At 44.7% G+C, this 144,179-nt stretch overlaps 1 protein-coding gene across 1 annotated transcript; it reads left to right on the top strand.

The window, feature by feature from the left end:
- The first annotated feature begins 30,776 nt into the window (after nt 1-30,776).
- LOC147899683 (UDP-Glycosyltransferase superfamily protein) lies at nt 30,777-123,225 on the top strand. The gene is made up of 8 exons (XM_087378188.1): nt 30,777-31,032; nt 41,175-41,291; nt 42,219-42,409; nt 58,031-58,136; nt 85,920-86,082; nt 108,558-108,703; nt 108,823-108,989; nt 122,739-123,225. Exons 1-8 carry the CDS (start codon nt 30,969-30,971, stop codon nt 123,048-123,050), a joined length of 1,266 nt encoding a protein of 421 aa, XP_087234314.1. The 5' UTR covers nt 30,777-30,968; the 3' UTR covers nt 123,051-123,225.
- The last annotated feature ends 20,954 nt before the right edge of the window (nt 123,226-144,179 follow it).

Raw genomic sequence — 144,179 nt, 5'->3', positions numbered from 1 at the left:
TCAATCACAAGTATTTTGTTTCGTTCTCAACTTAAGGGTGGCTGTAAAATGGAAATCATGGCCACAATTCTCACCCGTCCACTCAAAGGTAGTGGTGGAAAATTCAACGAGAAAAGTGACTCTTTATGCTTGCAATCTGCTCCACCACATCCTCCTCCAGGAATGTTATTGTTGCCACCTTGTTAAGGCAATAGATACAAATTTTGAAAATGAAAAGGAGTGCTATTGTTGCCGCCTTGTTAAGACAATAGATACAAATTTTGAAAATGAAAAGGAGTGCTATTGTTGCCGCCTTGTTAAGGCAATAGATACAAATTTTGAATTTTTTTAAATTGGGGGAGCTATTTTGACCACACATATAATGGGCAACTTGCCTCCAAAAGTCTGGCTTGTATTGCAACCTTTTGCCCTTGCAAGGGTCCTAAGGGATGTATGCTTATTTTTTGCTAATTAGGTCCAAGTTGCAAATATTAGATCATTTGGTCAAGTTGACCATCTTATTGCAAATGTTGGTTCATTTGGTCAAGTTGACCATCTTAAATGTTGCTTAATGTTAGGGTTAAATGTGTTATTAGGGTTAGGTTTTTGTCCTCTTAGGGAGGTCCTAAATGCTTTTGTCACCTTCTTAAATTCTTTTGTCTTTTGTTGGGTATCTCTCTCTAGAGAGGCCTCTCTCTTTGTTTATTACTACCTTTTGGTCAAGCTGCCCATGTTAACAGGTGCTTAGTGTTAGGATTAGTGGTAGTTTAGGTCATTTTAATGAGTTTTAAGTTAAGGTTTTTCTCTCTTTGTGAGGGTCTTAAGTGATTGTCACTTTGTGTAGATTAGGTCTTTGACTTTACATAAAAGGTAGTGAATTATTTTGTCTTTTAGCTTGTATGACACTATCTTTATTAAATATTATTTAAATGAGGGTCTTGTTAAAATGGTCAACGCCCACTCATATTTAATGGCCCATCCCCTCTTTCACAGCTTTTCTCTCCTCTCTTTTCACTCATCACCTTTTCCCATATTCATTCACTTTCACTTGCCTTTTTCTCTTTCCCTTTCCTTCCAATTTACACCTTTCGTTTTCCTTTTACAACTTATTGGAAATATTCGTCCAACTAATTTATAGTTACACCTACAATCACATTCCAAAAGGCACGACCATAGAGGGATTCCCACCTTGTTGAAATGGAGAAAGAAAATTATTAAATTATTAAATTTAGACATGAGAAATGACACTATTTTGCAAAATTCATGAGTAGGGTAGGATAGAAAATGATCAATAATGGGGAGGGGGGTTTATCCTTTCTTTCCTTCTCATCTTTTGACTCCTCTTATGGTAGATGCAAGGTTGCCTCAAATCAATTCCGTCCTAACCCTTTGTTTTTTTATAGTGTCAAACATCACCAAAAGATGGTTATGTGGCCTTATCAGTGTTACTTCGGTGATGAACTGATCTCATTGAAGCAACACTGCTAGATTTCCACATGTTGTCATTGCTTGGTGGGGAAGAGAAGAATGTCACCCTGATGTTTCTTTTTAAAGTGATGCAAAAGAGTGGCACTTAGTAACCCTACTAGTTGGAGTAAAATATAATTGCTAAAAAACTCTGTTGAGTGTCACTTAGTGACCCTACTAGTTGGAGTAAAATATAATTGCTAAAAAACTCTGTTGTAGTCAATAAGTGATACCTCTATTTCACCCAAAAACAAAGCTGCCATGGCTTTTGACTTATTTGTTGCTCAGTCTCACATAGTTGCCTCCCCCCCCCTTCCCCCAAGATTAATAGGAATTTTGATTCTTGAAGGACATAAAGGAAATATTGACCATAATTAACACACATACTAAGCATAACTGGTTACATGTAGGTTTACTTCATGACTATGAAAGCCATGCACACATACACTTACAAACTAACCTAACCAAAACAATCAAATTAGCCATTTGCAATCAATCTAACTTAACCATGCTAACCTTGACATAGTATAGTGCTTGAAAAAAAGCTATTTTGACAACTAATTGTAGGGCCTTTCCTTGCTCCATGTGCACGTGCACATGTGCACGCATGGGGGTGCCCATGTGCGTGTGTGTGCATACATGTCCACACGTATGCAAGCGTGTGTGCAATCGCTCATTCTACTTCCTCTTACCATTACCTCCTTTCGCTACAATTGTTTTCGCCAATTGTCAATGCCATTCTTAAGACGATGAGCAACATAAACTGTGTTATTGACCCATGCACCATTTTTAAAAAGAAATACATGCACCATTAATCAAGAAAATTGCTATTTTTAAAAGAAATCCACGATTGCTAATTGAATGTGATGTCGCATTTTCACATGCATGTACATCACCAAGTCACACCTCTTGTTGTTTATGGCACAACAAACCAAACAATAATTTATGATTAGTGTCAATCATCACCAAAAGATGGTTACGTGGCCTCATGAGTGTTACTTCAGTGATGAAGTCATCACTAAAGCGACACTACTTGATTTTTGCATGTCATTGCTTGGTGGGGAAGAGAACAATGTCATCCCCATGTAGCTTTTTAAAGTGATGCAAAAGAGTGTCACTTAGTGACCCTACTAGTTGGAGTAAAATAGAATTGCTAAACAACTTTGTTGCAGTCAACAAGTGATACCTCTATTTCACTTAAAAAGAAGGCTGATTTATTTGTTGCTCGGTCTCACAAATTTGCTTCCCCCCCCCCTTGGGTCATTCTCCTTCCTCTTACCATTGCCTCCTTGTGCTACAATGCTTTTCACCAACTATGAATGCCATTCTTAACTAGAGGATAAGCAACGTAAATTGTGTTACTCACCCATGCACCATTAATCAAGAAAATAGCTATTTTGAAAAAGAAAACCACCATCGTGAACTGAGTGCGATGCTACATCTTCACACATGTGCATCACCAAGCCCCACCTCTTGTTGTCTATCAAATCAAATAATCACATGTTCTTGAATATACCCTCACTAAAAAGACCCTAACATGGCATTGCCGACATTGTTGCACCACCGCATTTGTGTCCATTAGTGACTCTATGAACCAAAAATTGTTTTAGTGTCGATTGTCACAAAAATATGGTTACGTGGCCTCATGAGTGTTTCTTTAGTGATGAATTCATCAATAAAGCAAGACTTCTAGATTTCCATGTGTTGTCATTGCTTGTTGGGAGAAGAGAAAAATGCCATGCCTATGTCGCTTTTAAAAGTGAAGAGTGCCACTTAGTGACCCTGCTAATTGGAGTAAAATAAAGTTGCTAAGTAATGGGAATGTACTTCCTCTTCGTCAAACCAAGAGCTAGTCGGTGTTTCTCAAAAATCTCTTTACCGAGTGGTTTGGTAAAGATGTCTACAACATTCTCTTTGCTATCACAATGCTGCAGTGTGATGTCACCAAGTAACACTTTCTCTGATGAAGTGCTCTTTGAGATCAATGTGCTTTGTCCTGGAGTGGTATACTCGATTCTTGGCCAATGCTTGAGCTGATTGGTTATCATATTATATTGTTGTTGGCTTTGACTCATCAAAGGAATCTGTTTCTGACAATAGTCTTCTGAGCCATATAGTCTCACATGCACCTGTAGTGACTGCCCTATATTCTACTTCAATGGAAGACAAAGAAACAGTTGGTTGTTTGTTTGACAACCATGATATAGCACCTTGACCAAGGAAAAATGCATATCCCTATGTGGATCTCCTGGTCTCATGATCTCCAATATAGTCACTGTCACAGTATCCATGCAACCGTAGATGACTTCCTCTATATTCTATTCCAAACTGTCTTGTACCTCTGATGTATCTCAAGACTCTTTTGGCTGCATTCCAGTGAGACTGTTTTGCCATAAACTATGCTAGTGAACTTACTGCATAATAAATATTTGGTCGTGTGATAGTTAGATATATAAGAGATAAGATGAGCTGCCTGTAGTATCTGTCATTGACTTTAGGCTCTTCTGAATCTTTTGTAAGTTTCAAACTTTGTTCCATGGGAGTGGCTGCAATCTTGCAATATGCCATATGAAACTTCTTCAACAGACTGTCAACAGACTTGAGTTGACTCATGAATGTGGTATTTGAATCTCTCCAGAACTCAATTCCATGCCAACCCTCCACTTGTCCTCCTAAATGTTTGAATGTATTATAAAATTGGGAAGAGACCAAGGGAGTATCTTAGACTTGGGATATGGGGTTTGATTTATGTGGGAAAATGAGGCAAAGGGTTGTTGCACACACTTGAGAGTGTGTAACTGCCTAGCCCACATGGGAGACTCTTCCACACACACCATGCATGTGGGAGGATGTAATTATTGGGAGAGACCCCCTCTCTTAGCTATAAAAGGAGGGGGCTATTCCTTGATGGGACACGCTCATTCTTGTAAAGCCACCTAGCTAGTACTTTGATTTCTTCCCCCCATCGTTCCTTTCAAATAAAGCATGACCCTCCTCCCTTGTTGTCTCCATCTCTACATTCCTCGTCCCATTATGCACATGCTCCTCTTTCCCCTCTCCCTCTCCCCTTGTGCCATAGTCTCCCTCTTCATTCCCACCCATCTTAATCCCTTTTCCCCACCCATGTTAATGCTTCTCCCCTCACGGCCCCTTTTCCTATATGGCCCTCGAGCATCGCCATGCCTAGCATCTAGCCTCTTGTCTCGAATTCTTTTCTAGTTAATAGAATTGGTGTGACTGCTGGGATCGAAACCTCCACGGCTAGTGGTGTAAAATTCGTTACTCCTATGGCTGGGTGTAGTTCTGGCAGCACCTTCCGTGTGTGGTTCTTTGCTTTTGCGCCTCCAATCTGCATATCTTCTACTCGCAGTTCTTTGTCTCTGCGGCTACATAACTTCTCAGTTTTTGTGCCTTTAGCCTGCGGCTCCTGTGCATCTGCAAAGCTGCAACACCCGCACGCCCCTTGGTTGCAGCTGGTGCATCTGCACGTCATGGATAGATCGTGAATCGTGACTGTTTTCTGAGTTCCTATGTCTTCTGGCGCATCTGCATGTCGTGGATAGATTGCGACTGTTTTCCTGGGTTCTTGCATCTTCTCGCGCACCTGCGTGTCGCGGACAGACTTTTCAGGCTCCTGCAAAAGATCTCGCGCCCCTATCCTCTTCTTCTCTTTCTCTTCTCTTCTCCTCTCCTCTCTTTTTATTAAGGAGTGGGAATTGAACCCAAGACCTCCCCATTCACAAAAGGAAGACTTACCAATGGGCCAGCAAATAGGAAGTGATGAAAGTGTAATGATATTGCGTATATGGTGAAATCTCATGAACTGTAACTCTCTAACCGTAGGGAGTTTCCTCTTGTTGTAAAAAGTAAAAGTACTTTATTTCTAAGTGTTGGGCATATTTGATACGAGTTTACCGACTTTGCAAGATCATCAGAAAGGTCCTCAAGGACATTGCTCAAAAGAAGGATGCCAGACTGCACACCCCTTGAAGAAATAGCATGGCGATACAAGAACTGGAAGAAGCTCAAAGATGTTCGCCAAAGTTGGCCGAGGTTGACAGCAACTGATTCTGACGTAGATATCCTTGACCTCGGAAAAAGAAGTCGTACCACCTCAGACCCCTCTCCAAAAACCATGGACTAGGCTGCCCCAGGAAGAAGGTGTCCTTCTCAGAGCCCTCAGATGCTGAGATGGCAGACCCACCAACAGAGAAGACTAAAAGATCTCGTAAGAGTAAGTGGTCGCCCTCGAATTTTCCCATCGGCTCGGGGCAAGAGGACTATTTAGTCGTTCAGGACCTTGCTCATTGGTCTTTGAGCATCACGCTCCCTCAACTAATAGCATTAAGCCCTAAGGTGAGACAGGAGCTGCAACAAGGGCTCTCAACAAGGAGGAGCAAGAAAAAGGGAAAGGTATGGAGGTCTCTTCTATCTCTGAAGAAATTAAACGGCACCCACATACAGTAGATGTCATCATAGATAATTACCATGTCAAAAGTGTGTGTCGATGGGGGAGCTGCATGTAATATCATGGTGCCCCATATCATGAAGAAATTGAATTTGAAATGCATAAGGTGTTCCTCCACTCGAATCAAGGTAGCAGATAATCAACGATTCGCCACCCTAGGAGTTATTGAGGATTTGCCCATCCCTGTCAATGGGTTAACCACCACCGTCAATTTCTATGTAGTGGACATCAAAGATACAGGCAGGAGTTACCCAGCCATACTCGAGAGACCATGGTTGAGAAAGAGTGATGCAGTCAGCTATTGGAAGATAGGACACATGTCTTTGGGTGCTTCTAAGGAGAAGATCCCGGTGCAACCAGGTGCCACTGAACCAGAAGAAGAAGAAAAGGAGCTAGATAGTGATACTGTCTCATCCTCGGTGTCTAAATCAATGGAAGAATTAGACCGGGGGGAGGAGTTCTTAGAGGAGGAAGTTTACATGATGGGGGTGTCTCCGACCCCGCCACCTACAGAAAAGATAACAACTAGTCCTCAACATCTTGAAGCTATTCTTTCCCCAGACCTCATGCCAAGTGAGAAAGACGAGTTCCTAGAAATGTTCAAAGATTTCCCTGACCTCTTCACAACTAGCTACCGCCACCTTCGCCATGTAACTGCCATAGAGCATAAGATAGAGCTGAAGCCTAATGCGAAGCCTGTGGCTCAGAAGTATCGGAGATTAGGGCCCCTATAGACCGATGCTTTGCACTCAGAGTTGCAAAAACTTGTAGAAGCTAGGTTTATTGTTCTGGTTCACAATACTAAATGGGTTTCACCAGTGGAAGTCACCCCAAAGAAAAACAACAAGTGGCGGGTCTGCATCGACTATAAGAAACTCCATGCGCCCACCAAGAGGGACCATCATCCTCTTCCCTTCCAAGACCTCATTCTTGAGACGGTAAGTGGTCATGAGATGTATACTTTCTGTGATAATTACTCCAGGTTTTATCAAATCAGAATTGCTGAGGAGGATGTGCTTAAAACCACATTTGCCACACCCTGGGGGATGTTTGCATTCAAAGTAATGCCATTTGGCCTCACCAATGCTCCTGCTATCTTTCAAAGATTTATGCAAATGGTGTTTGCTCCATATATTGGGGGTTTTCTTGGAGGTGTTTTTAGATTATTTCTGTACATTCTCGACACGTAAGGAGCACATCATGAAGGTTAGGTTGGCCTTCCAAAGGGTCAATGATGCGAATGGTAGCCTCATCAACCCTGATAAATGCACCATTGGAGCCACTCAAGGGAGGTTACTGGGACATATTGTCTCATCCGAGGGTGTCAAGCCAGACCCTGAGAAGGTAGAAGCTATCCTCAAGCTCTCCCCCCCAACAACCAAACGTCAGTATGCTCATTTGTCAATCTAGTAGGATACTATCGCCGCTTCATTGATTAATATGTTGCTTTGATGCGACCAATGACTATGCTATTAAAAGATGGAGTTGATTTCTCTTGGGATGAGGATTGTGATCATGGGTTTGTACAAATCAAGAGTGCTCTGGCTTCAGAACCCATTCTACGCAATCCTGATTAGTCAAAGACTTTCTATATCAATCTTGGGTTTGGTGAACACACTCTGGTGGGTATTCTTCTCCAGCAAGGGGAGGATCGGTTCATGTATCTCGTTCGATTTGCTTCTCAACAATTGCTCGAAACTGAACGATGCTACTCTAAGGCTGACAAGCATGCTTTGTCTTTGGTATTTTGCATTGAGAAATTTAAGCATTATGTGGCTGGAAAGTCCTTCATTATAATCTATAGCAATGGTCTTGCAAAGTAGGTTCTTCAATCACCAAATCCCATGGGCCGGTTGGCCAAATGGTTGGCAGTTTTACAAGAATATGATTTTTCTTTCAAAATTGTAAAAGGGGGTTGTTCCAACTTGAAAAATGCTTTGATTGATTTAGAGGAGTGCCTCGATGTAACCCTTGTAGTAGCCATAGAAGTTGGGGATCCATGGTATGGTGGTATCGATAGATTCCTGACCACTTTCTCCTTTCCTCCAGAAAGTACTAACTATGAGAGAAAGAAGATCCGCAGAGATAGTAGGCGCTACACTCTCTTTGATGGGCTATTGTACCATCAAGGCATGGATGGGGTACTAAGACGGGCCATTGATGCAGATGAAGTACCTAAGGTATTGAAGAATTATCATGATGGATTTTGTGGAGGCCACTATGCCAGTGTGACTATATAGCTAAGAAGATTTTACATGCTGGGTACTATTGGCCGACCTTGTTCAAGGATGTCACTATGTATTGCAAAACTTGTGAACCATGCCAATTCTTTGGTAGGAAGGATTTGCGTCCTGGGAAACATCACCCAGTGATGTCCATCCATCCGTTTCAGAAGTGGGGAATAGATTTTGTTGGGCCCCTACCCATGACTGCCCGCAAAAAGAAGTATCTTTTGGGAGCCACTCAATATGTCACTAAGTGGGTTGAAGCTATCGCCCTTCCCACTGCAAATGGTAAGGCAGTTTCAAATTTCATATTTGAACATATCTGCACAAGATTTGGGACACCCATGGAAATAGTATCTGACCATGGGAGTCCATTCTTAAATGAAGCAGTGGAGTTGCTCATGGATCATATGGGTATTGATCATCGCACTTCTAGCATCTATTATCTAGCATCCATGGGACAAATGGAGCAGACCAACGACCTCCTTTGTAAAACCATGGGAAAAATGGCCACAGGGAACATGAGCCAGTGGGATCAAGCTGTCTGGGGGCTTACAACATCACCCATAAAATGTCTACATGTCACACTCCTTTTGAGTTGGTGTATGGTACTGAGGCATTTTTTACCACTAGAGATAGAGATTTCGGCCTTGAGATTGCGGCCTTGAGATTGGCACAAGAACAGAGGATGACAGAAGATGAACATGTAGAGGCCAGGTTGGTACAGCTTGAGAAGTTAGATGAAACATGATGCCTTGCACTACATCAAACAGAGATCCAAAAGAATCAACAAAAGGCCCACTTGGATGCTAAAATTCGCAAGGGATGGGAAAGACACTTTGCTGAGGGGGATGTTGTGCTATGCTTTGATAACAAATTGGACCACCAAATGGATAAGAAGTTCCTGCCACTGTGGACTGGTCCATACAAAGTCATCAAGGAATGTAGCAATGGGTTTGTACAAGTATACGAGCTGCATAAGCCATATGGCAAGAAGGTGATCAACAAGCGTTATCTCAAGCCCTTCTTTGTTCCTGATGGTCCCAGGCATGGAAATGCTGTGCATTCCCTGCCTGGGGGGGAAACTATTATGGATAAATTTGACCAAGGTGAAAGGCATAAATATATGTGTGTGCTTGTATGTGTGGCAATAGTATAATAAAACATGGTGTGCATAGGGCCCAGGGTTGAGGTGGCAGGGCATGACCATGTGCCACCCTTCCACGTAAGAGGACCCATAAGGTGTATTGTACATAATCCATGGTAGTTATATTATAAAATGTTAAGGCGGCATGGTTCCTTCATGTGCCACCCCTCCATCTAGGCGGTCCCACGCCTGCATTTAGTGAGATATGGCCCAAGGACCATGGGAGAAGTAATATAAAATAGGTGGAGATGGATATTATATTGGATTATTCCCTCCATGTAGGATAGGCCCATGTGGGGGGGGTGTAGAAAGTCCAAGAATGCAAGTTAAATAATGGGAAAGTAGGATGAGGTGGCAAGATTCCTTGTGCCAACCCTCCACTTGTCCTCCTAAATGTTTGAACATATTATAAAATTGGGAAGAGACCAAGGGAGTATCTTAGACTTGGGATATGGGGGTTGATTTATGTGGGAAAATGAGGCAAAGGGTTGTGCGAACACAATTGAGAGTGTGTAACCACCTGGCCCACATGGGAGACTCTTCCACACACACCATGCATGTGGGAGGATGCAATTTTAAGGAGAGACCCCCTCTCTTGGCTATAAAAGGAGGGGGCTATTCCTTGATGGGACATGCTCATTCTTGTAAAGCCACCTAGCTAGTACTTTGATTTCTTCCCCCCATCCTTCCTTTCAAATAAAGCATGACCCTCCTCCCTTGATGTCTCCATCTCTGCATTCCTTGTCCCATTATGTACATGCTCATCTTTCCCCTCTCCCTCTCCCCTTGTGCCATAGTCTCCCTCTTCATTCCCACCCCTCTTAATCCCTTTTCCCCACCCATGTTAATGCTTCTCCCCTCACGTTCCCTTTTCCTATATGGCACTTGAGCGTCGCAATGCCTAGCATCTAGCCTCTTGTCTCGAATTCTTTTCTAGTTAATACTGGTCACAATCAGATCATCTACGTACAAAAGTGCAGTAGTAATGTCTTTCCCTTGAACTTTGTCATAGAGAGTATGATCTGCATTGGACTTCATGTATCGCAAATCAGCAAAATACTTGTCGATTCTACTGTACCAACTTCTGGGTGCTTACTTTAAGCCGTAGAGACTTTTCTTGAGATGGCAGACCTTATTCTCCTTTCCTGGTTCAACATAACCTGTTGGTTGTTGCATGTAGACTTCCTCGTCTAGATAACCATTGAGAAATGCATTCTTGACATCGAGCTTATACACATTCCATCTGCTAAGTGTGACTAGTGATATTAAGAACTGTATGGAATCCATCTTTGCTACTACTAGAGCATAAGTCTCATCATAATCTTGACCATATTACTATGCAAATCCTTTTGCAACTAGTCTGGCTTTGTATCTTTGAATACTTCCATCTGGATTATACTTGACTTTGTATACCCATTTGTTTGCTATGGCCTTATTTCCTAGTGGAAGGTCACATGCTTATACAAAGCTTTCATTTCTTCATTCATAGCAATTTGCCATTCTGGCTTGTCTACTGTATCTTCGAAGTACACTGGCTCTTCTGTAGCCATGATGGTAGTCATAAGAGCATAGTTGGTGGTTTCAACCTGAATTGCTTTGCCTTTCTAAGCATATGTCAATCTGGCTGGGGGTCTGCTTTCCCTAGTAGACCGTCTGAACTATTGTGGCTCTACTTGGGGTGATACTCACAATTCTTGCTCTTCTTCATCAACTTTTTTTGTAGATGACTGAGTAATCGATGCGTGTATCTCCTGTGTGTTTGAGGTTTTCCATTCTGATTCCTCATCAAAGATTACATCTCTGGAGATAATGACCTTGCGGTTGATAGGATCATACAACTTGTATACTTTGCTTCCTTCACTATAGCCAACCATGATGCATTTGCATGACTTTGCATCCAATTTTCTGTGATGATCATCATGTATGTTGGCATATGCTATGCAACCAAATATGTGGAGATGCCCAATGTGTGGCTTGTGTTTAGTGCATGCTTCATAAGGTGTCATACCTTGTATCGGTTCGGTAGGAAGCCGATTAGGCAAATAGTTTGCTGTGGCTATTGCTTCTTCCTAATATTGATTCGAAAGATGCTCCTCACTAAGCATTGCTCTAGCACTATCTGCTAAAGTACCATTCTTCCCTTCAGCTCTTGCATTCTGCTGAGGAGTATCTGCACAAGTGAATTGTCTTTGAATGCCATGACTTCTGCAAAAGTTCATGAATGCTGAAGACATGTATTCACCTCCTCTGTATAATCTCATGATTTTGATCTTTCTGCCTATCTGGTTTTCTACCATGGCTTTGAATTCTTGAAATTTGGAAAACACTTCATATTTCTCTTTTAGAAAGTAGACCCAATAATATCTACTATAGTTGTCGATGAAAGTCAAGTAGTAAAGTGAACCATTGATGCTCTGGGCATAACCCCATACATTTGTATGTATCAAATCAAGAATACCTCGTGCTCGAGAGGTGCTTCTGCTAAAGTTGGTTCGCTTTTGTTAACTGAAGCAGCATGCTTCACAAACTTTTCCAAGAAACTATAACTTTGGAATTTTGATTGCCGTAATCTGATTCCTAAGATCTAACAAGCTCTTGAAATTAACATGACCATATCTCTTGTGCCATTTTACAGATAGTGGCATCTCTTGTGGTTGAGCTAACATGGTATGCTTATCTTGTACTGTAGCTAGCATTCTGTACAAGTGTCCTTCCTTGACACCTTTTCCTACTAGCTGAAATCTTTTGGATTTTTCTTTGATAGTGCATTCATCTCCGTCGAAGATGACTTGGTAGTCGTGTTCTGTCATTTGGCCTACTGACAAGAGATTCTTGCTAAGCTTCGAAATATAGAGCACATCTTTCACTAATCCTTTTGTACCAGTGCTGTCCCTTGAACTAGATTTGGTGTATTATCCGCTGTGTAGATGACATTCTTTTGACCTTCTAATGGTTTCATCTTTGTGAACCATTCCTGTGATGATTTGTCATGTGAGATGATGCACCGTTGTCGATGTATCAAGGATCCTATTCTGCTTGGTCGACTTGATACAGCTGAAATCCTCTTTTGGATTGCAATCCATGTCTAGGTACACTGTATCAGTTTGCTGCATTTCCTCGTTTGCAAGAAACATATTCCCATGTTCATTTGCAAATGACTATGACTAGAATGTCCACCACGATGACGTCCTCTGCCATGAAAATTCCCTTGATTACTACTGGATTGATCGCCTTGGTCATACTGCTTCTTGCGGCAATCTCTTTCATGGTGTACAAACTTATAACAGTAGTTGCACTGGATGTTTGACATGTTGGTGGATGCATTCCCTCATCCTTGGAATCTTCCTCGGTTGGAATGATTTCCTCTTTACTGATTTTGATGTTCTTGTGGATGATGCTGATGCTGATGTTGATGCTAACTTACTAATGACTCTATTGCTAATGATGACCACTTTTTTGTAATGATCTACCTCTGCCTTTGCCTCTTCCTCTGCTTTTGTCTAAAGCTATGAATGCCTAATCATTCGAATGACCTTTGTGTGCATGAATGGATTCAGTCCTGAGTTTTTCGGCAAGTAAGACTGACGGAAGTTCTTCCAGTGTCAAAATTTGCCATTGGATGGAAATACTCTGGACTAGATTCTCGTATCCCTCTCCTAGTCCTTTCAAGATGACTTGAACCATTTCTACTAGATTCATAGTCTCTCCTGCTGGTGCGAGTTGATTGTTGTAGCCTTTGATAAGGAGTACATAAGCATCACCAATTTTGCTACTATTGCGAAAACTTTGGTTGATTTGGTTTCTCAGTGTGAGACTCTTGGAAGTGTTCTTGGACTCGTAGAGAGTTGCGAACATATCCCATGCTTGTTTCGATGTCTTGACAATGTTGAGCTGTCCTAGCATGACATCTTGCACATTCTACTTGATTAGATGATATGCATACTTATCTTTCTTGTCCCATTTTGCCTGTGCGTGGGCAATGGAAGAATTTGCTAGAAGTGTGGAAACTGTTTGTGTAGCTCTAGATCCCGCTACTGGTGCTATGACAATAGTTGGAGTAGAGCTACTGCTAGCTAGATCGTCCAATGGTCTAGGTGTAGATCCATTGACATACTCCCATTTGTCCTGAAGTATAAGAATGGTCTCCATTTGGTATTTCTGTGTGTCATAATTGGAGTTGTCTAGCTTAGTAGATGCCTCCAAATTGAGGTTGCTAGTCGTAGACATGGTGCAAGAAATATACTCAAAGTGTTTGTGAAATCATTGTCTAAATCAACTTTAAAAAACACTGACTATAGCAAGTGAAATCTGAACTATCAGTGAAGATAGGACTGCAATATATAATCCGATATGAATTACAAGGCTGATGGGAAATGATGTTGGGAATAGCCAAGAGGCTTTGCAAGGCTAAAATGATGTGCACAATGTTGTGAAATAGCCAAATAGGCTTTACAATGATGGCATGTGTGTGTGAAATCAAATCATGTGCTATCTGCCCATTGGTCAATCGGCAATGCCTCTGAATGCTCTGAAGTCTGCTCACTGAACTGATGAACGTCAAGTTTCAGGTAATGTGATGATGTGAAACCATATGTGAGCGTAGGGACTGACTCCAAGTAGGAACTAGTCTCGGGAATTTCAGGCATGCCTTAGATTGGCAACTTAGGGAGATTCAAAGTGTCCTCTCTATGGCGATCTAGGCTACTCTGATCTAGATCTATACCACTACTCTGATCTAGATCTATACCAACCATCGATCGATGAAAGAACAGCAAATATTTTCTTTTCTTTGGTTCTTTTTATGTGTTGGGTCAAATGCATTGATGTAGAGGCTGATGTGCATGTAGGAAGTGGATTTGTCATCAGTGAGGCTCAAAAGTGAGTGATACTTGTGCCAAAATGTGTGTGTGATGTGACAAGCACATAGAGCACAAAAAATTAATCGATTTTTCTTTTTGGAGCGCTCTCAAATTCTTCCTGGATCAAGAGATACGACTTGATCTAGGTGGAGGGGCAAAAGGAGTGCAAATGTGCTCAATGATGATGTGGCAGTCAAGGGGTCACATGCAATGACTGTGCCTAGCAAGGATTGTGCCTATGGAGTAGTGATGAGGTGGCAAGAGTGGTCACATGAAAAATGAAGACTATGACTGTGAAGAGACAAGGGTGCCTAGCTGACACTAATGAGAGGTGTCATTGCCATGTGGCATGCTAACATGGCTGTTGCTGAGTGGGCAGACTCATGATGTGGCAGGTGACTGGGTTGATGATGTGGTAATGATAGGTGATAATGATGACATGGCATGGTGATGTGGCCTATTGATGTGGACCCGAGGTGATGTGGCAAACAACTGACTAGATTGCTTACATGGTAGGTGACTGCCATGTGGCAAATGACATGGCACTTGGAGATAAGGGTGTCATGTGGCATTTTGGTGACCAAGTGTGGGTTGGGTGGATGTGAGATGACCTTGGGATAAGGTCTCTGATCCACGTGGCAAGTGAGTTAGCCAGCCACGCGTTAGTCTTGGCCACACCACTTCTAGATTCTAACGGAATTTAAGAAGAGCATCGTCTACTGTAGATCTGCTTGGAAGGCTGTTTCACGGTCGGAGCCGAGGAGCTGGTCGTGTGGAGCTAGTCGTTTGATGCGACTGTTGCATCATTGAAGTCATTGAGAGAATCAGGGTATACTTGAGATGGCACAAGAGGAGCTTGGAGAGGCTTGGCACATGGTGTAAAGGGCTAGCTTACTACTCATTGTGTAGGAGCATTGCTTGGCTCATCGGTGAACCGTTGAAGGCAACCTTGGCCTTGTTGGAGAAGGCATTGGTCGAACAGCGTTGGAGGTCCCATGAGTAGGATCCCTTGTAGTGAGCCACCACTGGAGCTACTATTGCTGCTAAGCTATAGATGATGCTGGTGGTGTCCTTCATTGGTGAGGCGTCCATTTGAGGAGGTGCTTCGGTTAGGCTATTGGCAATGTAAGGATGACTTTGTGGCTCGTTGGATGCACCTTAATTGTTGGAGAGGTCGTAGAATTCATCATAAGATAGCTGCCTCATTGTTTGTTGTAGGGTCGCTGTAGATTAAGGCCTCGGAGCCTTTGTGCAGACGTTCACAAAAGAGTTGTTGATGGTGTGTAGAGTAAGCTGCTCATTGTGCAGGTGCTAGCTTTAAGCTTGCTGTAGTTGTTAGATGGCATGTCGTCGCGGATGTAGTTTAGAAGATTTGCTTAGTTAGCTGCCAAGTTTGAAGGTGTCGAATGGAGCCAATAGGATGAGCTAGATCTGGCTAGAACTGGGACTTGCCAGTGCTAGCTAAAACTGGGAGCCTGGGAGCTACACTTAGCACAGAACACCTCTCTCACAATAGAAGAGATGAAACCTTTCTCTCAATAAAATCATTGTAGAGAATAGCTCTCTCAAAGCTTAGACTCTTTGATTCTCTCTCACTCAGTGGCTCTCAAAGAAGAGAAACTTTCTCTCTTTTTCACACAATATATCTCTCAAAGATACAATGAATCGAATTGAAGAAGATTAACAAAAACCTTTCAATAATGGACGAAAATCTCTCTCAAATGGATGGAATTTCCTTCTTAAGGTGGACAGAATTCTCTCTACTATGGAAGTGAAGGGAAGGAACTCACGATCACTCAAGAGAATTCTTAGACTCTCAATCTCTCTCGCACTCTCAAGGATTGCAATGCCTCAGCGGAAGGCAAGGGAGCTCTGATACCATGACAAAATATGAAAGCAGGAAATTTGATATTTAAATTTCAATTTTTTCATTTATTTACAATATAAAATTTTGAAGTTTTATACCAATATTCGTTTTAAAACCAATCTTGGTGGATCCTACCAAGATTGGTTTTAAAACCAATCTTCTTGCCCTTCATTCTCCACCCAAGAAGATTGGTTTTAAATTTGGCCTTCTTGCCCTTCTCGAAATGGAGAGAGAGAGAGAGAGAGAGAGAGGGGGGGGGCAAGGTGAAGCCTCAGCCTTTTACCCTTTATCTAAATTGGATTTAAAATTGATATTGGTGGAGGATGATAGGCTATCCCCCATAGCCCTTCATTTTCCACCTAAAAATATATGTTTTAAAATTAATCTTCTTTCCCTTTTTCCACCCAGGAAGATCGGTTTTAAAACCAATGTTCTTGCTCTTCATCTTCTCAGGAGGGAGATATGATATGATAATGATATGACTGTATTATAGTCCATGGTAGTCCCTTTGAGATCTATAGGACTGGTGATTGCTATCAATTAATAGTGATCCCTTACATTCAGTGAGAAAAAATTCAAACTTGTCATGTATTCAGTACTTGTTGGGCTAGCTTGTGTGCTAGACCCAATACCTTGTTGTGATATTCCAAAACCTGTTTCAAGTAGCTTCCTAGCTTTTTGGATGGCTGATATCTTTGCTTTCCTCACATCCTTGTCTGATGTGTGCATAGGATCTATATCATAGGAATGCATGATGTCCATTCTCTACCTCCCTTGTGGGGTACACTTTGCAGGTTCTCTCCTCTCTAGGAATCCATCGTCTTGTCCATCTATCCCTCACTACTTGGAGATAATGTGAGCTAGTTCTGATGTTGTAGATGAGATCTCTTTTAGATGTTGATATGTCTTCCCCAAGGTATTTATGTATTCCATGTTTGTCCATTGAGCAAATTTCTTGTTTATAAAATTGTAGTTTTCCCCCCGAGTTTTGCTAGAGTTTTTGTAGCATTTTCTATGTCACAATCTCCCTTATTTCACCTGCATCTTCTTTTGGTAAATGAATGGCTGTTATACCCCATGCTTCCTTCCATTTCATTCACTCCCTATGCTAGCCCATGCTTTGTATAGCTTCCATCACATCATGTGGTATCCTACTGGTGTCCATCTTCCCAACTTTGTTGAGGCAGCAGGCCATGAATTGACACAATGCTCCCCCCTCTAGAGGTAACATACCCGTGTCAGCCCCAGTAGGATTGGATAGGGTGCCTGTGTCTTAATCCCTTACTCCCTTATCAAGAAATATTTATATATACTTTATATTCTTTCCTAGTATGGACAGCTTGGGTGCCCAAGTAGGGCATCCATACAGGATTACTGTCTACACACATGCATGGTGTACATAAACTTTCTCATTTCCCAATTCTGCAAGTGTGCCTTCCTGCATTTGTTTTGGAAGCTATATAGACATTTCAAACCCCCTAGAATCCTTCTTTCCATGCATGTATTCCACTTGTAATTGTCTGTGAAATCCAGTCCTAAATTTTTATATGAGTTGACTAGTTCCAGGGGCTCACCTCCATAGGTGACATCTAGTTGTTTGTTGCATGTGCCGATGACCATTACCTTTGACTTGTGTGACCTGCATCCTTGAGTGTTTGCAAAAATCTTTCAGTGCATCTAAATGTGCTTGTAGGATCTCCTTATTCTTTGCAATGAATACTACGTCATCTACATAGATAAGCATTAACAAAGTGTACCCTGCATTCTAAACCCCCTCCTTGCTATTCATTCTCCACACTTCCAACTCATTGGCATCAGTGATATGATGTCTAAGTTGATTGGATAATCTAAGTTATGTTCACCTAGCTGAGTCAATACACACCCTACTGCAAATTTCAAGGCATCTATATGGACATGGAATATTAAATCCCAATTTGGTGTCCTTAAAACTAGAGAAGTGGCCAAGGCCAGTTTAAGGGTGTCAAAAGCTATTTGGCATTCCGCTGTCCAAAAGAAATCCACTAGCAACTTGTGAACAGGTGGTCTATATCCACATAGAAGAGAATAAATCTTTGATAATAGCCTTTGTGCCCTATAAAACATTGTATACCCTTATGGTTCATGTAGGTGGAAGCTCTAAGATGAGCTTGATCTTCTTATAGTCTGTGGAAATCCCATTCTTTGGACATGAAGTGGCCAAGAATTACTCCATGCTTTAACCAAAATTGGCGCCTGTGGGGGTGGAGGGATATGTGATATAGGTGAAACCTCTCTAAGCTCAGTCTGAGGTACTTAAGAAGATCACTTTGATGATTATACAATTTAGAGTTGACACATAAGTTATCAAGGAAAACTTCTATGAAATATCTTAGATACTCAAAGGCTAGGATCATCAATCTTTGGAATGTTGTAGGAGCATTAGTGAGCCCAAAGAGCATCACTCCTTACAGTACAATAGTTTAGCTCATTTTTTATGCATTTCTTGATGAAAAATACTCTAATTTTTTTTTCCAAACTCTGATATACGTCGAAAATAATGTCTCTAGTAGCATCAATTAGGAACCGTCAAAAATTAAATTGTTATTTGAGTTAAAATTTCCATCAGTTTACAAACTTTTGTTGCTAATAGCAACATTTATATCGATGGTTACTAAGCTTTCTGCAGGTCGCTTTTGATGTTTTTTTCAATGGTAATATCTACTCTTGGATACAAATTTGGATGACAATACTGATGCTAATATCAATGCTAGTAAAAAATCTAGAAGCCTTATCGATGGCTTATTTCATGACAATATTGTATTGTTTAGAACTTTTCATTACAAAATATCCTATTACATCATATGAGGTAAAATATTGGCACTATATACAGGTCTGGACTATCTTCGTATGTTTGTCATCAATAGGCAGATGGGTAGAATGTACTCACTAGTCCTCACTATTCCCATCCTCGTCCTCTTGACTTTCACTGGCACCCTCTCCACTATCATCACCCATGCTGGCACCCTCTCCACATGCTGCAGCATCCTCTTGGCAAGCATCTCTCAACTATTCATCTTCGTCATCCTATTCAACTAGTCGGCACACGATTTGCATGGTTAGTATATATATATTTGAGAGCATTTCCAACAAAACAAATGTAACAAGGGTTTACATTGAGGAGTAATACAAATTCTCGTCTCTTCGCGAGTAGGTTTGTTAGAGCTTCCATGTTGTTATTGTATGCATGCCTGTACTCCTCATCTATACATTCTTGGCTTATTTTCATAAACTAAAATCATAAGAATACACATAAGCTTTAGTGATTGACATGCTGCCCAAAATTATACAATAAAAGAGTGAAAGAAGAGGTACTTACAAAAAAGTTTTCAAATGCGACCCTCCCGTCAGAGCCCAAGTGGGATTGGCCCACTTTACTCTTCCTTGCCACCACTGCCTTCTTTTGTTGAGCGTATTTTTGGGTCCTTTTAACTCAGTTTCCAATATTTTGCATGGACACAAGTAGTCTTAGATTCCTTAGACTTAGCCTTCCTATGGATTTGATATTTTCGCGACTTCAACACGTGGTCCATTTTATTCATCATCCAATGGTTGTCGAACTCAAGGTCCTTAGATGGCACAGGGAACTCTGCCTTTAATGTATTAAGGATGTATTCCTTTTTCTTTTGTGGTTGCTTGCAAAAATCCATCATCACCCTCTTGAATTTAGAGGATACAAACCCGTACATTCGGTTTATAACTCGGGTATCTTTGGAATCCATTATTATTTTATACTCCCTGTTAATCTCATAGGGGAGGGTGGTGGAAGTTTGGGAGTCAACTTGACTTCGCCCAATGGCACTACTTGTACCAAAGCCCGATGTCTATGCCGATCTCTCTCTCTCTCTCTCCCTAGGTCCACCTTTGGCAGTGCCTTGAGAGATCTCTATAGAGGCTGATGGACCTGAAACTCACTATCTCTCCTCGTCCCACTCACGCAAGAGTCATTTCCTAGCATTGAGATCTAGCTTCATGAGTAATTTGCAAGCCTTCTCCGTACTACTACTCGAGGTAGTACTATCAGAGGAGGGTCACATCTTACCACTTGATCCTCCGCTCAGCATCCTTCATGAAACAAAATGGAAGGGTTTTTTAATATAAAGAAAGAGGGTTTTATATTACTTCCAGCATATATAACTTGTTCAACTAATAAATATGAATAATAGGAAACTGAGACACAATGAAAAGCAAATCATATATCAACAAAGCTTTACCAAGAGTTGATTGAGAAGACCTAGAGTTTACTATTAGAAAAGCAGGAGCGCATGCAATCCTTACCTTTGAGTCAAAAGATGAAAGAACTCAAGTTGTTAGAAAATCAAATAAGCTGAAAGGATTAAGCATGTGGATGGCAGAGGAACTCATAAAAGCTCAACTAAAGACTAAGACCTCGGAGCTTGCAAAGGTAAAGACGGCCAAGAAAGAAGGAAAGTGGGCTGACTTTCAAAAGGGCAAGGCTTTGATTAGAGACTTCAAAGCCAAGAACAAAGACACTCAGTCTATAACTTGGGAGGGTTTATTTAAACTTTTGAGAAGATTTTATTTTAACTTTAGAATGCATTCTAATTAAACATGCATATGCTTAAAGGGAAGAAGCATATGCATAAAGCTTAAAGCCTTAAAGCATATACATAAAGCTTTGAAGCACATGCTTCAAACTGTGCATACAAGAATACAAAAGAAAACAAAAAGGGAGAAAAAAGATCAAAACAGAGGCCAAGCATGAAAAAGTTTTCATCATCACTTTTTTCTCTTGATATTCTTGAATGGACTCGCTTCCTACCTTGCTATATTAATCGAGAGTGTCTTTTGTATTTCTCTCCTTGCATGCACAATTGGTGCTCGAGCACTTGGAAGATGAAGATTAAGGTAGCAAGGGAGGAAGCGAGTCCAATTAATAATATCAAGAGAAACAAGTGATGATGAAAACTTTTTCATGCTTGGCCTCAAAGAAAGCTTCAAGCTTTGAATGATGTGCACCATATCTTATCTAAAAGCTTTATGCATATGCATAAAGCTTAAAGCTTTTAAGAATATGCTTATTTCCAGCAAAGCATGTTTTCAAAAAGTGTGAGGATTCCAAGTCATCACAATGGTGAAGTCTTCATCCACTTCAACATTGTGTTTCCTGTAATTCCCGCCTCTGAATTAATGTTCCCGAGAATACTCACTCCTGGATAAATGTGATGAATGCATACATTTGTTTCAAAATCTTTGAATCATATGCTTAAAGCTTTATGTATAAAGCTTAAAGCTTTAAATCATATGCTTATGCATGTGATTACCCTTTGCATATGCTTTAAGCTTTAGGCATATGATAATTCAACTTATGAAACATGCATTCATTTTTTAAAGAAAGAGAAAGCATATGTTTCAAGCCTATTTCTAAAAAACATACATTCATAAAGCGTAACACTCATTGTAAATTCAAATATTTAAACATACAAAAATTTTGAAACAAAGGGAGGAAAAGGAGAAAAGAGAAAATAGGAAAAGAGAAAAGGGAAAGGGAGGGAAGGGAGAAAACATAAAAGAGAAGGGGGAAAGGGAAGAAGGAAAGGGAGAGGGAAGAAGAGAGAAAATGAAAAATAGAAGAAAGAGAAAAAACAAGAGAGAAAGGGAGAAAACAGAAGAAAAGGAAATGGGACGGGAAGGGATGGGGAAAGGGAAGAGGAAGGAAAGGAAAAGGGAAGGAAAGTGAAACAGAAAGGGATGGGGAAGGAAAGTGAAAGAGAAAGGGATGGGGAAGAGAAAGGGATGGAAAGGGAAAGTGAAAGTGAAGGAAAATAGAAGAAAAGGAAAAGGGAAGGGAAGGGATGGGGAAGGGAAAGGGAAGGGGAAGGAAAGGAAAAGGGAAGGAAAAGGAAAGGCAAAAAGGGAAGGGGAAGGGAAAGGAAAGAGAAGGGAAAGGGAAAGGGATAGATAGGGAAAGTGAAGGAGAGGGAAAGGGGAAAAGAATAACATGGAAAGAAAAGAAGTGGGTCCAGAATGCAGAGCAGTTGTAGCTGAGCTGCTAGATGCAGTTGATGTCCAAGTGGTCACTCGATGCCCTTTGCAGGTATGGATGCCCTTTGCATCTTGTTAGTGTGACCAAAGTCACATTTCCTTAACGATGTGATGCAGTCTCTAAAAAAGGAATTCAAAATTATGCATATAGTCTCCACTACCTACTATCCTCATGGAAATGGTGAAGCTTAGTCAACTAACAAGGCAATTAAGCTCATCTTGACTAAGACAATGCAATCAGCTAAGGGTGAATGGGATACAAAACTGCATTCTACTTTGTGGGCCTAAAAAATTGCTTACAAGGTGTTTACCAATCTTACACACTTTCGTATGGCCTTCATCTTGGAAGTTTTTGTTCCCTTAGAATTTATTGTTTTGAGTCTCTGAATTTCCACCAAGCATCACTTAGATGAGTCAAAAGCGATCAAGGGGCAACTGCATCAGCTAAGCCACCTGGATGGGTTACATCTCCGAGCAAGTTGGTCATAGTTGGTGATATAGCACAGGACAAAGGTGTGGCATGATAGGCACATTGTACCTAAGCATTTGAAGAAGGGGCTACTTTACAATGCTAAGTTGGTGTCACCATTTGGGACTTCTCCTAAGAAAATAAAGACTAAAATCGGGGTTAAGGTACAGTGGCCTTTAACCCCCACAACTTAAAGGCCAATGTGCCTTTAAGGGAGAACAACCATACCCCAATACCCATCAACACATGACAATACTCAAACCATTGACTAGGTAGACTCTTCGTCTCAGCATATCTGCAGGATTATCATCTTGACAAGCTCTATGCACTTGTCCTTAAGTACCTCCTTGATAAAATGGTACCTGACCTCAATGTGTTTGGTCGAAAGACCAAATTCCATGCCAGCTGAATAGCACTCATGGAATCACTATGCAATGTCAATACACCTGTTTGAATCCCCAAATCTCCCACTAGCTGATCAAGCCATATAGCCTCCTTGCAACCCTCTATGGCTACAACATACTTGGCCTCTGTGGTAGACAAAGCAACACACTTCTGTGCACGAGACATCGATGATAGTGCACCACCTCTGCAAAGGTGAACATATAACTAGAAGTGGATCTCCTACTATCCACATGCCCTGCATAGTTTGAATCTGTGTACCCAAATACTCGCATCTCTCCTCTGCCAAAGGAGATACACACCTCCTTCGTACCCTTCATGTAGCTCATGATGCACTTAACTGCCTCCCAATGCCTCTTTCCTAGATTAGCATGTACCAACTAACAACTCCCACTGCAAATGCAATGTCCGATCTAGTAATAGCTATCATCGCATACATAAGACTCCTAACCGCTGATGCATAAGGAACCTTGGCCACCATGGCCCTCTCCTCATCTAATTTGGGACTATCTTCTTGACTCAGTTTCACATATGGAGGCAATGTAGTACTTCCTTCCCCCCCTCCATATTGAAATGCTGCAACACTTTTGTAACATACTCCTATGAAAGCCAAAGGAGTTTCCTACTCCGGTCATGCGTGATGCGCATACCAAGAATATATCCTGCAGGTCCCAAATCCTTCATGTCAAAGGCCTCATGCAACCTGGCCATCAATGCATCAAGCTCATAAGTGTTCTTGCCAGCCAATAACATATCATCCACATAAACTGCCAGGAGTATCACGCTATTGCAACAATACAATCCATTTTAGGATACCAAGGCAGTAGTGCAGGAGGATAAGTGGTCAGGATAAGAGTTCACCAATGCATTGGTTGGTTGCACAACTAGGATATTAATTGCCACCAGCATGGTGGTTTTCTTCTATTATTACAAGATCAATGGTATGCAATTCATTCGTTTAGGATTTGTGGTTACCCGTAGATTTGTGGTCACATCTCGGTATTTGAAATTTGACAATAGTTAAAGAGAACCAGCCTAAAGGGGACGACATAAACAAATGAATTTTCTAATATTTCACCAGCTCAGTGGTTGAAATCTGACAATAGTTACAGAGAACTAGCCTTTTTGTGGGAGCTATTTTCCTTGTGTGCAACCAAGGAAAATGCAATTGGATACCATGATGTCCCATTAGATAACTACTAAAAACAAGCATGTGGTTGTTTGGCATATACTTAAAACAATCGTGGGGCTAATCTATCGTTTGGGATTTACAAAAACAAGTGCGGTGGTTTTTTGGGACATCTGATGAGGATCATGAATGTCACATAGTATTCAGCCCCGCCTAATGATCATGTATGCATGGGACCACATAGGTCTCAATGCACCAAATTAAGCCTTTCAAGCTCTTTCTTTCCCCTTCTTTTATGGGCTGATTTAGTCTACTTTCCATAGAAACAGAGCTCACAAAATTCAAAATCAGAAAAACTTAAATGGAGTACATAACCCAAATGGCATAAGAGTTTCATTCCATTTTGGCTCATGTGCCCCAACCTGCAATGCCACAAAGAAGTACTTGGCTACTCGGTTATTGCAACAACATGATCAGACACCCCTAGTACATGTAAGGGATACAAAGTCCCACACTTGGCACACCTGGCCAAAACGATAGAGCCCTTTTAAATTTTCCAACTCTAAAAGCCAAAAGTGGTCTGAGAACCAACATCATCTAGTTGACCCACTGAAATAAGACTCTTGGTCAACTTAGGCACATGTCTCACATTTTTCAAAACAAATGTAGACCCATTTGCAAAATAAAACTTTATGTCACCTGCTCCCACTATGTCACATGCATAGTTATTTCCAAGATGCACACAACCTGTCTTTCCATTGTCATAAGTGGAGAACCATTCCCTATGGGGAGTAACACGGAATGAAGCACCAGAATCCAAAATCCAATCCTGGGAATATGCATCATCTGAAGTGGTGAGCAAGTCTGTAGGTAGACTAGATAGACATGAAGAGAATGTCATTGTCACTACCATCAGTGACTGCATTAATCTCCTCGATCTTCATTTTTCCTTTATCCTCCCTTGAACTCTCTTCCTTCTTATTTGCACCCCAATTTGCATTCTTTTTCTTATTCTTTTGCTCTCTTTTCAGCTTGTAGCAATCCTTTTTCATGTGGCCCTTCTTGCCACAGTGGTAACACTCAATGTTCCGTGCCCTGGATTTGCTACGAGACTTTCCTCTTTCTTGAAACTTCCCCCTGAATTGTGATCTGCCCCTTTGCACATTTAAGGCTACATCCTGCTTGTTGCCATCCATAGACTTCTGTCTAATCTCCTCGACCAACAAGCTACCCACAACATCATCAAACTTCAGTACTCCACTAGGTGCAGAGTTACTGATAGCTATACCAAAGGTATCCCATGAGGATGGCAATGAACATAAGAGAAATATTGCCTTAGTCTCCACATCAAAATTCATCTTCTGGGCCTGAAGCTGGTTGGAAATAATATTGAATTCATTCAAATGAGAAGAAATGGAGACCCTTTCCTTCATATGCAACTCAAACAACCTCTTCATGAGGTAAACTTTATTAGAGGCAGTTCGTTCTTATAAGTGGCACATAATTTCTTCCACAAATCTTTCATAGTCTGCTCATTTACTACTGTGAAATAAACTGACTCTACAAGATGAAGTCTAATAGTAGACTTTGCTAATGCATCCAACTCATTCCAATCATCCTCATACATATCTGCAGGCTTAGCTTCAATCCCTACCAAGGGTTTAATCTGCTTCTTTTGAATAAGCACATCCCTTATCTGTTCTTTCCACAAAGAAAAGTTTGTCCCGTCAAACTTTTTAATGCTAAAAAACTCATTTTCAAACATGGAAGAGGATGCCATGATGCAAATGAAACAAAATCCCAAATGCTAGCTCTGATACTAGTTGAGGGATCTCAACAACAGAAGCGGAATGGAAGAAGGTGTGAGAGAGAGGGAGAGCCAGCAGAGAGAGTCACACCAAATACTAGGTGCACCCAATATGTCTACCTTAATAAAGGATAGTGTCACCAAAACTCAAGGCTCAAAGCATAAAAAATGCATCTCACTCATGTGCATATACTATGCATCCATATGAGCAAATCTAGCCCAAAAGAAAATGTCAACCCACAATGACAAAAGAATGGCAAACCTAATTCCAATAAGAGCCAAATGCCTCAAGCATAAACATCATCCATAGGCATAAGCATCAATAATGTCTCATCCAAGATATCATAGCATGACCCATACATCACTGCAATATGTCAAAGCTATCCCTCAGCATAAAATAGCATCCGTGTGCTAACCGTCCATCAATAAAGCATCCCACAAGGCAGTCTGGGCCTATCAGCACATAGGGATAGCATAAAATAGCATCCGTGTGCTAACCGTCCATCAATAAAGCATCCCACAAGGTAGTCTGGGCCTATCAGCACATCCAACAAGGATCGCAATGCATCCAAATAGCCTATAAAGCATCCACTGCAACCCAATGCAAACCACAAATGAGCGAACATGGCTCAGATTGCAACTAGAGTGATTTGTAGAAGGTATATCCAAGAAATCATGGCCCATGGCAATGACCGCTAGTGAAAATAGAACCTGGGATGTCTCAAAACAATCTGCAAATATCTCTCTTCTGCCACAACTCCAAAATCTTATCTAAGGATGGAGTAAGAGCCAGTTAACCCTTGCATTTACTTGCAAAAATGAACGTTAGGAAACTTAACCTTAGCCAAAATGCCACATGGCAATCAATGAGGTCATCTTGGAAACTTTGAGGAATTTCCTTCAAAGAGACGACAGAGAATCACAAAGAATCACAACTCCCTCGATTCTTCACAGAATGGCAAGCAACTTTGTAGACATATGTTTCAGGCAGTCTCGGATCCAATGGGACAGACAACTCTACATATGGAGTCCCGGATGTTGAGTTTCCGCTTACACGGGAAATGACGGAATGAAGACGTTGGAGTAGACAGAGCTTCACTAACAGCTTTAGAACTTCACCGAATTGGAAGTAGCTTCACAATTAGAAGTTTTGGACTACTCTGAATCCACTGGGAGTGTTTGAACTACAAATGGTGGCCTAGATATGGTGTTCCAACAAACGAATCCGCGTAGGAAATTGAATTTTATCACTTTTTGTAGGAGCTGTAACTTTTCACTGAAAACTCGGATGACAGAGATGTAAAAACAAAAAATGAAGTACTCAAAGTCTTATACAACTCAGAGCAAGATTCAGTATCTAGAGAAAGATATCTTCAGCACAAGACTCTCAGGTCTAAAATAGACTATCTTTTTGCCTCCAAAACCACTTGCTGGCTTGTAAAAAACCACTCAGACAACTTTCCAAAGGTTTCTACAAGGTCTTTGCGCATATGAATGTAGGTAAAGACACCTAATGGAGCTTCTCCTTCTTCCCATAGAGCTGTAGCAACAGACTTCGGGCTCTAGGCTCACACTCGGGCTCAATTAAAACACCCAGTTGAGGGATCTCAACAACAGAAGTGGAATGGAAGAAGGTGAGAGAGAGAGAGAGAGAGAGAGAGAGGGAGAGCTAGAAGAGAGAGTCACACAAGCTTTGGTGGGTACAGAACACCCTAATCTTCTATATATGTGTTTGAGTATTGCACATAACTGGGTTTAAGGTACAGTGGCCTTTAACCCCCACAACCACAAGTCAAAATTAGCAAAATGCAGTGCACTTTCTAATAAAAGCCTCTTAAAGCTTATTTTAGGGAAAGCTCAGCTTTCTAAGAAAAGAATGCCTAATTTATACTTAGAAAAAGATAAAAAGCTAGCCCCAGCTTATTAGAAAGCTCTTGCTTTTGAGTTGGAGGCTAAGTCTATAAAAGAAGGGCCTCAAAGCTCTATATCATTAAGATTGTACTCACTACATGCCTTATTCTATTGCAATAAAGACCTTCGGGGGGATCCAACACTTACTTATGGGCCCTAGTGCTATGTTTCTCTCCTTACCCTTCTCTCCCAACACTCTATCTTGTTGGCGATTTGATTTCCATAGCTTCAGCGCATTTCTCGGGCAGTACAAAATTTCCACTGCCAGGCATCCTACCCCCAGTACTGCGTTTCGTTGTAGAGGAGTCCTGCATTGATTATGAACTATCCCACGGTGCCAAAGTGAATTGCGATTTCATCTGATTTGGATTTCAGTTGGGACCTATGAAAACAAATTTCAAGGTGGGTTGGAATTGACCCTACCGGTAGTTGAAGCCTTTGACAATGGGACATTGCAACTCGAGGATTTACAAGGCAATGTGTTCTCCAAGTTGTGGAATGGAAGCAAAGTCTAAGAACTGCTAAGTTTAGGGAACAGAGAAAACTCGGAACAATGGGGACCACTCAATGGACAATGCCTTAGTGAATTTCACGAAAAACAGAATGCCACTTAGCTGTTTGGTCATAGTAGAGGAAATGCATTGTATGTTGCCACGTGGGAGTATTAAGATTGTGGGTACATTAATGCAAAATCATCATGCTAAAGAAACGGCGGCTCATGCAACCATTGATTTGACATGACGCCTAATCGCAGATTTCATTTGACTACATTTGGTTAGGGACGCTAGTTATCATCCTCAATTGAATTCTCAGTATACTATTGTCCTTACCTCTTTCTCGTCATCTTCATTATCATCTACAGTAGCTACCTCTTTGTTCTTGCTTACAATAGCCTCAAGCTTTCCGTCACCCTTCCTACTCCATCTATTTCTATTGCGCCAGCTCACTTCCTTTGCTACCTAGCCTTTCTGTCAATTGTCTTCTTCTTCACTCAGTGTCTACATTATCTTTGTGATCATGGAGAGAGTAGAGCACACCCTTCGTCAGAAAAATAGAAGGACCTCCCGTGTATCGCCTCCACATGCTATTGAGAACAATATCCTCACTACGGAATCTTATAGGCTAATTCACTGATGAAGTTTGCCTTCCTACCGTGGAAGGAAGTTTGGGACAAAGAGCTAGCCAAGGAGATTTTGGATTCATATGATGAGGAAGACCACAGCCTCATCAACAACAACACGCACGTCATGATTAGTTGGAGTTGCTCAAGAAAACCTTTAGGCTAAAGTACTGTACTAACCCTGCAAAGTTTGCGGATGCCAAGAGGTGTGATGCCTACTTCAAGGACAACACCTTTTCCTCCTTGCAGGGTTATTTGATCAGCAAGCAACCAACAAAATCCTAAGGACAACTTGTTAATTTCTATTCGAGTTCATCGGGCTCAAAAAGAGTGTTAGATACATCCTAAGGCAATATATGGCCCAGGTTGTTTCAACAGTGGAGGATCAGTTGCCAGTGGATTGGTTTAGCATTTTTGAGAAGGCATTTGAAACCTAGCTACAGGCAAAGAGCTGTGGCCACTCACACTACAAGCTCAACCCACATCTTTGCATGTTGTAACACCGTTTGGTGTTGGGATGGGTGCCTCAGCCGAATTCCCTTCCTCGACCAGTTGTAGGGCCATCAGGGTCTAAAAATGACGAACATCCGGATAATGAGCCTGTACTGTTATTGAAATAATTCCTAAGAGTTAGCTATCTAACTCCATTTTATTGACTAGCTAGAGGGATGACCAGTGGGTCTTGGGGAAGACCTGCTTGAGAAAGTTGTCTTCAAGAGCAGTTCACCATCGCATGATAAATAACCTTTGGTATTGTATCTAAATTGGAAATGGTCAATGAGGCGAAGCCCGTCATGGTGGAGCCATAGGTTATAAGAAATCTGGAAGCATTTGTAAGGTAGTTTTTTGCTTTGGAAAGTGTTACATCCATGGATTGTAGTTAGGGGGAAACTTTCCAACTATAAGTCGATTAGCCTTGTGGGCCCATCGTGTGGGAAAGCAATCGAATCTGTCCACCATCTTATGTGGAATTTCTTGGTTACAAGAGAAGTATGGAGAAGGGTGGAGTCGATTGTGTGTGGGTCAGCAGGCCGAATGTCCAAGTTCTTTCTCGGGGTGGACCGCTGTGTTGCCCTGACAAGGCATGCTCGTGCTCTTCCATCGACATTAGCATCCATACATTAGGAATACCGTAATGATAGCGGTGTGGGAGCTTAGGAACAAGACAATGTTCCAATAACAAATTTGAGGGAATCGACAGTGTTAGCCTTGGTTAATGGCAATTTGTGAGACCTCCATGTGTTGGTTAGTGGTAAGGATCCGGTGGTTAGCAAATATTTGGTGGAAATCAGGGCATGGACCAGCTGCATGCAGCGTAGCCACAGGAAGTTAGCCCTTGGGATAGGCAAAATGTTGTAATGGCCATTTTGCAGGATAGATGTTAATTTTCAAAAAAAGTATGTTGAATAGACGGGGAAAAAGTCATTTAAAACAAGGTGAATGATATTTGATAATTCATAAGGCCTGCCCAATATAAAAAAAGGCAAACAAAAAGGAATCCATTGGAAATGGTGTGGAGGAAGACTGCACTAGATAAAGGAGAGAGAGAGAGAGAGAGAGAGAGAGAGAGAGAGAGGGGGGGGGGCGGGGGCGGTGTTGGGGGGTAGGCAGAAAAGGTGGAGATGGTGTGTAGGAAGACTTGAGAGGCGAGAGAGAGAGAGAGAGAGAGAGAGAGAGAGAGAGCCACTTTAAAGTGTGCATTCAAGTCCAATGAAGAAGAGACAACATGTTGTTGAATAGGAAAAATGCACTTCCAAAAATTTTAAAAATGCTTAATTTTTGCTTTGTCAAATTTGAAGAGTTCATAACGCTACGCAAGGGCAGGCCAAAAAAGTGAACATAAAAATAACTAAATACTTGATTTTTCTCAAACGACTACTAAAGCCTGCCCATTGACGGCAGACCAAAAAAGACTCATATTAGTTTAAACTTCAAGTCAGTTTTGGGAATGTACAGCATGCTGCCCTGCACTATGAAATAAGATTTACGTTGTATCGTCTCCTCAACGAGAGAAGCCCTGCTCTCAGATCCATTTCCAATCAGCTACCGCAGTCGCCTAATTATCGAACTCCGTAAATGTCGAAGTCATCTTCTGATCGCAAGCTTCGCATTGCATTCTGTCATCCGGATTTGGGAATTGGTAACATCCACCTTTTGGCTTGCCTGCACACTAGAGTAGAACTGTTGCTACGAAATGCTCAGAGTTTCGACGCTCTTTGATGGTTCACTAGTCCTGCTCTTTCAAATTAACTGTCGAAACAAGAATATCCTGCTCTTTCAGATAAAGTCTCAAAATGAATTATGAGCAATAATGTGGACAATGGATCTATAACGGAATCAAGCGGTTTAACTTTCACATGTTAAGTAATACTAGATTGGCTCCAATGAAAGCATCCCTTTTTCGTAAATCCCACCGCCATATATTTCCTCATTCGCTCTTCTTGATTTATGGAGGCTCATAGCCTGGATTTGGACTAAGAGCTTCTAGAAACTCCGTCAACTAACTCACCTGACAGCTATGGACCACTCCTTTCCAAACCAGGTAATACTCTACCTCAGACAGTCAATCGATACAGCCCAACCTATGCCCCAGAAGAATGGTCTCCTTCAGGAGAAGTGCATGCTTGATGCGCGTGCAGGGCTTACTGTGAGGAAAGATGTTGGGCTGTATCCATTGGTCAGGAATAATGGTAAAGCTGACGAAGAGAAGAATATTGCTCAGCCTAGAGCTGAGCTCTGGAGGAGTAGTATTCCTCAACGCAACAGCGTGCACTTCTAAGACTTTTAAAATTAGCCTTGTGTATCATTCTTAGGTGATGGAAGTAAGCATAAGTTAACGTCTCCATGGTTGGGTGAGTCCCTCGTAACACCAAGCTGAGGTTTTAGGCCAAGGGACATTTGCCAATGAGAAATTTCCTCACCCGTACATGTCCTAGTACGTGCACATATCCAGATGTCTTGACCTTTGGCCTTCTATTATTGCTTTACTTAATGGTGCACATACCATTATTGATCCAATTTTGCATAATGGCAAGAGCATGGCCTCAAGCAGGAGTCCATGGAAGCATAATTCTTATGGTTAATCGTTTTGAGTCAGTAAGGAGATGAAGAAGCCTTCTGATCCTGTCTTATTAATTTCGAGATGGAGGATGGAGCAAGAGATCAGGCCCAAATTGCCTCAATCATGAGGGAGCAGTCTGCAAGGATTTTGTGTTTGGTCAATGATGCCTAGAAGCGTTGTGTCGTGGGCAAGTTGAAGACCATAGTAATGACTTCATTCTTGGAGGTTGTCCTCATTCCAAGGTGGTTTATTGGACGCATTTAGCTCAAGACAAGTATATTTATAATCAAGCCAACTCATATGACCAAGCAGTTTGCCATTTCGCTCAATTGTACTACTCATGGATAAGAAGGATGGAAGCTTATGATGTATGTGTATGGACTATTGTGCTTTGAACGAGACAACATTTAAGAACAGCTTCCCTATTCTATGCATAGGTGAGAGCTTTGATCTGTGGCAGGGTCCTATCATATAATGAGTCTGGAAGTTTTTGTATGTGCATGGACTATTGTGCTTTGAATGAGACAACCGTTAAGAACAGCTATCGTGCTTTGAAAGAGACTATGCTAAGAATGACTTCCCTATTCATGAGGGTGGGGTAGCTATGAAAGTTCCCGGTGTCCGGCCAGTGAGAGTTGTCATAAATGGTTCGAGTGCCAAATGGCTGGGTCAGTAAGGGGGCACGGGGTTGTTAGGAAAGAAGAGTGGGAGAGGTCGCTTGCTAAGGCCAACTCTCCCCCACCACAGTAGAAGCTAACCAAAGAGTATGTGCCTAGAATCACACAGTGGTACATTCAAATTCAACTTCACTTCCATGATGTGTGCTATGTTGATGTACAGACAGTAAATGAACACTGCACAAGAGAGATGTAGAAACAGCAATATGTATTTGCTCAATGTGGACCAAATAATAGACAAAATGTGAGAGCTTTGATCCGTGGAAGGGTGCTACCATTTAAGGATTCTGGAAGTTTTTGTATGTGCATGGACTGTTGTGCTTTTGAACGAGACGAGTGTTACGAACAGCTTCCCTGTTCTATGCATAGGTGATATCTTTTGTATGAGCATGAACTATCATGCTTTGAGAGACTATGCTAAGAACGACTTCCCTATTCATGAGGGTGGGGTGGCTATGAAAGGTCCGGTGTCCGGCTGGTGAGAGTTGTCATAAAGGGTGCGAGTGCCAAATGGCTGGGTCAGTAAGGGGGGAACGTGGATGTTAGGAAAGAGGGAGAGGCTGCTTGCTAAGGCCAAACCCTCTCTGCACCAAATAGTTTGTGCCTAGGAATCACACAGTGGTACATTGAAATCCAACTTCACTTACATGATCTGTACTATGTTGAGGTACAGACAGTAAATGAACAATGCACAAGAGAGATGTAGAAACAGCAATATATATTTGTCCAATGTGGACCAGATAATATGCAAAATGTGAGAGCTTTGATCTGTCGAATGGTGATATCGTATTAGGAGTCTGGAAGTTTTTGTATGTGCATTGATTATTGTGCTTTGAACGAGACAACTTTTAAGAACACCTTCCCTATTCTACGCAGAGGTGATAGCTTGTGTGTGAGCATGAACTATTGTGCTTTGAAAGAGACTATGTTAAGAACAACTTCCCTATTCATGAGGGCGGGGTAGATATGAAAGGTCTGGTGTCCGAGTGGTGAGGTGTGTCAAAAAGGGGGGAGATGGCTGGGTCAGTAAGGGGGGACGGGAATGTTAGGAAAGACGAGTGGGAGAGGTCGCCTGCTAAGGCCAACCTTCCCTGCAGCAGAAGCTAACCAAAGAGTATGTGCCTAGGAATCACACAGTGGACATTCAAATGCAACTTCACTTCCATGATGTGTACTATGTTGATGTGCAGACAGCAAATGAACAATGCACAAGAGAGATATATTTCCCACTGTGAGGAAATATATTGGGCTGTATCCATTGGTCAGGAATACTGGTAAAGCTGACGAAGAGAAGACTATAGCTCAGCATAGAGCTAAGCTTGGAGTAGCAGCATTCCTCAATGCAACAGCGTGCTCTTCTAAGACTTCTAAAATTAACCTTGTCTATCATTCTTAGGTGATGGGAGTACACATAACTTAACGTCTCCATGGTTGGATGAGTCCCTCAACAACAAGCTGAGGTTTTAGGCCGATGGACATTTGCCAATTAGAAATTCCTCAGCCGTACATGTCCTAATACGTGCACATATCCAGATGTCTTGACCTTTTGGCCTTCTATTATTGTTTTACTTGATGGTGCACATACCATTATTGCTAACTCCTTGAAGATGTGAGAAACAAGCTCTCCGTGACTATTTGCCTTTAGATCCAATCCTGCATAATGACAAGAGCATGGCCATTCAAGCAGGAGTCCATGTAAGCATAATTCTTATGGTCAATCGTTTTGAGCCTCAAACCGACCAGCCTGGTCGGCCAAGTCGGCTAGAGGCTAGCCCTATATAAGGGCAGTCCAGCCCCCATTTGGGGCAGGCAGTCGCCTCGCCCAGTTTGCAGGCTTTTCCAGTGCAGTTCATGTGCCCATTTACTCCCTGCAAACACCGTACAGCAGTAGTTAGTTCTGCAGTCAGCTTGTATGTTGATTTGGCAACCATGTCAACAGTAGTCAGGGCATTTCCGCCATCATTATGAATAAAGCAGTTTACTGTAGTTAGGAAGATCTCTGGTGTCTCTCATGTCGGAGTTCTCTTTCTACATTTCATCTATGTTTCCACACAGCTAGTCCCTGCATGCTACATTGGTATTAGAGCACTATGGTTCCTTTTGATCTTAAGTAGGCTGGAGGGAGTCCTGGCAGTAGAGCTTAGTTATGGGGACTCAGTTAGCAGAGGAGGGAGCATGTCTGGGTTATTATCTAATTTTGTATGGAGTATTCTGGATAACCAAGGTTTTCAGTTTTGGTTGCCGAGCTTCAATGACTTTATCACCACCCCAGCAGTTCTTCTATGTCAGTGGATCTTCTGCAGTGGGGAGTTGGTAGCCAGTTTCATGCCATTGGAGTTTTAGAGTGCAGTGCCTTCACATAAGCAGCCTAGTCAGTCCAGCAGTTCGGCTTCCAGTCTTCGCGGCAGTACCGGTTCTCAGGAGTTTTTTTTGAATTGCCGTGTTATCACAGCAGAGCATTCATTCCTCAGCCTCTTGGAGCGTTGCCAGCTCACCAGTGCCAGACTGTTATTCCCAGTTCTTTGGGAGGACAGTCAAGTTTCGTGCCATAGTTAGTGGTCATCATGATGACATGTCCTTGGCAGAAGTCACTCCCTCAGCAACATCTACCTCCATCCAGAAGTTAAGCAGGAGGGAATGTCACTAGCAGCCTTGCACTAAGCTGCATTGTGACACACATTTACTCTTAAGTTGTCCCCGTATGTTGTGACCCCATTGTGAGCCCTAGTCCAGGGACGAGTCAGGCACGAGTTACGTGGGTTGAGTTGAAGGTCAGCGTGGAGCAATCAGAGTCCAAGGTATCCACTAGAGGGGAATGCCACATGCACAAGGGTCAAAGCCCTTGTAGCAGTGACATCTGGCTAGACCCCCAGCAGCCCTGGTTGGGACCTAGCTGGGTGGGCCAGCACCGGCCCTTGAAGGCTAGTTTGGTTGGGTTGACTGACCTGACCACATGGTCGGTTAGGTCGGTCACACCGAGTAGCCTGGTCGGCCAAGTCGGCCATGGCCAGACCTATATAAGGGCAGTCCAACCCCCATTTGGGGCAGGCAGTCGCCCAGTTTGCAGGCTTTTCCAGCGCAGTTCATGCCCCCATTTACTCCCTGCAAGCTCGTATGCCAATTTGGCAACCATGTACAACACTAGTCAGGGCATCTACGCCATCATTATGAATAAAGCAGTGTACTATATTTAGGAAGGTCTCTGCTGTCTCTCATGCTTGAGTTCTCTTTCTACATTTCATCTATGTTTCCGCACAGCTAGTCCTTGCATGCTACAGTGTATCTGTATCTTCTAGACCCCCAGCAGCCCTGTTTGGGACCTAGCTGGTTGGGCCAGCACCGGCCCTTGAAGGCTAGTTTGGTTGGGTTGATTGACCTGACCACATGGTCGGCCAGGTTAGTCAAACTGACCAGCCTGGTTGGCCAAGTCGGCCATGGCCAGCCCTATATAAGGGCAGTCCAGCCCCCATTTTAATGGGGCAGGCAGGCGCCCAGTTTGCAGGCTTTTCCAGCGTAGTTCATGTGCCCATTTACTCCCTGCAAGCAGCCGTACAGCAGTAGTTCAGCTCTTATGCCGATTTGGCAACCGTGTACAACACTAGTCAGGGCATCTACACCATCATTATGAATAAAGCCGTGTACTATATTTAGGAAGGTCTCTGGTGTCTCTCATGCTTGAGTTCTCTTTCTACATTTCATCTATGTTTCTGCATAGCTAGTCCTCGCATGCTATAGTGTATCTGTATCCAACACCAGTTCCCTCTGACTGCTGCGCAGCCCCATGCTACTTGTAGGCTAGCTTCCACATCCTCTGCCAGAAGCTTCAGACTGACATGTCACCTACCCTCTCCAGCCGCCTCTTCAAGGTGCTGCTTCTACTCGATCCTGAGCTCCGTTGCAGTTCCAACTGGTGCACACTAATGGCTTTGCTGTCCTATGACCTGATCAGCTCCAGGCGCCTTTAGTCTGACCACCATACCTGCTCTGATCAGCTCCAATGCCAGCTAGGTACTTTCCCATATGTCGCCCCATATGGCAGCTTGAATGCTGCCCATGCCGCATGTGGTAGCCTTGTTTTCTCTCGCATCTCTGCCCCCCGTGGAGATCCACGTGGCATTTTTGAGATCTCCATGTTGCCCCTCCCCCATGCTCTCCTCATTGGGGGCTCACAAATGGGGAGACGACAACTTAAACTCCAATAGGGGACCTCCACTTGTGAAACTTCTCCCAAAAATCCTTTGAGTTACTACTAAAGAGAATGTTTAGTGATTCCTCCTCATTCTTGTAGATTGTAGTGAAGGGGGGAAAGGCAGATTTGGAGATGGGGAGAGAATAGCAAAGGAAGGGAGGAGAAGAGAGAAGAAGGGGAAGGAGAGAGGAAGAGAGAGAAGGATGAAGAGGCTTCAAAACGGAGTCCAAAAGAGCCCAAACGGGGCTGTAAAAGGCCCTAAGAAGGGGCTGTGAAGAGCTGTCCTTCTTGCCTCTCTCTTTTTTTTTTTTTGGGGGGGGGGGGGGGGGTCCTTAAGTCACCTAGGACAGTTAGGACTTCTAACCTAAAGACTACTAAGACACTTAGGACACTGGCTTAGCCTAACCTAACCTAACCCTCTAATTGAACCCAAATTAGGTTAACCTAATTAACCAACTAACCTAACCTAGCTAAACCCCACCTAAATAACCAGACCTACCAACCTAACTTTACCTAACTAACCCCACCCAATCGATTAGCCTAACCCTAACCTAACTAGCACCTGTTAGTTTGTGACCTTGTAGGCTAAGGTGTTCGCAGGGCAGAGGCTGGCGGAGCAGAAGGTGGCGGGGTGGAGACGGGGTTCCAGAGGTGGTGCGGCGTCAGTGTGGGCGTGGGCTGCACACGGAACGTGTTGGATGTCTCTTGTTGGGCAGAGACAGGGACTCAAGGCGACGGCCGATGCTCAGTAGGGCTCCATGCGAAGGCTAACGGGACTAGATGGCTCATAGCTTTCTGAGAAGGGTGATGGGCGGGGCGAGACGCGTCCACGTGAAGATGCGACGTGAGCAGGGATGACGACGATGCATACGGGAGCGCTGGTTGCTCACATCTTCCGGCCTGGGGATTGGTGCTCACGTTTTGGCGCCCACATTTTTTTCTCCGTAGAAAAAGTTTTGATGCCCCTTTGCCTTTGATTCAATTCTCTTGTTCAAATGACTAGAGGTCTCTCTACTCTTGCTGAAAGGTTGCTAGACCTTTGGTGGATGCTTTTGTTCTTCTTCTTTTTTTTGTTTGATGTAGCAGGTCGGGTCACACTCGATTCTCAAGGCTTTGTAATGTATACAGTTAACGCTTGTGTACGAGTTAGGTAGCAGTGACGTGGGCGGTAAGTGTTGGTGAACTAGGTCCAAGAATGGGCTCTGATACCAATGTAGTGAAGGGGGCAAAGGCAGATTTGGAGATGGCGAGAGAATAGCAAAGGAAGGGAGGAGAAGAGAGGAGAAGGGGAAGGAGAGAGGAAGAGAGAGAAGGATGAGGGGATAGAGAGATAGAGAGAGGGAGGACTCAGGAGAGAGAGTGTGAGCGTAGGCAGTAGGTAGCAGGAAGGAGGAGGGAGAGTAGATAGGATTAGATGTCACATCAATAGTGCCCAAGTACATGAGAGGATGGTACTTATATAGTACCCCCTTATTTAGACCCCTCTATCTAGCAAACACCCCCAAATACTAATTATCCTAACCCCCACTAACTTGACCCACTTTTGGCCTTCATTACATAGATGAAGTCTCTCTTCTTCCGATGGACTTGTTGGAAGGTGATGCTTGGTTTTGAATCTGACTTGATAGCACAAGGCCTTAAACTCATCATCATACCAACTGTTGCAGGGGACTGATCCAACGGGTGGTGATGGTGGATTTGGTGGTGTGGGGAAAGACGAAGAGCGGCATCATGAAGGGAGTGGGTGATCAGGGTGGATCTATCTTCTAATAGGGGTTATCATCAATATTAGCAAGCAAAGTAAAGAGGTGGACAGCGTAGCTTATGGTCAAAGTGGATCTCTTGCTAGGTGATGTAATGCTGAAAGTCAATGATCGATACAAGTCGGTCTACAGTCATGGCGCCAAAGTCTCCAAGAAGAAGAACTTCCTTGATGCTCAAGAAGTCCATGATATGTGGGTACAAGGTTGTGTACGACAAAGTTTGAGGTCTCCGGGGAGAACTGGCATATTGTGATGAAAAGGTTCTTGTTGAGGTGTGCCCCTGATTGGGATCCATAGGGTTCTGGTGTGGGGATCACATTGCTCCATTGAGACCATCTAGTGAGAGATGATCGGTATAAAATTGCAACTTTGCCTAATCCTCGTATTCTGCTCATAGACGAGTCACCACAGTGCTGGGTTTCGGATTCTGAGCTATAGCTCTAGCTCTCAGCCTACCCCCGATAGCACATGATATGTTTTATAGTTGATTTTTCTTGAGCTATTGAGCTCTCTATTTCAGCATAGTACTGAGCAAGGGTCTTAGCGCGCCCTTTGCTCTAGCCCTTTGTGGCTTGTATGAGTTTCTTTCCCTTTTGGTGAACTTTGCACTTTGTCCCATAGGCCCACGAGGCCTCCTACGGACGCTATTATATCTTTCTTTCTTTCTCTCTAGTCTCGTAATGCTAGGCCAACTCCCACGTATATCCATAGACCAATGGTACTGTGTGATCTGGGCTTTGATGAGTCTCTGTGTAGAAGACAATACCTTGTCCTAGAGAAGCTCCTTGGCTCTAACCACTAGGTTCCATTACACTTTCAAATACTTCAGGTCAGGGTCTGGTCCTATTGAGTCTCCTAGACCTTGCCTCCCTGGTAAGGTGTGTCAATTGGCGTCCGTCTCGGACTAGTCAAGAGTCGCCTCTCTCAGACTACTTCCCGCTTTTCCTCCTTACAGGTGGCATCTTTTTTTTGTGAGAGGTTCCGACTCTCCTCTACTTGCAGATTGAAATCCTCATCATACGGACGTGTGGATGCTCCCAAAGAGCTTCTCATTTCTGCAGTGCTGCTGGTCGAGCTTGGGTACCTCTGAATTGTATCGCTAGGGGCTGGTCTCTATTGGGGTCACACCTTACGAGCAATGGCCCCTCAATCCCATGCCCTTGTACCCCAAGATGCAGGTCACAAAAGTTGTGGCATCTGTGACAGCGGAGGGGGTCCGAGAAATCCCTTGGACTCTGATATTGAGAGCCTTATTGGCTCTCTGTTGCTGCTCAAGTAGAATGGCTGAAAGGTTGTCATGAAGGAGCCTGATGTTGTGATGTGGCAATGAAAGTACCTGCGTGGGGTGGGAGCTCGCTGATTTGATGTCTTTGGAGGGTAGGCATGGGGTCTTGAGCTGATGACCTTAAGAATGTGGGTTCCTCTCTTGTGAAGATGAAATCGATGATCTCATGCTGCTGGAGGCCATGTCTAGCATCCGTACTAACATTGCTTCCTCTCCCTTGGCTGCAGCTGCTAAGATGATGAAAGAGCCTCCCATGTTACAAGTACGATATCATGTGGAGAGAGAAAAAGATTTATTAACACTCCTGAAAGGCCAAAGAGGCCTATAAGACCAAACAAGACAGAGAATATCCCTGTAGGGGAACTAGTACACCCCTGATAATCTAACAAACAAAAGAATAATATAAAAACAAATCTGGGTGTGCATATCGATCTTGTGTGGCTGGGTCCTCTTAACCATGTAGACATGGTCGTGTTCAAGGTTTTAAACCAAGCATGCTTCTCGGGGTGTTGAAGCATTGAACCTCTCTTTTATTATCACCCAGCCCGGGATTTGGTGAAATTCCTCATTTCTCAAGCTTAAATGTTCACATTGAGTCCTTTCCAAACCTATTGTTTCTCAATGAATCTTTCAGATGGAAACATTACCCAGCTGGGATCCTAGTGGGAATCCTGATATTTCCAGAACATGTCCTAGATCTGCTGCTGTTAACCTCTTCTCTGCTCAGAGGGGTGGTGGACATGTGGTCACGTGAGGCAGCCTATCAGTGGGAAGCTATGGCTAATGTGCCGTGAATGGGACAGCAGGACCAGTATCCAAACTCCTGTTGGTGTATTGACTCTGTGTGGTAACCTGTGGGTCTCTTGTCTTATGGTTGTCATTCAGTGTCAATGCATCTCCCATGTAGAAGAATTCGTGATCACCTGCTGTTGAGGTCTTTGTTCAGGCACTACTCTTATGAGTCTATCTGTGTCTGGTCACAACTGTATGTCTAACCCAAAGGAGTGTTGTTAAAACCATCTATCTAGTATAATCCTGATCAAGGTATTGTGTATATTCTAGAATGGAGTAGGAATCAAGGATGAACCCATCTATGTCATGTTCTCGTCTCCACTTTTGGAAATATAATGTGATATGCAATAGCATGTTCTATTTTTCTGTTTAGTGCAGTTGTATTACTGCGATTGATCAGGTGTGTAATAGCCGTGATTTGAAAGGTTTTAGCTGCTATAGGTTCTAGAGTTATTATGAAATGGGTGTGGGTGCTTTACAAGGAACGAGCTGAGATTGTAAACTGGATTAATCAGGTGGTGCTGAAAGGCTTGTTGTCGATGCTGCTGTTGAGCTTGCGTCACGAGGACATCATGTTCAGATATTCACAGCACATCACGATGAGAACAGATGTTTTGAGGAGACAAAAAACGGTATTAATTGAACCCTTTTCCTGAACAAGGTTATATTGAAAGTTAGAGGCGTTTGATTTGAGGCAAGTATGGTACATGACTAGAATGCTCTAGAGTTTCAGAGGAATAAGATGGCATTCCTTTTCTCATTATTTCTTGTTTTGGAGGGGAGTCATACAAATCAGCAATATAGTTGCACACGAATTCGTATGAACCATAAAACTAAAATGGAAAATGTGGGAGTAAGTGTACTCATGCAACAAATTTCTTTGGTAAAGATCAAGGATGCCTCTTACACACATTAGAGACGTTTGGTACATTGAGCAAGTACCAGGATACCTCTGACAGTAAGACACTTTGCTTTTCTAATTTTTGAGGAAAAGGAAAGTAACGTTTTGCTTGAATACTTCTCTTCTCAAGGCAATTGTCGTCTTCTCTACAGAACAGGCTACATAAGATGAGTGAGGTGAAATGTGCTTCGAGTCATGCCTGGTGTGGTCATGGTCAGTTCTAAAGCTAGCTACATGCTGTGAATATTTCATTGGTGGAAATTAATGTGTTTCGTTTTTATCTTATTCATCGAATTTTTTCCTGAAACTTTGACAATGCTACAATTAATCTCTGCTTTTCTTTTTTTTGAGAAAGGGAAAGAGGCAAGATAATTTTTTTAATTCAGCCTTTACCTGAATCAGTTTCCACTTCTGTTAGCCATACTGTTCGCATCATATTTGCCTGTCAATTTTAGGTATTGTGTGTGCTGATTTGGACATTAAGAATTTTGTACGTAGTTGAAGATCTATGAATTTATGAGGGGCTTCAACCTACAATGCATTTCCTATCGGGCATAAGCATAACCTTCCTATATATCTTGCTATGTGCATATTTGTGATCTGTTCAGTAATCATTTGACTTGTAAAAATTCAATGTTTGACTTGTCATGCTCTGCAGGAAAGCTGCTTATTACTGTCTATGGCGATTTCCTACCTCGACATGTCTTCTACCGGTTTCATGCCCTTTGTGCCTACATACGCTGTGTTTATGTAGCTCTATGTATGATACTCCATTGGCCATCTTTTGATGTGATTTTTGCAGATCAAGTATCAGCTGTTATTCCTGTCTTCAAGCATACTTCTTCAAAGGTGACTCAGGATGCCTTGATCATACATTATTGTAATTTTATTTTTAAGAGAATTACTCTTATATAAAACAAAGTATCTTATTTTTAAAGGGAAAGATGTTTCTGTTAATTGAGATAATAATGCAAAAAAGTGGCTCCAATTAGGAAATGGCATACTTGAGGCTGAAAAATTCATATTGTTCATGGGTTTTCCCTTGAAACAAAAAATATTGAATAGACCTAACGATCAACCAACTTGGCTAATGCAAGATACTGCCATATCCGTCCATGCGTTCTGTTAGTCAAAAATAGATCTCACATCTGGGTATACAAGAAAATACCCCTGTGCAGTTTTGAATATGCTTTGCAATCGTCTATGACATGCAAAAAAAATCCACTTGGCCATACGATAGGATGGTAAGCAGTGCTAGGTGTGAGTAAAGTACCCACTGCTGTAAATATCTCCTGCCAAAAGTGACCCATAAATTTTGCATCTCTTTCATTGACAATTTCCTAAGGGAAACCATGATGCTTAAAGACATGCTCAATGAATTGCCAAGCAACCTGTGATGCTGAATACCGGGTCTTAGTGGGTATGAAATGGGCCTGTTTTGTCATTCTATCCACCACAACAAAGATGCTGTCCCATCCCCTCTCTGTAGAAGGCAGTCTTGTGATGAAATCCATTGCTATGTGCATCCATTTGCCCTTTGGAATGGGTAATGACTGCAAGAGACCTACGGGTAATTTGCTGTCCACTTTATTCTGTTGACAAGGCAAGCATTAAGCCACGTATTTAACCACATCTCTCGGCATGCCTTCCCAGGTAAAGCTCTGCTTGATTCTTTCATATGTTTTAGTGATAGCCGGCCCAGCCATGGGAGAGGAGTGCATTTCTTGCAAAACCAACTGGCGGTTTTTTGAGTCTAGCTCTAAATAAATCTTGTCTTGGCACCACAACAGCCCATTATGCAATTTGAAATCTGGATGACCCTAACTGGAAGGCTTTTGCAAATCTGAAAATATGGGAGCTGCCTTAGAATTCTGCATATACTCTTCTTGAATGCCATGAATCCGCTCTTGATATATGGTAGAGATAGCAGACAAAGTGCAAGCTCACATCTTGGACAAGGCATCTGCAACCACATTTTCCTTCCCTTTTCTGTACGAAAAGTACTCAATGTCAAAATCATAGGATTGGACTGCAGCCAACCACCTCTTCTGCTTATATGACAAATTTGGCTCGGTGAGGAAGAATCTGAGTGTCCTATGATCTGTTTTCACCTTAATTTTACTTCCGTACAGATAGTGGTGCCATTTCTTGAAAGCATGCAAGATAGCCAGCATCTCCTGATCATAAACATGGTAATTGAGTTCTTTGGCATCAACCTTCCTGCTTTCAAGGCTATTACCCCGTGTTCTTGACCTCAGAACAGCCCCCAATCCTTTGCCACTGGCATCTGCCTCCACAATGAAAGGACGCGAAAAATTAGGGCATACCAAGACATGTGCATGAGTGAGAGCAAATTTCAGGTCTTCAAAGCTGCGTTGTGCTTCCTTTGACCACCGAAAAGCATCCTTCTTTAAGAGGTCAGTAAGAGGAGCTGCCCTCTTGGCAAATTTGCGAATAAAGTGCCTATAGAAGGAAGCAAGACCTAAAAATCCTCTCAACTAGGTGGGATTTTGTGGCTGTGGCTAATCTTTGATGCATTTCACCGTTGTGGGATCCACTCGAATGCCACGTCTACTCACAATGTACCCTAGGTACTCAACCTCCTTTGCCATTAAAGTGCATTTGCTGGCTTTTGTATAAAGCTGATGCATCCTCAAAATTTCCAGCACTTGCTTCACATGCTTAATGTGCTCTTGTCCACCCTTGCTGTAAATGAGTATATCATCAAAGAAAACCAGCACGCATCTGAAAAGAAGTGGCTGCAATATCTTGTTCATTAGTGCCTGGAAGCTGGCCGGTGCATTAGTCAATCCAAAAGGCATCACCTTGAATTCATACAAGCCCTGTTCTGTGCGGAAGGCCGTCTTGTGAATGAAACCGGCCTCTTATCACTCAGAGGGCAGTGGAACTAAACCGTTAATCACTTCAGCACTTATTTACAGCTCACAAAGCATATATCACAACCATTAACCGTTGCATGATCACCATTTGGCATTTACCCATTTGTTCACAAACAAAACCATTGAAAAAGGGATGGAGGCTAGAATGCCCCTGCTCAACAAACATAGACAAGTGCACCCAATTGGCCCCAAACACCGTGGCGCCCCTTTCGGTATTTCTTTATATTTCACAGTGAAATGATTACAAGTTGCATTTGGGAGACCTTCCCTGCAACTGAGCACGCAGCCCCAATTCACTAAGCCTTCGCAAGGCTTTCAAGCATAGAACACCATCACATAAGTGCACGTAACTCATAGGCTCAATCCAAAGGCATTCTCTTTTTCGAGTGCAATTCCATTGGCTGTCCAGATGCAATCACACTGCACCCCAGCTGCACTCTCTTTGAGTGGTTTCCAGACGGCATTCACAAAGCTTTTCAAAGCTCCAAAATAAAATCAGCAATGTACCCAACCAAAGAATGACTCATGTAGCACTGCCTGGGCACCTGTGAGCCAAGAAAGAGGCGGCACACGAGGCCAACCAATAGCTTATGGCAAAAAGAAATTGGAGCATGAAAATCACAACTCACCAAGCCGTGAAAACTCGAACCAAGTCCTCAATCGCCAAGAGGACATAGTGGCCAGTGCCCAATTGCATTCTCAGCCAAAGAGGAGTGCAAAGGCATGAAGAAAGAGCATTTACAAGAGCCGACCAGCAAGAATTCCACTGAAAAATGCAAAAAGGAGCACTTCTGTCGCGAAGAAATGGGAGTTCTTGGGCTCAAAAGAAGCGTGCTTCAGAGAGGAATGCATTGAGAAGGTTTTGGAGAAGTTTCATAGCCGGAAAGTCCTCCAAAACTGAGACAGACCAGTCAACTAGCGCGTGGGACCACTCGAAATTCAACAGAAAGCTGTAGCTTTGCAAGAGGAGAGGCCCAGGAGGCGGTAGAAGCAAAAAGGTCTAGAAAAAGCCACTTTTGCAAATTCGACCAGCAAAAGAAGTGCTCAGCTTTGCCCGTTCTACCAAACGCACGGAGGGAAAAGCATATCACTACGAAGGGGAGGCAGAGGGGAAGCCATCGGGCCAAACGGAAGTCGAGGAATCCAGACGGGTGAGGAGTTATGAAGAAAAACGAAATTCAGCTGAAAGAGGCTGAAAAACCAGTCCAAAATCTCAACAAAGGGAGAAGATGAGAGAGAAAACCACACATGTGAAGTTTAGAAGGCCCAGGAAGGTCCAGGAATGGCAAAGGAGCATGTAGAAGGCACTAGAGCCACCTGGAACTCTAAGGGGGCCACTGAAGGTACATGGCCCTCTAGGGGGGCCCATTAAAAATGCCACATCATCATTTTCCAACAACCACTCTTTTAATTCCTTGGAATGCCTTTGCGCCTAGGGATTAATTACGCTTATGTGGTAGGCACCATGCCGCGTTTAAATACACATTATTAAGCCCATGCTTGGACTTTTAAAACCAAAGTTGTCACGGTCTTGTAGTACATTAAAGTACTTAGAAAATCACGCCCCCGTGACATACCCCTCTCTTGAAACAGCAAACCACAGTTTGCTGCCCCAAAACACAGGAGTGAGCATGAAATATAGTGTAAAAGAGTATACAAGAAAGCCGCAGCTATAGTATACAGAGACAGTGAATATATGGCTAGGAGAGACATGCATCCATCCATATACACTGCTCAAAATCTATGTGATCGTCGGCGATCAATAGTCAAGATGCATCAATATCATGAAGTCTCACAGTAGAAATACTGTCAGCTCAGTATCTCGGATGAAACATACAGTGTCATCAAGCGACCGCATGAAATCACGGTGAGCCCGTCTGTACTGAGGGAGTGGAGGTGCTACCTCCCTCTCGAACACCAGGTAATGCTCCAGACGCTCGCTCTGCTGAACTACCTATAGGACCTCGGACCGCAGTCGGCCCTAACTGGAAAGCATCAAGGTAAAGCTGCAATATCCCAGGTGAATTTGCCAGTTCACCTTCCTCCATCCATTTCGCATCAAGTGATGGGTAATTTTGAAAATTTACCAAGTAGCGACGGATAACTTTACCCTTGAGCTTTCTATCTCTGTGTGCCAGAATATGCTTTGGGACCGGAAGTTCATCCTGTTCTTCCACTTCAGGTTGCACCTCATCAGGTAAATCCTCGGGAATATCTCCATGATATTGCTTTAATAAGCTCACATGAAAGGCATTATGTATCTTCCAATGCAAAGGCAACTTCAGCCTATAAGCTACCTCGTTTATCTTTTCGGAAACCTGGAAAGGACCATAGTAACGCATGTTCAGCTTTGTGTATAACCTTTCCTTGCCTTTCTTATTTTTCAGCCTTGCCTTCTGAAAACGCAGCAAAACCCAATCACCTTTTGTGAATACCAATTCCCTGCGATGCTTATCTGCTGCTCTTTTCTGCTTGTCCTGACTTCTTTGCAAGGCATATTTGATCTCCTTGTAAGCCTCTTCAAGGCTTTCCACAAGACGATCAGCTTCGAAGATTTTCTCTTTTATATGCAAAATGGGAGGTATCTTCCTGGCACCTTCCACTATTTCAAAAGGTGCTTTACCTGTGGATGTGTGCACCGTATTATTGTAGGCATATTCCAGCAAAGGCAAATAATGCTCCCATTTGCTTTTGTGGTATGAGACATAGCATTTAAACATATCCAAGATGGTATAGTTTTCCTGCTCCGATTGTCCATCAGACTGAGGGTGAAAAGATGACGAAAAATTCAGCATAGTGCCCATATTTTCAAACAGCCCTCTCCAAAAGAGGCTGGTCATCCTTGGATCTCTATCACTGATTATGGATTCAGGCATCCCATGATACTTGAAGACATGCTGCAGAAACAATTTGGCCATTTGATCTGCTGTAATTTTCTTTCTTATTAGCACAAATCGGGCTTGTTTGCTAAACCTGCAAATTATTGTCCACAATCCATCATGTCTAGTAGGAGTACGTGGAAGATCAAACACAAAATCCATAGCTATGCTTTGCCATGGTCTATCCGGAATTGGCAAAGGTGTAACAACCCAGGTGCCTTCTGCCTGTCAAACTTTACTTTCTGACAAATAATGCGTGTTCTCACATATTCTTCCACATCTTTCCTCAAAGATGGCCAATAAAAGTATTGCTCCACTATTGTAATTGTTGCTGTAATTCCCCTATGTCCTGCGTAAGAAGGAGCATGACTTTCCATTATGACTTTTTGTCGCATCTGATCAGTGACACAGAGTCGTCCATGCATCAAAATGAAACCCTCTTTCAACATATGGTGATCATGCCTTTGACCTTCAGAAAGCTGATCATAAATAGTTGAAAAATCAGCATCATTAACATATTGATCTTTCATCACATCTAACACATTGTTGTAAGCAATGCTCACTGCTGAAACACTGGGTTTCTTGGAGACTGCTTCAGGCTGTGGTTTCCTGGAAAGTACATCAGCCACGACATTTTTGTTACCCGGCACATGTACAATTTGAAAATGAAACATTGAGAGGAAGTTAGCCCATCTCATGTGCTTTTCAGATAATTTTCTTTGCGTGAGAAAATATCTAAGTGACTGATGATCTGCCTGCACATAAAAATCAGCTCCAAGAAGGTAATGTTTCCATGTGGTCAAAGCATGTATCACTGCTAACATTTCCTTCTCGTATGTGTGTAAGTACAATTCAGCATCTTTGAGAACTCTACTCTCATATGCAACCACTCTGCCATCGTGCATCAAAGTGCCTCCTATGCTGTTCCCACATGCATCACAAGTTACAGCAAAGGGTTTTGCAAGATTTGGCAAGATAATAACGGGTTCAGAACACAACTTTTGCTTCAGGTCTTCAAAAGCTGCATTTTCCTTTGGTCCCCACTGAAACGATACAGCTTTCTTTTGTAAAGCATGCAAGGGAGAAGCAATTTCTGCAAAGTACTTTATAAACCTCCGATAGTATGAACACAACCGAAGAAAGCTTCTGACTTCATGCAGATTTTTCAAAATTGGCAAACTCCTTATGGCCTCAACTTTTGCAGGATCCATCTTGACTCCATCCTTTGACACTATATGACCGAGAAAATGAATCTCATGCATAAAGAACTCACTTTTTTTGGTGTTTATTAATAGCTTGTGTCTTTTCAACTCTTGAAACACAACAGTGAGGTGTTTCCTGTGCTCCTGCTCATTTTTAGAGAACACAATGATGTCATCGAAGAAAGTGCCCACAAACTTTCTGTGTGCTCAAAAATTCTGTCCATCATTCTATTGAAAGTGGCAGGTGCATTAGTCAAACCAAAAGGCATCACAAGGAACTCATATAAGCCAAATGAAGTGCGGAAGGCAGTCTTGTAGACATCTTCAAGCCGTATCCTTATCTGATGGTATCCACTTTTAAGGTCAATACGACTGAACATTAAGGAACCTTCCAACCGATCCAATACATCATCAATGCGTGGAATTGGAAAACGGTTCTTAATTGTGACTTTATTCAAAGCCCTATAATCAATACACATTCTTCAACTGCTATCCTTCTTTTGCACAAGCAACACAGGGGACAGTAAGGAGAATTACTTGGCTGTATTAATTCATTTTCCAAGAGTTCCTTCACTTGTGACATTATCTCTTCCTGTTGTGCCTTACTGACACGATAGGGAGGTATATTAGGCGGTGAGCTTCCTGGAATTATATCAATTTGATGATCCTCGGGCCTCTTGGGAGGTAATTCTTGAGGAAGTGCATCTGAGAAACAATCCTGAAAATTTGAAATAAAAGCATCATTAAGGCTTTCCTGCCTTCTCCTTTGAGGAGTTGTGGAGCTCTCTTGCTCATGGGTACTCACCATGTTTATGGTTGTAATATTCAGCTGTCAAAAAGTGCAGCGAAGATATCCTTTCACCAAACTATCGAGGCCCACTTCTTGAGAAAGAGTGTGTGGTATCCCAGCAATGGAACCAATGAAACCGGCCTCTAATCACTCAGAGGGCAGTGGAACTAAACCTTTAATCACTTCAGCACTTATTTACAGCTCACAAAGCATATATCACAACCATTAACCATTGCATGATCACCATTTGGCATTTACCCATTTGTTCACAAACAAAACCACTGAAAAAGGGATGGAGGCTAGAATGCCCCTGCTCAACAAACATAGACAAGTGTACCCGATTGGCCCTAAACACCGTGGCGCCCCTTTCGGTATTTCTTTATATTTCACAGTGAAAGTTTCCAGATGGCATTCACAAAGCTTTTCAAAGCTCCAAAATAGAATCAGCAAAGTACCCAACCAAAGAATGACTCATGTAGCACTGCCTGGGCACCTGTGAGCCAAGAAAGAGGCGGCACACGAAGCCAACCAATAGCTTATGGCAAAAGGAAATTGGAGCAGCAAATTCACAACTCACCAAGCCCTAAAAACTCGAACGAAGTCCTCAATCGCCAAGAGGACATAGTAGCCAATGCCCAATTGCATTCTCAGCCAAAGAGGATGCAAAGGCATGAAGAAAGAGCATTTACAAGAGCCGACCAGCAAGAATTCCACTGAAAAATGCAAAAAGGAGCACTTCTGTCGCGAAGAAATGGGAGTTCTTGGGCTCAAAAGAAGCGTGCTTCAGAGAGGAATGCATTGAGAAGGTTTTGGAGAAGTTTCATAGCCGGAAAGTCCTCCAAAACTGAGAAAAACCAGTCAACCAGCGCGTGGGACCACTCGAAATTCAACAGAAAGCTGTAGCTTTGCAAGAGGAGAGGCCCAGGAGGCGGTAGAAGCAAAAAGGTCTAGAAAAAGCCACTTTTGCAAATTCGACCAGCAAAAGAAGTGCTCAGCTTTGCCCGTTCTACCAAACGCACGGAGGGAAAAGCATATCACTATGAAGGGGAGGCAGAGGGGAAGCCATCGGGCCAAACGGAAGTCGAGGAATCGAAACGGGTGAGGAGTTATGAAGAAAAACGGAATTCAGCTGAAGGAGGCTGAATTACCAGTCCAAAATCTCAACAAAGGGAGAAGATGAGAGAGAAAACCACACATGTGAAGTTTAGAAGACCCAAGAAGGTCCAGGAATGGCAAAGGAGCATGTAGAAGGCACTAGAGCCACCTGGAACTCTAGGGGGGCCACTGAAGGTACATGGCCCTCTAGGGGGGCCCATAAAAAATGCCACATCATCATTTTCCAACCACCACTCTTTTAATTCCTTGGAATGCCTTTGGGCCTAGGGATTAATTACGCTTATGTGCTAGGAACCATGCCGTCTTTAATTACACATTATTAAGCCCATGCTTGGACTTTTAAAGCCAAAGTTGTCACGGTCTTGTAGTACTTTAAAGTACTTAGAATTTCACGCCCCCGTGACATGTGTTCATCTTCTTCTTTCACCTTGATTTGATGATAACCATACCTCAAATCTTTCTTCATGAAAATTGAGTGCTCTTGAGTTCTTCCAACAGGTCATCTATCCTAGGGATTGGAAACATGTTCTTGATAGTGGCCTTATTAGATCCCTGTAATCAATGCACATGCGGTACGATCCATCCTTCTTCTTCACCAGAAGCACCGGGGAGGCAAAAGAAGTGCTATGAGAGATGAACTTCTTCTCAAGCAATTCCCGCACTTGTACTATCACTTCCTCTCGCTCATTCTTAGAGAGACGGTATGGGGCACATCAGCAAACTCCGATAGCAACTGCTGCATTTCACAATCCTCAACACGAGGAATGCTACCCCCCTGAGATAGTGACACATTCAATGCATAGAGGGCATGCTCCTTCCTGAGCTCTTTGGCCAATTGCCTTGCTGAAATGACCTGCAATTTAGGAGTGGTAGTGCCATGCAATGCTACAGCTCTACCCTTGTGGACAAAGCTGAGTGATAGGGCATTTAAATCCATGCTGATTTTACCTAAAGATTTTAGCCAATCGCAGCCCAGGACAGCATTTATTGGGCCCATATCCTGTGCCAAGAGATCCCCAACAAATTCATAATCCTCAGAGAGCTTGATCCTTGCATCTTGGCAACAAAATTTACTGACCAAATGTTGTCCCTTTTGCCACCTCTACTCTCAGCCCCTGATTAATCTCAGTAGCAATTAGTCCCACCTTCTGTAAGGTCTTACAATTGATGAAACTATGAGTGCTACCATTGTCCACAAGCATGTGAATAGTCGTGCCATTAATTTGTCCTTTCAATTTGATGCACTTTTGGCACCCATCAAGGCATGAAAAGAGATACCATAAATTGTTTGCTGCGCATCCCAATAGATCTCCTCCTCGTCCACAGGAGCATTTCCATTTGTATCCTCTCGTTCAAGAAAAGGCATAGCAACCTGATGCTCCACATGAAAGACTTTAGGCCAACGGCCTTGCATGTTACATGTGGGCTCAGTGTCATCGGATTGTATACCATGCATATTATGTTCATTAGCACCACCGGGATCGAAGGGGAAATCAGCCCCCTTCGTGGCTCCAACATTTGGAGCTTCTTCCACGACCTGTGCACCCTTTGAATCATCATGAGTGGCATACAAAATCTCAGAAGCATCCATTAAATCCTCATCATCCGATATCTCAATAATCATGCTGAGTTTTGCAGTACCACTGCTACGCATTTTGCAAACTTCCCGATGCTCAGGAGTCCACTTCTCACCACACTTAAAGCATTAGTTTGCCCGCTTTCTGCTGTCCATAAGTGTTGTTTAAATTCTGATTTTTCATTTCCAACACTTGGATTAGCTCCTGGCGTAGCATCAAATGACCTGTATGGCTTAGCATATGGCATCTTGTTGCTTGTAACAGTGGGAAACCTCGGAAATGGTGCTGCTACTGATTTTCTTTCATGCCAATCAGTCACCTTAGGCTTCTCAGCCTCATTTCCATTCCCATATGCGCTGCCCGTTGTCATCTTATACTTGCTAGCATATTTGGGCTCAAATACCTGTGCCAATTGGGCTGCACGCTCAATTGTTCAAGGGTTATGTGCCTTTACATCTGCAGTGAGAGAAGGACTCAATCCTTAGATGAAACACAACAAACTTCCCTCTCTCAGATACGTCCTGTACAAACAAGGAAAGTCTCCAAAAACATTGCAAGTACTCTTGGACAGTGCCAGATATTGCTCCAGTATGAGTGGGGATACAAATGTGGTGATCATCAACTCCTTGAACTCTTTCCATGTGGCTGGTCTCTAAGGCGAGTCCCTCATATAACGCCACCAAGTATGTGCATAGTCTTGCATGTGCATACTTGCAAAGATTATGTGATCCTCATCCTGCTTTGGGTAGAAGCGGAAATAATCTTTCAACTTCATAAGCTAGTCCTCCAGCTCATTAGGCATGCGAGTGTTTCCTTTGAACTTATGCACTGTGAGTTTGTCCTTGATATCCTTGGCCCAAAGATTCGAACAGTGAAATACCAAGGGGACCGGAAAGAGTGAGTGTAGCATAGTGCATATGGATATGCATAAAGCATTCCCTATTCTATCCTAGCCTATCTTATTCAATTTGATTAAGTATCTTCAGATTTAGGTTTGAAATCATTCATGAGTTCTCCTCCATCTCAATAGACCGCTCCCTACTTCGGAGGTGTCATACACTGTGCCGCATTATGCTTCACTCTCCCCTCTCCCTCTCAGTCAGCCCACCCTCCCACACCCCATTGGGACTGCCTCATCCATTCCACTGTGATCTCCGTTCCTCACTCAGCCACTGTCCAGTTTTCGGACTCAGTCCCACTCTTTCATGCCACAGTCACCACAGTTTCAGCATGGACATGGGTGGACTGACACACCAGAGGCCCGTGAGACCCTACTCACGGAGATATATAGTTTTCGTGAGCGTGAGATGGAGTTGGCTCGCTTTGCACGGGAGCAGGTCTGCTTCAACTAGGAGTAGAGCCGTATCATACAGGAGCAGGCTAGGGCCATTCGGGAGCAGGCGGGTCTTATTCAGGGACTCAGATAGGATATCATGCAGCTCCGACAGGAGGTCACAACCATACACACTGCCCTAGGGAGTACCCCGGTGGTCGAGGCACAGATTGCGAGCATGCAATCTGCTATTGAGGAGACTTCCAGATGGGCTGACGTGGCCAAACGGGAACTCGCAAGGGTCACCGTTTCGGCTACCCTCATGGAGCAGCAGCAGAGAGCCAGTAAGGCTCTCAACATCAGAGTACGCGGGATCCCACGCACTGAGGCTACACCGATGGTAGATGCGACTGCGTTCGTGACCGCTACCCTGGGTGTGGCTGAGCACATGATAGAGAGGGCATGGCGGGTGGGGAGAGATCCCAACGGAGAGCAACCCCTGATCATACGATTTCATGACACTCAGGCACGACTTTCAGCTCTACGACGCAGGTCAATCCTTCGAGATCAGCCAACGATCTCTATGGATGAGGACCTCACACCTCTACAGGTTCAGGAGAGGCGCTCTTTGCTGCAGCAACGGGATCAGGCCCGAAAGGAGGGGAAGTGGGCAGTGGTACGAGAGGGATGACTTCTTACAGGCCCCCGTAGGACACCTGTCCCCTCCCCTACATAGGGAAGCGGGGCCTATGAGACTCAGATATCCGAGACCCTGTCCTGCACCATTTGGAACTGTAATGGTACCTTATGGTCAGAACCAGGGAACTTCTCGGAATCCTATACATGCCACGACATAGTCTTCTATACAGAGACACATTAGAGTCCAAAGCGACCTCTCCCAATAGTCAGCGGATATACATGGGAGTCTGCCTACAGAGATGAGACGAGGGGTACAGGAGGAGTTCGAGGTTTAGGTGGAGTTGCAGTCCTTTTCAAATCCACACTTCGGGGGATCATTTCAGTAGAGCAGAGAGATACACATTTCAGATTTCTTTGGATGCGGATACGACACATGGACAGCCAGGATCTGTTTGTCACAGTTTGCTACTTCCCCCCCGGAGACCTCCCACTTTGCCAGAGATATTCGAGGTGATGATGAGACATCCCTATTTGCTGCCCTTTATCAGTCCATCGTTGACTTTTCTAGCTGCGGAGAAGTCCTTCTAGTGGGGGACTTCAACGCGAGGACAAGGGTCCGTCAGGTACCACTTCTTGATTTCAAAGATGATTCCACTCTACTGGCAGATGTTGACCTTGAGGAGGTAGGTATGCTACGGGTTTCGGTTGACAGGCGAGGTCCACTCTCATCCTATGGGTAGGCCCTATTAGACCTAGGCAGAATACATGATCTCATTATCTGTAGCACCTCTCCCTCCAGGGGCTGATCATACATACCTTTTCTTTCGCATCTCCACCTCCCTTCGCACAGTACCTTCCACCCCACTCAGTGCTTACTCCACCTACCACGATATACACTTTGATCGGGATCACTCACCTTCTTACTCTGGCCGTCTGTACATACTTCTCGCTTATATTGACTTCATACCCCTTTTAGAGGATCGTGCTGCCCTTGTCACCCGCTCACTACACGAGGCTGCCATTCACGCTTTTCCCCACACCACCCGCTCCACCCGCCCACCACCCCCTGGAACCGTACCCTGTAATAGTTGGTACGATGATGAGTGTAAGGCCTTACGCCGTCAACTCAGATTCAAAACCAAAAACAGTCTTCCGAGCGCACCAGATACGCTACGTGAATACCGTAGACTGGTACGGAGGAAGAAACTAGACTTCGTTCGTCGAAACGAGGAGGAGCTACTGAATATTTTGTTTAGTAACAACTCTAAGGACTTCTGGCAGAGATTTCTAGAAGGACGGTCCCCTCCGCCACTCACTGACACCTAGATCTGGTTTGATTATGCACGCACACTTTATGACATCCCAAATCAGCCAGTCCCTAGCCTCTCACACATGCCTCGTTCCACATCCTGCACCCTCTTCACTAGAGGAGGGGTAAAGGATGCTGTAATGAAACTTCATAATGGCCGAGCGAAGGATCACGAGGGACTATGCACTGAGTTCATTGCATATGGGATTAACCTCCTAGCCCCGATCTTAGCAAAGCTTTTTAATGAAGCGGTTTGTTTGGGATTTCCACACACTCGGACCATTAACACTATCTCACCCATCCACAAGGTAGGGGATCCCATGAGTCCGGAGAACTACAGGATCATTATGATTGGACATGTCATGTCCAAGATTTATGCATCAGTACTTGACTCCGAGGTTAGCAGACTTGCAGAGTGTCGAGGACTGAGAGCAGCAGGACAGGCCGGATTCCGGCGTGATCATGGAACCATGGACCACATTCTGACGCTCAGATGTATCATCGAGGAGGCGAGGTCCCGGAAGCAGAGGGTTTATTGTTGCTTTGTGGATTTTCGCAAGGCATTTGACACGGTCCCGAGAGCCCGCCTCATACGGCGCCTATAGGACTTGGGTTATGACCAGGAGATCATTTGGGCTGTCATGGCACTTTACGAGAGAGTTTTTGGCAGAGTTCGGGTAGGATCCGGGTGGACAGACGAGATCATGAGTACCATCGGGGTCAAACAAGGGTGTCCTTTGTCGCCTACCTTGTTTGGCCTCTACATTGACGAGCTTGAGACAGTGATGCAGACACAGGGGGGGTGTAGGTTGCTCTCTTGCGGGCACGCTGATCCAGATTTTGCTCTATGCAGATGACGTGGCTCTCTTGTCTTCCTCAGTAGAGGGGCTTCAGAGACACCTAGACGCACTACAGTCCTTTTGTGAGTCTCATGATTTGAAGGTCAACCTGGATAAAACCAAGGTCATGATCTTCAATACATCTCGAGCCATCATGCGTCAGGAGCAGTTCACATTTGCGGGGTCATCTGTTGAGATAGTTTCATCATACACTTATCTTGGGGTTATCTTATCCGGACCGAGCTTCACTATGAGACCCGCGATGCAGGCACGCTTGAGTAGAGGGTATGCCTCATTGGCCAGGCTAGAGAGGCAGTGCTTCTGCTCACACTTTCAGGATCGACGCACCAAGGGGTTGCTTTTTGACTCCTTGGCTCGTCAGCGGGGATGTACGGAAGTCCTTGTTGGGGGCCAGACTTGTCGGATACAGAGTGGGCCCGTGTGGAGCGGCTACAGGTTCTCATGCTATCACGGATGATTTGTGGTAAGTCATCCGTTCCTCACCAGATCATTCAGGCTGCGTTTTGGTCACCCCCTTTATAGCTAGATGCTGCATTTCAGGTCATCACATATCTGTACCGAGTTAGGGAATATGGGGATTATACCTCGGGGCGTAGCAGGCTACCATGGATAGCTCTATCCTCTTTTATGGCACTTGCAGCAGGAGGAGATCAGAGGTGCTGGTATGCACGTACAGAGAGATGGTTTGAGCGACTGGGGCTCCACATGGATAGACTACCTCCCTTCCAGTACAGCATGGATGCTTCGTTCTCTCCCCTCTTATCACACGAGGTCAACCAGGTTATCCGTGAGGATGTACTACAGCTACACACTTTTCGGACCTGGTTGGAACCGAGTGAACTCCCAGTGAAGCTTAGCTTCTACAGAGATCACTTCTTACATATCACAGCGGAGGGTTTCATTGACCCACCTAGATACACACAGATTCACCTACCCCACTCGATGAGGATCTCTCTTGGGCAGTTCCGGGTCTCTTCACACAGACTTCGCATCGAGAGCGGTAGAGTAGAGTGACTACCCAGGGAGCGGCGCATATGCACACTATGTGACATACATGAGGTTGAGACAGAGGAGCATTTCATCTTCAGGTGTCCTGTGTACTATGAGATCTGAGGATGTTTCCACTGCCTCTTCAGAGATAGTTATGGGATTTTAGCCCATTTCCTCTCCTACCCAGACCAGCGGTGTTTGCCAGGGTTCATTCATGAGGCACTTAGACAACGCGAGAGGATACTCCGAGCACGGAGACAGGAGCAGACTTCTTCCTCGGTTGATCCCTCTCAAAGCTCTATCACGGAGTTCTTTCAGCTAGATCACATGGATCCCAACGAGACGAGGCCTCGACATGATCGTGACCCGGAGCCCGTGACCCGATAGCTCAGACAGAGGGTCGACACACAGATCACACTTGGAGACATCCCCTCCTTGTTTAGAGTTGGAGCCCGACCGACGGGAGTCACAGTAGCCTTGGTTAGACGCAGAGCTACGACCAGGAGACGTGCCAGGGCTGCACCTTTGAGTGGTCGACAACACTCTATTGCCGACTTCATGCCTTCACTGCCTCATTCATCCTGATATCTTGCTGTTGCTGGGGATGATGATGATATTGATGATGATGCTGAGATTGATATATAGTCGACCATCGACATGACTATGTTGTACTTAGGACTTAGTACTGCCATTCTACATTTTTTGCATTTTGCATTTTGCATTGGTATGGACGCTCGTTTAGTAGCTCCACTACCACAGCTCGTTGTATCAAGATTTTCACAGTCTCATAGACCCATCGGTCTTCCGAAGACTTTAATAAACTTTCTTTCTTTCTTTCTTTTTTTCTCATACTTTTATGCCTTTCAATTTGTTCGATTGATTGATTGATTGAGAGAAAGTGCGAGAGATTGAAAGATTTGTTCGATTTGGTGCAGATTATCTTCTATTGCCATTTTCCGGATCTATTGCTTGCAAAACACACAAATATATTACGACGGCTATATCGGAAGCCGATTGATTGGCTTGAGGAAAAGACAACAGGTATCCGGTTTTTGTCTTGCTTATTGAGTGCACCATAAAACAAAGATCAAAATTTTAAAGTGAAAGAAATTCAAGTGGCATAAAACCAACTGTAGTTTTATAACGATAAGATGAGGACGAGGGGCACCTAAAATTTCTTATATCATAGCCTTGATGGCCAAGCCATTGATTAACCATTCGAGGACGTGATATTTCAAGCAAAGCCTTTTTATCTTTGTCATGAATAAAGTGCCATGGTTTTGCATGCAACAAAAATCAGACTCCTTGCTTTGCACACTTTGTTCAGTCTTCCAAACATCCTTGCTTGGGGTGGTCACTCTTTAAAAACCATTAAATATGTGCAAGCAAGCATGCGTTTAAAATACCCCTATATTTAAAAATTTAGTTTTTTCGCATAATTGTTTACTCCTCTTCCTTCATGCTGTAATTTCAAAATTAAAATTCCCCTCTATAGATGTAGATACCATAATTATATTAGAAGCATTTCTTTAGCCCCCTACTATTCGTGAATGGCCCATAAGTCCCCCAAATAAAAAATCCCCTCCATTAACGACCCTACTACGTTACATGTTGCATAGAGTGACTGCCCCAACTATCCTTGTATAGGTAAATGTAATGCCCGTCTGGGGACGAGCATTTTCTGAGCGAAATCTTCCGAGCGTTCGAGCGAAGGAAAAAAAAAGCTTCCAACTATGCATAAATATGGCAAAAATCGATCAAAAGAAAACATAGTTTCACTTAGAAATATGCAAAGTATTATAGCAATGCCTATTTTATACAAAAATCTTTAGGTGAATCTGTAGGAATGGTGAGAGCATAATGGGATGGCTTTTGAAGAAACCCACATGTAGAGCAGACTTCTCTATGAAAATTCCCTTATGATCCTTCTTACAACTTTTACTTAATAGGGGGTGACATTGAAAACCCTCTCTCAACCTATCTTCATGAAAGAGTTTGTTCAAAGAAAACTCATTGAAGCAAGCCATCCAGGTAGTTTCGCCAGCGAAACCCCTTTGAAGCAAGTCTCCCAAGGTAGTTTCGCTGGCGAAACTACCTTGGACAGCACTTTTAAAAGTGACATAACTTTCATATCCAATGTCCAAATATAGTCATTCAACCACTCAAATTGATCGGAACACCCCATTTGAGCACATCTATGAAGTTATATTTTGGAAAATCTTCCATATATAGTATTAAATATTACATGTATTTTATGAGAGTGATATATAAGCCCAAGTTAATACTTATTTATAGTAATTTAAACTTCTTTAGAAACATGTCCATAAATATGCTATAAAAACACTAAAAAGATATTTCCATATGATATAAATGTGTTAATAAGTAATTATATATGCATAGTATTATTACATTGAGAGTGATTATGAGGAATGTTTCTTAAAGGAATCAACACTTTTTTAAGGTAATAACAGGGGTACAAAGGGATGTCTCTAAATAAGAAAATTATGTTGTGTAAAAATGAATAAGTGACTAGTCTGTATATTTTTATGATAAAGGGATCTAGTTCTAGTGAAAATAAAAGTGTAAAAACCATGTTTCCTAAAGAAAAACATTTTTAAAAATCTCTTGAAAAACACGCTCGGATAAACCTGCTCATAGGTTTTTGCTCGTAAAATTGACGCATCCTGCCCGTCTGAAGTGCATCTCTTGTTTTCATGAGTGGAAGACCCAGGTTACCTCTAAACTTGATGGTTGAGCTCTCAACAAGTATGATATACTCAACAAAGGGGGTCTTCATTTGTCACAACATGTGATAAAGTGAGCCTTGGAACAAGTGAAGGAGAAGAGATCAAGTAGAGCAATCACTTAGCCATGTGCTTGGCAAAGAAGTGAGAGGGGACTTTCCACTTGAGGACAGGCCTATGGATGACAATTTCCATCCCTCATTGTCATCTCCTAGAGAAGATCAAGAGTGTAGGTATGTAAACATTGGTACCTCCGACAATAAGAGAGTTTGTGGATATATTTGCATAATCCTATATGGGACTATAGGGAATCCCAATAGAGGTAATGAAACATTGTATTGATCTACATCTTGCACTACTTGTGACAAAGGTGCCATATTCAATGAGTCCAAACTACCGGTAGTTAAGGTAAAAAATGGAATGAAGTCATGTTCTAGCTAGATGCCAACAATGAGATCTGATTGCTTCTTTTTGAGATGGAGACTGTCAAGACCCAGGATAGTCTTTGTTGGGAAGAACGAATTGACTATCACCTATTGTTTAAAGCCACTTTTGCAAATTCGACCAGCAAAAGAAGTGCTCAGCTCTGCCCGTTCTACCAAACGCACGGAGGGAAAAGCATATCACTACGAAGGGGAGGCAGAGGGGAAGCCATCGGGCCAAGCGGAAGTCGAGGAATCCAAACAGGTGAGGAGTTATGAAGAAAAACGGAATTCAGCTGAAGGAGGCTGAAAAACCAGTCCAAAATCTCAACAAAGGGAGAAGATGAGAGAGAAAACCACACATGTGAAGTTTAGAAGGCCCAGGAAGGTCCAGGAATGGCAAAAGAGCATGTAGAAGGCACTAGAGCCACCTGGAACTCTAGGGGGGCCACTGAAGGTACATAGCCCTCTAGGGGACCCATTAAAAATGCTACATCATGATTTCCCAACAACCACTCTTTTAATTCCTTGGAATGCCTTTGGGCCTAGGGATTAATTACGCTTATGTGCTAGGCACCATGCCGCGTTTAAATACACACATTATTAAGCCCACGCTTGGACTTTTAAATCCAAAGTTGTCACGGTTTTGTAGTACATCAAAGTACTTAGAAAATCACGCCCCCGTGACATACCCCTCTCTTGAAACAGCAAACCACAGTTTGCTGCCCCAAAACACAGGAGTGAGCATGAAATATAGCATAAAAGAGTATACAAGAAAGCTGCAGCTATAGTATACAGAGACAGTGAAAATATGGCTAGGAGAGGCATGCATCCATCCATATACACTGCTCAAAATCTATGTGATCCTCGGCGATCAATAGTCAAGATGCATCAATATCATGAAGTCTCACAGTAGAAATTGACACGTCCCAGCACTCCTGAAACCTCTGATCTGCAAGCAAACACAAGAACACACACAACGTGAGAAACTGAGCAGGCTGCTCACCACCCAACCATGACATCTACAGGATGTGATCCCGAATCAGGAGATGTCCCCTCCGAGCCACGAGCTGAGCTACTGGCACGAACTCCCAACCAGATCCTAACCAGCCTGGTGTCCCATACCACCAGGTGGTGCTATGAAGCCTGGGATCTGCTACTGGGCCTTGGGCTAGGCTATGATGCAGGCGCGCGTCCGTGACTCAATCCAGGATCAGACCTAGCACCTGGGAACGAACTTTGCTCCCATCGGCTCACTGAGAACTGAACCCCTGGGCCCCTTTTATAGACTCGGGCCCCAAGCGCCAAAAATAGCGAAGACCCCTAACTGGTTTGTACCCTTGCCACTCAACCCGAGAATCAAGCGTGCCTAGCTATAAGCCTCCCCAGGCTACCTGAGCTAGTCTTGTGTACCCAGTACACGTCAGATACCAATCCGTGCACATGACATACTTCCCCTCCTCTAAGAACTCACTCCTGAGTTCGCTAATAAACCCGGAAATGTTCTCTGGAGGTTTTGTAATGTCTGCCATGTTGCATCCTCCTCAACACGATCCTTCCACTTGATCTTGTATTCCGTGATAGTTCTATTTCGAATCTGTCTTTCACAAAATTCAAGAATACACTCAGGTTCGTGTGGAATAAAAGTCAAATTTGTAACTTCTATTATCTCGTGAGGAGAAACAAGTTGATCATCTGCACCCAAGACTTCTTTTAGTCTACTGACATGAAAGACTGGATGTACTTTAACATCAGGAGGCAATTCTAGTCGATATGCAACTGGTCCAATTCTTTTAATAACCTTGAATGGACCACAGTATCTGGGGGATAATTTCGGAACCAAACCAATACTTAGGCTCTTGGATTCCTTGGGAATTCGCAAATATACCATCGTTCCTTCAGAGAACTCTCTAGGTGAACGATGTCTATTAGCATAAAATCTGTCCCGATCTTGGGCACCTCTAATAGACTCCTTGGCAAACTGCAACATTTCCTGCATGTCTTGCAAGAAGGTCTTTGCAGCATCATTTTGGATTCCCTTTAACCCAACCATAACTGGTGACTTAGGTTGAAACCCGTACATAAGCATAAAAGGACTGTAACCAGTACTCGAATGCTTTGCACTGTTATAAGCAAATTCTATGATAGGTAGATAATCTTCCCATGAAGACTGTCTCTTAGATACATATGCCCGAAGCATATCTTCAACCAATTGGTTAACCTTCTCTGTATTGCCATCGGATTGTGCATGATCTGAGGAACTCATACTTAGATAAGTTTCTAACTTCTCAAAAACAAGTGTCCAAAAGTTACTTGTAAACTTTGAGTCCATGTCACTGACTATGTCAGAGGGTAAACCATACAGCTTAAACAAGTGGTCCACAAACTCGTGAGCCAGCTGAACAGCTGAAATAGTTGTTCTAGTAGGTAAGAATCTAGCCATTTTTGTCAGACGGTCGACTATGACCCAAATGGAGTCATGACCCTTGCGCGTTCGAGGCAAACCAGTAATAAAATCCATGGAAATACTTTCCGATTTATTACCTGGAATCTGTAATGGCTGTAATAAACCCGCGCTTCTAAGGTGTTCTGCCTTAGTAACCTGACAAACCTGGCAACCTACTACATAGTTTTCAATAAATGCACGCATCTTAGGCCAATAAAAGGTATGCTTCACAAGAGAGAGAGTCCGATGTATACTCGGATGTCCAGCACTAGGAGCATCATGACACTCCCAGAGAATCTTGGATCTAAGTTTCAGAACATTTGGCACACAAATCTTTCCATTCCGGAATAGCAAGCCGTTCCTAATCATCCACTGACCTCCCGCCGCCTGTACCGTAGGTGGCACAATCCCTGAGTCCTAGTCAACCATGGAGCTCCCATCCTGGACTCTCTGCCAATAAGAACTGAAATGACTATCAGTTGCGCAAAGCCCTCTCAAGGATTGAAATAGGTCTGAGGATATTTCCGTAAATGACATAGCATTTACAAACTTGACTTGACGTAAGGCATCCGCCACACTATTCAACGAACCCTTTCGATAATGTATTTCAAAATCAAAATCTTGTATTAATTCTGCCCATCTAGCTTTCCGTCCCCTCAATTCAGACCCATCACACATATATAATTGACTAATGATCAGTCAATACAGGAAACTTCGAACCATACAAGTAGTGTCTCCAAACCTTAAGGGCATACACTACAGCATAGAGTTCCTTTTCTAGTGTGGGCCAACGATATTGGGTGTCGTCTAGCTTCTTACTCTCAAAAGCTACAGGTCTGCCCTCTTGGAATAGAGCTGCCCCAATCGCAAAATCACTCGCATCGGCCTCTAAAACATAAGGCGAGATAGGATCGGGTAATGCAAGAACGGGTGCTTCCTTGATAGAAAACTTCAAGGTTTCAAAAGCCTTGTTCAATGCATCATTCCAAGAGATCGGCTGGGTAGACCTGCGTCCACGACCTTTCAATATGTTTGTCAGGGGTGCCGTGATATGTGAATAATCACGCACAGACTTGCGTAGAAATACCGTAAATCCTAGGAAAGAACGAAGTTGTTTCACAGTTTGAGGGATAGGCCATTCTAAAACCGTCTGGATACGATCTAGATCAATGCTAATACCTTCAGAAGAAATCTTGTGTCCTAAGTAAATGATCTCCTTCATAAAGAAGTCACATTTACTCATCTTGGCATAGAGCTTATGCTGTCTTAGACTAACTAAGACAATCTGGAGGTGTCCTATGTGATCCTCTAGCGTTCGGCTATATACCAAGATGTCATCTAAGAACACTACAACGAATTTGCCCAGAAAATCTCGGAACAAATCGTTCATCATTTGCTGGAAGGTGGCAGGAGCATTGGTCAAACCAAAAGGTAATACGAGAAACTCGTAGTGGCCATACCTAGTTCGAAATGCGGTTCTATCTATGTGTTTAGCATAGATACGGATTTGGTGATAACCCGTATGCAAATCAATCTTAGTGAAATACTTCGCTCCGGCCAAACGGTCTATTAGATCATCGGAACGAGGTAGAGGGTATCGATTCTTAATTGTCACTTTATTCAATCGTTTATAATCTATACACATTCTCCATGTAGAATCTTTCTTCTTCCTTAAGAGGACAGGTGCTCCCCAAGGTGATTTACTTGGGCGAATATAGCCCATATTCAGGTAATCCTGTAGCTGTGAAGCTAGCTCATCTTCCTCAAGCTGGCTCATCCTATAAGGTGGTACACTAATAGGTTGAGCCCCAGGTACTAAGTCTATGCGATGATCTACTGCCCGTTCTGGAGGTAAACCTTCCGGCAGTTGAGCAGGGAATGCATCCTTGAAACCATCTAACAACATTCTCAATTCACGGTGTTCAAACACACTTAAATCATTCTTGTTATTTACAGAGACAACAAATGAAGAAAGCGGAATCAAAACACACTGATAGACATCATAATGAGAAGTGTTTAATATATTCCGAAGCTGCATCGCAGATACAATAGGTCCCTGAGAAGAGGGAATATTATCACACTGAATACAAAATTGGGTGTCCTTATCCAAAAAAGAAAGGGTATGTTCCTTCCATCCAATTTGAATATCGTGGGTTTTAAACCACTCTATTCCGATTAACAAGTCCACATGCTCCAAGTGCATAACATAGCACGTAAGAGCCGCTGTGTATTCTTGAATCCGGATAGAAAGGGCTTCAATCTTGCGATCCCAAAACTGCTTCCCAACTGGAAGCTGCACCTCATAGGTGTGATCGCTAGGTATCGTGGACAGCCCCATCTTCTGCACAAATTTGTAATTAACAAAGTTGTGAGAGCTGCCCGGGTCAAAGAGAATGTGAACTCTTTGGTCCCTAACTTCTCCATAAACTTGGAAAAGATCATGGGAACCAAATAACGAAGTATTGAAAGTGCAATTACAAGAAAGTGGGCAGGTAATGACATTTACAGAAATACCTGTTATCGAAACTTGGTTCGCTTCCTTGGCTTTGGTACCCGGACCCGCCTGGAGCTTCGGTCCCAGCGCTTGCTTTTGGTTCTTGCGCTTAGGACAATCATTCTTAGTGTGGCTCCGCTCCTTGCAGAAGAAGCAACGTCCTTCCTTCTTTAGCTTCAAGGTACAAAGGAAACGGGCACGACCATTCTTCGCCTGAGTCAAGTGTTTCTTGGAGGCGCTGTCTATAGACTTCGTCTCCCCAGTACCAGTGGTAGACTGGAAGAACTTTCGTTTGTTCTTCCCACTCGTGTCGGAAACTGTGGTTCCCTTTGCACTGGCCATGGTATCATCATAAATACGCGCGTAATTCATGGCCTCTTGCAACGTGGTACACTTGTTGTTCTTAATCCGCAACTTGTACGAGTTAGGCAAACCATCCACAAAGAAACCTAACAAGGTCACTGGATCCATCTTTGTAGCTCTGGTCTGCAAATCCCGAAACCTCTGAAGATAAACCTCAAAAGTCAAGTTCCGCTTGGACATATCGAGAGCTTTGAGCTTGCCTACGATATCATAATCGTCCTCCTTCAGAAACTCCTTCCTGAAGACCCCTTTGAAATCTATCCATGTTGCAGGCTTGGGTTGGAGTTCCTTCTACCACAACAAAGCCTTTCTTGACATGAACCCAGCTGCAAGCTGTATTTTCTTGTCATCTGGGTACGGGTGAAACTGGAAGTGTACTTGCCACTTGTGCAACCAAGTGTCAACAACCTCCTTGGTACGAGACTTCTGATCTCCGGGAAAAGGATCTGGAGTGATGTTCGGACCTAACATTGAAGCAATGGCATCCACATGCGTGAGTGCCTAAACAGTGCTAGTCAGAAGTGTAAGGGTAGACTGAATCCCTTGGAGTTGCTGTGTCAACCCCGTTTGATTCGCATTAACTTGCTCAAACTTTCCATCAAGAGCAGTGGTGAATTCACTGAAGGCTTTCTTCGTAATCAGATCGTCGTAGAGACCCTGGTCATCTTCTGCAGGGTAGTCCAAATCTTGGTCACCCATCGCAAACTCAGGATTGACAGAATCAGCCATGTCTGAAATCTGATACGAAAAGAGTAGTGAACTGAGAGAAGTGACTGGTGGAATCGAAGCTTGAAGGAGAGTGGAGCAGAGGAAAAAAAACTGTCCCAAGAGGAGGTGACGAAAGAAGAGAAGCTGGCCGAAAAGAAGGTACTGTAAGCTGACGATCAGCTTGAGTAGGTGAACCCGGTTTCGCTGCTGTCTGTACTGTACGGAAATCTGCTGCAGCTGTAGCCGTACCTAGGTGACGAAATTCTGGTAGAGGTGTGGAGAGGTCTTCTGGCGCACTCTAGCATAGGCTGTGGCTGAGCTTATGATCTCGCCAGGCTATAAAGGAGACGGTGCAGCTATTCTTGGAAGCTATGCTTTCTAGAAAAGCCCACCCTCCCAAACTTGGAGGGTTGATGCTTTTTTTTAGCATGCACACCCTCCCAAACTTGGAGGGTCGATGCTTTTCTCGCCCCACCCTCCCAACTTGGAGGGTGGTGCTTTTCTCGCATCAGCCTCCCCGAGCAGCCTGGCCGCATCCTGCTCCAGCCTATGGCGCACCCCCCTGCCTGGCCGAATCACGCTCCAACTATGGCGCACCACTCAGCCTCACCTACCTGCGTCACCTAACCTCTGCGCAGCCTTGACCAAAGCACGGGATCCCTCCGCCTACCAAACAGCTCCTCTCACGCCTCTCCTCCAATCATCTCCACTCTCTCCTAGCTACACCTCACACCCTCTCTCACTTAAACCCTTCAGCAATCTCGAATTCATCACTCACTCTCTTCTTCATACCTTTTCCCTAAATCCTGACCACTTCCCATAACCGATGAACCAAACAAGAACTTGCAGCACAAATTTCGAAATTAGGGCATACCTGGAGGAACAAATCGTCCAAAATTCTTGGAACAGAAGTTCCTGTCTCAGGAGCTCGCTCTGATGCCAACTGACACGTCCCAGCACTCCTGAAACCTCTGATCTGCAAGGAAACACAAGAACACACACAACGTGAGAAACTGAGCAGGTTGCTCACCACCCAACCATGACATCTACAGGATGTGATTTGAATCAGAAGATGTCCCCTCCGAGCCACAAGCTGAGCTACTGGCACGAACTCCCAACCAGATCCTAACCAGCCTGGTGTCCCATACCATCAGGTGGTGCTGTGAAGCCTGGGATCTGCTACTGGGCCTTGGGCTAGGCTATGATGGAGGCACGCGTCCGCGACTCAATCCAGGATCAGTCCTAGCACCTAGGAACGAACTTTGCTCCCATCGGCTCACTGAGAACTGAACCCCTGGGCCCCTTTTATAGACTCGGGCCCTAAGCGCCAAAAATAGCGAAGACCCCTAACTGGTTCGTACCCTTGCTACTCAACCCGAGAATCAAGCCTGCCTAGCTCTAAGCCTCTCCAGGCTACCTGAGCTAGTCTTGTGTACCCAGTACACGTCAGATACCAATCCGTGCACATGAGAGAAATACTGTCAGCTCAGTATCTCGGATGAAACATATAGTGACATCAAGCGACCTCATGAAATCACCGTGATCCCGTCTGTACTGACGGAGTGGAGGTGCTACCCCCCTCTCGAACACCAGGTAATGCTCCAGACGCTCACTCTGCTGAACTACCTATAGGAGCCCGGACCGCAGTCGGCTCTAATTGGAAAGCATTAAGGTAAAGCTGCAATATCCCATGTGAATTTGCCAGTTCACCTTCCTCCATCTATTTTGCATCAAGTGATGGGTAATTTTGAAATTTTACCAAGTGGCGACGGATAACTTTACCCTTGAGCTTTCTATCTCTGTGTGCCAGAATTTGCTCTGGGACCAGAAGTTCATCCTGTTCTTCCACTTCAGGTTGCACCTCATCAGGTAAATCCTCGGGAATATCTCCATGATATTGCTATAATAAGCTCACATGAAAGGCATTATGTATCTTCCAATGCGGAGGCAACTTCAGCCTGTAAGCTACCTCGTTTATCTTTTCAGAAACTTGGAAAGGACCATAGTAACGCATGTTCAGCTTTGTGTATAACCTTTCCTTGCCTTTCTTATTTTTCAGCCTTGCCTTCTGAAAACGCAGCAAAACCCAATCACCTTCTGTGAATACCAATTCCCTGCGATGCTTATCTGCTGCTCTTTTTTGCTTGTCTTGACTTCTTTGCAAGGCATATTTGATCTTCTTGTAAGCCTCTTCAAGGCTTTCCACACAACGATCAGCTTCGAAGATTTTCTCTTTTGTATGCAAAAAGGGAGGTATCTTCCTGGCACCTTCCACTATTTCAAAAGGTGCTTTACCTGTGGATGTGTGCATCGTATTATTGTAAGGCAAATAATGCTCCCATTTGCTTTTGTGGTCTGAGACATAGCATTTAAACATATCCAAGATGGTATAGTTTTCTTGCTCCGATTGTCCATCAGATTGAGGGTGAAAAGATGACGAAAAATTCAGCGTAGTGCCTACATTTTCAAACAGCCCTCTCCAAAAGAGGCTGGTCATCCTCGGATCTCTATCACTGATTATGGATTCAGGCATCCCATGATACTTGAAGACATGCTGTGGAAACATTTTCATGCATAAAGAACTCACTTTTCTTGGTGCTCTTGAAACACAATAGTGAGGTGTTTCCTGTGCTCCTGCTCATTTTTAGAGAACACAATGATGTCATCGAAGAAGGCCCACAAACTTTCTATGTGCTCTAAAAATTCTGTCAATCATTCTGTTGAAAGTGGCAGGTGCATTAGTCAAACCAAAAGGCATCACAAGGAACTCATATAAGCCAAATGAAGTGCGGAGGGCAGTCTTATAGACATCTTCAGGCCGTATCCTTATTTGATGGTATCCACTTTTAAGGTCAATACGACTGAACATTGAGAAACCTTCCAACCGATCCAATATATCATCAATGCGTGGAATTGGAAAACGGTTCTTAATTGTGACTTTATTCAAAGCCCTATAATCAATACACATTCTCCAACTGCCATCCTTCTTTTGCACAAGCAACACAGGGGAACAGTAAGGAGAATTACTTGGCTGTATATTTGCAGCATTTCCTTCACTAGGGAGAGCCATGCTTGGCTGAACATTAGGCATGGGAGCATATGCTGTGGCTTGCATGCCTGGTTGCATTCCCACATTGTCATACATGGCTTGCTTTCTATGCCCAATTGGCGGTGAAATCAACATAGCATCAAAGATAGAATTTGTACCAAAATATTTAGGTTGCTGCCTCAAATATGGCTGAGGTGGTTGAGCCACATTTATGGACTGCACATTATTATTTTGAGGAGTAGAAGTACCCAAACCAAGCCTTGTGCTGGCTGCTCATACTGTTGCACTGGCTGTACTTTTTGTACCTCTTTCTCAAGTGCTCTTTTGGGTGATCCCTCTCTCTTGGAAGTCACTTTCTGAGTCATTTTTGATGGCTGTCCCTCATGGGAAACTGATGCATGAGTGTGCGGTCCGCCATGAGAAGCTGATGCATGTGTGTACTCACTCTTTCCGTGCTTGTGCTTTGTTGATTTCTTCTTCTTCTTGGCATTTGTTTGCACAATCTGAGCCAAATTTTGAGCCAGCTGAGTCAAAGCAGTCACTGCACTTGCAAGCTGTGCATTCAACATAGTAGCATCATCTGACTCACTGCTAGATCTAGTATCACCGTTGAGCTCAGTTGTAGCTTCATGTGTGGCATGCTCAAAAGGCATTTGTTGTGCTCCCTGCAGCTGTACACTAGCTGGATCATTAAGGCTTTCCTGCCTTCTCCTTTGAGGAGTTGTGGAGCTCTCTTGCTCATGGGTACTCACCATGTTTATGGTTGTAATATTCAGCTGTCAAAAAGTGCAGCAAAGATATCCTTCCACCAAACTACCGAGGCCCACCTCTTGAGAAAGAGTGTGTGGTATCCCGGCAATGGAACCAATGAAACTGGCCTCTAATCACTCAGAGGGCAGTGGAACTAAACCTTTAATCACTTCAGCACTTATTTACAGCTCACAAAGCATATATCACAACCATTAACCATTGCATGATCACCATTTGGCATTTACCCATTTGTTCACAAACAAAACCACTGAAAAAGGGATGGAGGCTAGAATGCCCCTGCTCAACAAACATAGACAAGTGCACCTGATTGGCCCCAAACACCGTGGCGTCCCTTTCGGTATTTCTTTACATTTCACAGTGAAATGATTACAAGTTGCATCTGGGAGACCTTCCCTGCAACTGAGCACGCAGCCCCAATTCACTAAGCCTTGGCAAGGCTTTCAAGCATAGAACACCATCACATAAGTGCACTTAACCCATAGGCTCAATCCAAAGGCATTCTCTTTTCCGAGTGCAATTCCATTGGCTGTCCAGATGCAATCACACTGCACCCCAGCTGCACTCTCTTTGAGTGGTTTCCAGAGGGCATTCACAAAGCTTTTCAAAGCTCCAAAATAAAGTACCCAACCAAAGAATGACTCATGTAGCACTGCCTGGGCACGTGTGAGCCAAGAAAGAGGTGGCACATGAGGCCAACCAATAGCTTATGGCAAAAAGAAATTGCAGCAGCAAAATCACAACTCACCAAGCCCTGAAAACTCGAACCAAGTCCTCAATCGCCAAGAGGACATAGTAGCCAATGCCCAATTGCATTCTCAGCCAAAGAGGAGTGCAAAGGCATGAAGAAAGAGCATTTACAAGAGCCGACCAGCAAGAATTCCACTGAAAAATGCGAAAAGAAGCACTTCTGTCGCGAAGAGATGGGAGTTCTTGGGCTCAAAGGAAGCGTGCTTCAGAGAGGAATGCATTGAGAAGGTTTTGGAGAAGTTGCATCGCCGGAAAGTCCTCCATAACTGAGAAAGACCAGTCAACTAGCGCACGGGACCACTCGAAATTCAACAGAAAGCTGTAGCTTTGCAAGAGGAGAGGCCCAGGAGGCGGTAGAAGCAAAAAGGTCTAGAAAAAGCCACTTTTGCAAATTCGACCAGCAAAAGAAGTGCTCAGCTTTGCCCGTTCTACCAAACGCACGGAGGGAAAAGCATATCACTACGAAGGGGAGGCAGAGGGGAAGCCATCGGGCCAAACGAGGCAGAGGGGAGGCCATCGGGCCAAACGAAAGTCGAGGAATCCAAATAGGTGAGGAGTTATGAAGAAAAACGGAATTCAGCTGAAGGAGGCTGAAAAACCAGTCCAAAATCTCAACAAAGGGAGAAGATCAGAGAGAAAACCACACGTGTGAAGTTTAGAAGGCCCATGAAGACAAAGAACCTTGTTTTGAAAGCTAGCTCCTGCGAGCCCTCCTCCCTCCTTCCGTAGCCTCTACCTCCCTACCTTCCTCCGCCTCACCTACGCTCTCGCCTCGCGCCCCTCGCCCTCGCCTCTCGCCTCGCCTCGCGCCCCTCGTCCCTCGCCTCGCGCCCCTCGCCCCTCGCCCTTCCTCTGCCACCACGCCCTCGCCTCGCCCCTCGCCCCTCACCACCACACCTCGCCTCCGCCCTCCGCCCTCGCCTCCGTCACCGCCCTTCTCCCTTGCCTTCGACCTCCGCCCTCCGCCCTCGCCTTCGACCTCCGTCCTCCGCCCTCCGTCCTCGCCTTGGACCTCCGCCCTCGCCTCGCCACGCCCTTGCCTCGCCCCCCGCCCTATACCCGCCGCCTTGCCTCACCCCGCCATCGCCTCCTCTTTCTCCGCCCCGCCTCGCTTCGCCTTGCCTTATCCTCCTCCGTCACACCCAGGCTCCATCCCTCGTCTATCTCCCCCCCCCTTTTTTGGTGGCAGCCTCTTCCTCATCGGAGGTCTCGTAGTTTGTCTTGGCGGTATGGCGTCTCCCTGCCTGGAACCGGAGGCCCAGCCGGACCCTCCCTCTCCAGATGCCTACCGCGTGATCTTGACAGAGCAACAGTTGTCTCGGGTACAACAGGTTGCCAATGACTTTGCCCTCACTTCAGTCTATGGCAGAGTCATTGGACACTCTGCCTCCAGACCAGCCATCAGGGATTGGCTTCAATCCACTGTTATGCTAGAGGACAGCCACATCGAGGAGGTGGCCCTTATGGGAAGGGGCATCTTCTGGCTTAAACTCTCCACTGCGAAAGCTGCGAGCAACCTGATTGCTGGTTCCCCCACATCTGTGGATGGAAAGATCATCATGATAGTCCCTTGGTACCGAGGATTCAGCGCAGCGGACTTTGATGCTCGTTTTTGCATACCTCGCCACCCAGTGACGCTAGTTTTTCCAGGCCTTGCTACTGAGTTGCGGCCGATAGTCAGGGACCTGGGTTCCCACTTTGGCTGGGTGATGCATGACACTTTCGTCGACGCGGTTGCTGTGGCAGGAGCTCCTAGAGTTCGTGTGGCTGTGGCAGACCCTGCGTCCCTCCCTGCAGTGATTGAGATCGTGACAGATGCTGGCAGCATTACTCAGAGCATGGTAGTCACAGGACAGCCAGGAGTGCCTGAGGTGTCACGGCTTTGGGCACCTGGCTGCTGCTTGTCCACGCTTCTCCAGCTCCTCCCGGCCCCCCCCCGCCCCCCCCCCAACCCCCTCCCCCTCCCTCTGGGCAGCCACGTTAGGAAGAGCAGAGGCAGCCGGAGTCCGGTCCAGAGGTGGTTGGCGGCTAGACCGAGGTCAGAAGGAAAAGAGGAAAGAATAAGAAGACTTCTGACAAAGGCAAGGAGGCAGAGGTTACCCAACCTGCAGCAGCGCCTCAGAGACCTGACATGCAGCCGCCCTAGGGTCCTGGGAGAGCTTCTTCTTCGTCTGTAGCCCGCCCTCCGCAGCCTCAGGTCCCCCTCTCTTCCGATCCCCAGCTCCCTTCCACTCAGCCCCAGCCCCTACCCCAGCCGCAGCCCCCTTTACCCGACCCGCAGCATCAGTCCCTGTCTCTTCCTCTTCAGTCCCCTCCTCTTCCTCTTCAGCCCCAGTCCCAGCCCCAGCCCCATCCCTCCTCCCCCGCCCCTCTCAGCTCTTCCGCAGTGTCAGCTGCACCGGTGGTTCCTCAGCCGCGTGCAGCCCCCACTCCCCCTCCTCTGCCCCCCCGCTAGTCGCTTCCGTGGAGTCTGAGCTGCCTACCCCTCAGCCTCCTTCCCCTTCCCCACCCCAGGCAGGGCACCTCGAGACTGCACCACCCCTGGAGCAGTCTTCCTTGTCTGCTAGCTCGGCCCCCTCAGTTGCAGACTCTGGCGGGCCTCAGCTCCAGGAGAGAGAGCTTCCTCGCGACTTCTACAGGTCCGGTCCCTGGGATTACTTGGATGTGGCCGACCTCGGGACCTTTCCAGCTTGCCTCGACATCAGTATCTTCCTGCTCCGTAAAGGGGCGGATGGGAAGATCGCAGCCTTGGCCCTGAGGGATGGCCCCAGCTTTGCTTTCACCTTTCTCAGCGACGGCACCGAGATTTGGACAGACGACTCGGTCTGGGAGGCTCTCAGAGAGTAGACGCACGCTCAGATTTGCTCCTGGATAGGCCCGTCGGGTGGACAGCTTCTCGAGACTCAGTGGTCCGAGGGTGACGTGCGCCTGCGGTGGCGTTGCGCCGCCAAGCGTTTCAGATTGATTGTGATCCTCAGGCCCCCTCTGTCGTGGCCCCTCCCCCAGGATGTCAGAGCCTGGACTCCTCAGAAACTTCGCGCCTTCTACAGGATGACTACCTCAGAGATCTCGAGTTGGCTCAAGAAAGCGTTTGTCCATGGCACCTGGCACCAAAGGCTTCACGCCTTTGCTAAAAGTTTTGAAGAACGGGCAGGATGACCCCGCCTCCCCCTCCAAACCCTCACAAAAGCGTCAGCGCCTTCATTTCGAAATTTCAGCCTCTTCATCGACCTCAGCCGCGAGCAGACAGCTGTTTGCAGCCTACCAGTCCTCATCATGAGCTTACACCTTGTCTCCTGGAACGTGAACGGGTTTCATTCTTCTGGCACCCGTGGTCCTAGGAAGCTCATCTTGAGACAGGAACTTCAGCCAGCAGTGATTGGTCACTTGGATATACTCCTGCTCCAGGAGCATAACCTTTCAGTGGCTCATTCTTGTAGCTGCGGGAAGATCCTCCCTGGACGCTCTCACACTTATTGGGAGCCCTCGATCGGTGCACAGGGAAGGAGTGGCGGTGTCTGCACTTCCGTTTGCGAGTCGTTTGCCCAGGGAGTTTTTGGCCATGGTACGTTGATCCCAAGCCGTGCACTTTGGGTTGGCCTAGAGTTGGAGGGCTCCAAAATAGGAATCCTCAACATCTATGCACCCACAGACCTCCGATGCAAAGCCACCTTCTGGAGGATACTCACAGAGATTCTCCCAGACATGGATTCGTTGATTGTTGGAGGTGACTTCAACAATCTGGAGACTTTGGAGGACCAGCAGGGCAGAGGACCAGAGTTTACCGGTATAGCTCAGGCAGAGCAGTCCGCTTGGGACTCCTTTATCTTCGCGACAAGAGGTAGGGACAGCTGGAGCGACACGTCCTTCCGCCGATGGCACGGGAGCTTGGACTTCTCGTGGGGCTTCCGCAGGGAAGGAGGCAGACTCCTGGAGAGACTGGACAGATTTTATGTCAGTGATTGGGCCATCAGCAGCGGTGGTCAGGTGGGTGTAGTGCCAGGGACGACACTCTCCGACCATGCGCCAGTGCTCTTATCACTAGACTCGGCAGCTCAGTCCCTTCCTCCCCCCGTTCGTGCAGGATTCCTGATTCCATCTCCTCTAGGGAGGAGGTGCGTAGTAGTATCGGTAGCCTTTGGGACAGAGATTGGGACGAGTTCGTGGATCTGGTAGAGTCGGTGGCGCAGGCTCTGCAGGAGTCCAGCCAGATTTGCCAGCTCGCAGCCCTTCAGGTTCGCCAGGAGTGGTGGGGCAGAGAGAGAGCTCTTTGTAGGGACCTCGCCTCCATTCAGCGACTCCAGCAGGCAGCTCCGGGTTCGGAGGAGCTTCGGATCCAGGCCCTTCGAGCCAGAGCCCTTCTTGAGGAGACTCTCAAGCGTCGCTCAGAGTTTTCTTATCACGCCTCCCTCTCCTACTGGGCTCGGAAGGGCGACCGGATGAGCAAAGAGTTCTTCAGGACGCATGGCCAGAGGGCAGCAGGTGACGAGCTCCGGAGTCTTAGGACAGCGGAGGGGCACATCGTTACTGATCCGGAAGAGGTCTTGGGGTTGGCTACCGACTCTTTTCCAGCAGGAGCAGCTTGCCCCCCGTACTAGACGTTCCCGCGAGGAGGTGTGGAGGCACATTCCAGCCCTTGTTCAGCCCAGCATGCAGACGACGTTGATGGCACCGTTCACCACTGTCGAGATGCAGGAGGCCTTGATGGCCATCGATGGGCAGAAATGCCCTGGCGAGGATGGGCTCTCTCGCGCTTTCTTCACCTCTTTCTGGGATCAGATCCATCAGCCCCTCCTAGCAGCCCTCCAGAGGATTTTCAGCAGCGGACATATGCCAGAGAGCCTCTCTTCGGGATTGATTTGCCTCATCCCGAAGGGAGGAGACCGACAGGAGATCCGTCAGTGGCGCCCGATCACTCTCCTCACCACTGCCTACAAAATCCTTGCCAAGATGATCAACGCCAGAGTTCGGCCACTACTTCCTGACCTCATTTATGACACTCAGACAGGCTTTGTCCAGGATCGCAGTATCCTGGATAATGTCTTCACCTTCTCAGAGGCGACGGAGTGGGCTCAGCACAGCGGGTCGCACTTAGCCATCCTACTTCTCGACTTTGAGAAGGCCTACGATCGAGTGGACTGGTCCTTCCTGGAGGGTACTTTGGAGAGACTTGGATTCCCAGTAGGATGGATTCAGGGTATCTCAGCGTTATACAGGACAACTTCTAGCAGGGTCATCATCGGCGGCAGGATGGGAGAGTGTTTTCGATTGGAGAGATTAGTGCGTCAGGGTTGCCCCCTCGCTCCTTACCTGTTTCTCTTCTTCGCCGAGGCGATGACATACTACCTTCGGGCGAGGTCGATCGGGATCCGGGATGTTCGCCTTCCCATCAGGGAGGACACGGAGCTCCTGGACTCGGAGTATGCATATGACACAGCGCTGTATGTTCAGGATGTATGTTCAGGATGATGAGATGATGCTGGAGAGGGTGAGGCTGGCCTTAGAGGTCTTCTGCTCGGTAGCCGGTGCGAAAATCAACTGGAACAAATCAGTTGGTTTTCTCACAAACCCTGGGGCATGCTCACAGTGGGGGAGGTTTTTGGGTTTCAGATGGATCCCGCGGGGGCAGACAGCTAGATATCTCGGCTTTCAGGTCAGCCTGGACATCACGCCAGCTCAGCAATTTCTTTCGGTGCTAGATTCCATTCGACGAAAGCTGGCTTTCTGGAGCACTGCTAAGCTCTCTTGCAGGTCGTGCTCTTGTAGTCAACCAAGTTCTCTTGGCCACGGCCTGGTATGTGGCCTCTTGTTGGTGCTTCTCGAGATCCAGTGTGGCACAACTCAGGAGGATGGTCCGGAATTTCCTGTGGTCTGGGGGGGATGGTCTCAGAGATACCAGAGCCAGGGTCGCCTGGCAGACAGTCATTCTTCCGCAGGCTGAGGGTGGCTTGGGGGTTATTGATCCTGAGCTTCAGAGTCAGGCCCTGCTGGGCAAGTTAGTTATCCGCGGTTTGACCCTGGGGGGGCAAACGTGGAAGATGTTACTTCAACAGGGGATCAGTTCTTGCGTCTCGCGCCGAGGTGGAGAGTGGCTACCGTCCCTCCGGTGGATCTTCACCTCTGCACCTCTTACTCACCCCCGCTCCCCGCTCATTCGTAGCCTTCTCACGGTTTGGAGGCGACTCCGTCTCAGTCTCCTCCAGTCCCCTCCTAGCAGTCAGGAGGAGATCGACCGCCAGCCGCTCATCTGGAACGATCAGGTCAGAGATACCTTGGGCCTTCAGCTAGGGGAGAGGTCACATATCCTGTGGGACGGCGGGATGCGGGGGCTAGCCCGGTCCCTTCGAGTTTGGAGGGACACTTACAGACACTTGGAGACCGTTGCTCTAGCAGCCGCAGCCGGAGGTGTCCGTGGAGCTCAGGCAAGACGCACAGAGATAGACGGAGCGATTCCTGCCGGTTGGTTGGTTCCACCCGAGATTCAGATCCTCATGCCTGGTGATGACCGTTGGCTTGGACAGTTTACCCCCCGTGGCATCCCACTGGTGGTTGCAGGCCGGATGGACAACACCTCTGTATCCTTCTTCGCGGTTTTGGGAGACGGCCGACTCAGGAGAGAGGGTGTGCTCATCGACCCCCTTCTCTCGTGGCAGAGGGTTCGGGTCGTAGGCCTCGTGGGGAAGGTTTGGCGGATCGATCCTAGTATAGAGCAGGATTAGCTGCAGTTATGGCGACTCTGGCTTTGGGAGGGGCGGGCCCTGTCAGAGCTTGATTCGGACCCAGGTGAGTGGAGATGGCCAGAGGTTGTGGTAGACCAGGGGCCGACCCCTTTCTTCGCTTACAGCACGACATTGGGCAGGAGAGTTCTCGGGAGGATGCAGAGCCGCCCGCCCACCCAGCGGCCCAGTTGGTATGCTCAGGGTATCTCCAGGCTATTTTTGCAGGCCTTCTGAAGGCCTTGTGGGAGAGTTGGCGGCCGCGGAAGATTTCCTACTTCCTTTGGCTACTCGCCCATAAGGGTCTTCCAGTGGGGAGCTAGTTGCGGCAGATTGGTCAGGATGGACTTTGTCAGATTTGTCATGAGGACGAGGAGTCACCAAAACACTGCCTGTCGAGCTACACTCGCGCCTAGGAAGTGTGGAGGTGGACCTTCGGGATCCTTACTCGTGCAGCACCGGAGTTAGGTTTGATCACCTGGGGCGCGTCTGCTGGTGCAGCACCACACCTGGCTATCATCAGTTGTTCGAGGCAGGCCCGTAGAACCCCATGTTCCTTATCACACAGGGGACTTGGGGGTCGCTTGAGGGCATCCCGCCGCACTTGGCAGAGGCGGACATAGGATCTCAGGAGAGGCAGCCAGTGTGGGAGATTATTAGCAGCATCGTTGGATGGCACATTCGGACCTCGTGCTGCGCGCAGATCCTTGGTGGTACCTCTCTTTCGACTGCCCAAGTCATGGCCGACATCTGGAGCGAGATTATTCACACACTCAGAGGCCAGTGGGACCAGATACAGGGAGATTCCCGGGCTGGCCGGGAGAAGCGGAGATGTTTCCTCCGAGATTGGGATACGCAGGGCCTCTTCTTCGAGCATACTTCTCAGGGCCTTCAGTGGCGCTATTCACCGCCTCTCTGGCTGTTTATTCACACCCGCCTGATCCCTCCGTGAGAGAGAGCTTTTTGTTTCCACTTAGGGCTGCGTCCGATTTGTGAACGCAGCCCCGTCAGCTGCAAAACTGACCCCATGTATCTTGTTTTTTCGAAGTAATATAATCAGCACTGTTTTTTCGGCCAAAAAAAGAAGGCCCAGGAAGGTCCAGGAATGGCAAAGGAGCATGTAGAAGGCACTAGAGCCACCTGGAACTCTAGGGGGGCCACTGAAGGTACATGGCCCTCTAGGGGGGCCCATAAAAAATGCCACATCATCATTTCCCAACAACCACTCTTTTAATTCCTTGGAATGCCTTTGGGCCTAGGGATTAATTACGCTTATGTGCTAGGCACCATGCCGCGTTTAATTACACATTATTAAGCCCATGCTTGGACTTTTAAAACCAAAGTTGTCACGGTCTTGTAGTACATTAAAGTACTTAGAATTTCACGCCCCCGTGACAGTTTGATATTACATAGCTCCCAATGGATGTCCTCCCCAACATAGATGAGATCTTGGCCACTGTGTCAATGAAGATGGCGTACGTTGGGGAGTAGATAAAGAGCTCTTTCATTTCAAAGCATTTGGTGGCTCCTTGTAGGATAGTAGTATTCACGTCTTGTTGGCTTTTGTTAGCGCTCTGCGATAAAAATGCTCTCCGGCTTTGCTGAGCCTTGCTACTGTTGCTGCTCTTTGATGATTGTTGTGTTATCGTCACATGCGCTGACATTTCTCTTGCTTTGCAAGCTTGGGTTCGACTATGTGTTGCTGCCTACACAGCTATTTGAGCAACTTGCTCTTCAACCTCACTGCTTGATCTTTCCTGCTCAACTCTATGAATCTTGCTAGTGTTTGCTGCACTTTGAAGTATGCGGCTAGTTTTGTTGGGAGCCTTTCTGATCTCGATTGCTTGCACACTGTTGCATTTAGTGTTCTTACTCAATTCTACAGACGTTGCTATCAGATCTTCATTAGAGATATATGCTCTAATTTGGGCCGTTCGTATATATGCTTTATGGTTGCTACTTTGTTGACTATTAACTTTGCTCATTTTCGCACCCTCTTTGATCGACACGATTTTGTTCACAACAAAGAAACAAATTGAGGGTCCTTCTCTTTTACCCTGTTTCAAAGTTAACCCTAGGAGAAAGTCTCCTTTCACCCGTACAGGGTTACCTTAGGCGACTGCGACAAAATCCTGGAAAACAGGCTACAACCCAGTCTGTCCCTATTTTTGGCACCCTTGTGAATAGCTGATCTTTGTATGAATTTGCAAGCATAATGTTCTTGAAAGAAGGACCAAAAGTACTGTCTATGTTCTTGACCTTTGGTACAGCAAGATTGGCTCGATATGTAGGCACTAGGGATGCAAAAAGGTGTTGGATTTTCTGCCTGTGTAGGAGTGGTTCCATGGCAGATTCAGGAGGGATTTGCCCTTATTAGAATTGGCAATTTGATGGTCATGATCCAAAAGTTTAGAGGGTCCCATTTTGTCTCATATGATTCTCATAACTAGAGGCTCTAGCAACTGTATGGCAAATGATCGGCAGCCTGGCATTGCAGCACATTTGCAATACACACCACTTTCAGGCTAAGGGGCAAGGTCAAATTTACAGCAAAGTAATCAGCAATGACATTGGCTGATTTGATTCGTACCCTCCATGGTCATGACGGTTTGAAGCAGCTCTAGTTTTTCTTTTTTCTTTTGCAGGCTATTGGATTTTCTCCAGGTATTTGAATCTGTGTTTAGCTGAGGTTGCCATAACTATATTGGTGGGGATTTTGGGCTGGTTTTCTTTGCTTGGTGCTGGGTATTGTTTGTTGGAAAAGTCATCCACCCATCTGTAAGCCCCCCTATGAGGAGAGCATGGGGGAGGTGTACTTTGGGTTAGGGTTGCCAAACGGGCAGCATATTGGCTGCCATGTGGGTAGCAAACTCAGAGGTAAAACCAAGAAGAGGGGGCTGCCACATGGGCAGCTCATAGGCTGCCATGTGGGCAGCACACCTCAGGTCTTACTTGGCAAGGCGGGGTCCTTTTGGAGGCCCAGGACAGTACGGAACAAGAACTAGGAGATTCAGCGCACACTGAACCCACACTCAAAAAACTAAAGCAGAAGATAGTGAACAAGAACTCAGAATATATTCATCCATAGGTGTGGGGAAAACTGCTCCGAGTAGAGTCACAAACATCCAACAAGGTGCTGGGTAAAGCAACAGTCAGAAACGACTGGTATCCTGAGGTCTGTAGGAGCCAAGATCCTCTCACTCCTCCTGCATTGCCTGGAATCAAGCTTCAGTGGGATAGGATGGAGTGTGCCAATGCCCCCTATTTATAGGGGGAGGGGCTGAAATACCCCCCTGACTGGGCCAATTGAAAATGGGCCAAAAAGGCTCTGAACTGACCCTGTAGCAGACTGACCAGACCTGCAGCAGACCTGACTGGTCTGTTGAAGTGCCGATCTGCATCTAGCTCCTGCCAGCTACCACAGATTTGCTGCCTCTTGCCACTCCTTCCCAGCCTGTTGCAGCCCTAACAGTGGGCCTGCACAAGCGTTTACAGCCCAGATCCTACCCGGGTCTACTGAACCCAAAGTCCTCCTCATATGGGGGCTCACATGTGGGTTAGAGACCTTTTCTAATACCCCCTTTAAATGACTCAACTATTTGCCAATGCCCATGCGTCAAATGAGATGCTCTAACTGCTCTCTGGGAAGAGCCTTTGTGAAGATGTCGGAGATGTTATCCTCTGTCAGGTAATAAAGCAGCTCCACGATCTTGACCATAATCAGATCTTAATGAATGGTACTGAATCTCAATATGTTTTGTTCGAGCATGAACTACCTATGCAACTCTTGTTGTCACACATGATCACTGTAACTTCCTCTTGAAGGACTCCAATGTAATCCAGTGTCCATCCGAGGTATATGGACTCGTAGGGTGCCAAACATGTTGCTCTGTATTCTGCCTCTGTGGAAGAGAGTGCATATGTTGGTTGCTTCTTGCTGAGTCATGATATGGCACCTGATGCAAGCATGAAGCAATAGCCTAACGCTGAGCACGATGTATTCCAGTCTCCAGCCCAATCCAAATCATAGAACCCATCCAGCTCACTCGCAGTACGGTACACGATCCCATAATTGTGTGTACCCTTCAGATAACTCAAAACTCTGAATCCTACCTTCTTGCTGAGCCATGATATGGCACCTGATGCAAGCATGAAGCGATAGCCTAATGCTGAGCACGGTGTATCCCAGTCTCCAGCCCGATCCGAATTGCAGAACCCATCCAGCTCACTCATAGTACAGTACATGATCCTATAATTGTGTGTACCCTTTAGATATCTCAAAAGCCTGAATCCCACCTTGAAGCGATTCTCCCTTGGCTTCACTGAGAACTAGCAGAATAACCCCACTGCAAAAGTTATATCTAGTCTAGTATTAGTCAAATACATTGTTGCATCAATCAAATGAGACGTGTCCTCCTTGCTCAGCTTTGTCTTGACCTGGTTGGTGTTTCCTTACATTTCTCCATCTTGAACCTCCTTAGCACCTCCTGACAATACTTCTCTTGACAAATGAATATATTATTGCTCCTCTGCCAGGCTTCTATTCCAAGAAAGTAATAGAGAAGTCCTAAATCTGTAATCTTGAACTCCTTCATCAAGAGCCCCTTGGCTTCCCGGATCTTTCTCCTGTGATCACCTGTGATAATCAAGTTGTTAACATACAGGATTATTATTATGGTCTTACCTCCCTTTGTGAAGAGATAGAGGTTTGCATTAGATGAACTATGAGATAATCCCACCTCATAGAAGCACTCATTGATCCTCTAGTATTGTGCTCTTGGGGCATGTTTCATCCCATAAAGTGCCCTGCAAAGCCTGCATACCTTCTTTCCTTCTCCTAGATACCAGAAGCCCTCTGGGTGCTCGACATAGACTTCCTCTTGTAGTCCTCCATCTAGAAAGGTGGACTTCACGTCCATTTGATAAAATTTCCACTGATGGTGTGCAAGCAAAGCTATGACCATGCGTGTAGTAGTCATCTTGTCTGTAGGAGCAAATGTCTCCCCATAATCAACTTCCTCAGCCTGTGCATAGCCTTTGATGACAAGTCTTCCTTTGTACTTATCCAAGATCCCATCGGATTTAAAGTTGGGGCGATAAACCCACGTGGTCCCAAAGATCCTCCTTTTTCGAGGTCTGTCAACTAGGTCCCACGTGTGGTTCTTTAGGATGGCCTCCATTTTTGCTTCCATGGCAGCCTGCTGTGGTTTGAACAGTGGCTAAAAATTCTTCTTAACTTAATTCTTCTTTTTCTTCTATTTGCTATTTGGTTTATTGATTGCCATAGATTTATCATGAGAGCGAAAACTTATTTTTCACTTTGATTCTTAATCCATTAAATTTGATTCATTGATTTGGAGCATTGTTTTAGGTTAACAAATATTATCTAAATCTTGCACTTACCTTCATGGTGGGTCTTCTATTTGTTGTCTCTTTGGAGATACCATGTTCAGATACTAAAAAAATCTTTGTACTATCCTTGTTGATTTCCTCTTTTACTTTCATGGCAACATTACAGAGATCCTTTTTTGTCTATTTCATCTTTGCCCTATTGAGGATGTGCAGTGCCACAACCCAAAAGGATCCTTTCCCCTCAGCAGACTTAACCCTTTCTCTGTAATCTGCCATCCTGTTTTGTGGGGTCTGTGTGAAGTGGTTAGGTGCTGATCCCCTTTCCTAGAGGAGCTGTCGAAGGCCTCTGAAGTCTCCCCCTTTGCATAGATCAGGTGCATAAAGAGCTTTTGAAATAATCTTTTCCTCTCTTGAGTCCATGGTGAATGATATTATCTCCAACGTTCTGGATGGGCAGGCTGCAACGCCTTGAACCAGCTCTTGTTATTGGAGATGTGTCTTGAGGCACTCCTATCAGCATACCAGCCATCACCGTTTTTACTCACTGCATGAGCTGAGCAGTGGTCTATGACTAGAAAGAGCTTTTTTGCAATGTTTGTAGGACTTGATTTTGATTCTTCCTTGGGTTCCTTCAGTGATGTCCCATATAAGTCTTGCAACCAAATGACTACGTAGCTTCACCTTGTAGATAGGATAGTTAGTCACATCCAATTTTCCACTTGCTCCAATCTAGGAATAGACATGTGAGAAGCCATTGCAAGTGCTGAAAATGACCTGACAAACTTTGAAGTGAGTACAGCACACAAACGGTAAACTGCAAAACTGCACCTTTGCTGAATCAGAGTCTCCTTCCTAGAAGGATGCCTTTCTCCAATTCGTTGGAGCAACTTATGAGTACCATCTTTTGCTCTGGTATCATGTTAGAGTTGAGGGTCTACTGGATAAGTAAACCTATGCAACGGAATACAAACAATCTCTCTGATGTCTCACACTATTGGTGCACACACACCGAACCCACACTCAGAAAACTGAAGCAGAAGATAGTGAAGAAGAACTCATACTATATTCATCCATGGGCAAATGGGAAACTGCTCAAGGAAGAGCCACAAACATCCAGCAAGGTGCTTGGTAAAATAACAGTCAGAAAGGATTAGTATGCTGAGATCTGTAGGGATCCAAGGTGCTCTCACTCCTCCTGCATTTCCGAGAATCAAGCTTCAGTGGGATAGGATGGAGTGTGCCAATGCCCCCTATTTATAGAGGTGGAGGGCCTGAATATCCCCCTGACATGGCCGACTGAAATTGACAACCAGAATCTGAAACGACCCTGTAGCAGGCTGAGATTCGCTGCCTCCTGCAGCTCCTTCCCAACCTGGTGCAGGTTAACAGTGGCCTGCACCAGCCTCTACAGCCTTTGCAGATTGTACCCAGGTCTTCTATTGGACCCCAAGTCCTCCTCATATGAGGGCTCACGGGTAGGTCAGTGGACTTTTTAACGATATGTGTATCAAAGGGTTGTGATACGCCTGCGACATATATAACCTTTTTTTTTGTTATGCAGAGGCCTCTTGACTCCTATGTGGTGTCCTATTTTCTTCCTGATTTTCTAAGCTTCATATCAAGTCCACTCAAATCATGGCAGATGAGACTGAACAACGTTATACAATGATAGCATAATTATGCGACATCAAAACAATAAACATACATGAAATACACTGGTATTGCGATAATTCTTTCTATTTTATATGGTGCGTTGCCCTATCAGCTAGATTTAGATGCTCGTTTGGGAGAGACTAAAATGAAATCGTTTAGACTTCACAAGCAGTTGTAGCTTGAATGAAGAGATTTTGGACTACTTTTTGATTGGCCTTCTCCTTAGTGCTAGCCTTCGTCATGGCTGAGTCTTCCCTTCACCTCCGGAGTGCCGATAGAAACTCAGTACGAAGACTTTGTATAAATGGATGCTCAAGTATGTGTGGGTGTGTGAATTTGTATGTGTGAGAGCATATTTTTATACTATGGTCTACACCCACTGTTGGGCGCTGATGACGTTAGTGGGGATGTCATAGTAGCTAGTCCCTGCTATGCATGATGGAGTTTATGGTTTTTAGTCTTATGAGTGACTATCGTGAGATTGAAATTGCACTATGTTGTGTTTTTAGTAGAGGATGAGTTTGGGAATGTTCCTGGATTCATCTAGGTATATACATGAAATACACATCCGACTAACCAATTCACATAGAGCATTAATGGCATGTTCATAGACAAATTATGTTGCAGGCGCAAATAAGAAAGTGCCATTGTCCAATGTATGATGATCGTTGCATAAGAAAGGTGTCAATCGATGTATCATCGAAAACTTCTGACTCGATTAGGAATGCTATAATTGATAATCCAGAGCTTTATGAAAAGGACACGATGAACATCCAAGACTAGATATATTCTTTGGTTTCAACATGTCTGTGAACTTTGCAATAATAGATCTGGTATTATTGGTCTGTGACTTACACTTTCTTCATTTCTTTGGGAGAAGTCTCTTAAAGAAGTCTCCTAAGTGATTGCATTCATACATTTATAACTGTATGATGACCTCAATTTCTAAGGGGATTCAACTTCAAGGTCTGAAGCATGCAAAGGGAGCATGAAGATGCAAAAGGTAGTGTGAAATTGCTTCTCTTTGGACAAGTCTTCTTTGAAGGAGGCTATGGAAGTCGTTGTTGGTCTCTTTTTCTTGTCTTCATCATCTTCAGAAAAAAGACTTCTATTAACTGTTGTCTTCATCATTTGTATTGAAGAACACCAGTAGTATCTCTTTTAATGGTGGGAGGCTGATAGCTTCAACCTTGCATTAAAAGCGTTTGCAAGCGTTTGCACTTTATTAATTGAAAACTTCAAAAAATTGTACGATGATTATTAGAGTACTTTGCCAGTTTCATTCCTTTGTATTTGCTTGGCCTCCTTTCCCCCTGGTTTTGCAGCAGTTGCATGTTGACCTATGGCATTTGTATGCAGGAATGGCAGATTGTGTGTTGGTGAACAGCAAGTTTACTGCATCGATGTTTGCTGTAACTTTTCGGACTCTATGTTCAGAAGGAATCAGGCCTGCAGTGCTCTATCCGACAGTAAACATTGAAGAATTTCCTGTCAGTGCACTCGTGACCTCCCCATCTCAGGAGTAATCACCCACACCTGAAACAAATATACAATTTTACAAACCTTTTATGGCAGGTAGAGAGAGAGAGAGAGAGAGAGAGAGAGGTTTATGGGATCTACTCAATGAGCTGTATAAGGAAGTCATAATAATGGAATCTAGTAATTTGAATAAACCCTTGGGTAGCTAGCGTGTCTTGTTGTGGGTGGATGTGAATTTTTGTAGCGTTTTAGTGTTTGGTGTATGATTTCTCACTTTGTGTGTGTGTCCCCTTATGGAACTATGGGGTCTTTGATGGTAGCTCATGTATAAGCACTGGTTACAAAACCAGCTCAATCTCCATTATGAATCCTTGAGTCACTAATATTATCCCTCCCTTGTAAGAATTGGAACCCTGGGGGTTCACTTGTACTATAGGGACCTTTGTCATGTGCATGCATGAACTTTAATCTGAGAAAAAAATCCTTGTAGGGTCTCCCAACCATCTCTTCTTTTGTGAAGAAGTTTGTGATCTCTTGCTTTCTAGGTCCATGTCCATGGTGGGTCTCATAAGTCTAGACTTGAGTTGGTGACCTAGGTACGAAGAGTGCAGTTCATCTTTGGTTTGGGTAGTCAATGACTTTATTCAAATTGGCGTATCCATGGGTGAAAAGGTGGTGATGCCTCCCTAGAATTTCATAGTTATTTTGTTGTTGCATCAGGACATGCTCCTCGGTTCCATCTGATGTGTGCATGTGTGCCACAGAGTACGATGCCTCAGATTTCTATGGTGTTGTATGGCTGTCACCAGGGCGTGAGTTTTGTACTTACATGTGGGCAGGACCCTGGAAACCTAGGGGGCAGGGCCAGGATGTGGGTGAGCAAGATTTCCCCCTAGGGATTAATGACTTGGGGGTGAATTGGTGAATAAATCCAAAGAGGGGGAAAAATACCCTTAGGACCCAAGTTGGCCATTGGTTTGGTCCCACTAGAAGGGGCAAGGGGCGAATTTATTGGTTTGGCTTTAAAAATGCCCTACTAGAGGGGGCGAGGGGAAAATCATTGGTTGGGTCTTAAAAAGGTCCCATCAGAGGGGGCATTGGGGGCAAATGAAGGGGGGAATGCCAAGTGGCATTTTCCCATCCCCGAATGCATTTGGCAAGGTTCATGGTGGAGGAAAAGGCTGGAAAAGTCGCGAGTGCCGTACGGGAGCTGACATAGGATTTTTGGATGCATGGACGGGTAGAGTTTGATGGTTTTGACATACGGATCTGCCTTGGGTACTGTGCACAGCTGTTTTGGACCTTGTATGGCAGCTTGGGAGTCGGTATGGGAGGCTTTGTGTCCATTTGCAGCTCCGTGGGCTGCTGGTACGGACAGCTAGCGCTAGAAATGTCACGATCTGTGACGTATTCCTTTCTCTATTTCTAGACTTATAGATGGTTTGATGAATGGACACTTGTGGAAGGGTATGCCCTTTCGACGGGACACTTGCCCTTTCGACGGGACACTTCCTAATGAGGCACAACCCTTCACAAGAGACATCCTATTGAAGAGACATTTCTATTATAATGTACCCTCTCATCAAGGGTCACACCCTTCACAAGGGGTACACACCTCTTCATGCACATACCCTTTGGAGTACACACCTTTTCATGCGTGACTCTTCACTCTCTATATAAGAGAGGCCCAATTGTATGGATGACAACACTACATCCACCCTACAGACATTCAAGCAATACAATTATTCCTTGTTCTCTGCTATCTCAGTCTCCTTTCTGTTCCTTAGCACATTTCTAAATATAGTAAATCTAGGATTTCTTACAGTGGTATCAGAGCAAATTTCGCTCCTGCCTGTAGGAAATGCCCCCCACCTTCTAGCGCCGATCTGATACATCTCTTCCGCTAGAAGGATATTCCGTGCACATTGTGCATGGAAGAGATGGAGAGGATGAGCGTAAAAATTTTTAGCGCCAATCTTGCCTAAAGTCATCTATGGCCTCTCCATCTCCCACACATCACAAGTTGATGTGAATGGACACGGCAAAAATCGTGTCTTTTCAGGTGCTTGGGCTGTCCCAAAACCAAGGGACGCACCTTTTCCACCATGGGACACACCTTTTGATGAAGAGTCTCGACTCCTCACTCAAGGGACACACCCCATCGTGGACAAAAGGACATACCTATTTATGTAGGGACACGCCTTTTAAAAACAGGGACACACCCCTTCATGAAAAGGTGCACCTATTCCAAGGGTCACACCCCTTCGAATAGGCACACCTTTTAGGCCCCAAGTACCTACAAAAGGGTACCTAGAGGGGTAAAAAGGGAAAAAAATAAACCCATCCCCTACCCTTAGGTTTACCCTAGCTACCTAGGGTTAACTAAACCCCCAATTTAATTTTTGGGGCAACTAACCACCTAGGCAGCCTCAACGAAAAGTCGCCAGCCCTTCCTTTTCTATCCCGTACGGCCTGCACCGTACGGAATTCCTGGCAGCCCTGCGCAGCACCAGCCCTGCACCGTACGGACTTACCTGCAGCCTGTGCCAGCCATCGCCCTGCGCAGCCCTGCGCCGTACGGTCCGCCAGCCTGCACCATACAGCCTGCGCAGCCCTGCACCAGCCCTGCGCCGTACCACCCGCAGCCCTGTACTGTACAGCTTGCGCAGGCCTGCACCGTACTGCCCGCAGCCCTGCACCGTACTGCACGACCAGCCCCTGCGCATTTCATTGGCCTCGCCAGCCCCCCCCCCCCCTGCGATATCCTTTGGCCTCTCCAGCACGCAGCCCCCCCTCCTGCGCGGTCCTTGCCAGCCAAGCCTTCGCTCCTGCCTTTTCCTGTGCAGAACAGCCCTGGGAACTGCCTTGTGCTTCGCCATCGACAGCCTGCAGCCCCCCCTTGTTTCGCCATCCTTGTCCTGCCAAATCAGCACCAGTTGCAGCTCCTTGCGCAATGAAGACTGCCTGTTAACAGCCCGGACCGGACAAGCCTCGATCTCTCCTCGCAAAACACTGCAACATGGATCTCCGGACAACGATTTGCAGCCTTCTTCTACGCAACAATTTGGCAGATTAAATTATTGCCAGGTGGAGTCTTTCCAATCTGTTTTTAAGGATTCTCTTCCCATTAACAAATTACAGCAAATGAAGGAATCTACCTTAAAGCATGGAAACCCCTGGTAATTCACCCGGCATTTCAAGGACACCTCAGGCATCAGCTACCACACAATATCGTGTTCAAATTGCACAACCAGCCCATTTCGGAGCCTTTGCATCTTGGGTCTTCTGTGTCACGTGCCCTCCTAGTGACCTGGACCACATCCTCTACCTTCTGCATGAGGCACCTCAGTTACATTACTTCCTCAGCACAGTACAGGTTGTGTTCCACGAGACACGAAGATATCCTGAACCCGATATTCCTCAAGAGTTTGCTGTCCATCTTTGGAGAGAAATTTACCCCTCACCTTCAGCATCTCCAGGGTACTCTCCACCTCCTTCAGCTCCCAGATATCCTCCTCTACAGGTTGTACCTTCTCCAAGTCAGTATTTACACTCTGAAGGCACTCCTTCTCCTGGATATCCTCCACTTCCGACAGCAGCTCCTTATCCCTTCTCCGATCCGTGGACTCTGCAACCTACTCCTGTCCTCTCACGAGTAGTAACACCACTTTCGGCATCACCAGTGTTACCTCAGACAGGACCTCCTTTACCAAACTTCCACGGGTGGTTCCATCCTGCCTCGCCTGCCCCCTCCAACATGAGCAACCTCAGGGAGCAGCCCGAATCCTCTTCCAGGAATGGTACAAACTAGAGCGCAAGTTCGCGTTTTTCTCACAGGGACCTCCGATATGTCGCAACGCTCGCGTGAAGCCTCTCCAGAGATCAAAGAATCAAGTCCAAAAAAGACCCCTGAAGTCAACGTACAAGGCGAATCACTATTGCAACTGCAAATATCCCAGCTTCAGGACATCATTTCCGACTTGGTCCAGAAAGTTCAACAACTTCAAGATTCTCGAAGTACTACACATACAGAGGATGACGTGACGCAACCAGACGACTATGCGGATTCATTTCCACCAGAGGTAGAAAACACTGAACTATGTGCCCTCTACCGTTTACTTCAAGCTTCCAAAACTAAAAGACTTGACATCAAACTTCAGGAAGCCTACACTGGTCAACGCAATCGCCGAACAGTTGACCAATGGCTCGCAAAAATGCGCATGTATTTTGATACTGTTGACCTCACTGAAGGCAAAAAGATCGCCTTGGCAGCTTGCCTCCTCAAGGATACAGCTTTTCTATGGTGGCAAAGACGCTTAAAGGACGGTAAAAGTGTGTTAACATGGGAACGTTTTGAACACGTGCTCCGTAAGCAGTTTATACCTGCCAATGCGGACTTTCAAGCACGTTCAAAACTCCGACAGTTGGAGCAAACGGGTTCCCTGTCTTCCTACATCTCTCAGTTCACCACATTGGTACTGGAGATTGATGGTTTAACTGAGGATGATCGCCTTCATGCTTTCATCTCAGGCCTAAATCCCTCGTTACGCATTGATGTCCTTAAAGCAAACATCACCACCACAGATGGCGCTATTGCTTACGCAGAGCGCGTTACAGATTTCCAAAACACAGGGAAGCAGAGTGCTAATCGCACACAGAACTCTCCTCCGGCCAAAGGTGCTCGCCCTCAAGATAACACCAGGTTTCGAAAAAACTTCGGTAATCAAGGTCAGCGACAGTCTCAAGATCCCCAGAAGCCTCAGAAATCATTTGCTGGATTCCAACAGAAGCACTCCTCCAAGGATCGCGCTTCTTCTTCTTCACAAAGTAATTACCGACATCCCCAACATAAAGGTGCGGCCACTGACAAGAAGAACAACTCCAGCACAAAAGGACTTTATACCATCTGTACAGGCGACCATAGATGGTTCGATTGTCCCAAGCGACCAAAGCAAAATTCCAATATGGAACCTAGTACTTCTCAAAGAGAAGATGCTACCCCAGCACAAGACAAGAAAGGCAAAGCTATTCGAATGGCGAATACCATCCACCTGAGCCTTGCCAGCAACCCCGAACCTTCCCTGGCCACTCAAGTGCTTTGTGTTCAAGGATCGATTCGTGGAACAACGGTCACTAATCCTAGTCTCATGGACTATCAGATTGAACTCGCAAATGGAACTACTTTCTTGTGCAACACCAGGATCAAAAACTTGTCTTTTCGCATCCAACATTATATAGACAAGTTGAACTTCGACATCATGCCTCTTTCTTGGTACGATGTCATACTCGGACAACAGTGGCTATACGATTATGATCCATCAATCAGTTTTCGCAGCCATACTATCCAGTTTGTCCACCAGGGAAAACTTATTGAGCTAACTGGTTCTAGGGACTCTCCTTCAACCCCAGTTGCCTCTGCCCTACAAGTAAAGAAGTGGGTTCATAAACGCCAAGTAAAGACTTCACTTCTGTTGGTTACGGCAGTCGAGGAGACACCAACAAAGGATCCTCCTGAATACCTCAACCAACCTTTTTTCCAGCCTTACCTGGATATTTTTCCACAGGAATTGCCAAAGCAGTTACCACCTCGACGACCAGTGGATCACCCAATCAAACTTATTCCAGGCAGTATTCACTGTCGAAACCTCCTTATCGGGTTTCTTACACTTAAAATGAAGAAATCCAAAGACAGGTGACCGAACTACTCGACAAAGGTCACATTCGGCCCAGTCGCAGCCCTTTCGGATTTCCTGTACTACTTGTGGAAAAAAAGAATAACTCAATGCGCCTCTGCATCGACTACCCAGCCCTCAACAAGCTCACTATAAAAAACAAGTATCCATTGCCTCGCATCGATGACCTCTTCGATCAACTTCTACACGCAACACAATTCTCAAAGATTGATCTTCGTTCAGGTTATCATCAAATTCGCATATGAGAAGGCGATGAGTACAAGACTGCTTTTCAACAAAGTATGGACACTATGAATGTTTGGTCATGCCTTTTGGGTTAAACAATGCCCCGGTCACATTCGTGACATTAATGAACGACATCTTCAGGCCTTTCCTCGATAAGTTCGTCATCGTTTACCTCGATGACATCCGCGTTTTCAGCAGATCCCTACATGAGCACAAACAACATCTTCACCAAGTTTTTGAAGTTCTCCGCGCAAATTCTCTCTACATCAACATTGAGAAGAGTGAGTTCTTCAAGACCCAACTTGAATATTGGGGACATGTTATTTCCGCTCAAGGCGTCTCTGTGGATCCCAAGAAGGTCGAGGTAATCCGAAACTGGCCTACTCCTAAGAATTTTCATGATGTCCGCTCTTTTCTCGGATTGGCAAACTTCTATCATACAAAGGTCTATCAGTTTTCCGAAATCGCAGCTCCTATGTTCGAGTTATTGAAAAGCACAGCAATTTTTCAGTGGCTTCCCGAAACAGAGTATAGTTTCCAACAACTCAAGCAAGCACTCACTACCACACCAGTTATGGCTATTGCTGACCCAAACCTTCCATTTGAGGTCATGACCGACGCTTCCGACATCGCTACGGGAGCAGTCTTGATGCAAGAAGGCAGAGTTATTGCTTTTGACAGCCATAAACATTCTGATATCCAAACCCGATACCCGGTTTATGATAAGGAGTTTCTTGCTGTTGTACATGCTTATCGCTCTTGGAAACATTATCTCATGGGAGCCGACTCTGTGGTCAAAACAGACCATCACTCTTTAAAGTATATCTTTACTTAGCCAGTCATGAATGCTAGACAAGCATGTTGGGTTGAGTTTCTGGCCAACTTTCACATGACCATTGAGTACATATCAGGACTACGCAATGTAGTTGCAGATGCTCTCAGCAGGTTAACTCTAGCATCAGCTATGGTAATCTCTACATTATCTGTGGATGTTCTGAATTCATTCAAAGGAAAGTATTTCAATGATAAAGACTTCGGCACCGCAGTACAAGTTCTTTCAAAAGATCAACCTTCGACTTCCGAACAAAAGATTTTCTCTTCCTATTCTTATACGGACGACCTTCTGTACTATCAAGATCGCGTCTGTGTACCACATGACAAGGATGTTCGACGTCTTTTGTTAAAAGAGCATCATGTAGTTCCTTATGTTGCCCATCCAGGCATCAACAAGACTTATCGGTTACTCAGTGCAACATACTACTGGCCTCAGATGAAAAGCGATGTCATCAAAATGGTTACATCTTGCTTATGTTGTCAACAAATGAAAGCAAGCCGACGACTTCCAACAGGACTTCTTCAGCCTCTTCCAGTTCCAACTGAAAGGTGGGAAAGTATTTCCATGGATTTCATTACAATACTACCATGATCCTCCAGAGGTAACACTCAGATTATGGTAATTTTTGATCGATTGTCCAAAATGGCACACTTTGTTGCTTGCAAAAGCAGTGCACAGGCTCCGGACATAGCTAAACTCTTTATACAACACATCTTCCGACACCATGGATTGCCCAAGAATATCATATCCGACAGAGATCCTAAGTTTACCAGTCACTTTTGGATTTCACTGTTCGAATCTTTGGGTACAACTCTACTGTTCAGTTCAGCCTACCACCCAGAATCAGATGGCCAGACTGAAAGAGTCAACCAAGTTCTGGAAGAAATGCTTCGACATTATATTCAGTCACGCCTAGCAGCTTGGGAAGAGTATCTACCACTCCTTGAGTTTGCTTATAATAACTCTTTCCATAGTGCCATCAGCATGACTCCATTCCAAGCAGCTTATGAACACACTCCGATTGTACCAACGAATTTTGTACTTCAACATCGGGTGGCCGTAGCTGATCAACTGGTTCAAGAAATGCAAGACATTCTACTGCAAGTCAGGGATCATATGCGAAAAGCGCAAGAGCGGTATCAACGGTCTGCCAACAAACATAGACGTCACGTGGAATTTAACACTGGTGACATGGTGCTATTATTTGTAGCCCCACATCGCTATAAGACGGTTAAGTCTGTGTTTCCTAAGTTGCGACCAAGATACTATGGACCTTTCCAGATCGTCAAGAAAATTCACCTTTAAGTTATAAATTGGAATTACCACCATCATGGGGTAAAATCCATCCAACATTTCATATTTCTTGGCTAAAGACGTACATTCCAGGCGATGAAGCAGTTCCTCCTGCAGGTGATTATGTCCCAGAAATCGAAGACGATTATGTTCTCCTTATTCCTGAGCGTATTCTGGACCATCGACAGCGAGAGACTCGACATCGACTTATCACGGAATTCCTTGTTCTTTGGCGAGATCTGGACGACTCCGACGCTACTTGGCAGTCTGATGAAGACTTACAGCAGTACCGTGACATTTTACAGCAGTATTTTCAGCATTTACAGTGAGATTTTCTACATCAGTTCATTATCTCCACCAGGGTCTTCTTTTGAGTGGGAGGGGATGTCACGATCTGTGACGTATTCCTTTCTCTATTTCTAGACTTATGGATGGTTTGATGAATGGACACCTGTGGAAGGGTATGCCCTTTCGACGGGACACTTGCCCTTTCGATGGGACACTTCCTAAGAGGCACAACCCTTGCCTTTTCGACGGGACACTTCCTAATGAGGCACAACCCTTCACAAGAGACATCCTATTGAAGAGACATTTCTATTGTAATGTACCCTCTCATCAAGGGTCACACCCTTCACAAGGGGTACACACCTCTTCATGCACATACCCTTTGGAGTACACACCTTTTCATGTGTGACTCTTCACTCTCTATATAAGAGAGGCCCAATTGTATGGATGACAACACTACATCCACCCTACAGACATTCAAGCAATACAATTATTCTTTGTTCTCTGCTATCTCAGTCTCCTTTCTGTTCCTTAGCACATTTCTAAATATAGTAAATTTAGGATTTCTTACAAGAAAGGCTTGAGGGCTGATTGCTTCATTGCCTGAGGGCCTGGCACACAGGCCACGAATTGCTCCGGAAGGGGCTGGTCTTGTTCTTTTGTCTCTTTCTCTTTCTTCTCCTCAGTCATTTCTGTTGTATGAGCAGGCTAAGCTGACTTACAGACAAGACAATGCATAATTGGGGCTGGATTGCTCAAGCTTGTGTATGAGCTCGTTTGGATGCTCCTTGATTGACCAGGGTAAGCTGGTTGTCTCCTCTTGATCTTTCTCAGCTTGTGAGATGTGTTTGGAATGGCTAGTCAACAGTGGTTGTTTTAATGTCTCAGTTGAGATTTGAAGGAGAGGCTGGTCACATAGATCAGCTCACTTGTGTGAAATAGCTCTGGGAGCTTGCCTTGTTACAAAGAGCTAACTGTAAGCTACTTTGAAAAATCAAATGGGCACACAGGGAATCTCAACCTATTGGTGAGCTGATTTTGGTAGAGCTGGCGGGACATTTTAATGCATTTACTGAGCAGGGGAACTCTCAGTGTGAAGTCCTTCTTCTAGTTCAAGCTTCCATGGATGCTAACTGGATGTTTATCTTACTCAGAAGGGGTAGGTGGTGAGAGGGCACTTGAGGCAGTTGTAGTGGATTGTGTGGCCAAGCATTGGTTGCTAGGAACAATCCTAGGTTGAGAACAATCCATATGGAATAGAAATGGATGCCTGTTTGCCATGTTTGGTGGAAGCCATTCTCAACAGAGAACATGCATTGGTTATGGATACCTAGCGGGTTGTGTAATGCCCTTGATACCAAATAGTGGTTGGTTGCTCACTCAGAGTTTGTGCCTTGTTGTGAGCTGTGGTTGGGGAAGCCCAGTTGGCAGAGTGGTCCATAGTGGATGCTTGCAGTTCAAGTTCAGGTTCCTGAGGTTGCAGGCAGACTAGCTATGCTCTGACCCATTGCTTGGGTATTTCAGTGAATCAGTTGACACCTGTGGTAGTCTGGTGAGTTGTGTGATCCCGTTTGGGCTGCTAGCAACAACTCCTACTGAGATGGATGCCTATTGCCATTGGGGTGTGAGAGCAGGGCCCAACAAGGTTAATGCTTGGGACTCTGATGCCTACTGAGAGTGGGAAATGCACTGAATGCAAATGAGTTTGGACTCACTGTGTATCTATTTGTAGGTCTCTCCATTTAGTAAAGAAATACCAAAAGGGGCGCCAAGGTTTGGGGCCAATCTATGTCTTTATTTTGGTGTAGGGGCACTCTAGCTCCCAATCTGCCAGTTGTATGTTTGCTGAATTGTAGATATAACACTGTTGGCTGGTTATTTGTTCGTTGTACTGCCCTTTCATTTAATGAAGGCTAGTTTCAATGGCTGCCATCTCACATCCTGCCTCAATCTGGAATTTTTGGGATGAGGTTCTAAGCTGGCCTATGGTGATCCGTACTGCATGGGAAAGTGGATTTGCAGGTACCCCAGTGCCTGATGGAGGAGAGGAGGATTCCTCATATCCCCCCTGCCTCGATTTAGAATTGGTTGGACGAGGTTTTGTGCTGGCCCGAATGCATGAGAGAGGATGGATTTGTAGGTATCTTGGTGCTTGGATGAAGCCGTTCTTGCTTCTCTAGAAGGCCTCTTGGTTGCATGAGGCTGTGGGGGGGGATACATCTGTCTGATGGATCTATACGTACCATAGATTATCATGTATAATCTAACGAATTTGTTTCTAAGTCAAACACAAGAGAGGGACGTCTCGTGAATACTAGTGCGGTGGTAAATGATCCTTGCCTTGTGATCAGATTTGCCACGACAATCATGTGTACTAGCATTGGTCGTCTCCCTCAACTATTAGTGCAAAGGTGCGATAATTAGGCAATGCAATATAACAATGACACATATTCATAGTTATGGTAATGGCAATTTCCAACCTTTACTTGCAGCTGAGTTGAATGATGAAATAACTATTGGGGGCGGTTGTGATCATGATAGCAATATTTTGTCATTTGGCAATTTGTTTCTTGATTCATTTATTTTTTGATATGAGGAGAGGAACTATTTCTAGGAAGTTATGTGAGTTCATGCATTACATTATCACCCTCATGAATCAATATTGAGTGTGAATTGTATAAATATTATAAGGGAAGCATGTACCACTAAAAGAAGAGAAGAGGAACAAGGAAGCATCTAAACAAGAGCATGCAAATGAATGCAATGAGGAAGAGGTGCACTCAATGAGATGGTATAGTGCAATACATGATAACCAACTACTTTGATCCTCCTTCACATGAGGATGAACCAGTTGAGTAGGATCTCCTTATCAGTCATGAGGAAGAGACATTACAAGTTGAAGAAAATGCCATGTTATACAAAGGGGCAAGCAGATCTTGTCTAATGACCATTCTTTTGATTCGAAATTCACAAGCAAGTTATGGGCACCCTAACTATACATAAGATTTGACTCTCTCAACTAGTTCCCTTGTTAAGTATGGAAGCCTCTTGCTGAATCTGAGCTTCATTATTGTTGAAGCTCATAACCTTGGTTTCTCCACGTTGACCTTAATGTCTTGACTCTTACAAAATGCCTACAAAGATGTCAGATCTATCTGTAGGCGTCTACTCTATCTAAGATCGACTACATCAAGCTCGAGACAGTAGGAGAATACAAAGTTCTTCATCACAAGAGAAGACGTGACTTGAAGACACTAGACCCCAACTTTTAAGCATGCCAAGTTAACAGGAGGCTAGACACAAGGCCCACAAGCACCCACCCCATCCGAGCTACCATCATTGTGGCATCTCGACACCAAGTTACTTCATGTACCCCATGGGCACACCTTAAAGAGGGGTGTTGAGGTCGCCACTGGGAGATCTTGGATAAGTTCTAGAGTCACCAGGCTTCCCGATGGGACCCCAATCTTGTCCATGTGGAGCTTAGGCTATTCATGATCGACATAGGATATGAGATGACATGATAGGAGCTACTTTTCGACACTTGGAGTTTCTTTTTTCTCATGTTGTTCCTAGTTTCATTTCATTCAAATGTTTTTAGGACATAGACACCCCTAGTCCCGCCCATGGGGGATGTACTCTCATGTTGACCTCAGTTTATTTGGTCTCTTAGGTGTTTTTGGCCTTTCGCAGACATTAATAAATCATTCTTTCATTCTAGGAGTATTGGCAAATAGCTATCATAGCTTATTTTTAGTGGCTGGTCAAAGTCGTAGTGGTAACATGTGGAGGTGGTATCCATGGGAGAAATTTTGATGGGTTGGAGCAAGTATATCCCATATTGCATGATTGTAGCCTTGTCATCTATGCCTTGGGATGTACATCTTAACAACCTTGCTATGTTGGTTGCCTATGGAAACATGAGAGCATCTCTAGCTTTTCGCCTACATGTTCCTCCTTGTGGCATTGCAGTCTTTGAACAGCAGGAGCTTTCCTTATCATGCATATCGCTTGATTGTTAGCAACATGGTGGAAGGAGAGAGAGAGAGAGAGAGAGAGAGAGAGAGAGAGAGTTAGGGTATGAGAAAATAATGCTCCAATGAAGACATGAAGAAGGCTTTCATTCATCCATCAAGTATGACAAGACAAGTGAAGTACAAGCCTTATGTAGGCTACTAACTCACACTCTAGCACCTAGTGCATATGGGATAAGTCCCATGATGACACGTGGCACTCACACAAGACTCACACATAAACTAGTACTAGATCACCTAGTACTACACACTAACACACTCTTTGACTATGATATCTCCAACACCCCCCAAGAGGTGTGAGACCCAGCACGCAAGAGTAGACCGATCCCCCCTCCACCGCAATACTGCAAAGAGCAAGTCCAACTATCCAACACCTCCCGTGTGATAGTGACTTCTCAGTCAGCTTGCGACTGGCAAGGGCAAACCATCACTCGTCATCCCCCCTTACTGTAAACTGGGTGGTCAATGCCATCAACCAAAGTAAAACGCAATACAATCATTTTTGGGGGACAACCCAAGGCAGAGAATCTCTTATTGACTCCAAATACATTCAATTTAGAGGGACAACTCAAGGCTGAGAACCTTTATGTGACTCAACACAAACACACATAGCATATGGGCCTAGAAAGCCCAATCTTGGTCAAATGGATCCTCGTCGTCAAGAGAGAGGCCATGAACCTGTGCTGTACTTGCATGTATCTCCTCCGGGGGTGCTTTAGGTTCAGCTTCGTCTTCAGCCAAAAGATTGGCATGATGCGTCTCTTGTCCTTGTGCTTTGTTCTTGAAGCAATGGGCTTCAATATGTCCTTTCCTCTTGCAAAACCAAAGAAGGTCTCGAGGCGACTCCAAATTTGCTTAGCTGTTGACTTGAAATCCGCATGATGGATGAGAGAGTTAGCTAAGCGAAGACCAATGAGGGCAATGGCCTTAGAATTCTGCTGCTTCCAAATCTTTTGGTATTGTTGATCAAGTAGCTGAACCTGGTCATCCTCAACGACATCCCAAACTCCTTCACGCATAAGCAGCAATTGCATTTTGGTTTGCCATGTGGGAAAACCTTTCCCCTTAAACTTCTCAACAAGGATAGAACTTGAAGACAAAGAAGTCATGACTGAAGAGAATTGCGTGAAGGCCGGCAGCAGCCTCGAAATGAAGTAGGACAGCTTTGAAATGCAAAACCGGCTGTCCAAAGTACACCAAAATGCTGCAGCAGGTCTTCAAGGAAAGAATCAGCTGATTTGTATGAGCTGGAAGGCTGGAAACACCTAAAAAATGACGCTGTTGAAGGCGGATATGCAGCAGCAGCACCGAAACCTGGAGTTCGGTGATGGAGAGCTCCACACATGCACTGAAACCTTGAAAAATGTGCCGACCAGCTAGCTAGGTGCAGCTTGTAGGATAGGCGCAGCTTGCAGGAGCCGGATTGGTACGGTGCAGCTTGCAGGAGCAGGGAGAAACAGTACGAAACAGTCCATACAGCCTGTACGGACTGTACGGCTGGCTGTGGAGGTTCTAGGTGGGCAGGTACAGACTGTACGGCTGGCTGTGGAGGTTCTAGGTGGGCAGGTAGAAGTGCAAAGGAGGCGAAACTGAGGTGGCTGCAAGAGAAGGAGGCGAAACTGAGGCGGCTGCAAGGGCTTGAGCTAAAATGACGATTTTAGGGTTAGGGCAAGGGAGATGTGGCAGCTATGGAAGGTGGCTCTGATACCATGTTAGCAACATGGTGGAAGGAGAGAGAGAGAGAGAGAGAGAGAGAGCTAGGGTGTGAGAAAATAATGCTCCAATGAAGACATGAAGAAGGCTTTCATTCATCCATCAAGTATGACAAGACAAGTGAAGTAGAAGCCTTATGTAGGCTACTTACTCACACTCTAGCACCTAGTGCATATGGGAAAAGTCCCATGATGACACGTGGCACTCACACATAAACTAGTACTACACACTAACACACTCTTTGACTATGATATCTCCAACATTGATGTCCTTATATAATGCTAGAAAATGTGATATCCGTCGGCTGCCTATGGAAGTCTTGGCATACCACATGTCTTTCAACGAAAGTAGTATGCTGCAATAGGGTCTCCTAGGGAAGATCAACATGTAACACTGTTTGATCCCAATGGTGCTCACGATCGCCTCTGTTGACCCTACACCTATCCCAACCTGACCGGAGACTCTCTCGTAAAGTGCCACGACTCCCCAATTGATCCCTGATCGTGTCTCAACTCTTGTGGACGTTTGATGAGTTGGTCCTTCAGTACTATGTCAAACGCTTTCTTGTGGAAATCCACAAAGAAACAATAGACCGTGCCTTGGCCTCCTCAGTATAAGTATATGATCCATGATTCCATAATCTATCTAGAAGCTTGCCTGTCCCATGGCTTTGAATCCCCGAAGCTCTGCAACTAGTATAAGCGGATTAGGTGGACAGGGTGCTTTAAGTGATTCAAGTGGACTACATGGTTTAAGTGATTTAAGTGGTTTCAGTGGATAAGGTGGACTTGTAAAGTTAATGTAGAAATATTGAAATATATCGACGTGAATTAGTGCACATGATAGCTAGATCAACCCTTGCAACTTGAAAATATAAACTTCGACTGCGCATATTCGATTATTCTTTCCAACTTTCCGATGTTGCCTTCGATGTTGCTTTGAAAGTATTTGCAAGTCACAAGGTTGGCTCTAGCTATTATGTATACCAAATCATCCACAATCTCAATAATTACAACACAACAACATAACTTGTAGCCCACAAGGTTCTAGCTTTCAAGTACAAAACGAGACGAGATGGATATGAGCATATGTGCTCTTCCATCACTCGACATATTCTCCCATCCATCCCCTGGCATACAACATACCATCCTATATAATTAGAGCTTCATCCACTGCTTCCATCACCTATCATATTCTCCTATCCAGCCCCTCATGTGTAACATACAACACTCTATATTGCATTCAACACAGGTACAATATCGTCTCGACTTCAGTGTTGTCACTGAGTAGCTCAAGCTCGCCTCAACTTTCTTGAGGCCTTTCCTCTATTTTTTCACTTGCATATGCATGAGGTCATCATTGACATAGATGGAAGTCCCTTTCAAGATGGCCCTCTTGGTCAAGATTGTGTCTTCACCTTGCTTCTTTAGAAATATTAAAGGCTTGTCCATCCAGCGTCTTCATCATGGCGTCATTTCTGATTCAAGGCATCTTGTGACTCAATATGGTTCTTTTTCTAGTATATTAGTATCTTCTTGTAGTGCCTTATAATTGGGGCCTCTTGAGTGTCCACTTTCTTCATGCATAATATAAGACATTTCTTTCTTGATATCTTTGAATGGATTTGGGGCCTCATACGGAGTTGATTTCTTCAAGGCATCGTCCAATGCCTATACTGCACCGCTTCATTTGGTAAAGGTGGTGCTTTGTACATTTCCACGTCCCTTTCCCTCCCGCTAGGATGCCGCCCGCGTTGCCCTGCAAAAAAAAAGAAGTGAAGCTAAATCAATAAAAGGCACCTTGCTGTTTTCTTTAACTTGAAAAATCGGCTTCAAATTTTGACAGAAATCTACAATTTTGTCAAAGGAAATAGAGTTTTGGTCTAATGTTGAAAGATTTGTATGACCTTGTTCAGCTCTACCACCTTGCATCTTCCTACAAATGAATTGGACAGGGGTTTCGACTCTATTCATTTATGGCTATAAATGAATGCACAGTAAGCAGATATGAAAGAGATATAACAACAGAGAATATACATGGCCAACATATGATAAGGAGCTGTATGCTATTATTCAGGAGAATATAAGTACGACATTGTTTGTATGGCTCTACTTTTGTGGTCTATCTTTAGAACTCTTCTTTGAAATATTTATGTAACTCCCCTGATCTAAGGGGTAGGAAAGCCTGGTGGTTGGAGTTGATGCAAGAGATTGGAGTTTGAATTTAGATTCGTTATTGTAAAGGATCTACCAACAGGGTAGTTGATGCCTTGAGCAGTAGCGGTAGTGTGAATCAACTTTCCTTTCAGACCTGTATGACTCTCTCACTGGCCTTTATCCCAAATATGAATTCTTCAAAGGTGTCTGGAATAAAGTACAAGCTGTGAATGCACTCCTTGGTTCTAATCTACGTGAGTACTCCATTGGAATGGTTTGTTTTTCTGAAAGGGAAAGCTGTATGCACCCGGGGCGAGAGATGCTTAGGCGTTGTATCTTGTACGATGTCATGATAGTCTTAGTGCTGGACATCTGGGCGTACAAAAGAAATTTGGATCTAGTCAAAAGAACATTCTTTTGGCCTAAACTAAAGGCTGATGTCAAACTATATGTTTGAAACTGTCAAGAATGCAAGTCAATAAAGCTGAGCGCTTGAGACGAGGTGCGTTGTTGCATCCTTTGGAAATACCTGAGAATAAATGGCAAAGTATTTCCATGGATTTTGTTGTAGGCTTACCACGAGCCTCTCGTGGGCATGATGCAATTTGTGTAATCGTTGATTGACTCACCAAATTGGCTAGATTCATACCTACAAGAGAGATTGATACAACCACCCAGCTTGCTTACTTGTTTGTTGAGAAGTTGTTTACTATATAGCTTACTGGCTGGAATAGTGAGTCACAGAGATGTTCAGTTTACTGGGCACTTTTGGCAAGCAGTTTGCAAGAAATTGAAAACTCAACTCAGCATTGGTGGCTGATTATCCACAATCGAGTGGATAGACTTATGTGTTCTGAAGGCAATCCGATACCTTATGTGTTCTGAAGGCAATCTGATCAGGAAGATTACCTTCCATTGCTTGAATTTGCATGCAATAGTGCTAAGCATTTAGCAACCCCAAATAGTCCATATATGCTGATGTATGGATACCAGCCTAGAGCCCCTTGGGTAGTTGGCTTACAAAATGCCAAGGTGAGCTCTAGTGCTGATTCGTTGCAACAACAACAAGATATGTTGCAGTTTGCAAGGGAAAGCATAAAAAGTGCTTAAGATAGTTAATTAGAAGCAGTCACTGAGTTTTCTTAGAGGATTAGCAGGTTTACGGGAGAATCCCAAAATATTCTTAGGTAATGCACGCTGGCAAGGTATATAAGATATTTCATCTCACTATTGTGGTCCATTCTTGATCCTTAAAAGGATCACTGATGTGGCTTACAAGCTACAACTACTTGATAGAGTTCGAGTACATCTAGTCTTTCATGTCAATATACTAAAACAGATATTGGGTGCTGGAGATAACTTGGTTTTTGAGGATGAACTCGTACGAGTGGAGTATCTAACCACTTATGTTCCGCATGAACCGGAATGCCTTGTGGATTATAGGGACCGACAACTTAGGAACAGGTTTGTTCCAGGGCTGAAGGTAAGTGGAAAGATTTCTCGGAAGAGGATTGTACTTGGCAGAATATTGATTCTCTTTGACGCCAATTCCTAGAATTTATCTCATTCCTTCTTTGAATAGGGGAAGGGGGGCAAAATGTTATGTCCATGTGTGGGCATAAGGTGGCTAGCGTTATGGAGGTCAGGTTGACCTATGGTCATGTGTTCTAACCTTGGGACAGTTAGGAAACGTGGTACCCTTGGCATACTAAGGGTAGTCTTAGGTTGAGACACCTACGACACCTTGCATCTATATGACTGAGAGCCAATACTAGGGGAAGGGAGATCCGAATGGTTGAGGGTGTCGAGGGCACTGCCATGTGAGCCCCTTTGGCCAAGCCAAAGACTACCTTGCTAGTTGATACAGCTGGTTACTAGGGAAGGGGGGGGGGGTAGGGTGAAAGGGAGAAAAGGAGTCTACAAGGGGGCTTGTAAATACAGTTGTGAGATGTGAGGGGGAAGGGACGGTTTTGGGCTTACATCTCGGAAAGGGAAAGGGCCAGCCTAGACCTAGGGTTGGCAAAACAGTACAAGGGATAGGAGGGAAGGTTTTGGGGTGAAAGAGGGGGCGAGGCAGAAGAAACGGTGTGGAGGGCCAAAATGGCCCTAACAGCTAATGCGGGGGGCCATATTGGTCTCAGGTAGCAAAGATAAGAGGCAAGGCTTGTCTTGCTGGAGCCCAAACAAGTTGGAAAGCGAACAAGTTTTGGCGAAAACAAAGGCGGGTGTGGTCAACAAAACCAGCCCAAAAAACACGCTAATTTAAAATAGGCTATAATTAGCTTGCTGGGATACGGAAGAAAAGGGGCAGAGAGGAGATGGGCAGGAAGAGAAAGCACGGGAGAGGGAAGGAGGCAAGCTAGTAGGCGGGTGTGGAGCAGGGAGTAAGCAATAGATGTATTGATTGAGAAATCACTTTAGATTAAGTACAAGTGGTGGGCCACATTGGCCATTGATGGGTATTAAAGAAGTGTCTTGGAAATCCATCCCGGAGTTTGTGTTTGTGGGATAGATCATGACCACAAAATACAACAAAATCCAAGAGAATGTGCATGGCTTGCATATGTGTAGAACCAGCGGAGGGGAAAAAGACCTTGACCAATGTATGCTCTCAGCTCTTAGAGAATTTCCCTGCAATGAATCCCGGCCAAGCTATTCCAAATGCGAGAGGATATGTTACAATCCATTAACAAGTTGGAGACCAAAGGACAACCTTTGATCTTGCCATCAATACAACCCAGAAGAAAGTCCCACTGAGTGGGCTGCCAGTGTCCAAAAGCAGGACAAGAAATGGATTCCTTGATGGATGAACTCTGGGCAGCTCTTCACTACTATAAAACCCCTCAGTTAACTGCATTAGACAGTTCTCTTTTGGTGAAGGGACTCTCCAGTTCCAAAGACTGTGTAGCAGAAAGAATAGGATGGACATGCTGCAAGAGAAGTCTCTGTGTAGACAAAACCTGAGGAGAAAGAATATCGACATGCCCAAAATGAGAGGAGAAGTGCTGTACACAAGCATCAGCCAGTTGTGAACGAGATGCAGACCAAGCACCATGAGGCTTCCGTATCCGGCAAATATTTGCAGCCCGTCACTTGTAATGCAAGCTTTTAAAGAATTGCTTTGATGAGCAACCTTTATCAAGAAAGCTCTTTGTCGAGATCGTGTTTCCCATTTAATGAGCTTTCTTTGATTTTTGGATTGGAGACAAAATTTTGCTTGGCATGCAGCATGTTTTCTTCCAAAGACAAAGGCCTAAGATGACTAAGCTCAGTCGGATCTTGTGGCATGCGCAACCGTTTCCCCTATTGCTTTCATATGGGATTTGCCATAATCTCGAATAACTGCTTGCATTCTTGCAACAAAAGCTTGCCAAGCATAATCTAGATCTATATGTATTTGATGAGAGAAAGGCTGAATGTCATTTGAAACCATGGCTTTAAAATCAGCATGCTCCAAATAACTATTATTTATTAGCAGAAGCCTTCTACGAGCCAATCTGTCATCTGGGAAATCATGTAAGGAGAGCCTTAACCAAAGAGGCGCATGATCTGAATGCGTGAAGGCATGATCAATCCAAAGTTTACAAGTAAAGTTATCACAATGCTGCGGATCAACTCGATACCATCTATCCAAGCGTGCCTGTAAGAGGATTGTGCATTATGTTGAAAGGTGTAGCCTGGCAGCATGGGCTGTAATTCCTTCCAGAGATCAACCACGCTAAGCTGAAGTAAGAATTGAGACCATGCTTGCTTTTGAGAGGCTAACATATGAGTGTTGCCAGAGGTATTATCTCCCTGTTGTGGAGCATTATTAAAATCACCACAGATGAAAGCATAATGTCTCCATGGAAAGCCGAGTTACCTGTAGGACAAAGGAGGGAGCAGTACAAACTGCCCACGAAACATGTGGCTGACAGCCTTGAAAGTAACTGTACGGCAAATTAGGCAGAGAGTAGGTGTACGGATAGAAGTAATTTCAGACAGGCTGTACAAACATTTTTATGACAAACTGTATGGACGTACGATGGGTACTACAGACATGTACGTGCGACTTTATGACGGACAGTACGGACAGACACCCGACGGGCGTATTATGACAAGCTGTATGGATGACTATCACGGACAGAAAAACGACAGTACGGACGAAATTCGTGACGGTACAGATGACATTTATGCCAGACAGTGCGGATGAAATGAGGACTGCACGGACGAAATTATGTCTGTGGGTACGGACGAGATCACGACATGGACAAACCAAGCGCGTATGGATGAATCGTACGACGGACGGTGATGGGGCTGTATCGGATTTGTACGGAAGTAGCAACAGGTTGTATGGGCTCACAAGATGGCAAACGAAAACCAGATTCAAGCTTCTCTCTCACCTCTCTCTCTCTCTCTCTCACACACACACACGTGCGCGTGCGCATGTATGATATATATATATATATGTATGTATGTATGTATCTATGTATCTATCCTTATGCCTAATATTTGAGTTGTAGCTTAGTCTATGAGATTGTCATTGTCATTGGTGACATAGAGGTCTATAAGGGGATTGCCTTAAAACGTTCAGCCAGCATCCATAGTCTCTACATTGTGTAGACTTGGATGACAAGAACAGTAGCCTAAGGGCACTGTTGTAATTTCGTGTGTTTCCTATAGAGTTTTACCTAAAGATGTGTCTAACAGACCTTCATTGGGAACGTGATGCTGCAAAAGAGGCGATTTGGATGGATGTGAAATCTTGACAAATTAGCTGGGATCCAGATGAGCATGAGTGACCATCTTAAAGTGTCACTTGTGTCCTGTGTTTTATCCAGATCCTCTAGATGAAAAAGCTGTTGGAGGAACATGTTTCAATCCTTCTAAATAGTAGGAAACGGTGGTTCTCAGGCTGGATAGTTTTTGAAATGGACAACACATTTTCCGAAGTCTATGGCAAGAGAAAAGGCTGGAACAACATTTCCTAAGCCAGGGGAAATGGATTCAGATTTTTTTTGCAAGAATATACCTTGCGTGCAACATTTTGGCTTTAGTCAGGCAATTCTTTTTTCCCTTTCTTAGTGCTTTTTGTTCTGTTTCCTTCTCTCTTCTCTCCCCCTCTACCAAGAGGGCATGATGGACCTCTCATCCAGATAGCAGACAACAATCTATCATGGGCTTTTTACCTACACTATCTAGTCCATCATCGGGTGTGTCTTGACATTTGATCAGACTACATCTTCCATGGGGATGTTGATACCAGATATGTTTTATGGACATATATGATGACATCATTGACTATGTCTACACAGTCTTTTATTCTCTAGCATGGGTTAGGATGCTCGCTTAGTAGCTCCACCCTTTGCTCATTGTATCAGGTTTTTCTTTCAGTCTCATTATGTGTCACAAGAGACGTTTCTAGGTTTTGATAGGCATTTTGCCTAGAAACGCGGTGGAAAATGCATTTTTTTCATAAATTATATATGTAATATAAATATTTACCTCGAGACTCTCTCTCTCTCTCTCTCTCTCTCTCTCAAAAGAGCTCTCAAAAACACTGTTAGAGAGGATAGAGAGAAATAGAGAGGCTGGAGAGGGTAGAGCGATGGAGAGCCTGAAGAGACTATACCAGCTATGGTAGAGGGAATAGAAAGGGCAAGTAGAGGGTTTAGCAAGGGAGGGTAGAGTAGAGAGTGTAGGGAGTGATATGCCAACAAGACATGGAGTAGGAGCAGCGAATCGGCGGCCCAAACGATGCAAGTAGAAAAATCCCGTCGGAATTCGCGCGTACGGCTGTTTTACAGCAGGCGTTTCTCCCAAGACAGCGTGTTTCGGGGCGTTTCGGTGCCCCGAAACCCGTTCTTTGGTTACATTGGTCTCATAGACCCATCGGTCTTTAGCAAAATTTAATAAAATTTCTTTCTTTCTCATTCACCTTTTTCTTTTTTTTTCAAGATTTTTCTGATTTCCCTACTAAGGAAATTCAAACTTATTTCCAAAGTTCATGTCTTTCCTGTTTTTCAGAGTTTCAGTAGTCGTCCCGTCCTTATTTCCTGGGTTCTTATGTGAATATGCCGTACAAATAATTTTGTACTAGCTCGGCCAGTGTAACATTATTTGTCTTTCTTAGTGGTTTAGAATATGAACATAGCCTTTGGTTATTGTGGTGATGTAAACATCATTTAGGTAAAGGTGAGTAATTGCTGGTGTTTTGCTGTAAGCTGATAGCTTCTATTCAAATGTAATTTTGACTGTTGTATTTTGTTGGTTTTTAAAAATCTGGGCTCTTTGCTTTTTTCTAGGCACCTTTTTCTGTCTATCAACCGCTTTGAAAGAAAGAAGAATATCGGCCTTGCAATCTCAGCATTTTCTTTGTTGCTGCAACATAAGTCGAAGCTTGGAGATGGCCATAATATCAATGCAAGAACTTTGAAACTTGTAGTTGCAGGTTCATTTCAACTAAATCTTTGGAGTTGGTATTTTCCCTGTCTTATGTATTTCAGTATTTACAAATGCCAGCATCTAATCTGATGGAAATCATCACACGGTTCAAATTTTTACTGGTAGGGGGCTATGATGAACGGCTCAAGGAAAATCGTGAATATCTTTTGGAACTCAAAAATATGGCTCTTGAAAAAGGGATCAGTGAGCATGTTGTATTCTTGCCATCGTGCTCAACTTCAGAAAGAGACAAATTGCTTGCCACTTGCCTATGCCTTGTCTATACTCCAGCGGTATGTGTGACAAAATGTGTCCATTGTGTTGTAGATTTAACTAGATAAAATAGAATTACAGAGTGCATCTCTCTTACTGCTACTAACAGACAAATAAAACATTAAAATTTACAAGTATTTATGAGTGATGGTGAGCCTAAAAGGCTAAAGTTCTGATCCAACATGGATGTGCATAATCAAAGGAATGACATAGTTTTATTGAATTTGAGAGTTGGTAGTACAGATTCTGCTGGATTGTGCTTAATTGCATCAGTTCAACATGGTTTACAGCATGGTGTAAAAGTAATCCTGATATACCTAAAAATCACATCACCTGGAAACAGAAACTATATATTCCCTGCAAACAAAGACCAACTTTTAGGGGTAGTTGTGTACCAAGCACTATGCTGAACTTTTTGTAAAAGATTTCCAGGCTCTGTTTTTTGGCCGGTGAAAAGAACGCCACCAAGACCTTGAAAAAAGGGGAAGAAGAGCACTTTGAATGCTTTAGGAAAGCCCTGCGAAAAGGCCACCACAAAGTGGTGCGACCTCAGGTGAAGTCCCCCTTCGAGCTGCTCCACGGACTGGCACTCTCCACAAGGCAGGAAAGCAGGGTTGCAACCAGCAAGATGGGCCTCCAAAGTGACATACGGTCTGATAAGGGAGCTTCAAATGCTCCCGACTGCTCGGGTCTGCTCCAAGGGGTGCATGAGCACCTAATGCTTGTTAGTTGGGGCCACCCACGACCAAGGGCTGCTGTGAGAGCTGCTCACTGGACCACACAAAACAGAGGCGGGATCAGCAAACCAAAGGTGGGAAGCCAGCGAACAGTGGCGAGGCTACAAGGAGAGGAAGGAGAGGAAGGCGGGGCGGAAGAGGAGATCACAGCAGGGAAAACAGAGAGGGGAGAGGAGGTGGAAGGGAGGGAAGAGGGAGGGTGTGAAAGCCGCGGGCCCCGTCGGTTGTTCTTGGTCTAGCGAACATGGAGGGGAAATCCCAAGTTTGATCTGTGCATCAACACACCGACGGGTTTGACATGTCTCTTGCTCCTAACCTAAACTATACCGTATCCTGGGAACTGCTAATCTGCGCTATCTAACTAGAAAAACTAGGTGATCACCATCTGGGTAGAGTCTGGATTAGCCCCTTGATCTTGTCTATGTGTCCTGAGCGGTTGGTCTCTGTGTTGTACGGCCTCATGAATGAAGGTCGCTAAACATATCTAATTTGGCTGAAGCAAGAGGTTGGACAGGGGTCTCCAAATTGACAATGGTGACAAGCTCAAATCTCATAGTATGCAAGGCATCAAAAGCAAAGTGCTCCTCTTGCTCAAATCTCATGTAAATCACATAGGATGCATATGTCGCCCTCTCTAGGTATGCCCTTATCCCGTCCAGTCTCAATGTGTAATTAGTGTGAGGAAACATGGAACAGCCCAATCAAAATCCTCAAAGAGTGGGGGAGGTAGATCCGTGTGTAGCTTGGCAGGGCGATGAAGCCCTCCTTTGATATCCGTAAGCAACAATCTCTGTAGAAGAAGACCTTCACAAGAAGCTTGCCAGGGGCTAACGAGGTCATGTCTGTGTGTAGCTGAATAAGAAGCTCCTGAATGACCTGCTTAGCCTCGTGATAGGTAATTGGAATAGAGGGGTCCTCGGGGGTATACTAGAAGGGGGACAATCTATCCATGTGGATTCCCCCACTCTCAAAAACATCTATATGGGTTATGGGCATACCAACACCTCTGATCGCCCTCAGCTACTAATGTCATGGATGCGAATAGGGCCAACCATGGTAACCTGCATCAGCTTGAGGTCGACAAGTCAAACTCCTTCACTGGAATGATGCGTCAAGATAGAGTGGAGGGACCCTAAACTCAACCAAAATGATCCGGTGTGGAACTGATGGATTACTGTAGATCATCCGTGATGATTCGACAACCTAGAGCCTCTTCACTCAAGCCTAGTCCACCTCTCATAGATCAGGTCTCCAGCAGGGACTGCCATACATGCCCATTGGTGAACAAAGAATCAAAGAGAAGAGCCTTGGTCTAAGAATTTTGGAAGTGAGAGTGAAAGCACTCCCGCTCAAGCCTAGCGAGTGCAGCATACCCTCTGCTCAATCGAGACTAGGTCTTACCATGAAAATAGGGCTAAAGAAAGGACTCCCAAATACATGTAGGATGCTATGACCTATCGTTAATCCGTCAGGATACAAATTGATCTCTGTCCATGATTCCTTTGGATGTGTTCAAGATCATAACCTTGGTTTTACCAAGATTGACCTTTTGATAGAAAGAAAGAAAGAAAGAAAGAGAAAATTTATTAAAGTCTTTGAAAGACCAAGGGGTCTATGGGATTGAAAAACCAGATATAATGAGCTGAACGGGTGGAGCCACTAAGCGGACATGTGCACCCAAAACAAATACAAGCACAAAACACGAGTACTAAATATATGAACCCATGGAGAGGACAAAAAATATGCAATGTGGTATAACTGTGGCCGTCCTCTGTATCCACCAAGTGTTGAGAATGGCTTAGAGTGTCTTGACAAAGAAAGTCTCCAACGATTATCGGTGATGTAGTGGCATAAAACCCGTGAGATAAAATGTCAGTGAGTTTGGCTGAGCCCCCTAATCTCATCCATGTGTCATAAGCAACTCGTCTTTGTCGTATAGCCTCATGAATGAAGATCGCTAAACGTCTATGATCCGGATGAACCAAGAGACTAGGGCGGGGTTCAAATCCATCTCTAGAAAGATTGTAGTGATGGCCTTGGATCTCATAGTACACAAGGCATCAAAAGTCAAATTGCCCCTCTGACTCAATCTTATGTGATCATATAGGGTGCAGATGTGGCCAGCCAATCTCAATGCGTAATCAGTGTAAGGAAACATGGAACTGCTCAATGGAAATCCTCAAAGTAGTAGATCCGTATGTAGCCTTGTGGGTCGATGAAACACTCTGATGTCCGTAGGTAGTGATCTCTATAGAAGCTGGTCCTATATATTTGCGGTTGTATGAGACCTCCCTAATGGCCTAGTTAGCCTCGTGATAGGTGAGCAGAATAAAGGGGTCCTCAAGGCTATACTAAAAGGGAGGCAATCTATCCACGTGGCGTCCAGGCCGCAAACCATTTGCATGTGCACCTGCATTCTGGTTCAAGTCAAGTGATTTGGAGGCTTTAGTTTGCAGCCACTAGGAAGTAAGGAGCCTACACATCTCAGATGCTCTACTTCAGGAGGAGGTGGTGTAGCTTGCAGTGGCTAAGATTCGGCAGCAGCCAGAGGGTATACTTGAGGGCAAGAAATCAAATTAATTTTATTAAATCAATTCATTTGATACAAGAAAATATACATTTGATTAAAATGAATGAGCAAACAATAGTCGGAGGCACGCTCTACAAGAGCAAGAGTGAGGTCTGAGATGTGATTTAGCGTCCATAGGGAGACTCAAGGAGCAGATCAGGCTCTCAATGGCTCAGTGACCGATACGAGAATGCGAGGCTTGACCTTCAGGCCAAGGAGGTCCAATGAAATCAGTTCTTAGACTGTTGCTCTCGAGCCAGATGGGTTACCATAACATATTCAAACATCGCCTTACGTTCTGGTTGTCGGTTGGACCATCTATACAAGGATTGTCCCATGAGGTCAGGGACGTGGGCGAGGAAGTTGGGGGGGGTGGAGTGAGAGGCAGAGAGTTCGACAAGCAAGGTGTGGTTAGTATGCAACCAGAGGAGGTCACCGCCGAGACGGTCGGGGGAGGAGGGGGGTGGAGTTGGGTGGAGGCTAGAAGCCAAGGAATGCATGAGGGTGCTTTTGCCTGCGAAACTCAGTCCCAAGAACATCACCGTCCTCACCCTATCAAGCTGCTCCATGGCCGACATAGCCTTGCATATCACTCCCGCCCTCTTCTCCAGCTTCCTTCGTACCTCCACGGTTATCACCCACCTTCCGCTCTCTGCCCATTCCCACACACCTTCCTTCCTTTGTTCTTTGAAATACGCATAGATCTTCTTCTCGTACACGCTTGCTTTCTCTCCTCCCTTCTCTTCCCTTCCTGTCCAGCACTGTAGCAGCAGCATCAACGAGGATGACAAGACAGTTCTTTTAGGCCATTTGGACCCGATTTGCCAAGACTGAGTTGCATAGATTGAGAGATGCCCAGATTGGGTTGCACACGGATCCACATGAGATTCTTGAGGTGACCACATACTTCTACCGGTGATTTGTGCAGTTCGAGGAGGAGCCTCCCTTGGTTCTTGGAGCCCGAGAGGTATTATGAGATCAAATTCCGACAGTGGTCTTGTTGAGCTTGAGTAGGCGGCTAGAGACACTATCCACACTGATGAGGAGCTTTGGGAGGTCCTCATTGCACTTCCGCCTCAGAAGTCCCTAGGGAGGATGGCATGATCCTTTCAGAGCTTTTAGGAGCATATCTCCATCCCACTTCGGCTGGCTTTGCAGGATATCTTTGATTGAACACTTGCTTCTTGAGTCCTTGAGTAGAGGCTCGCCCGGGAAGGGCTAGGCATCACTGACCCAGAGACGGAGAGCAGAGCTCTGTTGGGCAAGTTAGTGGTCAGAGGTCTCACGCCAGCTTTTGAGCCCTGGAAGCTCTTGTTGCCAGCGAGGCTTCTCAAGAACACCCCTCGCATAGGTAGGCAGTGGTGGCAACAATCTCATAGGTGGGTTTTTCTGAGGCCTCCCTCATAGGGAAGGGCTCCCCCTGATGGCCCCCAGGGGAATGAGACCAGGAGAGGCGCATGCTAGGACACATATCGGTTGGGCACAGTGGGATAGTGGCCCAACAAGGTCCTTTGGGGTTTGGAGTCAGCTTGTTAGAGACACATAGGCCAGCATTCTCGCATCTCTAGGGGGACAGGTTACGGATAACAGAGATTAACTCTACAATCCTAGATTGGTTGTGGGAGGGGTTGAGCAGTACCTTAGAACTCCCACCATTGGTCTGATACTCCTCAAGGATAGGGGTACCCCTCGGGATTCAATTCCTCCTACAGTCCTGTGGGTGTTATCGTCTCGTAGATAGTACAGAGTGGGATTAGAGGCCTCTTGTAGGTTGAGACGGAGAGGGATCGCGGGGACAAGGTGGTTTTGGATGGGCTAGAGTGGCAGAAGGTTAGGATAGTGGGCCGGTTGCGTAGGATTTGGACTATTGACCCGGACATAGTCTTATCAAGACAGGAGGAAGCACATTGGCGCCTTTGGATTTGGGCTGGCTGTTAGAAAAGAGAGTGTGAGCTAGAGAGCTGAACGTAGTGCTTGCAATAGAAGAAGTGAGTAATACAAGAAGTGGGATAGGTTTTGTCTAAGTGACAAAACCTTATCCTTCACTAACCGTAGTTAGTGAACTAACTGTGGTTAGGGAAAAAAACCTCTAAAACGAGGGAAAAGTGCCCCTAAGCTACTTATTACATTACATTGGTCACTGCTAGAATATAATAATAATTCTAACACCCTCTTGCAGTGCCAATGTCATGTACAAGGAAATGATCAATCACCAAAAGGAGATAAGTTCAGGGCACTGCGAAATGCCTCAAACTTTTCACGTGGAAGTGCTTTGGTGAAGATGTCTGCAACATTGTCATGTGTTGACACATAGATCATATTGATCTCTCCTGCATGCAACTTCTCTCTGACATAGTGATAGTGAACCTCAATGTGCTTCGTGCGAGCATGAAGCACAGGATTCTTTGCCATTGCTATAGCACTCTGACTATCAGTGAGAATCGGAGAAGGACCCTCCAATGAAAGATGAAGATCAGCAAACAAACGACGCAGCCAAACACATTCAACTGTCGCTGTGAAAGCTGCCATGTACTCAGCTTCACATGAGGAGGTAGCCACTGTAGATTGTTTCTTGCTCAACCAAGAAATGCAAGCATGTCCTAGAAAGAAACAATTCCCACTGGTGGACTGCCTAGTATCATAGTCTCCAGCCCAATTTGAGTCACTGTAAGCATGCATCTGCAAGTCACCCCCTCTGGGAAACATCAAGCCAAAAGACTTTGTACCTTGCAAGAAACGAAAGATGCATTTTACAGCCTGCCAATGCATAATCTTTGGGCTGTGCATATACTTGCTCACCTGAGAAACTGAAAACTGAATATCAGGTCGTGTATTGCAGAGATAAATGAGGCATCCAACAGCCTGGCTATAGAGTGTGACATCAATTGATTCACCTGCATCATGCATTGTAAGCTTCAGCCCCGGCTCCATGGGAGTGGACATAGGCTTGCAATCATGCATGTTGAATCTGTCCAAGAGTTTTTGAACATACTTGGACTGAGACATAACAATGCCACGTTTCTCTTGAATAAACTGGATCCTAAAAAAGAAATGTAACAAGTCCAAGTTTGACATATCAAATGTAGCTTTCAATTGGACCTGCAATTACTTCCTCATTTGATCCGGTGAGCAGCATGTCATCTACATAAAGAATGATGACCAAAATATCCCCCCCTTCCTTGTTGATGTAGAGCGTGCTCTCAGTTGGACTATTGTGCAGCCCCTTGCTGGTCAGAAAGGCATCAATTTTGGCATACCATGCACGTGGGGCTTGTTTCAGCCCATACAAAGCTTTATTCAGCTTGCATACCTGAAGTGCATTTCCTGAAATTTCAAAGCCCGGAGGTTGTTTGACATAAACCTCTTCCAACAAGTCTCTATTAAGGAAAGCTGTTTTAATGTCCAACTGATGAACATTCCATTCAAAATTTGCAGCCATGGCTATAATTGACCTGATGGTGGTCATCCTGGATGTAGGAGCAAAAGTCTCCTCATAATCTATGCCCTTTTTCTGAGCATATCCTTTTGCAACCAGCCTTGCCTTGTACCAATCAATGGATCCATCTGGCTTTCTTTTGACTTTGAAAACCCACCGTGTACCTATGGCATTCTTACCTGGTGGCAAATCCACAACATCCCAAGTCTGATTTTTATGAATGGACTGCAACTCATCGTGCATGGCATTCATCCAATGCACATTATCTTTTGCTTTTTCAAATTTCTCAGGCTCCTCCTCATCAAGAAGAGTACCTGCATAAGCTGATTCAACTGAATAAGCTCCCTCCATGTGCCTTACTGCACTACGAGTTCTGCCAGGCAATGGAGCTTCAAGCCTATTCTCCCTGAGAGTGTGAAGCAACCAATAAGGCACTGTTTTGGCTGCAAATTCTGAGTTTCAGCGGGGGAACCAAATGCTATAGGAAGCATCCCCTCAAACACATCATCTGAAGAGGACGGAATCTGAAATTCAGCATTTGTATGCGCAGAATTTTCAGAGAATATGACATCTCTACTGACAAAAATCTTGCGTGTAGGAGGATTGTAGAGACAATAGCCTTTGCTTTGTGAACTATATCCCACAAAAATGCATTTTAGTGCCTTATCTGACAACTTGTGTCTGAACTCCACAGGCACGTGGGCACATGCAACACAACCAAAAACTCTGAAGTGGTCCACTGAAGGCTTTCTCCCATGCCATGCCTCATAGGGAGTGATTGTCTTCAAAGCCTTTGTAGGAGCCCGATTTAAAATATAGTTCGCACACATGAGGCCTTCCAGCCAAAACTTGTGAGGCAACTTCTTACTTGTGAGCATGCATCTATCCATTTTCATGGCGGTGCAATTCTTCCGCTCAGCTTTGCCATTCTGTTGAGGTGTAAGCCTCACTGTAAGCTGATGCATAATGCCTTTTTCTTTCAGAAATGTCTCAAATTCATGAGACATATACTCCCCCCCTCGATCTGTGCGAAGTGTCTGCACCTTGAGTCCTGTCTCATTTTCAACCATAGCCACAAAGCGTTTGAAATGCATAAACACTTCTGATTTTTCCTTGAGACCATAGACCCAAGTGTAGTTGGTAAAGTCATATATGAATGTAACAAAATAGAGATAATCCCCAAAAGCAAGTGTCCTCATGGGACTGCAGACATCACTGTGAATAAGCTGCAATTTTCTTGTAGCTTTCATTGCACCATCCTTCTTGAAGGGAAGCCCATGCATTTTGCCAAGAATGCAACCTTCACATGCATGAGGAGGAGGCGACTCCAAAGGAGGTAATGCATCAACCATATCATGCCTCTAAAGTGTCATTAAGCTGCCATAGCTCATGTGCCCATACGTGGCATGCCATAACTCCGCATTCTGCATCGCAGCAGTGGGAGTGCTAAGTGATAATGCAAGATGGGATCTTTTTTCATATAAATCAAGCTCAAAAAGACCCCGATACAAAGTGCCAGACAACCTCAAAGCATATTCATTTTCTTTGTCTCTGACTGCACACTTGTCATCATCAAAAACAACCTGAAATCCTCCTCTATTGAGTGAGGACACTGAAAGCAAATTCTTCTTTATACGCGGCACATAGAGTACATCTGAAATTCTGAAATCTGTGCCATCAGTGGATGTGAGAATAATGTCTCCCACTCCACACACTGAATAAGAAGAATTATTTGCACAAGTTATTTTCTTCTTGGTGGGTGAAGAATGCAGAGTTACAAACATAGTTTTCTTGGAAGTGATGTGCTTTGAAGCACCACTATCAAAATACCAAGTATGTAGTGTCTCATCAACATTGAAAGAGCATTCATCCTTTGAAGGATCGTAACTACAAGTCAAAAAAGCATATGGGTCATCATCATTAGTGGCTATAGTATGTGAACTACCCACTGAAAACCCTGAAGTGCAAGACAAGAAGGCATAGTGCTCTTCAACCAAGTTGGCTGCAACATCTCCTCCATCATGGCAATGTGGACCTGATGCATCTGATACAGTCATACCGGAATCCCTTTTCTTTTCTTTGGCTATGCGCTTCTTGCACTCTCCAATATAATGACCTGGCTTCTTGCAATAATGACAGATGTCCTTCTTTTTGCCCTTTACCCTTGGGCTTGAACTTGGAGAGCATAGCATGCTCGCCAGCCCGGGTTGCCATATTTCTGTGTGTTTGTTCCTCCTGCAACAGAAGTCCTACCAACTCGTGAAAGGAGAGAGGATTGCTGCCTCCCCTCAATGACAAATTCAGCGAGGTGTGGAAACCGAGATAGGACTCAGGAAGAGAGTTTAGAGTGGTAGTGATCATCTCTGAATCTGGAATGACTTCATTAATGTTCAGCAATTGTTCCATGAGATCCTGAAGCTTTGTGAGGTGAGAATTCATGGAATCTCCCTCCTCCATATGTGTATGGGAAAGTTCTCGCTTCAGAAAGGAAACTCCGGCATCGTTCCTTGCTCCAAACATACTCTCAAGTATTACCCAAGCTGCCATAGATGTCTTGCATGACCGAATATGAGGTATAATGAACCTCTTGACAGAAAGAGAAATTACTGAAAGAGCTTGTGCATCTCTAAAGTCCCATCTTTTCTGCTCTGTTGTGGGAGCTCCTGGAGCGGCTGCTCCAATCACCTGTGCTGTATTTGTACCTCTACCCTTGCCTCTAGCTGTAGGAGTGACAGGTATAGGCATTGTATCTGGTCTTTCTTCACCTCCATTGACATAATCCCAAAGATTTTTGCCAACCAAGATATTGCGAACCATGAAACTCCACAAGGAGTAGTTGGTGCCATCCAACTTATCCTCCAGTGTGAGAACCCCGAACACCTCATTTGAGTTGTTTTGAGCCATTTTCACCAGATAATCTCAGAAAAAAAATACAGCAGACGGACCAGGTGAAATCTCTTCCTGGGATATAAAATGGACAAGTAAAATCTGCAAAGAATAATATGCCCACAGTGACAAATACTGTCACAGCATGTCAAAGGCTCAAAATGCACCACATTGCTCTGCTCAATGCCCCAAAAATCTGCAAATAGAAGTGGAAAAAGTCTGCAATTCGACTCGTATTGAGTCCAAAACTGTTTGCAAACTTTCAAAATGCCCTTTTACCTGCAAAATTGCAACCCAAATGCAAAAGCCCCAATTTTTTGTGGGAAATTGCATACAAAAGAGGGCAAATGGTATGAAAGTCCCAAATGTTGCACAAATTGCACTCTGCCTGTAAAAGCCCCAAATTTCACTGCAAAATTGCAGAGTGTAATTGCAAAAGCCCCAATTTCTTGGACTACCTGCAACCCAACTGCAATGTTTGCCCACAAATACAGAATGCCCCAAATTCTCTGCAAGATCTAAGCCAAACATTGGCTATTTGCAAACAATGCATGCCAAAAAACCAAATGCTAGAGTACCTGCTAGAATAAAACCTGCATAGAAGTGTGGATGCCAACGAAAAGTACAAGAGCTTGCAAAATGTATGGTGTACAGATTTGCAGCAACGTGTACGGATGGTAGCTGTACGGAGTACGGACAACCAGCGCAGTCAGGTATGGAATGGTGACACGCAATACGAAATGCTTGTGTACGGACGCCTGTGTACAGATGTACGGCACACTGACGAGCTAATCGATGGTACGGACGACGTACGAGATGTACGGTTCGTACGTGCAAAATGCAGATAGTACGGATGTATTGTTGTACGGCAGTCGTACAACGAAGGTACGTCGCAAGTACGGCGGTACGGAATGGCGGTGCAGGTACGGCGGTGCAAGAGTTGTATGGGCTGTACGGAATCAGTCCGTACAGATTGTACGAACAGATTGTATGGGCTGGAGCTTGCGGGAGTAGGGATCGGGGAGCAGGGAGCTTGCAGGCTAGGAAGCAAAAGAGCAGAACCTGGGCTCTGATCCAAATGTTAGAAAAGAGAGTGTGAGCTAGAGAGCTGAACGTAGTGCTTGCAATAGAAGAAGTGAGTAATACAAGAAGTGGGATAGGTTTTGTCGAAGTGACAAAACCTTATCCTTCACTAACCATAGTTAGTGAACTAACTGTGGTTACGGGAAAAAACCTCTAAAATGAGGGAAAAGTGCCCCTAACCTACTTATTACATTACATTGGTCATTGGTAGAATATAATAATAATTCTAACACCGGCTTCTTCGGGATTTGGGAGGCTGGCTCCTTCGGGATGTCTAGCGGGACCTGGGTGAGTGGTTTACCCGGGTGAGAGGTTTTGGCCTACTGGAGTAGGGCACTCAAACATGGTAGACGAGGTGCCTTTTTCTCATACATGGCCCGCTTTGGCTGATGCATTCAGCTAGACGCAGCAGCCTAGACCTCCTTGAGGGAGCGCCATTAGGTTGAACAAGGACATTCCCCGCGAGGTTATTTCATGTTTTTGGTCTTTGAACCAGCCTGAGACCACGGAAGATATCCTTTTTCTTCTAGAGGGGGGCACATGGAAGCTTGCCCATCAGCCCTAGTTGGAGCAAATGCAATTGGATGGCAGGTGTCTTTGTTGTACAATGGAAGTGTTAGAGATGATCTCTCACTGCCTTTGGGGCTGTCCAGCCATGCAGATGATATGGACAGCAGCTTTCAAGATTGTGGCTAGCGTGCAGCGGTTGCAGTGGGATTCCACATGGGGAATGGTGGTGTGGCTCACAGAGGGGGGCACACGTTCTACGTTAATTGAATCAACCCAGCATACCAGATCCAAGGCTAGCATGTATCCAGGATTGAGGCATATGATGCATCGCCAGAGGATAGTGTATGGGAGACGGTGTCCAGCAGACAACATGTATCACATTCTTTGTTGTTTTTCTTAGTGAAATGTGGCAACCCATGTACCCTGACTCCACATGGGGGATGGTGGTGTGGCTCACAGAGGGGGGCACACGTTCTACGTTAATTCAGTCAATCCAGCATACCAGATCCAAGGCTAGCATGTATCCAGGATTGAGGCATATGATGCATCGCTAGAGGATAGTGTATGGGAGACGGTGTCCAGCAGACAACATGTATCACATTCTTTGTTGTTTTTCTTAGTGAAATGTGGCAACCCATGTACCCTGTAACTTTCGCTGCTTGCAACAAAGCCAAAGTGTTAAAAGTTTGTGCTTACCTTGTGTGCCAAAGTGCCTTATCTTAGTGAAGCTTTTGCTGGTCTTGAAACTCAACCATCATGTGGTGATCTAAATTTTAGATCACCGAGTTTAGATTCATCAAAGATCCAACATCTAAAGCACATTTGATGTGTCTACTTTCAGCGTCAAATATAGATATTGGCATATCACCATTCCTTGTATTTTGTGTCTTGTCCATTTCCATAATTCACATATGAATTTTGAGACTCAATTGTGTATCTAGATGACTGAACAAGTCTAAATTTTGTATAGATTTGAAATATTAGAAATTTTCCATTTACCGATTGAACACGTATTTGTAACAGGCAGTTTGAGTCCATTTTTAAAGCTGAACAATGAGTCGCCAAGCTGTAAGTTGTATTTGTGTGCATAAACAATAGGAAGCACATAAACAAGGATACAAAGTGCATTCACAAGCTGAGTTAAAAAGCTACCCACAAACCTTCATGAAGGTGCATGAGGTGGTTGTTGGAATTTGTGGTCTTTGTGGCCCAAACCCCTCTGCGGCAAGGAAATTGAGAGGCTTCTCGCGCACATACGGCATGTGGCATTGGGGGACTTGAATATTCCCATATACATTCATGAAATCGAATGATCCTTGTATATATTCAGGTGCTGTTGCCCCTCCTCACTATCTGGCCAGCTTTTTGGGATAGTGGGGAGGCTTGCGCGGCTATGGGGTGGGGATTGGGACTCTGCACTCAGCTATTCATGATGACGACACATGGCAGCTTCTGGCTGCTTTTCCTACATGGTATCAGAGCAGGGACTCGCCCTGTGAAGTTGACTTGCCAGCATGAATGTTGGTGGACCGTGCTCTGTTCGGTGGCTGTTGGTGTGAACAGAAAAAGAAAGACTCTGTGCACCTGTGGGATGTGGTGGCATGCATGTGTGCTCTGACTGTTTGTGCTGTGACTAGCAACTGCATGACAGACATTGATTTCTGGGCGGCCTTGTCCTGGATGGATGGTCACATTTACTGGCTGCCCTGTATGGGCAGTTGCATTGACATTGGTCCTTGAACGTTGTGTAGGGGGTCGAATATAACGTGCCTGGTCCTGTGTGGATTAGGTGGTACGTTAGTGTTTAACCCATGGGGGCGGGTGGGTGGTGGTGGTTGGATATGTGGTCTTTGTGGCCCAAACCCTTCGTGTGGCAAGGAAATCAAGAGGGGTTGAAAGGTTCCTCGCCCAAATATGACATGTGGCATTGGGAGCTTGTGTAGTCCCATATACATTCATGAAATCAAATGGACCTTGGACATATTCAGGTGGTGTTGCACCCCCTCACTATCCTGCTGGCCTTTTGGGGTCAGGATTCTGCACGTTAGTCACTCTTCAATTCCTGAATGGTCAAACTGGCCATCCAACTGGCCTGCTGGTACTCATGGCATGAGCAAGGAAGGTGATGGCATACAATTGATGCTATACATGAGAAGTTCTTAGTTCAAAGCTTTGATGGCTAAAGTATGGTGTGCAGTCAAGGTATGGGATTTATAGTGCATAGCTAACAAACGTTGTGTTCAAGGGTTTGGGAACGAGTTACGAAGTCATAACTGAGCTATGAAGAGAGAGGGCAGGAGGATTTCCTGAGCTAGGCCAAATGGAGACTCACTTAAGTGTGTCTTTTGCATAAACCGATTGCTTGGACGATGTTTAGTGTTGCTGTAGAATATTATTGGGTTTTGTTAACAAGATTCTGTTCCTTCTTGTGTATATTGAATTCAATAAATCACTAGACGTAGGGCAAAGGCAGACAATGGTATTTACAGCCTTGATTTTGACAAATATTTAATCCAATGACTAAGATTAATGGTCGTCTTGTTTCCAGGATGAGCATTTCGGAATTGTTCCACTGGAAGCTATGGCAGCACAGAAACCTGTCGTTGCTTGCAACAGTGGTGGACCAAAGGAAAGCGTTGTCCACAATGTAACAGGATTCTTATGTGAGCCCACACCTCAAAATTTTTCTTCTGCAATGAATGTACTGCTTCAGGATCCCCAATTAGCAGTGAAAATGGGAATTTCTGCAAGGCAACATGTTGAAGCCAATTTTTCAAGGCATGTATTTGGTGAAAGACTAAGTAGACTTATTGTAGATGTGCATGGAAATGCTTCAGCTGAAAATTCCATGCAATCATAGGCATTATAAAATCAAGCAGGTAGTTTGTTAAAGACTGTTTCTGTAGGCAGGTAAGTAGTACCATGTTTGGTGTCTGCTGGACTTTTGCACCTGAGGAAGTGCATTTCTTGAAATGTAGTATTGTGTTTTTTATCTGCCCGAATAACTTGTACCTGAGGAAAAAATTATCTTGAGATCACGTTCTCTCTCTCTCTCTCTCTCTCTCTCTCTGTGTTCTGCCACCCTGTCTCAAAACAACCCGCCTGAAAGACATTTAAAAAAACAAAGAAACTCACCCCTTAACCATGCACTCGCACCCCACAGGTGCAAGCAACCTTTTAATTCTGATAATCCTGAGTGGGCAGTTTTTTTGCGTTTCTAAAATCAGTCTGCTCCTCATCAAACTCTTTGAGAAACAGGAGTATTTTAAATTGGAAGGAAGGGTTGTATATAAGAGCTACAATGGAAATTTAGCTTTCAAAAAGGGACTCATATGGGTATCCCTGTACTTATGAAATCAAAGTTCAAATCCCACATCTAGATAACGTTTCAGTCCAGAAAAGGAGTCAAGGGGCTATCCCTGTACTTTTTACGAAGTCAAATCTCGGATCCAAATAACCTTGGTTTTCCCCTAAAGTGCTATTGCAGCCAAAGCCACTGATCATGTCAGAATGTAAAACGGCAAAGCCTCACTTGTCTGTTGAAAGTGGCGTACATGGTTCTTTTACCCTTTTTGGTGTGCCGTTGCGTATCTGCTTTCCCTCAGTCCTTCAATATCCTTGAGGCCCCTCTTGGGGTGTGGGCTTTAGAAGTGTTGCTTGCATATTTGGACAGCAAGGCTTTCCTGTGCTCTCCACATCTCTCCCCTTTCCCTTGCTTGACTTCATTTAATTTGTAACAATGCCATGTATGCATGTAACATTATCAATGCAATTTGAGAGAGAAGAAGAAGAAGAAGAAGAATATATTATCGTCCTCTGAAGACCAAAAATCGGCCTATGGGACTTGAAACAATACAAAACCTTACATACATAAAGGCTCCTCCCTCAAAGGGGAGGGTAATATGAGAAACTACCTCTATGTCTGAGAGAGAGAGAGAGAGAGAGAGAGAGGAGAGGGGGGGCGGGGGACAGTATTTGTAAGGAGCAAGCTGCAAAATGCATAAGCATTTACGCGAGTTGCAATTTTAAGTTTAACCTTCAAATTTTCAAGTCTCATATGTATATGGCACAAGGCTAAAAGCACGTTATGTAAGCAGCAGCATGCCCATTGTAACGCTAATCTCCCCTACATGTCATGAAAACATGGGACTTCTATCATGTGGATCTTAGTTGTTCATGTCGACATTCTCTCTCTCACTATATATGTGTGTTGTTCATTCCTTCTGCCCTGAAGAAGAGGTTGTTGCTTTGCTGTCTACTCCTCAGGCGGATGTTTCTTCTCAGGGAAGAGGCCTTGACCCTGAGATAGAAATGCAGGGTTGACATCCTGAAGGTTGTTGCTGTACATAGTTGCTTCTCTCCTATAAATATGTGTAAATATGACTACTCTCATATCAAATGCTTTACACTTAATGTTCAAGGGATGTATGATTGTAGGAAATGGAAATCTGTGTGGTTGTATATCAATAGATTTCAGCTTGATATAGTGGCATTACAAGAACACAATCAACATATCTATGCAGGAAAGATAGGTCATTACTGTGGTTATGATATCTTCTATGTTGGGGAGCACTCTTTCTTACGTGTAGTCTTTCTGATTAAGCATGAGCTTCAGTCAGTTATTGCTTTAAATGACAATCAAGGCAGATGGATTATTCTTCAATGCATCATTCAAGGCGAGGTGTTTTAATTTGCTTCTGTCTATGCACCTCAATCTTCTCGGGATAGAAGTGTAATTTGGGATGCCATGTAACGATATCCATGGAGATATCATGCCTTTATATGTGGGAATTTCAATAATGCTTCACAACATGGTGACAATACATTAGGAAATACTCATATGTTAACCCTTGAAAGGCATGCATGGTCTCAAATACTGATGCATCTTGATTTGGTTGATCTTTGGAAGGAATTGTAGCCTTTGTCACCATGTAGCTTTGCAACAAAATGATGATTTTACATGCAAAATGTGGATTGACTATGCCTTTGTGCATTCAGATCATGCATCGTTATGGTTGAGGTTATCTTTTTATGATATGTTAGATGATAGACTGCCTAAAAGGCGACATCTGATTGTTAACAATATCTATTTGCAGTATGTTTTCAAGGCAATGGTTACTGAAGCATATCCATCTCTGTCTTCTTTGAGAACAGTCCACCAGGGAACGCTTCTCCTGTCTCCAAGATCGGAGTAGGTGGTCATCCAAGATATGTAGACAATGATCTCTGTAGAAGTTGAGCTTCACTAGGAGCTCATTCGGTTCCAACCACGTTCGGAATGTGTGTAGCTGCAGAAGATCCTCATGTATGACCTGGTTGACCTTATGATTCTGGAGTGGGAAAAACAGGGCATCAATGCTGTACTGGAAGGGAGGAAGTCTATCCATATGTAACCCTATTTTGTGTGTGTAAACCATCTTTGGTGATCGCGTGTCTCGGATAGCGCCATGGAGGAGGGTAATGCTGACCATGGTAATCTGCTGCGTCCATGTGTTTTCATCCAGCTAGATAGGGTTTTGATTTATTTTTTGTTTGGGTGCGCTACTGGGCACTGTGGACTCTATGGATGGACAGAAATCATAATCTTTGGTGATCCTACTTTTCCATCTTTTGTTTTTTCAAACGATCTCTGCGGCAATCGTTTTATGATTGCTTTTAGACTCATTTAATTGATCATGATGTATATATAGCTTATATTGAGATTTTCAGTTGAGTAGTAGTTACTCCGCTTTTGAAGTAACTATGAATGTAATTATTTTACAGCAATAAAATATTTCTTCTCACAAAAAAAAAAGTGTGTGTGGTCTATGCACCAACCCACTCCTGTGGTTTTACTAGGCTCTCCCTTGGGGGTGGTTGTTGCTTCGCAACCATCCTAGAGGGGTCCTTGCAAGCCACTAAGCCCCACCTAGGCGCTATATCAGTAGCCACCACAACACCTAGATTACGCCTTCCACCCAATCCTCCATTGATGTTGTGCAACGACCTTGTGGGCTATTCGGGCCTATCCTTGGACTTAGGAGCTGTTGCAACCTCTGTACTTGCAAAACGACCATCCACAGTGAAGAAAACCAAGAAAATCAAGAGTCTCACCTACTAGTAGCTCTTGCATCCGCATGGACCTGCAAAACAACCTTGGAGTTGCGATGAATGTACCAAATTCCAAAAAAATACTAGGTTACCTACATAAATTGTCAAAACAAAGATATATTGGATATGTTCTTTTAAAAAAGGGGCTTTTAATTGATTTTTGTATGCACAATACCTACACGAGGATGTGTAGAGGATACATGGGGGAAGCAAGCTCTAGAAAGTGTTGTGATATCATATTTAGTAGAGATGCCACCTAAGGCCAGCTTGGATGTCATCACCCACTTCAATAAATTTGCTTGGTCTTGGTTGAAAAAATAGAGAATCTGGAAGCTACAAATGTGACCCTACTAGCTACACGAGGTATTATATGAAGTGAAAGAGTAGGGAGGAAAGATGCAAGAAGAATGGAGGCAAGAGAAGGCCAAAAGAGAGGAATGGAAAAACGAATAAAAAGCATGGGAAGTAGAAAGGATTTGCCTCAAAGGTAAAATGTAAGCCATGTCTATTGAAATACAACAGCTCAAGGACATCTGAAGGGGAATGCAAGATCATTGATGAGTTGAAATCTAAGAATGAGAAGCTTAAAAAAGAAATGGAAGATTTGCAAGCAATCATACAAGGAAAACATGCTAAGTTCACGTAGCAAAATGCAAAAGGGAAACCAAATATTATTGCATGGAAAGAATAGTTTAAAAGGACACAATAGCATCCAAAAAGGAGCTCATATATGAAACTTTGGAGGAAGGAAAGAGTTGAATAGCAAGGCATTGAACGTATTGGTTACTTGGTGACACCCCCATGGTAGATGCTGAAGTGCTATTTGAAAAAGATGGTTGATGTTACATGCTATAAGGCAATGTGGAAGTGGGTCAGGTAGATGCACTAACGAGGCTCATGGTGGTGAAACTACGGACAATCATAGGTAGATCCACCTCATGAGCATGAGGCCAACACTGAAGGGAACCATGATATAATCTCACACTCCTGCAACAAGAGCATAGGAGGGAGGGAATGGTGCAGATAACAACACTAAGACAGGAAGGCAAACGAGCAGACTACAGAGACGGAAGAGTGATCATCCGAGAGAGGGCAGATAGGGAAGAAGGGAAAATACGCAGCACATGGAGATGCCTAACTCATGGGATGAGAGCACACAACAGGTTGAAAATGGCAGTGTGAAATTGTAACGGCACTCTCTGGTCTAACTTGGTGGGGGGCTATATTGACAGAGACACGACTTTCTGCATTGAGCTATATGACAATCCGAAGAGAGGTTTCCCCATAGTGATAAGGAGTCAGCATATAGGAGGGAGATGAGGAGAGAGCGGGATACCGGGCTCGGGAGGAGTAGCAATTCTCTTCAGATGACATTTGAGACCACTTATATAAGCGATACCAAGAGACGAGCATACATGACATATGTGGATACGAGTCTAGCTATTTGATGCTTGCTCGAGCTTCATTGCGATGTGCTATTTTACCCCAGATACATCATCCTACATGCTTGAGGTCTCTACAGAGAGACATAGCCCATATGAGACGATATATGATATCACAGAGTTCTCTAGGCAAGGAGACAATGCGTGCACAAGAGATAGAAATTTCCTCATTGTGCCAGCTAGATCCAACAGGGCTTGGGATAGTGAGGTGCTTAGCAGATGGACCACATGTGATAGGGAATGCATGACATCTTATCCATGACTTGATTATATATAACAACCTCCTGAGATGGCCATCATTTGGTGGACTCACTTGTTTCCCACATGGCGAGGGGACAAGCACAGTGGACTATCTACTAATGCGTCCCCTATCCTTTACATCGTGGATACATGACTTTATTGTGCCTCCTGTCCCACTCGGAGCTGACCACTCATATCTCACTTTTAGCATCTTGGATATTACACCAGTCATATGGAGAGCCCTCCCACAACCACCCCTATTTAGATCTATTGATGCTTCAGTTCCCTCACCCAAGGCTAACTCAAGAAAGGTGCTTGGTGTTAACCCAACCTAATGCTATGCTCGGTGAAGATGCTTTCTCTTGTAGTCCTAAGGCTGGTGTGCTCGGGTACAAAATACATGACAACATATACACTCAAAGGTCAAGGTTAGCTATCGTAGGAGAACTGTGTGACGAGAATAGGGAGAATACTGAGTCGTACATAAACTTAAGAACACTTAAAAGAATGCGGAGTGCAATACAACAATAGAGTCATGTATAGATGCAGGACTAGATGTTTCTCCGTGGACGTAGCCCACACTGGGTGAACCACGTATATCGGTGTCTCTTTATCTCTTCCATTCTATGTGCTTTCTGTCTTGTGTATTTTACACATTCCTCTTCTTGCATTGTTGCTCCATTATCGCGTTGCTCCTAACAACTGGTATCAGAGCATTTGTTTGAGCAATGTTCGTTGACTCGTTAGGAAGGAGATTCTGGTTCGAGTGGGAGCAATGGTGGAAGAAGGCAAGTTAAAAATGGAGAAGCTCAATGGCAAGAACTACCAACATTGGAAGATGCAAATTGAGGATTATCTGTACCAGAAGGACCTTTTCTTGCCATTAGGTGGGATCACAAAGAAGCTTGCGAGTATGTCAGTCGAAGACTGGGAGGTTCTTGATAGAAAGGCGCTAGGAACGATACAATTGTGTTCGGGAGCATCAGTGGCTTTCAATGTTCTTGAACAGAAGACAACAAAGGAAATGATGAGCAGATTGGATACATTGTATGAAAAAACATCAGATTCTAACAAGGTATTTCTTATAAAGCATCTATTCAATCTTAAGATGTGAGAAGGTGGGTCTATAGCTGATCATTTGAATCAATTCAAATACAAATAAAGCCAACTAAGTTCTATAGGAGTAAACTTTGAGGATGAGGTTCGAGCTCTCTTGATTTTGTGCTGTTTTCTAGAAAGTTGGGATAGCCTAGTCAGGGCTGTGAGTAACTCTAATCATGGGTTAAACACTTTAAAGTTTGATGATGTTGTTGGTGTTCTCCTTAGCGAGGAAATGCAATGGAAAAGCACAGGTGAAACATCAGGTAATGCTTTGACTCTTGAGAACAGGGGAAGACAAAGGGGGAGAGGAAACAGCCCAAGACATTGCAACAAGTCAAGAAGAAGAAAATCTAAATCCAAAGGGAACATGGAGTGCTGGCATTGTGGGAAGAAAGAACACCTAAAGAAAGAATGTTGGTCACGAAAGAAAAAGGAAGGATATGGGCAATAAGAGAATATGTAGGAAGAAAATGTAACAGGTAGTGTGTTTGAAGATGTCTCAATTCTTTCATTGGATACTATCACTAATGCAAGGGTAGTGGACTTAGGGGCTTCATTTCATGCTACAAATCATAGGAAAATTTTTGAAGACTATGTTCAAGGTGATTTTGGAGTTGTTCATTCAGGTGATGAGATGAAGCATTGAAGGTTGTTGGAAAGGGCAAGGTGTTGATGAAATTGCATAATGGATACCAATGGTTATTGAAAGAGGTAAGGCATGTTCCTGATTTAAAAAGAAACTTAATTTCAACAGGATAATTGGATGATGAAGGCTGCACAACCACATTTGCAGAAAATTTCTAAGGCCACCAAAGGATCAATGGCAATAGCAAAAGGACCCAAGGTAGGTACATTGTATTTATGTACTGGTAATGCTTGCTCCTCCATTGCTTTAGCTTCTATAGGAGCAGATACAGCTCTTTGGCATCATAGGCTTGGTCACATGGGTGAGTAGGGGATACATATTCTTCACTTAAGAAAGCTATTGCCAGGTTTGAAGCAGGTTGATTTGGATTTTTGTGAGTGAGATTTTTCAGAGTTGGGAAAGAAAAGAGGAGAGAAAAATTAAAGCTTGTGCATACAGATTTATGGGGTCCTACCGATGTATCATTTCTTGGTGGTTCTCACTATTATGTTGCTTTTATTGACGGTGCAACTAGAAAAAGTTGGGTTTATTGCATTAAAAGAAAATTTGATGTCTTTGAAACTTTAAGAAATGGGAAGCTTTGGCTGAGAATGAGGTAGGAAAGAAGTTGAAGGCCTAAGATCTGATAATGGAGTTGAATACTGCAGCAAAGAGTCTGATAGTTATAGTTCATACAATGGAATTCGTAGAGCGAAGACAACTCCAAGAATGCCACAAGAAAATCCTATGTCAGAGAGGATGAACATAACAATCATGGAGCGTGCAAGGAGCATGAGACTACATGCAAGGCTGCCCTTGTAGCTTTGGGCTCAAGCAATGAATACAGCTATTTACGCGATAAATAGATCACCTTCAAGTTCCTTAGATGGTGGCATTCCAGAAGAGGCATGGACATGTAAAAAGGTTAACTATTCATTTCTGAAGGTTTTTGGTTGTGAAGCATTTTTCCATGTTGATAAGGAATTGAGAACAAAGCTTAAGGCCAAATCCAAGAACTGCATCTTTATTGGATATGGAGGTTGTGAGTTTAGTTATCGTCTGTGGGATTATGAAAGTAACAAAATCATTAGGAGCAGAGATGTTGTATTCAATGAGACTATTATGTATAAAGATCACTTGTAGAAAAGGAAGAAAGAAAATGCAGACACTGAAAACACAGCTCTTGATAAAATTCCAAAGGTAGTTGAAAATGAGAATGTGTACCAGTGGCAGTAGAAGCAAGAACCTCAAAAACCCTTTTGGTGCACTTAGAAGGTCTACGAGGGTAAGTAGAACACTTGAAGGATTTTCTCCTCTTTTCAATTTGTGTGGGTCTCGACGGTGACTCACGTGTCATGGGGATGTTGAAGAGATGTCGATGGAGCCTCCACTCCAAGCTACTCCTTGTGAGGGCAATGCAAGGCACGAGTTGTCCGCAAGTGTCACACTCAAGCAGCCTCTAGATTGTTGCAATGTGTTTCCACGAATGTGTTTCCACGCGAGAAAGAGGGAAGGGGGAGAGGAGAGGGGAGAAGGGAGGGAGAAGGAGAAGGGAAGAAGAGACTGAAGGGGAATGGAGTGGCAAACACAAGGGCACTACAATGGAAACAAGAGAACACCCAAAACACTCTCTTGGAAGAGAAGAGGGAGCTTGTGCAAACAACAATGAAGACCAAAGTCAACACTTTGGCCTTTTATACAAGTCACCTTTTGAAGGGAGGGCCAACCCTTTTCCTTTTAGCACTATCCTTCTCTTTTACAACCAAAGGCTCTTGGGCCCGTAGGGTTCCAAGGCATATTGCTATTCTTTGCATCTCTTCCTACTAGTGGAAATAGCACTTGTGTTAACCATATTAAAGTGCTTGGGACATGCCTGGTATTAGGAGGTGGTCCTAACCGGTTCCCAAATAGCGCTTATGTTATCCTCGTGCCTCCTAGGCTTAGGTGATTTGGGGCTCAAACTCCCTGAGCACCCTCACGCCTTACGCCATTTGTGGTTCAAACCCCATGCATGAGGCTCAAAACTTGGAGTGGCGAGGCTTAACTTCCGTGAGACACTTAACAGTAGCTTGTAGCTAGAACGTATAACGTCTGCATGTTGCCTGGACACTTTTGCCTCGGGATATTTAGGGATTAAACTCCCTGAGTTTGAGCTGTACTCCTTTCATGGCTATTTTCATGGACGTAGACCTGAAATGTGCACGTTGCCTGCAATCTTTGGTCTTGGGTGTTAGCTGGAACATACAACCTGTGCTTAGAATCCTTGGACTTTGGGTATTTGGGGATCAAACTCCCTGAGTTTGAGCCGTACTCCTTCCATGTGCACATTGCCTGCAATCATTGGCCTTTGGGTATTTGGGGGTCAAACTCCTTGAGCTTGTCTGTTGAGGTAGATCATGCATCTTGATCACCTCTAATCACTGATTACCCTGCATTTAGTGACTGTACTCTGTGAATGTTAACATGCTCCCTTTCCTATTGATGATCCGTCCTCAGGTCAGTCGCGTTAGAGGAGGTCGGTGGTGATGACTGTCTGTAGGACATCGTAGCGGTCTATGGAGTGAGGTGAGCGAGGTATGAGCGATATTTCCAAAAATGGGTGGCATGCATATCCTCCTACGTATGGATGTGATGTTCGTTGAGATTGCGGACGCAGGATAGAGGCGGAGATCCTGGAATTGCGTAGGACCAATGTTGGGATTGAAGACAATATGGTTGTTCAGATTGTGGAGGCGGTCATCGATCGGATGACTGTGGGCGGGAAGTTCGCGGAGGAGTAAGAGGAGGAGGCGGTTGAAATGTACCACTGCTATAACATTAGGATCTGAAACTGAGCCGTACGTGTTGTTGAATGACTAGAGGTGGAAGCCGAATCCCTCCTGAGTCATGTCTTTGGGGAAGTTGTACTTTGGAAAGTTGTACAACATATTGGAGTCCTTCTTCTGGAGTTCTTTGAATTGGGTTCAGGTCCATTGTCGTTCCATTGGCATGTACAGTGGGTGGATGTGATGATCGACGTGGACATTGTGATAGTAGCAGCAAAATTTCTCCAGCTTCAAGAAGGGGAGTCACCATCACGGCTGTAGACCGACAGCTACATTGGTCATTGGGATGGGGGCATCGAGGGCGAGGCTGTATCCTCGTCTTGTGTGCTTTGGATGCACACGTTTGGATGCACACGCCGCTACCAGTCATCAAAGTACTGTGTGATGAATTGTGTGAGGGGGCGCACCTCAAGCATTTCGTAGAGATGGTGGTGGGAGGCCTCGAGCTGGCATTTCCAATGATGCATTAGCACGCTGTCGGGAAGATCTTGAAAGGACTCCAAGTCGGGGTGCCACTGTACATCTTCAGGGAGGCAAGCAGGCAGGGATGTCGGAGCGTTGTCATATGCAATGGGCATGGGCTCCATGGCTCCGGCTCTGCTGTGCCTGTTGGCATTGTTGCGTCGACTACCTGGACAAAATTGGCTACTCAAAGTGTGTTGAAGGCTGTGTCAGGAAGGTCGATCAGAGTTGTAGAGGAGATGGACGGGGAGGTCCCATGCTGTGTGGTGGTGGTGTTAGAGGCGTTAGACGAATACTCGGGCAGTGTTGTCTGAGGGACAGAAGGTCGGGTGGCTTGTTGGGTGGGTTGGGCGAGATCCAGAGGAGGTGGTGGTGGAATTTTGGTAGGGGGTATGTAGTATTAAAGAGGGTGATGGCTTCGTTCCCCTCTTCCTCAGTGACTCCCTTGGGGTAGGCTACATGAATTGTTTCAAAATTGCTCATCAAGGACTCAAGTGGGTCTTAGAGAGCTTGTAGCATTGTATTGAAGAGGATTATTATGCCGCAAGGTGCACTTGAGATTGGATGGCAGAGGCTCAGCCATAGGTTTGCATCCAATTGATGACTGCTTTTGCAGACTTTCAAGTGTGGAGACCCACGGTGTGAAATCCTCGAGCTTTGTGATTTGCATCACTTCATCATCTGTGCGATAACTAAGGGACTTCATGATGATGTGGCACCAGGCTTGAAAATTGAGGAGGATGGGGTGGACGGCTAGAGTCTGGAGATCGGAGGGGTGGAGAAGAGATAGAGAAGTGGGTTGGAGATCTAAGGAGAAGTATGACATGGTTAAGATGGGGCGGTAGTGGTTGGGGTTACAGCAGCGAAGGATGGTCTAGAGGGCATTAGGAGGAAGTGGAGTAGTGAGGTCTAAGTGGAAGATCAGGTCTTGTGCATAGAGTGCATCGAAGTGCATTTGGAGGGTCTAGGGGATGGTGTGTGGTACAAGTGTGTATGTGGCAAATTCTACGAAGACCTCCCTATACATCCGAAACTCTTGTTGCTTCTGGTCTTCCAATCCTGACTCCTCTGATTGGCCAGGGGCACGCTGGCGTTTGTTCTCTACTTAGAGGGAAACCATAAGTTCCCTTTCTTGTGCCAGGAGATCCTGTAGAGATTGGATTTATCATTCCTAGTGCTCCTGTGTTCGGGCGTACTGCGCCTTTGCCTATGCTTTTTGTTCCATCATTCTTCGCAGGGTTGCTTCTGCCTTGTCGGCTTGGTGATGGATGCCAATGGTGACTATTTCATCACCCTGGAGGTCTTCAACGAGAACCGGCTCCTCCTGAACCCGTTTGCCCTTATTTTGAGAATCCGCCTGCTGGAGTCGTAGTTGTTGGCACATGAAATCTTGCATCTGGTGGTCCTCATATTGTGCAAGTAGCTAACTTGGATCCGGTTGCACAAGACTGGTCGGAGTGGCATTGGGTGTTGTCCTTGATCGCTTGGTCTTGACCTCTGTCTCATCGGGCTCTGTCTGCACTGGCTCTGTGGTGGATTTTTTGGCTAGCCCGAAGTTAATTGGCCGATGCTATTGCTGCAAGTAGTAGAGGACCGGCATGTACAGCATGGGGTTGCCGATTACCTCCCCATGTGTCTTGAGGTCGTCCCTCATTTGGCTGTAGAAGTAGTCAGCCCAATTAGTGTCCTAGGGTTCCACCAAGCGTAGCAGGATATTTGGCATGATAGATTGATGATGGTCCACATGCTTGACTTGCGTGAGCCATTGCAAGGCTCTTGCCAGCCTTTCCACCTCTGGCTTGTGGATAGCGGTGAACTGGAGTCGGCCCTTGCTCTTCTGGTGGTCATACTAACAAACCTTGCTGAGGGCGTCCAACTTCTTCTTCGTGGATACTTCTTGCCGATGACTAGCAGGATGAAGGCTGCATGTACCACATCTTGATTGATCTAGTAGTGGTGGGCATTGCCGGTTGCATCTCGTAGGACACCAACCTTAGTGTTGCTGTTGTACGCCTAGAGGAAGTTTGCTAGTAGCTTCATGTCTAGGTGGCATGGGAGACGCTCTGCCACTCTGCTCAAGCCGGTAACTCTAAGTGCATCCTCCACCATTGGCTCTTTCAATGTTGCATATGCTGCTGCAGTATGGTAGTGGAGGGTGTAGTCGTGGCCCTCGTATGCGAAGCATGAGTGCATAATGCACACGTCCAGTTCTTGAAGCCATGCCTCTCCAAGTGGTGAGTGCGCCTAGGAGCACATGACCTTGTACTCGCCTGTTGCTGTTGATGGCATCGGGGTGCGCTTTCTTGATCTTGAGGGAGGCGTGCCTACTGCTGTCGTACCCTCTTGAGTGGCTTGCCTGGTGGACACTTCTTCCCTTGCAAATATTCTAAGGGGATCTTGGAAGGCATGCGGATCGTGGTAGATGGAGTGCTTTGGGAGTCTGAGGGGCTAGTGGCCTGTGGGATAGGGTGAGGGTGGAGTCCCAAGTCTGATTAAAACTCGAAGAACTCATCTTCAAGATCCATTGGAAAGAGGGATGGCAGTTGAGTGATGAGGAAGTCGGTAGATGAGAAAGAGCGGGAGGACACAAACATGCTGTTCAGATGGTAGTGGAAGAGGGCAGGAGGCTGTGAGAATTTTGGGCAAATTTTGCAAGAGTTTGGGGGCAACTGCTATGGTGACGACCCAGCGGGATAAGCTTGTTTATATAGATTTTACATCCCCATGGCCGGCGGGATCGTGCTATGGCAACGGTCGGTAAAGTAAATCGATGGTGATGGTTGGTGCAGTAAGTTTATGGCAATGGTCGGCGGGATGTGGCAAAGACTGTGACCGACGTGATATGAGATAGCGAATGGTCAGTGCGATCTGATGATGGTGATGGGTGGTGGGGTCTTTCTTTGGAGACAACTGGCGGGATACCTTTATGGCAGCAGTCGGTGTGATTTTCCTTGGGCAGTGATCGGTAGGGTCTAGTGATGGCGACGGTTGGCGGGATGTTGGGATCGCAACGGTCGATGAGATACTGACTGTTTAAAGAAGTAGAAGGAAAAGAGAAAGGGGGGGGGTGTGAAGGTGAGTGGGAGAGGGAGTGAGTAGAGTGCACTTGTGCGGTGCGGGACTGATGGTGAGGTTAGCGTGCAAGATGGCCAATAAATGCAAAAATGGACGACTGATTCTAACCACCTAGTGCTGACTATGGATGTGGGTGTGTGTGTGTTTGGCAGGGACTAGTGGGTTGCAGGTGCAATGGGTCAGATGCCTATCGTACTGACTCACCTAGACTTGGACTCGATGATTATGAGGAATGCGGTGTGGGCGGGCGCCATACTGCTACATAGCATGTTAAAAGCCACATAGAGTAAGTGTCCATCTTGTTTTTCACCTTGGACGCCAGACGCACATTGGCATCGGGCTTAGTTTGTCTTCTTGGGGGGAGCAGTTCTTGTGTGACCCGCCCTTGGCATAGACCCTTGCTTTTTTGAGTGGGTTGGTACTGTGAGAGTTGGTACTTTGGAGGGTCAACCTTCAGAATCAGAGGGCGATTCTTGTGTAACACCTCATAGGGGGGGTCGGTTCTTACAGGGCTCCTTGGTTGTCCTTGGCGACATTTGTGTTGAGTCGGACTACTCACGGTAGTAGTGTGTACTTGGTACCTTAGGGTTGGCTTGCTTCGTTCGGTTCATCGGCAGGTTCTTGTGGTGCTGTATCTCAAGGAGACACAGGCTCTTGTGTTTGCCTTCGGAACCTTCACGAATTGCACCCTCGAATTCAGGACCCAGGTAAGCTTCTTGCCTTGGCCGCCCCACTAGTTGGTGTTGAGTCAGCTGTTGGAGGGGTGTGGCAATGGATGAGGTGGTAGTGTGGGTTGGTGGTGTGGTCTTCTTTTTGTAACAGATGGCTTCAGAAGAGACATCCCTGAGGCGACTGGGGCCTTCTATGCTGCTTGGACTTCCACTGGGAGTTAGGTCCGATTGAAGTGACATTGGGCATAGAGGATAGCCTCTTGTACTTGTTGTTCACGACTTTCTTGAGCAAAGGACAGTGGTGGCGGTGGAGCGCGCAATGGCACCGAGTTACCACTGTGCCTGGCTTTCTTTCTCCTTCGAGTTGGGACTTTTGGTGGGGTGTTGGAGGTGGCTGGGGCTGCCGGTCCATGCTTTTGTGTAGCTTCGTTGTCATGGATCGATGAGGGTGGAACTGAAGAAGCAAGACTTGGTCCACACAACGGGACTACCACCATTCTGCCACCATTGGTGAGTGAGGCAGTCCGGGTGTGCTAGTCAATTTGACAGTTCATGATGTAGCACCAGGTTCTTCCCAATATAATCTATTCTTCAGTTGCTTCTGTGGGGAGAACATAAAATCGTATATCCACTGTTTGGTGAACAACCATTAGACTTAAATTCACAAAACCCAAAGTTTGTAGGAGTTGGCCATTTATAGCTCTTACTGAAGTGACGGTGAGCGTAAGGGGTACTTGTAGCTTTTCCCATACCTCATGGGAGATGAAGTTGTGGCTTCGCTCCTGGATCCATGAGTGCTTTGTTTGATGAGCATGCGTGGAACCTGCAGTTGAACAAGCAACCTGGCTGGCTCCACTATTAGCTCATCTGTTAGTTGCAACTATTCGATCGTTGCCTTAGGTAGTGTCATTTACTTATGCTGTCGGAGCTTAGCGTAGCAGATTCTGGCTTCCTTGATGGCCTGGCGTTTCATCCTAGCCACCTCGGTCTTGAGTCCTTTTTCTCTATGCATGCCTTGAAGGGTGGAGAGAGTGAGTGGGCCATAGTATCTTTTTAATTTGCTCCCACTAAGGTAGCCATCCATTTCTATCCCATCAAGGGTGGCTATTTGGCATGACCCTTGGGGAGTGATCTCAACCACCCAGTAGGGACCCATACCTCGGTTCTTTAACTTGCGTTTAGTATTACGGACGCTGTATAGGAGTGCCAAATCTCCTTCTACCAAGTCCTTGTTCTTGAGGTTGCGGTCGAACCACTTTTAATGTCGGGCCTTTTCTACCCAGAGAGAGTGGGCTGCACGCAACCTAGTCTCTTCTAACCTTTCGAGGTCAACTAGATGTTCTGCTAGCGTGTTCTCTGTGAGTCTTTCCTTAACGGTAAGACAAAAGCTAGGCACTACATACTCCATTGGCATCATTGGCTCCACCCCAAAGGCTAGGCTGAAGGGGGTACAGTGAGTGGCCACTTTGTAAGAGGTCCTGTAGGCCCATAATGCTACTATGAGTTTGTGCTCCCAATCGGTACGACTAGCTTCTACTGTACAGGTGATGATCTTACAACATGTTTTATTGGAGCTCTCGGCCAAGCCATTTGCCCTAGGGTAGTATGGTGTTGACTTCCTATATATGATCATAAACTCACTAGTTAGGATTGCTATCGTTTCATTGAGGAAGTGAGTTCCTCGGTCGCTGACTGACTCCAATGGACATCCGAACCGTGTGATGACTTATTCATATAAGAATTTGGCAGTGGATCTCACATCGGCCTTCACCGTGGCTCTTCCTTCTACCCACTTGGTGAAGTAATCGGTGGCCAGGATGATGTATCTGGCCCCGGTCGCCTTAGCTACTGCTGCTGGGCTTATGGGTCCAGTGAAATTGATGCCTCATTTTTCGAAGGGTTGATGAGTCAGGATTCTGATGAAGGACATCATGTCTGCCTTGTGGGGGATTTGGACATGCTAGCAGGGGTCGCATCGTTTGATGAATTCGATCGTGTCTCCACAAGCATCGGCCACCAAAGACCAGCTTGCAGCACTTTACGTGCTGTAACATCAATAGCAGCGGCAAAATAACCTCCTACAATTTCGGAGTGGGCTTCGATGTATTCATGTTCGCACACACATCTTCGCAAGATGCCATCCTTGCCCATGCAGTATAGTTGGCTGGCTATTAGTTGATATAGCACTGCATCCTTAATTAGTTTGCGGGCTCTATCCTTCTTAAGGGCTTGTCCCAGGGGTAATCTGTTGGTCAAGTAGTGGCTGATTTCAGCGGCCCATTCAGAAATGATGTTGAGGAAGAAGAGAAGTTATATGCCTACATATCTTCTAGGCTTTTATAATGTTGTGCAAAAATTTGTCAACGAAAAGTTCAAGCTCCACCACACTATTAACATCCACCTAGAGATGCATCCAGTCATGCAGGGTTTGTTGACCAGGGATGTTTTTATCGAAGCTATGCTTATATATTAATATAAAATCTTGGAAAAAGTTTTCAAGATCATTTTTTTAGTTTCATAATATTGGTAGAATGTAGTACTTTTTAATATATTTTCTTTTGAATTTTGAAGGAAAAAATGTAAATCTTGACGAAACTTTAAATTTTTTTGCATAAAATTTTCAAATGCTAGCGAATGTTTCAAACATTTATTTTTATTAAAGCATACAAAATTTTGACTCCGATATAAAACTTTAGCTTCTTAATGAAACTAACTTGAAAAAATCATCCATGTTGTTGACCAAGTATAACAATGCTTGGTGGTCCACGAAGAAGACAAACTTGTTAGCCAACAAGTAGTGCATGAACTTCTAAACTGCATAGACCACAGTGAAACCTTCCCTCTTGGTTGTGGTGTAGTTAACCTCATCCTCATTTAGCTAGTGGCTTGCAAAGTAGATCGGGTAATCCAGATTATGTTCCCCGGGTTGGGCTAACACACATCCGATGGCAAAGTTGGAGGCATCAATATGGACATGGAATATTAAATTCCAGTCGGGTGACCTCAACACTGGTGCAGTGGCTAGAGCTAGTTTGAGGGTTTCAAAGGATGTTTGGCATTCCTCGGTCCACTCAAAGGATACTAGCAGCTTGTATAATGGGCAGGCTATGTTTGCATAGAGCAAGATGAATCTCCTATAATAGCCATGTGGCCAATAAATCGTTGGACTCCCTTGGCATTGGTGGGGGTTGGTAACTCCAATCATCTACAAGTGTCACTCAAGCAGCCTCCGGATTGTTGCAATGTGTTTCCACACAAGAAAGAGGGAAGGGGGAGAGGAGAGGGGAGAGGGGAGGGAGAAGGAGAAGGGAAGAGGAGAGTGAAGGGGGATGGAGTGGCAAACACAAGGGCACTACAATGGAAACAAGAGAACACCCAAAACACTCTCTTGGAAGAGAAGAGGGAGCTTGTGCAAACAACAATGAAGACTAAAGTCAACACTTTGGCCTTTTATACAAGTCACTATTTGAAGGGAGGGCTAACCCTTTTCCTTTTAGCACTCTCCTTCTCTTTTACAACCAAAGGTTCTTGGGCTCGTAGGGTGCCAAGGCATATTGCTATTCTTTGCATCTCTCCCTACTACTAGCGGAAATAGAGCTTGTGTTAGTCATATTAAAGTGCTTGGGACAAGCCTGGTATTAGGAGGTGGTCCTAACTGGTTCCCAAATAGTGCTTGTGTTAGCCTCACGCCTCCTAGGCTTAGGTGATTTGGGGATCAAACACCCTGAGCACTCTCACGCCTTAAGCCATTTGTGGTTCAAATCCCATGCATGAGGCTCAAAACCTGGAGTGTCGAGGCTTAACTTTTGCAAGACACTTAACAGCAACTTGCAACTGGAACGTATAACCTCTACACATTGCTTGGACGCTTTTGCCTCGGGATATTTGGGGATCAAACTTCTTGAGTTTGAGCTGTACTCCTTTCATGGCTATTTCCATGGATGTAGACCTGAAATGTACACGTTGCCTATAATCTTTGGTCTTGGGTGTTAGGTGGAACATACAACCTGTGCCTGGAATCCTTGGACTTTGGGTATTTGGGGATCAAACGCCTTGAGTTTGAGCTGTACTCCTTCCATGTGCACATTGCCTGCAATCATTCGCCTTTGGGTATTTGGGGGTCAAACTCCCTGAGCTTGTCCGTTGAGGTAGATCATGCATCATGATCACCTTTAATCAATGATTATCCTTCATTTGGCAAATGTACTCTTTGGATGTAAGACTTCGTCGGCATATCTTCAACATCCCCACGACATGTGAGTCATCGCCACCGAGACCTACTACATTTTTGGCACTGCTGTCAGGGAAGAAAAGGTATGCTTAATTTGCATTTGCACTTGTCTTCCTTTGATATATTCCCATTGCACAAGTCTTCAAGCTTACCTTGGAGCTTGTTAGTGGAGTTGTAGGAGAGGAGAGGTGGAAAGTGAGAGAGAGGATGAAAAACTGTTTTTTCTTGTAGGAAGGCCATTTGAGAGCATTGGAGGCTTGTCTTTGATGCTTTTTGGTATTTCAAGCTGATAGAAACTTAGTGGACTTGATTGAGAAGGTGTGTGTGAGGTCCAAACACCTTAAAAAACAACAAAAATAAGGATTCTTGCCAAGTTTTGAAGTAGTTTTATGTCTTAGAACTCACCCTTTCTGAAATTTTGTATTTTGACTTTCAAAAAGTGTTTTGTTTTCAAGTTATTTTCATTGAGTAGCTGGTAGATTAGCTAGTGTAGCATCCCCCCATCACAAAAAATCATGAACAAAAACTGCAAAATCTTCTAAAATCATCAAAAATCAGTTTGGCGACACTATGTGTGACTATCCTGCCAAAAGTCGGGGCTGTAGCCCTATCGCATCGACCAAATACCCCATCGACTCGCACGTTAGCCATACCCTGCCGGTCAACCTACGTTGACCCGATGCTGTAGAGCTACCCTGATGACCTAACCTCTGACCACGGTCTACCCCGCTGCACTAATTTAATGCGTGTCAGAGTTTCTTCCCTATTGGTCTGAGAGCCATTGATCGGCACTGTAGAGACACCCCGCCAACCATTGCTATCTTACTACTCTGCCGTCGGCACGATGAACTCACCCCCACGCCCGTGGCCATAATCGTTCCCCTTTGCTCATCGCATTACTCCCATCACACTGCCCGTCGCTATTTTCATTTGGTCGAATGTCGCTGTTTGATCCCGTCGTCCAGTGTTTTACGCTTACTCCATCGTTGTCGCAATACATTTATCCCACCGATCGTCGCCATTTTGATCCCCACACCTATCACGATACTATTCCATTGACTGGTGTGCTGGTAAGATCCCACTGATTCTCTATCCTGTCGCCCACAGTTATTCCATATCCCTACGCCCGCGAGGATAGCCCTTGCAGCCGTTCGTGCCAACCGCCTGGCAATATTTATCCAGCTGATCATCATGATACATCTATCCCACCGCTCGTGGTCATATTCTTACTCCACCGCCGACTGCCGTCGCTAAAATTGTATTACACCGACTAGTGCTATAAAGCTATCCCGCCAACCGGTGCAATACCTTTGGGGTAGCCAAAGAATTAAAAGAAAATTCCAGAACCTCAGTTCAGATTGAGTGTGCCCAACCAGAGGCATCCCACATGCACTTGAGGTCCGAAAGGATTTTGCCAAATCTGTGCCTCTTCTTTGGCATTGCTCCCACACCTGTGATTTCTTAGACTTCCTTGGGCAGCACTTGAGGCAGCACTTGAGAACTAGATTTTTGAATGCTATTTTTGGAAAGTTCTTATGGCTTTTCGGGATTCACGTCCCACCTAGACAAGAGTTTGATTTATTTTTCATTTGGGTTCACTACTGCTGGGCACTATGGACTCTATGGAAGGACAAAAATCATAGTCTTTGGTGGTCCTACTTTCTCCACTTTCTCGTTTTTAGGCACTCCTTGCAGCAATCTCTTTATGATTGTCTGCAAACTCATTACATAGATTCTGATGTATACTTGTTATATAGTAAAATCTTCTGCTGAAGTAGTTTGGATTATCCCTTTTTAGGATAGCTTCTCTTAAATATAAAGCATCAAAAATTTCCACCCAAAAAAAAAAGTGCGTACGTGCACATGCGCGCACTTGTGTATGTGTGTTTATTCCTATCTACTACATACAAAGATAGTGTATTCAATGTTCACTACCTCCCTTGTTCCAAAATTTCAGTTACACATCTATTCTTATCATGCCAAGCTATTTCATGTATGTGCAGCTCCATCTGGACATTATATTAGTTACATAATGGGCACTTCTTCAGTCCAAAGTTATAAAGTGTTTACCTTATTCCATTCATCCCATTCGAGATGGCTCTCTTAATGTTCTATCATAGTATTCCCTTCATTAGATATTCTAACTTATTTGAGTGAGGTTAGACCAGCATACTCACCATTGTGTAACTGGAAAGAGTTTCAATGCATAATTGTGAACCAAAGCCTATCTCATGTTATGTTAATGCTGTTATGCACTATAGAATCTTTAAGTAAAGTAATCCTGGTAATAATATTCAACCTGTTAACGAGACTTTAAACCAAAAGATACCTAATAGATTCTATCATCTACTCTCAAATTGCAAGGGAAATCTCAGCAAACTTTGTATTCAATCCCTTACTATTCCAAAAATCTATCCAAGTTAATTGCAAACATTTGATTCTGGATCTTTGTCTATTTTAGATCTTCTAAAAACCAAAAAGCAGTTACCAATCCTAGTTGAAAAGTAGCTATTCTTATAACATATTCAAAATGTTGCTAAGTCATTAAGGTAACATCAACCCAATTACTCTAATGACTGTTTGTATTAAGAGCAGTATCAAAACAATGAACATGTAGTGAAGAGTTCCATTGCAGTGTCTCAGGTATTTGTTCCCTTCTCTCCCGCCAAAGTACCACCATTAGGCTCCTTCAAAAGTGTTCTTCAGAAAATCGTGTAGAGAAGTATAGGGACTCACCTGCCACCATCCAAAGCAAACAACTATTCATTAGTTTCCAATGGGTAAGCAGGCTTCATAGTCCCTATACAGTTGTTATCCATGTCCCTCCACATAAATCAACCAAAAAACACACACAAGAGCTTCAGATCAATCAGCTTTGGTAATGAAGTAAGTCATAGGGCAGAGTAAGAAGTGTTTCCTAACCACAATAAATGACATTGTGTTAGCATTATGTGTTATAAGTGAAATATCTATTTTCATCACTTGTCCTCCATCACAACAACACAAAGCAACTATAGACGCGCTTGGTAGACGCGCAAAATAGCGGGCGCATCTATAGGCGTTGCTTTAGTAGAGGAATTACAGGCGCGTCTAAAAGCGCGTCTAACAATTCGTCTATTTGCGCGTCTATTAACTCGTCTAATTGCGCATCTACTCTGAGAAAATACGTGCTTGTCTAATCTCGCGTTTATCAGCGCGTCTATTTGCGTGTGTATTAATGCGTTTAT

The sequence above is a fragment of the Dipteris shenzhenensis genome, chromosome 8, assembly GCF_047967505.1.
Source record: "Dipteris shenzhenensis isolate YYH24624 ecotype China chromosome 8, Dip_SZ_1.0, whole genome shotgun sequence".
Taxonomy (NCBI): domain Eukaryota; kingdom Viridiplantae; phylum Streptophyta; class Polypodiopsida; order Gleicheniales; family Dipteridaceae; genus Dipteris; species Dipteris shenzhenensis.
The sequence above is the reverse complement of the archived record's forward strand: the minus strand, read 5'-3'. Positions and strand labels throughout refer to the sequence as shown.

Bases quoted from the DNA above. Each gene is read 5' to 3' on its own strand.
- LOC147899683 (XM_087378188.1), top strand. From the start codon at position 30,969: ATGTCGAAGTCATCTTCTGATCGCAAGCTTCGCATTGCATTCTGTCAT. The intron at 58,137-85,919 runs GTATCCGGTTTT...ATTTGTATGCAG, and splicing joins GCTTGAGGAAAAGACAACAG to GAATGGCAGATTGTGTGTTG. The intron at 108,704-108,822 runs GTTCATTTCAAC...TTTTACTGGTAG, and splicing joins TTTGAAACTTGTAGTTGCAG to GGGGCTATGATGAACGGCTC.